Here is a 141347-nt window from a genome sequence, read left to right as displayed (position 1 = left end):
AGAGTCTTCTCTTGTGTTGTTGGAAGAGCGTGTTTGCTATGACCAGTGCATACTGATTATTGATATATTATTACATTATTGGTATTTATTAATATTGCAATGTTACAGGACTGTCTTCTTGTTGAGTTCTATGTCAAAGTGAATTTGAATGGTTTTTGTGGCCTCTGAACCATTCCCTTCTGCTCTGTGATGACAGACCCACACTGAAGATCATCTTAAACTTAGTTCAGAGTGGCTTAGGAATTTGAGGGGCTTCACTCATAGCTCAGTTGGTAAAGAATCTGCCTGCAGTGCAGGAGACCTGGGTTCGATCCCTGGGTAGGGAAGGAGAAGGAAATGGCAAGCCACTCCAGTATCCTTGCCTGGAAAATCCTATGGACAGAGGAGCCTGGTGGGCTGCATGCAGTCCACGGGGTCGAAAAGAGTTGGGCATGACTGAGCAACTAACACTTCTAGGAATTTGAACGTCATTGTAAATCTGAGTATTTATCAAAAGAAATCTTAAGCTTCTTACACAGGTATTGAAATACTGATATTGAGAGAAAAAATGAAAATGTACCTACTAGAAATGTAAAAAGGATCATTAAAAAACAATGGAATTAGAATCAAATACCATATATAGACTTTCTGGATAATCCTCTCAAGGGGGAGTGGGCAGTATTTCAGCCTCCTATCCTTTCCACTGGGTGAATTGCCTTTACTTTTTAAATTTTGTCCTTGTTTAGGAGACTTTCTAGTTGTCTGGAGATTTTTTTCTTCTCTGTGCTCCATGAAGTTCAGTCCCACTGTTTCTGCCTCTAGTAGTTGCCATGAGAACATGATCTTTTTGTGTGTGTGTCTGTGTGTTGAGTCTTAATTATGGCACGTGGGATCCTCTTTGGTTTTGTGGGATCTTTGCCACCCAGCGACTCCAGTTGTGTCCTGTGACAGACTCCAGAAGGTGTGGAGTTAGTTGCTCTGTGGCATGTGGGATCGTGATTCCCCTACCAGGGTTCTAACCCATTCATACCCCCTGTTTTGCAAGGCGGATTCTTAATCAGACCATCAAGGAGGTCCCAAACATGATTTTACTTGCTTTTCTCTTTATATATTTTTTCCCTTTCTTGCTCTGATAGGTTTTATTTCTACTCCGTTTGGTGTTTATCTCATCTCACTTTTCTGAATTCTAGTTTAATGTTTAATTATTCAACCTCTTGGAGAAGGAAATGGCAACCCACTCCAGTACTCTTGCCTGGCTACAGTCCATGGGATCGAAAAACTTCACTATTCAACCTCTATACAGTGAAGTGAAGTTGCTCAGTTGTGTCTAGCTCTTTGTGACCCCATGGACTGTAGCCTACCAGGCTCCTCCCTCCACGGTATTCTCCAGGCAAGAGTACTGGAGTGGGTTGCCATTTCCTTCTCCATGGCATCTTCCCAACCCAGGGATCGAACCCAGGTCTCCCACATTCCAGGCAGACACTTTAACCTCTGAGCCACCAGGTAACCTCTGTACAGTGCTATCAGTCCATCTGATCTTATCTAATCCTTTTCTTATCTAATCTTGTTTGTTGTTGTTAGTCACTGAAGTGAAGTGAAGTGAAGTGAAGTCACTTAGTCGTGATCTGACTCTTTGCGACCCCATGAACTGTAGCCTACCAGGCTCCTCCGCCCATGGGAGTCTCCAGGCAAGAATACTGGAGTGGGTTGCCATTTCCTTTTCCAGTTAGTCCCTGAGTCATGTCCAACTCTTTGCAACCCCACTAGGCTCCTCTATCCATGGGATTTCCCAGGCAAGAATACTGGAGTGGGTTGCCATTTCCTTTTCCATATCTAATCTTAAAGTGAAAGTGTTAGTTGCTCAGTCATGTCCCACTCTTTGCTACCCCATGAACTGTAGCTCACCTGGCTCCTCTGTCCATGGAGTTCTCCAGGCAAGAATACTGGAGTGGGTTGCATTGCCTCTTCCAGGGGATCTTCCCAAACCAGGGATTGAACCTAAGTCTCTTGCATCTCCTGCATTGCAGGCAGATTCTTTACTGTCTGAGCCACTAGAGAAGCCCCATCTAACCTTAAACATCTTTCTGATCTTCATTATTTCTCTAATATTTTCTTCATTTTTCTAAATTCTAGTTTAATTTTAATTATTTATTCCACTTTAGTACAATAGTATCAATTTATGGCTATCTGGTTTTATCCCAGGCCATCAAGAATGATACCATCAAGAATAACACCTGAGCTCTTCATTTAGTTGCCTTATTGTTTGGAAATATAGCCTTTTGCTTAATAGGCAAAAATAGTCACAAAAATTAAACCGTGAAATAATTCATGGTTTTCTTTAAAATCCAATTTCTTGTGTTTTGTATTTTCTTTTTTATTGTATTCTGTTAAAATACAATTTCTTTATATGTGTTCGTGTATAGTTCCATGTATGGAATCACTTTATACTGAATTGTAAGTTTTTAAAATAGAACTTTTGTCTACTCTCTGTGTAGGGATTTCATTTGTTGTTTAGCCACTAAGTTGTGAGCAACCAGAAACCCTATAATTTCATTGCTCTTCTGTTTTTCACTACAGTATAAAATTAGAGAAAAAGTTAACAAATGAAATAAAACTCCAAATAAAATAAAACTAACACATTAAATATAATGGACTAGGAAATGGGGACGTGTCAGTCAAAGGGTACAGTTCAGTTCAGTTCAGTTGCTCCGCCATATCCGACTCTTTCCAACTACGTGGACTGCAGCACGCCAGGCTTCTCTGTCCATCACCAACTCCCGGAGGTTGCTCAAAGTCATGTCCATCAGGTTGGTGATGTCATCCAACCATCTCATCACTGTCATCCTCTTCTCCTGCCTTCTATCTTTCCCAGTACTGGGGTCTTTTTCAGTGAGTCAGTTCTTCCCATCAGGTGGCCAAAGTATTGGAGCTTCAGCATCAGTTCTTCCAACGAATATTCAGAATTGATTTCCTTTAGGATTAACTGATTTGATCTCCTTGCTATCCAAGGGACTCTCAAGAGTCTTCTCCATCACCACAATTCAAAAGTATCAATTTTTCGGTGCTCAGCTTTCTTTATGGTCCAAATCTCACATCCATACATGACTACTGGAAAATCCATGGCTTTGACTATATGGATCTTTGTCGGTAAAGTAATATCTCTGCTTTTTAATATGCTGTCTAGGTTGGTCATAGCTTTTCTTCCAAGGAGCAAGCATCTTTTAATATCATGGCTGCAGTCACCATCTGCAGTGACTTTGGAGCCCAAGAAAATAAGTGTCTCACTGTTTCCATTGTTTCCCCATCTATTTGCCATGAAGTGATGGAACTGGATGCCATGATCTTAGTTTTTGAATGTTGAGTTTTAAGCCAGCTTTTTCACTCTACTCTTTCACATTCATCAAGAGGCTCTTTAGTTCCTCTTTGCTTTCTGTCATAAGGGTGGTGTTATCTGCATATCTGAGGTTATTGATATTTCTCCCAGCAATTGTGATTCCAGCTTATGGTTCATCTAGTCTGGCATTTCACATGATGTACTCTGCATATAAGTTAAATAAGCCAGATGATAATATATAGCCTTGACGTACTCCTTTCCCAGTTTGGAACCAGTCCGTTTTCCATGTCCAGTTCTAACTGTTGCTTCTTCACCTGCATACAGATTTCTCAAGATGCAGGTGAGGTGGTATGGTAGTGCCACCTCTAAGAATTTTCCACAGTTCGTTGTGATCCATACAGTCAAAGGCTTTAGCATAGTCAATGAAGCAGAAGTAGATGTTTTTCTGGAATTCACTTGCTTTTCCTACGATCCAACGAATGTTGACAATTTGATCTGCCTTTTCTAAATCCAGCTTGAACATCTAGAAGTTTTCAGTTCACATACTGTTGAAGCCCAGCTTGGAGAATTTTGAGCATTACTTTGCTAGCATGTGAGATGAGTGCAATTGTGCAGTAGTTTGAACATTCTTTGGCATTGCGTTTCTTTGGGATTGGAATGAAAACTGACCTTTTTCCAGTCCTGTGGCTACTGCTGAGTTTTCCAAATTTACTGACATATTGAGTGCTACACTTTACCAGCATCATCTTTTAGGATTTGAAATAGCTCAACTGGAATTCCATCAACTCCACTAGTTTTGTTCATAGTGGTGATTCCTAAGGCCCACTTGACTTTGCACTCCACGATGTCTGGCTGTAGGTGAGTGATGACACCATCGTGGTTATCTAGTCATTAAGATTTTTTTTGTACAGTTCTTCTGTGTATTCTTGCCACCTCTTCTTGATATCTTCTGCTTCTGTTAGGTCCATACCATTTCTGTCCTTTATTGTACCCATCTTTGCATGAAATATTCCTTTGGTATCTCTGATTTTCTTGAAGAGATCTCTAGTCTTTCCCATTCTGTTGTTTTCCTCTATTTCTTTGCATTGATCACTGAGGCAGGCTTTCTTATCTCTCCCTGGTATTCTTTGGAACTCTGCATTCAGATGGATATATCTTTCCTTTTCTCCTTTGCCTTTCACGTCTCTTCTTTTCTCAGCTATCTGTAAGGCCTCCTCAGACAACCATATTGCCTTTTTGTATTTTTCTTTCTTGGGGATGGTTTTGATCACTGCCTCCTGTACAGTGTTATGAAACTCTGTCCATAGTTCTTCAGGTACTATATCAGATCTAATCCCTTGAATCTGTTTGCCATTTCTACTGTAGAATCAAAAGGGATTTGATTTAGGTCATATCTGAATGGTCTAGTGATTTTCCCTACTTTCTTCAATTTAAGTCTGAATTTTGCAAGAAGGAATTCATGATCTGAGCCATGATGAGCTCCCGGTCTTGTTTTTGCTGACTGTATAGAGCTTCTCCATCTTCAGCTGCAAAGAAGATAATCCATCTGATTTCGCTATTGACCATCTGGTGATGTCCGTGTGTAGAGTTGTCTCTTGTGTTGTGGCAGGAGGGTGTTTGCTATGACCAATGTGTTCTCTTGAGAAAATTCTGTTAGCCTTTGCCCTGCTTCATTTTTGTATTCCAAGGCCAAACGTGCCTGTTACTCTGGGTATCTGTTGACTTCCCACTTTTGCATTCCAGTCCCCTTTAATGCAAAGGACATCTTTTTTGGTGTTAGTTCTAGAAGGTCTTGTAGGTCCTCATAGAACCACCCAACTGCAGCTTCTTCAGCCTTAGTGGTTGGAGCATTAGACTTGGATTACTGTGATGCTGAATAATTTGCCTTGGAAATGAACAGAGATCATTCTGTCATTTTTGAAATTGCATGCAAGTACTGCATTTCAGATTCTTTTGTTGACTATGAGGGCTACTCCATTTCTTCTAAGGGATTCTTGCCCACAGTGTCTGAATTAAATTCACCCATTCTGGTCCATTTTATTTCATTTTCATTTTAAAATGTTTGTTCATTCTTGCCATCTCCTGTTTGATCACTTCCAATTTACCTCAGTTCATTTCAGGTTCCTATGCAATATTGTTCTTTACAGCATCTGATTTTACTTCCATCACCAGTCACATCCATAGCTGGGCATTGTTTTCGCTTTGGTTCAGCCTCTTCATTCTTCTTGGAGTTATTTCTCCACTCTTCTCCAGGGGCTATGTACCTACCAACCTGGCGAGTTTCCAATTATAAGATGAGTAAATTCTGGGACTCTTTAAGTGCAACATGTGACTGTAGTAAGCAATACTGTATTATATACTTCAGAGTTGCTTGGAGAGTAGATCTTAAGTATTCTCACTACATACATGCACTAATCCTAACCACTGGACTGCCTGGGAATTCCCAGTAGTAAAACACCTTTTAAGTAATAGCGAGATTTTTTAACATTAACGTATGACTTGCTTGTTGTTGTTGTTGTTGTTCCATTTCCCCTCGTCAAATATTTAAGAATCTTGTTTTTCTTTTCTATAGAATAGAAAGACCTGTTTTAATGTTATCATCTATTCAGTCCATTTCAGGACAAGTGACTGAATTTTTTTAAAATAATTTTATTTACTTATTTATGTTTGGCTGTGCTGGGTCTTTGTTGCTATGTGCTCTTTTCTTTAGTTGTGGTAACCTGGGGCTACTCTCTACTTGTGGTGCACGGGCTTCTCACTGCGGTAGCTTGTCTTGCTGTGGAGCATGGGCTCCATGGTGTGCTAGCTTCAGTAGTTGTGGCACACGTGCTTAGTAGTTGCAGGTTCCAGGCTCTAAAGCATAGGCTCAATAGTTGTGAACACAGGCTTAGCTGCTCCACAGTATGTGAGATCTTGCTAGACCAGGGATCAAACCTAGGTCTCCTGCGTTAGCAGGCAGATTCTTCACGACTGAGTCACCAGAGCCCCTCTGGACAGTAGAGAATCTGCCTGCAATTCAGGGGACCTCGGTTCTATCCCTAAGTCAGGAAGATCTCCTGGAGAAGGGAATACCCTTTCCAGTGTTCTTGCATGGAAAATTCCATGGACAGAGGAGGCTGGTGGGCCACAGTCCCTGGGGTCGCAATGAGTGGGACATGACTAAGCAACTGAGCACACACACCAGGGAAGCCCATGACTGAACTTTGAAAGGTGATAAACACCTTCTTCATACTCCCTTCTCCAGTGGAAAAAATTTAAACCAATACTATAGGTTCCTTCAGTGGCTTACTTCTGAGAGAAATCTTCAAATGTGAGCACAAGATAATTTTTCCTCCACAGTGAATACTCAGCACTTCAGTTAATATTAAAAGGGTTGTATAATACCTTCAAATTGAATACAGTATGAGAATTTTGTTTTTTTAAAGTGTTTTGAAGGTGGTAAATATTCTTTAGCATTTAATTTTATACCTCATGGGGCTTCCCAGATGTCTCAGTGGTAAAGAATCTGTCTGCAGTGCAGGAGATGAGTTCGATCCCTGGGTCAGGAAGATTCCCTGAAGAAGGAAATGGCAAGTCATTCCAGTATTCTTGCCTGAGAAATCTCGTGGACAGAGGAGCCTGGCAGACTACATTCTGTGGGGTCACAGAAGAGTCAGACATGACTTAGAAACTAAACAACATACGTACTTCATTTCCTTAAAAACTTAATGGTTTGTTAGTCCTCATATTTTTAGAAACCATGTCTCTGTTAGAGGGAAGAACTGACTCTATGTTGTTTCTTTAACCTTTAACTGGATCTAATTCTTTTACTTTAACCTTTCCTTCCCCGTTGTTTTTGTTTACTAAAAGGATACTATCCATACATGATGGTCTTCCCCTGGGAATGCTGCCCTTCTGCTTGAATGGTAAACCAAAATGCCTTTGTTCAGGACTCTGTCACCTATGTATGGCTACAGGAGGGAAGAAATTAAGACATTCCTTACCCAAAGCTACCCATTCCCAGAGATATTTGTGAGATTAATGGCCTCTTTTTCTTTTCCTCCCCACTTCCACCCCGTTCCATGAAAGAGCCTGGCATCCAGACTCTGATAAGATAATTATTTTGAGAAGGAAATGGCAACTCAGTCCAGTATTCTTGCTAGAGAATCCCATGGACAGAAGAACCTGGCAAGCTATAGACCATGGGGTCTCAAAGAGTTGAACAGACTGAGCAACTATACTCACTCACTTTGAGATGTTAGCCTAATATCTTCTGTATCTGCTGGCTTTCCAAATAAAGTCGTATTCCTTGCCTCAGCGTCTCATCTCTTGGTTAATTGGCCTGTCGTGTGGTGAGCAAAGAAAGCTTGGACTCAGTAATACATTTGGCTTAGCCAGCCAGGAGCCTTGGTGCTCCTGGCTAGCCAGCCAATCAGGGAATATTAGAGAGAGGCGATGAGAAAGTAAAGTAAAAAGGGCCTTCAGTCTTACAAAGCATGTCTGGGAATGGCCAGAATCAGGAAAAGGATGTGTTAATCTCTTCTTGCTTGCAGTCATTCACAGGTGGGCAGGGTCAGACTGTCTCTCAACAGAACAAAGGCACTTTAGTTTAAGGGTCAGGCAGAGGGGCAGGGTTCTCTGAGGCAGGCCACAATGTATGATTATAATAACAAAGCCAGCAAAAAGAGCAAGTTAAAAAGACTTGCTGGAGTCAGAATTGCTTCTTCACTGCAACATTCAGAGCCTGATAAAAATTTTGGAAGAGGCCTTCTCCTCTAAGCTAAATGAGTAAAACTTTCCAACATAGGTAAATGGATATCTCAGTCCCTCAGTATCATTGAGATAGCCACCCAATTTTTGAAAAAAGAAAAAACTGTACTTGTTTTACTGTTCTAGTCTTTACAGGACCAGAAGTGTGGCTTCAAAAATAGCTTGAATTTGTTGTATGTCATAGCAGTAACAAAGCTACTTTGTTAGTTGCATTTTAATCAGATTTAAACGGCGTTAAGTCTTTTATCAGACAGTTATGGTTTCACTCCCATGCTTTTGCAAAAATGCCTCCTCTTCAGGAAGATTTGTAAAAAGGACGGTTGGATAAATGCAAGTTTCTGACTTTCCAACTATGATGCTGAACTGGGTAAGAAATTGAAGAATTCTAATGGGAAACCTGAAGGCTTCATAAAACTGTTAACAGAAAGAATTAGTTTTACATGGCACTAAGTGAACTGGTTGGCAGAGTAATGTCTCTGCTTTTCAATATGCTATAATTAGGTTGGTCATAACTTTTCTTCCAAGGAGTAAGCGTCTTTTAATTTCATGGCTGCAGTCACCATCTGCAGTGATTTTGAAGCCCCCAAAAATAAAAGTCTGACACTGTTTCCACTGTTTCCCATCTATTTCCCATGAAGTGATGGGACCAGATGCCATGATCTTAGTTTTCTGAATGTTGAGCTTTAAGCCAACTTTTTCACTCTCCACTTTCACTTTCATCAAGAGGCTTTTTAGTTCCTCTTCACTTTCTGCCATAAGGGTGGTGTCATCTGCATATCTGAGGTTATTGATATTTCTCCCGGCAATCTTGATTCCAGCTTGTGCTTCTTCCAGCCCAGCGTTTCTCATGATGTACTCTGCATATAAGTTAAATAAGCAGGGTGACAATATACAGTCTTGATGTACTCGTTTTCCTATTTGGAACCAGTCTGTTGTTCCATGTCCAGTTCTAACTGTTGCTTCCTGACCTCCATATAGGTTTCTCAAGAGGCAGGTCAGGTACTCTGGTATTCCCATCTCTTGAAGAATTTTCCACAGTTTATTGTGATCCACACAGTCAAAGGCTTTGGCATAGTCAACAAAGCAGAAATAGATGTCTGTCTAGTCAAGGCTATGGTTTTTCCAGTGGTCATGTATGCATGTGACAGTTGGACTGTGAAGAAAGCTGAGCGCCGAAGAATTGATGCTTTTGAACTGTGGTGTTGGAGAAGACTATTGAGAGTCCCTTGGACTGCAAGGAGATCCAACTAGTCCATTCTGAAGGAGATCAACCCTGGGATTTCTTTGGAGGGAATGATGCTGAAGCTGAAACTCCAGTACTTTGGCCACCTCATGGGAAGAGTTGACTCATTGGAAAAGACTCTGATGCTGGGAGGGATTGGGGGCAGGAGGAGAAGGGGGCAACAGAGGATGAGATGGCTGGATGGCATCACTGACTCGATGGACGTGAGTCTGAGTGAACTCTAGGAGTTGGTGATGGACAGGGAGGCCTGGTGTGCTGCGATTCATGGGGTCGCAAAGAGTCGGACGTGACTGAGCAAATGAACTGAACTGAACTGAAGTGAACTGGTAAATATGGTTATAATTTTTATGGTTTCTATCTAAAAAAAAAATTACTGATTTAAATCTGTGTTTTGCAGGTGTAAAGAAAACCTTCTCCTTAAACCAATTATGACTTACAGTAATTTGGGAAAGCAGAATTGAAACATTTAGCTTTTTGTCTCTACCTGGTTGATCCTGCCAGTAGCATATGCTTGTCTCAAAGACCTTTGAGATGTACAACTGATAGGGTGAAACTGCGGATAGTTCATCAAATCAGCGATGGCTCCTTTGTCGTTCAGTTATTGAAACTAGATTATAATAATAGTTAATAGAACTCATTATACTAATTGTTCTTTTAATTTGTTTTTTGTTTTCAAATTGTTTGTGCTTTGTGTCTCCTTGCTGCACTGAGTCATGGTCAGTGTAACTGGCTGCATTACTTATATCCTGTCTAATTTATGAGTGTTATCTTTTACAGTACTCAGTGTGTAACGAGGCCTGCAACAAAACTTACATGGCTAAACATCTTTAGAAAATAGGTCACATTTATAATATAAAGTTGTCATAATAGTGTGATTCTAGGTGTCTCCTGGATCTAGTCCTTGGGGTTGCAATGAGTGGGACATGACAAAATCCAGAGAATCTCTATTAATAGGGTCCAGTCCAAAATTTAGGACCTAGAGTGACATATCAAGAATCTGGGATGAACCTTCCAGCTTTTTGGGAAAAGCTTTGATCATGAAATGTCTCCCAAATATTAGTCAAATTCCTTACCAAGAGTGGAGGACCTTAAAAATGTAATCAGTGTTTATAGCCCTCCAGTGTAAGCTGGTGAGTCCTGAGGAAACTCCAGGAGAAAAATGCCTGACATCTAGCAGCCATCAGACTGCAGCCACATCCTTGAGATATGGGATACAGGCTCCCACGAAGCTGGGGTACATATTGAGGAAATGATATCTGTGAGCCCAGATTCTTGCATCTTCCCATACACAGAAAAGTGCTAAATTGCTTAAATTGATGTGCTGCCTCCCAAGTTTGAAGTCCTCAAAATTCCTGCCAAATAAAATATAACTCTTAACTTTTAAGTTGTAAATATTTTTTAATTCTGTAGGTGTAAGTAAATGAGACACTTCCGACATACAAATAAAGCAGGCAACATTTTTTTTTTTGGCTGCACTGGGTCTTCATTGCAGTGCAAGAGCTTCTCATCATGGAGGTTTCTCTTGTGGCACAAAGGCTCAGTAGTTGTGGCACACAGGCTTACTGCTTCACAGCATATGGAGTCTTCCTGGACTAGGGATTGAACCCATGCCCCCTGTACCGGCAGACAGATTACTCTCCACTGCACCACCAGGCTAGTCCAAGAAGCAATATTTGGAACATTGGCACTGATGGCAGACATGCTCAGAGAGATCCATATGACAAGACACAACAGGAAACAATTAGAACAGTCATTGCTTCTTTTTCCGCAAGATTGTGAAATGGTCGTTGACAGTGGGAAATGGTTACAGAGAAGAACTGACTCTATGTTGGATCTGTTTTTTTACTTTAACCTTTCCTCCCCATTGCTTTTGTTTACTAAAAGGATACTGTCCACACATAGTGGTCAGCTTGGGGAACCCTGCCCTCTGCTTGAGTGTTAAACCAAAATGCCTTATTCAGGACCTTGTTCACATGTGAATGGCTACAGGAGAGAAGAAATTAATACATACCCTCCCCGAGGCTAGCCATTCCAGGAGATATTGTAAGATTTGTTGTTGTTGTTTACTTGCTAAGTTATGTCCAGCTCTTTTTTGACCCCATGGACTGTAGTTTGTCAGGCTCCTCTATCCATGGGATTTTCCAGGCAGCAATACTGGAGTGGGTTTCCCTTTCCAGGGGATCTTCCTGACCCAGGAATCCGAGTCTCCTGCATTGACCGGTGGATTCTTTACTACTGAGCCATTGGGGAGGCCCATTTGTAAAATTGTTGTTGCTGTGCAGTCACTAAGCCGTGTCCCCATGGACTCCATTATGCCAGGCTTCCCTTGTCCTTCATTATTTCTTGGAGTTTGCTTAAAATCATGTCCATTGTGTGATGCTATCCATCCATTTCATCCTCTGTTGCCCCCTTCTCCTTCTGCCCTCAATCTTTCCCAGAATCAGGGTCTTTTCCAATGAGTTGGCTCTTCCCATCAGTGGCCAAGTATTGCAGATTCAGCATCAGTCCTTCCAATGAATATTCAGGGTTGATTTCCTTTAGGATTGACTGGTTTGATCTCTTTGCAGTCCAACAGACTCTCAAGAATCGAATCTTCTCTAGCACCACAATTCACAATTCAAAAGTGTCAGTTCTTGGGTGCTCAGCCTTCTTTATGGTCCAAATCTCACATCCATACATGACTAGTGGAAAAACCATAGCTTAGAGTATATGGACCTTTGTAGGCAAAGTGGTGTCTCTGCTTTTTTATATGCTGTCATAGCTTTTCTTCCAAGAAGTAAGCATCTTTGAATTTCATGGCTGCAGTCACCATCTGCAGTGATTTTGGAGCCCAAGGAAATAAAATCTATCTCTGCTTCTACTTTTTCCCCTTCTATTTTCCATGAAGTGATGGGACCAGATGCCATGATCTTAGTTGTCTGAATGTTGAATTTTAAGCCAGCTTTTTCACTCTGCTATTTCACCCTCATTGAGAGGCTTTTGAGTTCCTCTTCACTTTCTGCCATTAGAGCAGTATCATCTGGGCATATCTGAGGCTGTTGATATTTCTCCCAGCAATCTTGATTCCAGCTTGAGCTTCATCCAGCCCAGCATTTCACATGATGTATTCTGCAAGTATAACCTTAACATACTCCTTTCCCAATTTTGAACCAGTTTATTGTTCCATGACTGGTTGTAACTGTTGCTTCTTGACCTGCATACAGGTTTCTCAGGAGACAGGTAAGGTGGTCTGGTATTCCATCTCTTATAAGAATGTTCAACAGTTTGTTGTGATCCACACAGTCAAAGGCTTTAGCACAATGAATGAAAAGTAGGTATTTTTCTGGAATTCCCTTGCTTTTTCCATGATCCTATGAATGTTGGCAAATTGATCTCTGGTTCCTCTGCCTCTTTGAAACCCAGCTTGTATGCCTGTAAGTTCTTGATCCACATACTGCTGAAGCCTAGCTTGAGGGATCTTGAGCGTCACCTTGCTAACATGTGAAATGACTACAGATGTACACTAGTGTGAACATTCTTCGGTATTGCCCTTCTTTGGGATTGGAATGAAAACTGACCTCTTCCAGTCATGTGGCCACTGCTGAGTTTTCCAAATTTGCTGACATATTGAGTGCTATACTTTACCAGCATCATCATTTAGGATTTGAAATAACTCAGCTGGAATTTCATCACCTCCACTAGCTTTGTTCATAGTAATGCTTCCTAAGGCCCACTTTGGAGAAGGAAATGGCAACCCACTCCAGTACTCTTGCCTGGAAAATCCCATGGACGGAGGAGCCTGGTAGGCTACAGTCCATGAGGTTGCAAAGAGTTGGACACGACTGAGCAACTTCACTCACTTCATACTTTATCACTGGAGAAGGAAATGGCAGCCCACTCCAGTATTCTTGCCTGGAGAATCCCATGGACAGAGGAGCCTGGTGGGCCATAGTCCATGGGGTCACAGAGAGTTGGACATGACTGAAGTGACTGACCACAAGGCCCATTTGCCTTCACACTCCAGGATCTCTGACTCTGGTTAAGTGACCAAACCATCGTAGTTATCCGTGTCATTAAGACCTTTTTTATATAGTTCTTCTGTGTATTCTTCCCATGTGTTATTAATCTCTTCTGCTTCTGTTAGATCCTTACCATGTCTGTCCTTTACTGTGCACATCTTTACATGAAATATTCCCTTGGTATCTCCAATTTTCTTGGAAAGATCTCCAGTCTTTCCCATTCTGTTGTTTTTCTCTATTTCTTTTCATTGTTCATTTAAGAAGGCCTTCTTATGTCTCCTTGCTAGTCTCTGGAACTCTGTATTCAGTTGGATATATTTTTGCCTTTCTCCTTTGCCTTTGGCCTCTCTTCTTTTGTCAGCTATTTGTAAGGCCTCTTTGTAAGACTACCACTTTGCCTTTTTGCATTTCTTTTTCTTTGGATAGTTCTGGTCACCACCTGCTGCACAATGTTATGAACCTCTGTGCATAGTTCTTCAGGCACTCTGTCTACCAGATCTAATCCCTTGAATTTGTCACCTCCACTGCAGAATCATAAGGGATTTGATTTAGGTCAGACCTGAATGGCCTAGTGGGTTTCCTTACCTTCTTCAATTTAAGTCTGAATTTTGCAAGAAGGAGTTCATGCTTTGAGCCACAGTCAGCTCAAATCATGTTTTTGCTGACTGTATAGAGCTTCTCCATCTTTGGCTGCAAAGAATATAACCAACCTGATTTCAGTGTTGACCATCTGGTGATGTCCATGTGTAGAGTCATCTCTTTTGTTGTTGCAAGAGGGTGTTTGCTGTGACCAGTATGTTCTCTTAGCACAAAACTCTGTTAGCCTTTGCCCTGCTTCATTTTGTACTCCAAGGCTAAACTTGCCTGTTACTCCAGGCATCTCTTGACTTCCCACTTTTGCATTCCATTCCCCTATGATGTAAAGGACATCCTTTTTTGGTGTTAGTTCCACAAGGTCTTGTAGGTCTTCATAGAACCATTCAGGTTCTTTGGCATTAGTGGTTGGGACAGAGACTTGAATTACATTGATACTGAATGATTTGCCTTGGAAACAAACTGAGATCATTCTTAGTTTTTGAGATTATACCCCATGACTGCATTTTAGATTCTTTTGTTGACATGAGGGCTACTCCATTTCTTCTAAGGGATTCTTGCCCACAGTAGTAGATATAATGGTCGTCTGAATTAAGTTCGCTCATTCTTGTCCAGTTTAGTTCACTGATTCCTAAGATGTCAATGTTTACTCTCGCCATCTCCCGCTTGAACACCTCCAATTTACCTTGACTTATGGACCTAACATTCCAGATTCCTACACAGTAATCGTTATATCACCAGACTTTATTTTCACCACCAGACATGTCCACAACTGAATATTGTTTCTGCTTCAGCCCACCTCTCTTTCTGGAGCTGTTTCTCCACTCTTCCCCAGTAGTATATTGGACATCTACCTACCTGGGGGGTTCATCTTTCTAGATTAACCTTGGATCCTAAATGCATGCATTCTAGATGTGGGAGAAACTGCACCATAAAGAAGCCACTGGTCTGGAGAAGATAATTCATCCTGTAGGACCGTACCCAGACTTGCTAGACATGATCAACTAGCTGGCAGCATAGCAGATTTTCCATTTTTCATTCCAGTGTTTGCTAAGACCAGGTGCTCTTAGATGGTGGGGTACATGGTAAAAACAGTACCTATGAACTTCAACCCATTGCCTTACTTTTTCAGTTTTAAAATGACTTCCTTAGTGAGAAATAATATGTGGGATATCCTGGTGGTAAATAAGTTCAGTAACGTCACATATGGCATTGCTGAAAGAAGTAAGGCAGCAAGAAGAGACCTATCCAAAATAAGCTCATCCTACTTCTGGAGAGAACAAATTGCTACCCTTTTGGGGTCCAGTGTAACTGATCTGTCACTGAGTGGTAAGCTCATCCCCCTGAAGTTTGGTGCTGTGTTGTCTCAGATGAGCGCTCTGTTGTCAAGTTAGACCCTCAGCAATGGTGAAGTCTAGGTCAGTTTTGTTAAAGGGATACTCATGTTGTTGAGCAGATGCCTAACTGCAACCCCTGGTCACAAATGGCTAGAGGAAGAGACTAGCTGACATCCATTTAGCTGTGAAACTCTGTTGGTGCACATTCAGGAGGATACAGGTGTTCTCAAACTCAGGAGTACATTCTGAGAAGCTTTTTCACAAGCCTCTTCCCCAGACTGACTGTCATGCATTCAGCAAGTATTTATTGAGTGCCTGTGAATGCAAGATACTGTTATAGGAACAGAGAGCTTTAAAGTGAAGATAATAGTTTAAAGTCCTTGTCCCCATGGGACTTACATTCTAGTGGGATAAAGAAACAGACATAAACAAGATGAATAAACTATGTAGTATATTAGATTGTCAACACAGAAGAAAGACAGGGTTGAGGGGAGTGCAATTCTAAACAGAATGCCAGGGAAGATGTCACTAAGAAGGTAATATTTGAATAATGACCCAAAGGAATTGAGGGGATGACCCACGTGGCCCTCTGGTTGAAAAGCATATCAGATTGAAGAAACAGCATATGCAAAGGCTCTTGGGTAAGAATGTGCCTGGTTTGTACAAGGACCAGCAAGACCAGTGTGACTGAAGCAGAGAGCATGAGGGAGGTGAGAACAATAGTTGAAATTAGAGTATGAGTTAAGTGCGGGTACAACCAGCTTGTTTGTTATCTGTCCTGACTGGCTAATCCATATGATGTATGCTTGCAGTTGTACCCACTGGGGAAAAATCCTTTTCTCAGTGTTCTTCAGAGCACTGCATTCTCCTTAGATTCCCTAATATGCCAGCAGATCACTTTTGGCTAGTGCCAGACTTAATGCAGTGCCATCTGTAAGCCAGGCTCAAATTGTTTCCCTCTCAGTCATCTAACTCCTACGTAAGGCCCCAGATATGGAAGGAGAGGGCAGTATGACAGGATCAGACACACTGGGAGTGCAAGTCACATTTCTGAAAATATACTGAGCCTTTGGGACCAACTTGGGCCTGTTCTTCCATATACAGCTTTCACTTTATGATGGGTGCCGCCACACCCACTCAATGTTATGACTTATGGATCAGAGAATACCTCTTAGTGTCCTGTGGCCAGTAGATGAGGGCTCAGTAGAAAGCCTGGAGCTGTTTCTGAAAAGGAGGTATAGTTATTTGCTGAAGAGTACCTGGCCTTATGCCAATCCAGGAAGCCTGTGTCATGATTGGCCTATGAGGACCTGCCTGGACCAGCCTCTGTAATATGACACAGAAACTTAGGGCAGCAACATCACAAAGATGTTTGCACTGCAGCCTGGACCAACTAGAGAGCATTCTCTTGCTCTGAGCCTATTTGGGTCCTGGACGCAATTCCAGTGTGTGGGGTGGAATTTTCCCAAACCACCAAGCAAATCTCTGGACATGAGCTGGATGTCCTACAATTTGACTCAGTTCTGACACTGTCAACTTGAAGATAGTATCAGATTCTACATGTGAAGGGCTCAGTCCTGTAAAACTGCCCTCCACTTCAAATGCAGATCCCAAACCCAGGTTATCTCTGCTTCTAATTGGCTGTACATCAGAGATTCCCACAAATCCCCTTGGTGGATTTCAGTAATTTGCTAGAGGACCTCACAGAACTTCAGAAACCCATTTACTCACTACAATAGTTATTTATTGTAAAAGGATGTAACTCAGGGACAGCCAGGTGGATGAGATGCATAGGGCAAGTTACGGTGGAAGGATGTGGAGCTTCCACACCCTTGCCCCAAAATCTCCACATGTTCACCAGCCCAGAAGCTCCCGAACCCTCTCCTTTTGGTTGTTAGTGGAGACTTCATTGTTGTTGTTCTTTAGTTGCTAAGTCAGGTCTGACTCTTTGCAACCCCATGGACTGTAGCTCGCCAGGTTTCTCTGTCCATGGGATTTTCCAGCAAGAACACTGGAGTGAGATGCCATTTCCTCCTCCGGGATCTTCCCTACCCAGGGATCAAACCCATGTCTCCTGTGTCTCCTGCATTGGCAGGTGGATTCTTTACCACTGAACCACCTGGGAAGCCTATACCCCTGCCTGACTATATCACCTCTCTTTACTCACCAGGGAAGGGGGGCACAGTTCCTGAGGTGCCAGCCTACTGTTCCCCCTTTGCCTGGCAAAGTAATAAAGCTGCTCTTTCTCCTCCATTACTGTGTCTCCATATTTCTTTTTGGCATTGGTGCACAGAGAGGCAAGATTTTGGCAACACCACTGTAAGATGGATTTAGGCCTAACTTCATTTGTTACCTGATTCCCATAGCTCCACCCCACCCTCCATTCAACTGTAATCTACAATGATGTTCTGAATTTCCCAGGACTAGTGTAAGCTCATCAGTAATATATCAAAGTTTTTGTTTTGATTCTAGACATAAGAGCTATTTACATATTAATTTAAAATTTATGGCTTTATTGCTTTGTGATGAGAGATTATCGGCTAATATTTTTACTTTTTAGAATTTAAGGTTTATTTGCAACTTCTATGCATATTTGAAAAGAAAGTATACTCTATCTCCAGGGTGCAGATTTTGATATTTATCAGTTGGATTCACCTCAATAATTATGTTACTCATTTCTTCCTTATTCTTTTTCATTTAAAAAAAATGAAGTATACTTGACATACAATATTACATGAATTACAGGTGTACAACATAGTGATTCACAATTTTTAAAAGTTATATTCTATTTACAGGTACTACAAAATATTGGTTATATTCCCTATGTTGTACATACATCCTTGGGGCTTATTTATTTTATGCATAAGAGTTTGTACCTCTTAATTCCCTAACTCTATCTTCCCCTTCCTCACTGGTAACCATTAGTTTTTGAAATATCTTCCTTTTTTGTTGTGGCCACATTTCATTTTTATATTCCACATATATGTGACATACAGTATTTCACTTTCTCTGATTTACTTAATATTCTTGAAATCCATCCATGTTGTTACAAATGGCAAAATTTCATTCTTTTTATGGCTAAGTAGTATTCCAGTGTGTGTGTGTATTGAGATATTTGAATTAGTGTGTATTTGAATTAGTGGGGCATATATATCTATACACACACACACACACACATACACACACACACACACACACAGATATATATATATAAATTCTCACACCCAGGATTGAAATTGCTGGGTTATGTGGTAGTTTTTTGAGACACCTCCATACTGTTTTCCATAGTGGCTGCACCAACTTACATTCCCCCACAACAGAGTATGAGGGTTCTCTTTTCTCCACATCCTTGCCAACATTTGTTGTGTTTTTTGATGGTAGCATTTCTGACAGGTGTGAGGTGATATATCACTGTGATTCTACATCTTGCATTTCTCTAATCATTAGCAATGTTGAACATTCTTTCGTGTCCCTGTTGGCCATCTGTGTGTCTTCTTTGGAAAACTGTCATGTCTTATTCCCATTTTTTAATCTATTTGTATTTGTGCTGTTGGGTTGTATGTGTTGTTTCTATATGTTGGACACTAATCCCTATCAGTCATATCATTTGCAAATACTTTCTTCCATTCAGTACACTGTCTTTCTGTTTTGTCGATGGTTTCCTTTGCTATACAAAAGCTTTTAAGTTTAATTAGGTCCCCTTTAATATTGGGTTGGCTAAAAGGTTTGTTCATTTTTTCCCTGTAAGATGGCTCTAGTAGCGCTTAGTTCTCTTTAACTTCATTCAAAACAATTTTGTTAGACTGTATTGTGACAGCTGTCATATCAGCGTGCAGGGCTTTTTAAAAAAATGGTGGATTTTTGTGTAGACATTTTAATGTTGAAGAGGGAAGAAAAAGGCAACATTTTCAGCATATTATGTTTTATTATTTCAAGAAAGATAAAAATGCAACTGAAATACAAAAAAGATCTTTGCAGTGTATGGAGAAAGTGTTGTGATTGACTGAACATGTCAAAAGTGGTTTGCAAAATTTCATGCTGGAGATTTGCTGGATGTGTGCCACAGTTGGGTAGACTAGTTGAAGTTGATAGCAATCAAATGGAGACATTAACATTGTTGAGAACAGTCAGCATCGTACCATGTGAGAGATGGGTGACATACTCAAAATAACCAGATCAAGCAAGGAAAATCATTTGCACCACCTTGGTTATTAAATTACTTTGATATTTGGATTCCACTGAAGTTAAGCAAAAACAAAACAAAACAAAAAACCTTTCTTGACTGTATTTCTGCATGTGATTGTCTACTTGAACATAATGAAAATATTCCATTTTTAAAACAAATTGTAACAGGTGATGAAAAGTGTTTCTGTACAATAATGTGGAATGGAAGAGATCATGGGGCAAGTGAAATGAACCACCACCAACCACACCAAAGGTTGGTCTTCATCCAGAGAAAGTGATATATATACAGTGCTATTGGAAAGGAGTCTTCTATGAAAAATGGCAGAAGGTAGTGGAACAAAATTGTGAATACACAGAAAAGTAAAAATTTAAGTTGAAAAAATGAAGTATGGCTAAGTTCGTTCACTGTTCACCTGAAACTATCACAACATTGTTTGTTAATTGCCTATACCCCAATAAAAATAAGTTTAAAATAGCAACAAGAAAAAAAGAAATTTAAGTTTAAAAAAGTGAATATTTTGTTCAATAAAGTTCTTGGTGAAAATGAAAAATGTGTCTTTTATTCTTTTAAAAAACCAAAGGAATTTTTTGGCCAACCCAATCATTTGGGTTTGTATCTCCTTTGTTTTAGGAAACATGTCAGAAAAATAATACTGCTATGACTTATGTCAAAATGAACTGCCTGTGTTTCCTTCTAGGAGGTTTCTGGTCTTATCTTTACATCTTTAATCCCTTTTGAGTTTATTTTTGTATGTGATATTATTAGAGTTTGTCTGCTTATTCTTAATTTTTGTCCACTTGACTACCATGAACTGAGAGAAGCAAACCAAAATCTCTTACTAATGAGTTTCTTCATTTCCTAGTATCTCTTATAGTTTCGGCTTCCTATTGCTATTTGGCACATATCCATAATAATTATTATTATGAATTGCTCTGCCTAGACTTATATTTTCCCTTAATAAAGCTTTGCCTTTTCATCTCCTTTTATAGTAAGATGACACCCTTGCTTTCTTTTTGTATTTTTCTGGCATATCTTTGTCCATAGTTTTATTTTCGACTTTGTGTAATTGACTTTGTTTTAGGTATAAGTTGCATCCAAGAGCTTGTTATTCCATCTGAAAGACTTTTGTTTCAATAGGTGAGTTTAGCCCATTTGCATTTATTGATTTGACATATTTGGGTTTAGGTTTACTTCTGTCATGAATATGATAGGCTTTTTTCTTAGTCCTAAAATCCACAATATAATGTTTTCTTGTTTTGCTTTGTATGTTTCTGTTCCAAAATTTGTGCCTGGGATTTATTTAAAACAGGAATAAGTTGACAGACATGAGACAACTGCCTTTGAGAGAATTTATTACTTATATTCCCCAAGAGAAAAGGGCAATACCATACCACAAAGGGCCACAGAGTGAATCACCAAGGCTGGTCAGGGGGCGGGAACAAAGGGAAATCCTAGGTGTTTATTGCTGTGGTGGTGGGAAGTGGTTAGGTGAGGACATCCCATAATGAGCAGGAAGTGAAACACAGTTATTGGTATTTGCGGTTGGAGGATTCATGATCAGAGAAGGCCAGATCCCAGGAGAGATGTAAACAGCTTTGGACATTAGTTTGGCCTTGTGATTAATGGATGCCAAATAGACAACAGAGGATCTAAGAAACACAGAAGAGTGTTTTCTGATAATTTAGATTTATATCATCTTTTTTCTATAATTTCATCTAATTATGAAAAATCAGATGAAAAATCATCTAAAATAATTTTATCATTTGACTTTTAAAACAGCATCTATTGTTTTCCCCTTTGAACAATGTATATTAACATGGTATATTTACACTACATCAGTTCAGTTCAGTTGCTGTTGTGTCCGACTCTTTGCAACTCCATGGACCACAGCACACCAGGCCTCCCTGTCCATCACCAACTCCCAGAGTTTACCAAAACTCATGTCCATTGAGTCAGTGATGCCATCCAACCATCTCATCCTCTGTTGTACCCTTCTCCTCCTGCCTTCAATCTTTCCCAGCATCAGAGTCTTTTCAAATGAGACAGCTCTTTGCATCCAGTGGCCAAAGTATTGGAGTTTCAGCTTCAACATCAGTCCTTCCAATGAACACTCAGGATTGATCTCCTTGCAGTCCAAGGGACTCTCAAGAGTCTTCTCCAACACCATAGTTCAAAAGCATCAATTCTTCAGCATTCAGCTTTCTTTATAGTCCAACTCTCACACCCATATATGACCACTGGAAAAACCATAGCCCTCACTAGATGGAACTTTGTTGGCAAAGTAATGTCAATGCTTTTTAATATGCTGTCTAGTTTGGTCATAACTTTCCTTCCTAAGTGTCTTTTAATTTCATGGTTGCAGTCATCATCTGCAGTGATTTTGGAGCCCCCCAAACTAAAGTCTGACACTATTTTCACTGTTTCCCCATCTATTTGCCACGAAGTGATGGGACCAGATGCCATGATCTTAGTTTCTTGAATGTTGAGCTTTAAGCCAACTTTTTCACTCTCGTCTTTGACTTTCATCAAGAGGCTCTTTAATTCTTCATTTTCTTCCATAAGGGTGGTGTCATCTGCATAGCTGAGGTTGATATTTCTCCCAGCAATCTTGATTCCAGCTTGTGCTTCATCCAAGTATATATTATAGAAACATATAGTGTATGTAAGATTTATACAATCTGAAGAGAACTCCTTCCAGTAATCTTGCCTGGAAAACCCCATGGATGGAGGAGCCTGGTAGGCTGCAGTCCATGGGGTTGCTAAGAGTCTGACATGACTGAGTGACTTCACTTTCAGTTTTCACTTGCATGCACTGGAGAAGGAAATGGCAACCCACTCCAGTGTTCTTGCCTGGAGAATCCCAGGGATGAGGGAGCCTGGTGGGCTGCCGTCTATGGGGTCACACAGAGTCAAATATGACTGAAGTGACTTAGCAGCAGCAGCATGGTGTATGTGTGTACTATGTATGTAATATATTTCCTCTTCCGTCTCATATCTATCACTTTATTTCATTTGATGTTATCTGTGCTAACTTTTGTAAAATGTGCTTTTATACTACTAATACCTTTTAACCCTCTATCCTACACATACATATTTACATCACTATCTACCTTCCTTTCTTAAAGTCAGAACTTAGTTGCCTTTTTCTGTTTTAAATTTCCATTCATTTAATCTATTTTAAGTTGTATTTTAAAAGATTCTCCAACAACTGTTCACACTTTAAATTCTTAGGAAGTATTTGTTGGCTTTAGTTAGAAGTTTTTTGAGGGGCAAATAACATCAGTAGTGGCTGACTTTGTGGCCCCATAGACTGTAGCCCACCAGGCTCCTCTGCCTATGGAATTTTCCAGGCAAGAATACTGGAGTGGGGTGCCATTTCCTACTCCAGGGGATCTTCCCAATCCAGGGATCAAACCCAAGTGTCTTGTGTCTCCTGCATTGGCAGGTGGATTATCACTAGCATTTATACATGAATGATAATTGTCTGGCAACCCAGTACCATTTGAACTCTCAACATATAGGAAAAAGGCTGGCTTTACTGGTGTTGCCTTCTCACCTAGAACCCAGAAAACTCGTCAGCATTCTAGGTAAGGGGCATATAACCTAGGCTTCTTCAGTCAGGCATTTCTAGATGAGATTTGTTTTTTTGGGTTTGGCAATTTAAGGAGGCCCCATGAAGAATCCTTTCTTGCTATTTTGGTGTGAGTGGGGACATTCTTCCAACTTTCTGCAGAGGCAGTGGGTTCCTTGTGTTCCTGGTACAGAAGTGGCATCCATGAGACATGGAGCAACAGAACCTTTCTCTCGTGCCTTGTGTGGCAGTGGGGTGGTAGCAGCTTCCTCTTCAGAACAATTTTAGAAATTGCTCTTTGAAGCTTATCCTTCAGCCTTTCAACAGTTCTGACAGCTAACCAAAATTCTTTCAAAACCCTTTTTCTGCTTAAGCATGTTTCTTTTTCTATCTGATAGTGTGCAAACCACAGTTCATGGGCCAAATCTGACCCACTACCTGTTATTGTTTAATGGATGAAAAAAAGTAAAGAGTATTTAGCATTCTAGACACATGAAAGTTTTATGAAATTCAAATTTCAGTGTCTATTAGTAAAGTTTTTTTTGCACACAGCTACACTCATTTGAGTGTTACAATGGCAGAGCTGAATAGTTGTGACAGGGTTTATATGGCCCAGAAAGCCTGAAATTTTTCCTATCTGGTCTTTTACAGAAAAAAAATTGACTCCAGATTTCCAACTAAGAAACTTGACCAAAATATCTGGGTATAAAATTCTTGTAAAAAAGATTTCTAGGTATTACTTTGTATACTTCAGTGATGAGTGTTGCTTTGGAGAAATTTGAGGATAGCCAGATTTGTTTTCTCCTTCAAAGTGGCTTATCCAAACGACTTCTCATTTAACCTCTCCTTTTACTTCTTATACTTCAGCTAGGTCCAGAGAAGCTGCTGCTGTCATCGGTACACTCTATTCACACTATTGCAATGGTAGTTTTACTTTTTGCCCCAATAGGAGTGCAAAGTATACTTTGAGAGATACTTTATTGCTTCCTTCAGAAATCTTCAGTCATAGGCATTATCTCTGCCTCCCTCATGCAAGGCTGCCTGGAAACTTTTGGTGGATCTTCCTAGTGTTGGGGTTTGGGGGTCTCAGTTGTTTCCTAGTTCACAGAAGATGGACTATATACTTTTGTTCTTCAGTTTCCTCATTGCTTTTGAGCAACTTCCCAGGGAGAAATGAAGGAGAATGCCTCCTTCTTGTTACTAGAAAAACATTCTCTTGTTCTTTTTCTATATTCTTTTAAAAAATATTTTTGGCTGTGCTGGGTCTTCATTGTTGCGTGGGTTGCTGCAAGCAGAGGCTACTTTCTAGTTGTGGTGTGTGGGCTTCTAATTGAGGTGGTTTCTCTTGTTGCAGAGCATGGGCTCTAGGGCCTACAGGCTTCAGTAGCTGTGGCACCCTGGCTCTACAGCAGTTTCAATAATTGTGACACTTGGACTTAGCTATTCTGCAGCATGTGAGATCTTCCCAGATCAGGGATTGAACCCATTATAAATGGTATAATCACCCACTTTATATTCATTGGAAGGACTGAGGCTGAAGCTCAATCTCCAATACTCTGGCCACCTGATGCAAAGAACTGACTCACTGGAAAAGACCTTGATACTGGGAAAGATAGAAGGCAGGAGGAGAAGGGGACAACAGAAGATGAGATGGTTGGATGGCATCACTGACTCAATGGACTTGAGTTTGAGCAAGCTCTGGGAGTCCATGATGGACAAGGAAACCTGGCGTGATGCAGTCCATGGGGTTGCAGAGTCAGACACAACTGAGCGACTGAACTGAACTGAACTGAACCCACTTTATGTGTGTTCACCTCACAGGGGTATGTAGCCAAAATCTGTTTTACATGCTAGGGCCATAGTGGTGAATAAAGCAGTCTTTGTCCTTGTGAAGCTGGAGAAAAGATGATTAATTGAGCTAGAATATGGAACTGGAAGTAATGAAAAGTAATCAGGTTTCAGATGTTCTAAAAATAGTACTAAGAGGATTTGTTGATGGACTGATTAGGGGATAAGAGAAAATTAAGATAATACCAACATTTTTGGCATGAGAAACCAGCAGGATAGTTACTAAACACTATAAAAAATTTCAGAACACCATGGCAAAAGGGAAGATACAAATAGCTTGTCAAGAGGAAATGAAGGTCACATGCCAAAAATAAAAATGGCTTTGGATTTCCAAACAGCAACACTGAAAAGTAAAAGCAATAGAGCAATATCTAAAATTCTGAGTGAAGATGATTTCCAAACTAAAATTCTATGCCCAAAATGTCAGTCCAGGAATAAGGGTAGAATATATCTCATAAACTCTTCCTCAGGAAGCTATTAGAAAATGGATTCCACCAAAATGAGGGAGTAAAATGAGAAAGAGGGGCCAGGAAATGGGAGAGAAAATGAGAAGTCCCAGACAGATGTGTAGTTCAGATTGGAAAGAGCCAGAGAATTCCAGGAGAGGTCTTCAGTTAAAATAGGTTTTTTGGTTTATCTGCATATTCTGGGAGGAGACTTAGACTTGTAGTGGAGCCTTGGGTTCAAATTAGTGGTCGGTACATAGAAAGCTAAGTAGTTGAAAAACAAATTATTAATTTTAAAGGGAAAAAAGTAGTATACAAGGAAGGAGATGAATAATATTCAATAGACACAGTGACATTAAGACTATGTTCAGTTGTGTCCAACTCTTTACAACCCCATGGACTGCAGCACGCCAGGCTTCCCTGTCCATCACCAGCTCCTGGAGCTTGCTCAAACTCGTCCATCGATTTGGTGATGCCACCTAACCATCTCATCCTCTGTTGTCCCCGTCTTCTCCTGCTTTCAATCTTTCCCAGCATCAAGGTCTTTTCCAATGAATCAGTTCTTCGCATCAGGTGGCCAAAATATTGGAGTTTCAGCTTCAGCATCAGACCTTCCAATGAATATTCAGGACTGATTTCCTTTCAGATGGACTGGTTGGCTCTCCTTGGAGTCCAAGGGACTCTCAAGAGTCTCCTCCAACACCACAGTTCAAAAGCATCAATTCTTCAGCACTCAGCTTTCTTTATAGTCCAACTCTCACATCCATACATGACTACTGGAAAAACCACAGCCTTCCCTAGATGGACCTTTGTTGGCAAAGTAATGTCAATGCTTTTTAATATGCTGTCTAGGTTGGTCACAGCTTTTCTTTCAAGGAGCAAGCGTCTTTTAATTTCATGGCTGCAGTCACCATCTGGAGTGATCTTGGAGCCCAAGAAAATATAAGTCTGTCACTGTTTCCATTGTTTCCCCATCTATTTGCCATGAAGTGACAGGACCAGATGCCATGATCTTAGTTTTTTGAATGTTGAGTTTCAAGCCAGCCTTTTCACTAGATTTAACTAAAAATTACGATATATAACTAAACTGGAAAGAAATGGGGAAGTGTATATGTATGTATATACATAGAAGGGTTTAAAAACTATATTCTGAGGTAGGTAAAACGTCAGTTGAATTTTTGAAACTGAAAACTCAAGAATGAGCATTACTATAGATAGATAACAAGAATTTACTGTATAGCATAGGGAACTATATTCAGTATGTTATAATACACTATAATGGAAAATAGAAAAAAGAATATACACATATATATGCATAACCAAATCACTTTGCTGTACACCTGGAACTAACACAGTATCAAGTATACTTTAAGGAAAAAAAAAAAAGAATTAGCATTAGTAGCATGTCCTTTAGAAAAATGGAGGTAAATGGGAGATCAGTTGCGACTGAACAGAAAACTGGGGCATGTGGATGAGTGGAACAGAGGCTGCTACAGTCTTGCACAGCTGTTTAAATTTTTTTCATTAGCTACGATGTTAAGCTTAATATGTCAGTATATGGATGGACACTAGACTTTAGGTGAGGAGGAAATAGTATATACAGAAGTCTAATTACACATGAAGCTTATATCATGTTATATATCAAAGTCGGTAAATAAAGCTAAGGGAATTCCCTGGCCGTCCAAATAGTTAGGACTCCATGCTTTCACTGCTAAGGGTCCAGGTTCAATCCCTGGTCAGTGAACTAAGATCCTATAAGCTGCAAGGCACGGCTAATAAAGAAAAAAATTAAATTAAAAAAAGTCAATATACAATATTTCCAAAATTTTGGGGAATTGAAAGTTGGCATCAATTTATTTCTATGAGATGCTCAATTTTGTGTGTCAGAACTATTTAAATATTTAAATGTAACCTTGTGACTGTTTACGCAGATGAACATTTGATATGCACAACCATAAAGTATTTATAAGAATAAAAGAAAGGTCAAAAACAAAACTATAAATAACTTCTAATTACATCATTTAGATAAAATGTAAAATACTTTTAGTCTTCTGGAGAAGTAAAAAATTAACACATGATTTTATCACTTCTTAAATTGGTTCAACTCTCTTTTCCTGTTACATGTGGGATGTCATTTTTCAGAGAACAGTTTTTTTTTGCATATTCTTCACAACAAACCCAGGACAGCCTGGCTTGGTAGTCCTATTACATAGTTTGAAGTTGGTAAACCTTTGGGCCTTTTTTCAAGAGATAACCTTGGTCATTTAGTGATCCAATAAAATTTTCAAAATCAGCAACCTAGTAGAAAATAATAAAAGAGCCTGTTAAATATATGCAAAAAATGTGATTTTTAAAATTAATCTCTCAAACAGTAATATACAATTGTCAAGTTTTTTGGGCAAATAAAATCATTTGTACTTCTTACAGAGAAAGCTGCTTACATACAAAACTTGGATTCTATAACACCTAGCTAATCAAAAATAACTCCAGTATGCATAGAATCTTTTATATTTGTTTTAGCTTAGCTTCAAAATAAAAATTAGACCAACTTTTGAAATTGAATGAGCAATTTTCCATACAAACTGTTTTACATGTTTAAAGTGCTATTATGAATCCTGGAAAGAAAAAATAAAAACCTATAAAGTGCTATTATACCCATTTTCACTAAGACTTTTAAGTAGTTAGATCAAGTGGAATCATGTCCATGTAACAAATGAGAAAACTGAGGTTCAATGATGTGTAACATGACTTGCCCACACAGACTGTCAGAATAACATGGAAACTTGCTATGTTTCTCCTATCAAGATGTTGAAAACTCTTTTGAAAAGAAGTTTGAATTTTAGATAAAAACTGTTTTTTTAAAGCTCTGAGCAACTAATTTTATATCTTAAATAAAACAAGCGTGTGTTTTAAATACTCCAAAACAGCCTATTCCATAACTTTAGTCTAAATCTTTTGACGTTTAAAAGTTCTTCTATACTAATAAAGCCCTCCTGAAATTATTATAAAAAGATTTACTAATTATTTATTTTATCATACCTGAATGTTTAACTCTTTGGCAATCTGTTGAAGTTGATGAAACTGAAATAAATTATTGTAAGTTCTTTCGGCAATATTGTTGAGAGCAGAAATAAATCTTTTTGCTGCTGACCTGTTGCTCATTCCAGAACCATGCTGGGATCGTTCAAAATCTAGGTTCCCAAATTCATCAGAGTAAGTTCCTAACATGCTTATAGAAGGAAAGAAAAACAGTTACCCAGTGTGTTTCAGCTACAGAAATTTTTGTCCAAGTTATAAAAAGAAAAATGTGGAAATAGCCCTGAGGCTCAGGTAACAAAGATTTAAACATGTATTTACTGAGCGGTGATTGTGAATTAACCATGTATGGACTGGTCGGGGATAACAATATTTTGGACATAGCTACCACTTTTTAAGAAACTCCCTATATTTAGAAAGAGAAATACAAATGAATTTTTGCATAAAAATACAAAGTTGACAGGCTACAATATAAATACTTGGAACATTCTCTTTGATTCATGAAAAAAAAAAAAAAACTAAACATACTAAATTTAGGCTTTCCTTGGTAAAGATGTCTTCTCAGCTCCTAGAGCAGCATCTGGCAAATAAAATGTGTTAGAAATACTCTGGGGATGAAGTAGAAAGGTTCTGCTGAGTTGCAGTAATGATGGTTAGATATTAAAGGATACACCTACTTCTCCAGCTCTTGCTGCTTTCTTCTTATTTTCATAATATAATCAGGGAAAGAAATACATAATTCACAGTGAATTTTAGCCAGAAGTCTGAAAGTACCAGTTAGAGCTTAGTCATCCTCTCTAGTCCAGCCCTGTTGCTGATTGCCTGCCCTTAATTCTCGGCTTATATATAATCTCACAGCCAGGCTCAGAGGCAAAGATGGTATTTAATGAGTTACTTAATCAAATATAAATTGGTCACTAGACAGTAGGCTTCCCATGGTAGAACAAAACAGGTGCAATTCCTGCCCTTAAGGAGCTTATAGTTATGAATTTAAAGGGTTATTAAAAACACAGCTTCATTTTGTTCCCTGAATAGGTAAGAGCCCACATGAAAGAGAATAAGCTGTACATACAGGAATGAGTCATCCAAATAAGACTGTAGTAACTAATAAAACAATTAGATGAATATGTGTATTCCCTAGAAATATAGCATAATTTTTTTTAATAATGAACTACTTTCCTGTGTTATTTGTTGTTTAATCACTAAGTTGTGTCACACTCTTTTGCAAGCGCATGGACTGCAGCCCGCCAGGGGAGCCTCGTGTACAGGCTCCTCTGTACATGAGATTTCCCAGGAAAGAATACTGGAGTTGGCATTTCCTTCTCCAAGAGATCTTCCTTTCATTGGCAGGTGGATTCTTGACCACTGAGCCACCAGGGAAGACCATACCATATAATTTACCATATTATTTCTCATAGAACAGTCGTCACAAATGCTTTAGGCGACTATGTCAATTATAATAGCTAGTATACCTTAATTGTATTTATTTACCAAGCACTGGTTTGCACTCCTTGCATCAAACCAGTCAATCCTAAAGGAAATCAACCCTGAATATTCATTGGAAGGACTGATGCTGAAGCTAAAGCTCCAATACTTTGGCCACCTGATGAGAAGAGCCAACTCACTGGAAAAGACCCTGATACTGGGAAAGACTGAAGGCAGGAGGAGAAAGTGACAACAGAGAGCAAGATAGTTGGATGGTATCACTGACTCAGTGGACACTGAGTTTGAACAAGCTCAGGGAGAAGGTGAAGGAGAGGGAACCCTGGTGTGCTGCAGTCCATAGGGTCACACAGTCGGACATGACTGAGCAAATGACCTGAACTGAACCATGTGTCCGATTTAGCCCTTCCAGCAATCCTATTCAGTTCAGTCACTCAGTCATGTCCGACTCTTTGGGACCCCATGAATCGCAGCATGCCAGGCCTCCCTGACCATCACCAACTCCCAGAGTTCACTCAAACTCACCTCCATTGAGTCGGTGATGCCATCCAGCCATCTCATCCTCGGTCGTCCCTTTCTCCTCCTGCCCCCAATCCCTCCCAGCATCAGAGTCTTTTCCAATGAGTCAACTCTTTGCATGAGGTGGCCAAAGTACTGGAGTTTCAGCTTTAGCATCAGTCCTTCCAAAGAATACCCAGGACTGATCTCCTTTAGAATAGACTGGTTGGATCTTGCAGTCCAAGGGACTCTCAAGAGTCTTCTCCAACACCACAGTTCAAAAGCATCAATTCTTCAGCACTTACCTTTCTTCACAGTCCAACTGTCACATCCACACATGACCACAGGAAAAACCATAGCCTTGACTAGACAGACCTTTGTTGGCAAAGTAATGTCTCTGCTTTTCAACATGCTATCTAGGTTGGTCACAACTTTCCTTCCAAGGAGTAAGTGTCTATTAAGTTCATGGCTGCAATCACCATCTGCAGTGATTCTGGAGCCCAAAAAAATAAAGTCTGACACTGTTTCCAATGTTTCCCCATCTATTTTCCCATGAAGTGATGGGACCAGATGCCATGATCTTCGTTTTCTGAATGTTGAGCTTTAAGCCAATTTTTTCACTCTCCTCTTTCACTTTCATCAAGAGGCTTTTTAGTTCCTCTTCACTTTCTGCCATAAGGGTGGTGTCATCTGCATATCTGAGGTTATTGATATTTCTCCTGGCAATCTTGATTCCAGCTTGTGCTTCTTCCAGTCCAGGGTTTCTCATGATGTACTCTGCATAGAAGTTAAATAAGCAGGGTGACAATATATAGCCTTGACGTACTCCTTTTCCTATTTGGAACCAGTCTGTTGTTCCATGTCCAGTTCTAACTGTTGCTTCCTGACCTGCATATAGGTTTCTCAAGAGGCAGGTCAGTTGGTCTGGTATTCCCATCTCTTTCAGAATTTTCCACAGTTTATTGTGATCCACACAGTCAAAGGCTTTGGCATAGTCAATAAAGCAGAAGTAGATGTTTTTCTGGAACTCTCTTGCTTTTCCATGATCCAGTGGATGTTGGCAATTTGATCTCTGGTTCCTCTGCCTTTTCGAAAACCAGCTTGAACATCTGGAAGTTCACGGTTCACATATTGCTGAAGCCTGGCTTGGAGAATTTTGAGCATTACTTTACTAGCGTGTGAGATGAGTGCAATTGTGTGGTAGTTTGAACATTCTTTGGCATTGCCTTTCTTTGAGATTGGAATAAAAACTGACCTTTTCCAGTTACTTTAGGATTATTATTATTTCCGTTTTACAGATGAAGATACAACATCTTCTAAGGTTAAGTGACTTGCCAAAGGTTACAAAGCTAATTAAGTGTCATATCTGGGATCTGAGTCTGAGCTACACTGCTTCAGATTTGAAGAAAAGTATGTAAAATGTTTGAGTTACTTTCCTTACACAGAAATAGCTCACAATGATCTCTCAACCTCTGAAAGTGGCTCTATTCTCTTCTACTTCCTAGTATATTTACAGAGAAAGCTTATATGAACTGTTGCCCATAAACATGGGGTTTTTATAGCTATGTGCTCTATGATGTACTGTCACCAGTTTAGATTTTTATTATTTAGGCTTCTGCTTCCCAGTTAAAATGTAATTTTACAGGTTCAAAACCACGCTAAAGACAAATATTCAAAGCTAAAGAGATGGAAACCCTGAAATGAAGTCTTAATGAGTGAAAAGTGATTACTAAAATCAACCTAAAAATCAATGTAGTATATTTACTGAGAGCCTACTGTGTGCAAGGCATGAGTCTGGGCCCTGGGAGTACAGCAGTTAAATGTGACAGATGACTCTCTTCTCTCACAGAGTTTAGACTAAGGACAGAAAGCATGTTAATTATAACAAAACAGATAATTCACAATCTAGTTTCAGTTGTGTTTAATTGGGTCTTGATCTCTACCATGGAAATAATGCTAGGTAATTCCAATCATTTGGAATCAAAGAAGAAAGAAGAAAGCGAAGTCGCTCAGTTGTGTCCGACTCTGCGGCCCCACGTAGCCCACCAGGCTCCTCTGTCTGTGGAATTTTCCAGGCAAGAGTACTGGAGTAGATTGCAATTTCCTTCTCTACATGGGGCCAATGAGTGCAATTGTGCGGTAGTTTGAGCATTCTTTGGCATTGCCTTTCTTTGAGACTGGAATGAAAACTGACCTGTTCCACAAGACCCGTTAAACCCTAGTACTAAGGCATGTAAAAGAGAAAATTGATAGTTCAAGCACAGTGTGATGCTCAACCACTAAGATACTAAGATATAGAGGGTAAAAGTTAGCAACTGGTTGAAAGGGTTTTTTGTTGTTTAGCCACTCAGTCCTGTGGCCACTGCTGAGTCTTCCAATTTTGCTGGCATATGGAGTGCAGCACTTTCACAGCATCATCTTTCAGGATTTGAAATAGCTCAGCTGGAATTCGATCATCTCCACTAGCTTTGTTCGTAGTGATGCTTCCTAAGTCCCATTTGACTTCGCACTCCAGGATGTCTGGCTTTGGTTGAGTGATCACACCATTGTGTTTATCTGGGCCATTAAGATTTTTTTTTGTATAGTTTTCTGTGTATTCTTGCCGCCTCTTCTTAACATCTTCTGCTCTGGTAGGTCCATACCATTTCTGTCCTTTATTGTGCCCATCTTTACATGAAATGTTCCCTTGGTATCTCTAATTTTCTTGAAGAGATCTCTAATCTTTCTCATTCTTTTGTTTTCCTCTTATTTCTTTACACTGATTACTGAGGAAGGCTTGTTTCTCTCTCCTTGGTATTCTTTGGAATTCTGCATTCAGATGGATATATCTTTCCTTTTCTCCTTTGCCTTTCATGTCTCTTCTTTTCTCAGCTATTTGTAAGCCTCCCTCAGACAACCATTTTGCCTTTTTGCAATTTTTCTTCTTGGGGATGGTTTTGATCACTGCCTCCTGTACAATGTTACGAACCTCTGTCCATAGATCTTCAGGAACTCTATCTGTCAAATCTAATCCCTGGAATCTATTTGTCACTTCCACTTATAATCATGAGGGATTTGATTTAGATTATACCTGAGTGGTCTAGTGTTTTTCCCTATTTTCTTCAATTTAAGTCTGAATTTGGCAATAAGGAGTTCATGATCTGAGCCACAGTCAGCTCCAGGTCTTGTTTTTGCTGACTGTATAGAGCTTCTCCATCTTTGGCTGCAAAGAATATAATCAACTGGATTTCAGTATTGACCATCTGGTGATATCCACGTGTAGAGTGGTCTCTTGTATTGTTGCAAGAGGGTGTTTGCTATGCCCAGTGCAGCACATTCTCTTGGCAAAACTCGTTAGTCTTTGCCTTGCTTCATTCTGTACTCCAAGGCCAAACTTGCCTGTTATCCACATATCTATTGACTTCCCACTTTTGCATTCTAACTCCCTGTGATGAAAAGTACATCCTTTTTTTGGTGTTCATTCTAGAAGGTCTTCATAGAACTGTTCAACTTCTTTGGCATTAATTGTTGGGTGGTGCATAGACTTGGATTCCTGTGATGCTGAATGGTTTGTCTTGGAAAAGAACTGAGATCATTCTATTGTTTTTGAGACTGCACTCCCAAGTACTGCATTTCAGATTCTTTTTTTGACTGTGAGGGCTACTCCCTTTCTTCTAAGGGATTCTTGCCCATAGTAGTAGATATATTGGTCATCTAAATTCACCCATTACCATCTTTTTAGTTCACCAATTCCTAAGATGTTGATACTCATTCTTGCCATCTCCTGTTTGACTGCTTTCAATTTACCTTGATCATGACCTAACATTCCAGGTTCTTATGCAATACTGTTCTTTACAGCCCTGGACTTTACTTTCACCACCAGACACATCCACAACTGGACGTTGTTTCCACTTTGGCTCAGCCTCTTCATTCCTTCTGGAGCTGTTTCTCCACTATTCTCCAGTAGCATATTGGATACCTAACTACTTGGGCTTCCCAGGTTGCACTACTGGCAAAGAACCCACCCGCCAGTGCAGGAGACATGAGGTGGGTTTGATCCATGGATCAGGAAAATCCCCTGCAGCAGGAAATGGCAACCCACTCCAGTATTCTTGCATGGAGAGTCCCATGGATAGAGGTGCCTGTTGGGCTACAGTACATAGGGCTGCAAAGAGTCTAACAGGATTGAAGAGACTTGCATGCATAGAATTACCTGGGGGATTCATCTTTCTGTATCATATCTTTTTGCCTTTTCATAATGTTCATGGGGTTCTCAAGGCAAGAATGCTGAAGTGGTTTGTCATTCCTTTCTCCGGTGGACCAAATTTCATCAGAAGTCTCCACCATGACCTATCCATCTTGGGTGTCCCTACATGGCATGGCTCATAGCTTCATTGACTTACACAAAGCTGTGATCCATGTGATCATTTTGGTAATTTTTCTGTGACTGTGGTGTTCATTCTGTCTGCTCTCTAATGAATAAGAGGCTTGTGCAAGCTTCCTGATAAGAGGGGCTGACTGTGGGGAAAACTGGGTCTTCTTCTGGTGGGCATGGCCATGCTCAGTAAATCTTTAATCCAGTTTTCTGCTGATGGGTGGGACTGTGCTCCCTCCCTATAGTTTGGCCTGAAGCCAAACTATGGTAGGGGTAATGGCAGAACTCCTCCAAAAGGATTGATGCCAGCATACTGCACCACCCAGAACTGCTGCTGCCAGTGTCCCTGACCCTGCAGCAGGCCACTGTCAACCCACACCTCTGCTTGACACTCTCAAACACTCACAGGCAACTCTGGCTCAGTCTCTTGTGGGGTCTCTGCTCCTTTCTCTTGGAACCTGGTTTGCACAATATTTTGTTTGTGCCCTCCAAGACTCTCTGTTTCTCCAGTCCTGTGGAAGTTCTGTAATCAAATCCCGCTGACCTTCAAAGTCAGATTCCCTGGGGATTCTCAGTCCCTTTGCTGTATCCTCAGGTTTGGAAGTCTGTTGTGGAGCCTAGAACTTTCACAACAGTGCGACTTCTTCAGTATAATTGTTCTCCAGTTTGTTGATCACCCACCCAGAGGTTGTATGGTGGGGCTAATGGCAACTACCTCCTCCAAGAGGACTTACGACACATGTCATGCCTCCCAGGACTACTGCTGCCAGTGGCCCTGTCCCCATGGCAGGCCACTGTTGACCCAAGCCTCCGCAGAGATCCTCAAACACTCAGAGGCAGGTCTGGCCCAGTCTTGTGTGGGGATCACTGCTCCTTTTGCCCTGGATCATGGATGAAAAATTGGTAGTCATTATTGTTAGTAATTTTACTCATTATGAGACAGCTGCTCTTGTGCTAGCAATAAAAAATTAAGAGCTATCAATTCAAGAGTGTTTAAAGCTTCAAAAACGGTAAGCGTAACCTCACTGTTGCTGACAAATTCTGACATGTTGATTTAAGAAGAAAAGTTCTGCTTCTTGTACAGATTACCTAAAAGGGCAAGAAACAACTTGCAACCTAATGCTTAGATGTTTGGGCAATAGCATGGGTGCCCTTCTACCCATACAGCATGCTTCCAGAGGCACTAGAGGGAACAGGGTGTCCTCTGGGGACAAGTTAGGGGGTGAAGAAACAGCTAGGTAAATCTCTCTGTGTAAAGACAGAAGAAAGGATCTGAAGCTCAGAGCTGCTGGACAATGTATACGGAGAGCTCTAAAGGTCAGAATCAAGAAATTCTTTGAGAGGGGCAATTTTGGAAACTTCTGATCTGTGACATGAGATCTGCCAGTTTTTGAAAGCTTCAATGTGTGCAATTAGTCACAGTAAAAGTTATCTGTACAATCTCATCATCATATCACCAAAGCTGGCAATATTGATAGTGTTTACTGAGTGTCCACTAAAGTGTCAGAATCACATTTGTCACTTTATTTAGCCTTCAGTTCAGTTCAGTTACTCAGTCCTGTCCGATTCTTGCGATCCATGAATCGCAGCACACCAGGCCTCCCTGTCCATCACCAACTCCTGGAGTTCACTCAGACTCACGGCCATCGAGTCAGTGATGCCATCCAGCCATCTCATCCTGTGTCGTCCCCTTCTCCTCCTGCCCCTAATCCCTCCCAGCATCAGAGTCTTTTCCAATGAGTCAACTCTTCCCATGAGGAGGCCAAAGTACTGGAGTTTCAGCTTCAGCATTATTCCTTCCAAAGAAATCCCAGGGCTCATCTCCTTCAGAATGGACTGGTTGGGTCTCCCTGCAGTCCAAGGGACTCTCAAGAGTCTTCTCCAACACCACAGTTCAAAACCATAGCGTTGACTAGACGGACCTTTGTTGGCAAAGTAATATCTCTGCTTTTCAACATGCTATCTAGGTTGGTCATAACTTTCCTTCCAAGGAGTAAGTGTCTTAAATTCATGGCTGCAGTCACCATCTACAGTGATTTTGGAGCCCCCCAAAATAAAGTCTGACACTGTTTCCAATGTTTCCCCATCTATTTCGCATGAAGTGATGGGACCAGATGCAATGATCTTCGTTTTCTGAATGTTGAGCTTTAAGACAACTTTTTCACTCTCCACTTTCATTTTCATCAAGAGGCTTTTGAGTTCCCCTTCACTTTCTGCCATAAGGGTGGTGTCATCTGCATATCTGAGGTTATTGATATTTCTCCCAATATTTCTCATATTTCTGGCCATCTTGATTCCAGCTTGTGCTTCTTCCAGTCCAGAGTTTCTCGTGATGTACTCTGCATAGAAGTTAAATAAGCAGGGTGACAATATACAGCCTTGACATATTCCTTTTCCTATTTGGAACCAGTCTGTTGTTCCATGTCCAGTTCTAACTGTTGCTTCCTGACCTGCATATAGGTTTCTCAAGAGGCAGGTCAGTTGGTTTGGTATTCCTATCTCTTTCAGAATTTTCCACAGTTTCTTGTGATCCACACAGTCAAAGGCTTTGGCATAGTCAATAAAGCAGATGTTTTTCTGGAACTCTCTTGCTTTTTCCATGATCCAGCGGATGTTGGCAATTTGATCTCTGGTTCCTCTGCCTTTTCTAAAACCAGCTTGAACATCAGGGAGTTCACGGTTCAGGTATTGCTGAAGCCTGGCTTGGAGAATTTTGAGCATTACTTTATTAGCGTGTGAGATGAGTGCAATTGTGCGGTAGTTTGAGCATTCTTTGGTATTGCCTTTCTTTGGAATTGGAATGAAAACTGACCTTTTCCAGTCCTGTGGCCACTGCTGAGTTTTCCACATTTGCTGGCATATTGAGTGCAGCACTTTCACACCATCATCTTTCAGGATTTGAAATAGCTCACCTGGAATTCCATCACCTCCACTAGCTTTGTTCATAGTGATGCTTTCTAAGGACCACTAGACCCCACATTCCAGGATGTTTGGCTCTAGGTGAGTGATCACAACATTGTGATTATCTTGGTCATGAAGATCTTTTTGTACAGTTCTTCCGTGTATTCTTGCCACCTCTTAACATCTTCTGCTTCTGTTAGGTCCATACCATTTCTGTCCTTTATCGAGCCCTCCTTTGCATGAAATGTTCTTTGGTATCTCTGATTTTCTTCAAGAGATCTCTAGTCTTTCCCATTCTGTTGTTTTGCTCTCTTTCTTTGCATTGATCACTGAGGAAGGCTTTCTTATCTCTTCTTGCTATTCTTTGGAATTTCTGCATTCAGATGCTTATATCTTTCCTTTTCTCCTTTGCTTTTTGCTTCTCTTCTTTTCACAGCTATTTGTAAGGCCTCCCCAGACAGCCATTTTGCTGTTTTGCATTTCTTTTCCATGGGGATGGTGTAGATCCTTGTCTCCTGTACAGTGTCCCGAGCATCAGTCCATAGTTCATCAGGCACTCTATCAGATCTAGACCCTTAAATCTATTTCTCACTTCCACTGTATAATCATAAGGGATTTGATTTAGGTCATACTTGAATGGTCTATTGGTTTTCCCTACTTTCTTCAAATTTAAGTCTGAATTTGGCAATAAGAAGTTCAGGATGTGAGCCACAGTCAGCTCCTGGTCTTGTTTTTGTTGACTGTATAGAGCTTCTCCATCTTTGGCTGCAAAGAATATAATCAATCTGATTTTGGTGTTGACCATCTGGTGATGTCCATGTGTAGAGTCTTTTGTGTTGTTGGAAGACAGTGTTTGCTATGACCAGTGCATTTTCTTGGCAAAACTCTATTAATCTTTGACCTGCTTCATTCCATATTGCAAGGCCAAATTTGCCTGTTACTCCAGGTGTTTCTTGACTTCCTACTTTTGCATTCCAGTACCCTATAATGAAAAGGACATGTTTTTTGCTATCTGCGATGGGCACACACAGCGCAGGCAGCTGCAACCAGAGCACATAGTGCGGCTGACAGGAGCTACCCCACCTCCGAGGTCAGGGGCAGAAGCCTGGAGGACCCCATGGCTGAGGGGTGGCGGCCAAGAGGAGTTACCCCATGTCTGAGGTCAGGGGCAGCGGCCGACAGTGCCAGGCTGCGACGGCGCAGGAACGGCCGAGAGGAGCTACCCCACATCTGAGGTTAGGGCGGCAGTTCAGACTGCCAGGCTACCACAGCGCAAGAGTAGCTGAGAGGAGCTACCCCACGTCCGAGGCCAGGGGCGGCAGCTGGGAGGAGCCACCCCATGTCCAAGGAGTGGTGGCTGTGTGGCGCAGGAGGGCCTATTCCACGTTCAAGGTCAGGAGGGGCAGCGGTGAGGAGATACCCCTCATCCAAGGTAAGGAGCAGCGGCTGCGCTTTGCTAGAGCAGCCATGAAGAGATACCCCACATCCAAGATCTCAGAACACAATCCTTTGTGCTGAGTTCTACACAAAAGGAGACTGAAAAGCAGAGTGTAACTTGCCAATGCAGCTCCAGTTCAGTTCAGTTGCCCAGTCATGTCTGACTCTTTGCAACCCCATGGACTGTGGCCCGCCAGGCTTCTCTGTCCATCCATGGCATCCTTCCCTGTCCATCCGTGTCCATGGCAGCTCCAGGACAGATTTTAAAGCCCACACTCTGGCAGCAGTGCTGTACCACTTTTACTCAGAGCTAAAGAGAAACAATTGGTCCTGACTCCAAGCAAGCCCAGAACAGTAGCTCTTAGGGAAAAAAAAATTACTTAACAAAATAATTTCATCTTTAATTAGTATTTTTGCCGCCTCAGATTCCTAACAGATTTATATTTTAAGTACTGTGAGAGCATATTAAAAAGAACTAATTTCTAAATTATGATAAAGCCACACAATGAAACACTGCAGTTGTGAAAAATAAACAGACACTCTTTAGGCATTGACATGGAATGATTTCAAGATCATTTTCTTAGTGAAAAAACTGAGGTACAGAATGTGTATGCTACCTTTTGTCTATAAAAGGGGGAAAAGAATATACAGATATGGAGTTGTAATGCATATTTTTTATCTGAAATCACACAAAAATTGATTTGTTGTCACTAGGGAAGAGGAAGAACTAGGTAGCTAGTTAACAGTATATGAAGAAACTTTTACCATTAAATACTGTTTGAACTTTGGAATTTTGAGGTATATGAATGCGTAAACCTATTAAAAAATTTTTAACTGAAATGCCTATCTAAAATAATCAGAATAAGATGTTTTCTCATATGCCACTTCTTAAAAGTTAACGTGCATAATAGGAAACCAAAAAGCACAAGAAGCACAAAAACAAAAAAACATGTGTCTTTCTCTGTGTCTTTGTTTGTTGTCCTTGACCACAAGCAGTTTACCATCTGATGTGTTCTTCTAGGTTAATTGATTTTTTCAAAAACCGCATGTCTAAGGTAGTCATATATTATCAGTTAAAATACAAACTTTTTTTCTTTTCTGTCTTCTAAGAAATATGATCTACCAAATGATATAAAATGCAAAAGTCACATACTAGCAATGTTTGTCAAATCCTAATGCATTTATTGATCCTTGAACCCAGAAATATCATTTCTTAGAATACACTTACCACACATGAAGTATCCCATAGAGATTACTCATTGTAGCACTGTTTGCAATAGCAAAAGAATGGAAAATGTTCATGTGTCTAGCAATGGGTGACTGATTAAATAAACTAAGGTATATCAGAGTATATCTAAACAATAGAATACTATGTAGCTGTAAAAAAAACCTTTCTATGTCCTAATAAGGAAAGATCCCTAGATATACTGTCAAATTAAAAAAAACTTATATCTTTCTTATAAAGATATAAGAAAATGGATTGGCAGTTGCTAGAGGCTCGGGGGGTGGGGAGGAGCAGGGGATGGTAAGGGGTGGGGTGGGTGAAATGGGTGAAGGAGGTCAAAAGGTACAAGTTTCCAGTTATAAATTTAAGTAATATAAGCATTACAATATAAGTAATACTGTATTATATATTTGAAAGTTGCTAGAGAGGAGATCTTTAAAGTTCTCATCACAAGAAAATAAATTGTAACTGTGTGGTTGGTGATGGACGTGCAGTGTGATAATCATTTTGATATATAAAGTACAGAACAATAGTGTAAGTCATATGCTATTTATAAGAAAGTAATGAAAGAAAGGCAATGCCAAAGAATGCTCAAACTACCGCACAATTGCACTCATCTCACATGCTAGTAAAGCAATGCTCAAAATTCTCCAAGCCAGGCTTCAGCAATACATGAACCGTGAACTTCCTGATGTTCAAGCTGGTTTTAGAAAAGGCAGAGGAACCAGAGATCAAATTGCCAACATCCGCTGGATCATGGAAAAAGCAAGAGAGTTCCAGAAAAACATCTACTTCTGCTTTATTGACTATGCCAAAGCCTTTGACTGTGTGGATCACAAGAAACTGTGGAAAATTCTGAAAGAGATGGGAATACCAGACCACCTGACCTGCCTCTTGAGAAATCTGTATGCAGGCCAGGAAGCAACAGTCAGAATTGGCCATGGAACAACAGACTGGTTCCAAATAGGAAAAGGAGTATATCAAGGCTGTATATTGTCACCCTGCTTATTTAACTTCTATGCAGAGTACATCATGAGAAACTCTGGACTGGAAGAAACACAAGCTGGAATCAAGATTGCCGGGAGAAATATCAATAACCTCAGATATGCAGATGACATCACCCTTATGGCAGAAAGTGAAGAGGAACTCAAAAGCCTCTTGGTGAAAGTAAAAGAGGAGAGTGAAAAAGTTGGCTTAAAGCTCAACATTCAGAAAACAAAGATCATGGCATCTGGTCCCATCACTCCATGGGAAATAGATGGAGAAACAGTGGAAACAGTGTCTGACTATTTTTTTGGGCTTTAAACTCACTGCAGATGGTGACTGCAGCCATGAATTTAAAAGACACTTACCCCTTGGAAGAAAAGTTATGACCAACCTAGATAGCATATTCAAAAGCAGAGACATTACTTTGCCGACTAAGGTGCATCTAGTCAAGACTATGGTTTTTCCAGTGGTCATGTATGGATGTGAAAGTTGGACTGTGAAGAAAGCTGAGCACCGAAGAATTGATGCTTTTGAACTGTGGTGTTGGAGAAGACTCTTGAGAGTCCCTTGGACTGCAAGGAGATCCAACCAGTCCATTCTGAAGGAGATCAGCCCTGGGATTTCTTTGGAAGGAATAATGCTGAAGCTGAAACTCCAGTGCTTTGGCCACCTCATGTGAAGACCTGACGCATTGGAAAAGACTCTCATGCTGGCAGGAGGAGAAGGGGACAACCGAGGATGAGATGGCTGGATGGCATCACGGACTCAATGGACCTGAGTCTGAGTGAACTCCGGGAGTTGGTGATGGACAGGGAGGCCTGGCATGCTGCGATTCATGGGGTTGCAAAGAGTCGGACACGACTGAGTGACTGAAATGAACTGAACTGAACTGAATGGGTGTCCTGGTAAAGAGGAAGGGTGGAGAGTAAATAGGATAAGGCAAGCCTTCTCAAAGTACTTTTTTTTTTTAAATTGATTTTAGAACTATGTGAATGTATCAATAATCATTCAGGGACTTCCCTGGTAGTCCAGTGCTTAAGAATCCGCTATGCAATGCAGGGGACGCAGGTTCAATACCTGGTCTGGGAACTGAGATCCCACATGCCTCAGGGTAACCAAGCCTATAGAGAGTCTGCAGGCTGCAACAAAGATCCCACATGCTACAACTAAGACCCAAGGCAGCCAAATAAATATTTTAAAATGACCCAATTTTAAAATTACTCATTCAAAAAACAATTTTTTTAACATATAAAGATTATTTACATAGGAATATTTCAAGCCAGGAAAGTAGAATTTGTTCTGAGGAAAATAAGTGATCAAATGCATTAACTAAAACTAATTTTGCCTGGCCTAATTAAATATATAAATTGAGACAGAATGATGACCATTTTATTTCATTTCATGAATGTTTCATTTCATGAATGTTTTATTTCATTTAAAATAGCATTTAAAAATGTATTCTTACCTGTATTTCATAATTTCAACTATGTCCTCAGCATCTTCTTTAGTTGCTTCCTCTCTCAATTCCAACCTTGCTCGTGCCTTTAAAAGAAAACAACCATCTTCAGATAACAAAAGATAAATATATTTAATGTTGAGCAGCTCGAGTATATCTAAGCTTATTTCATTTATTAATTTTACACAAAAACTTCTGTAGGGAGAGACTACAATATAAAAAGTCAGAATTTTAAAATATTATCAACAGCTTGAATTGACAATTATCACTAATTTTTAAATCAATTTTTATCTACTAACACACCTTTCTGAATGTTCATTCCAGAAGATTTGATTACGCCTTTCAGGAAATCATGCCTAACTATTAATTTGTTAAAACAACAAAGATGAGTTATTCAGATTCTAGAAGCAAAAAGCTCAAACTGTAACCCAGCTAACTTTAACTGCCAGAGTTCTCTTAGCATTCCATACTTGTGAAGAGAGATAATGCTGTTAGAAAAATAGGCACTTACAGACCCGTCATGTATCAAATCAAACACTGCTAAGATATTTGACACATTCCATCTTACCATATGCTCATTTTTGAATACCTAAATTCTTATTTAACCTAAGGAATCTTCAAACTTCAAGAGTTCCCTAAGTGTCATTAAAGAAAAAACCAAACCAAACCAACAAACAAAAAAACACTACATGGTATGTAACTGGTCCTGCTTTTAAAAAATGGCTAAACATTGCTTGATATGTTAAATGTACCACAACCTTCTTTTTACACCTTGCCTTGGGGCATGCAGGATCTTAGTTCCCCAACCAGGGATCAAACCAGTGCCCCCTGCATTGGGACCAGGGAGCTTTAACCACTGGACTGCCAGGGAAGTCCCATGACAACCTTTTATTTTTTCTATTTATATTTTATTGAAGGATAATTCAAAAAAGCAGAGACATTACTTTGCCAACAAAGGTCCATCTAATCAAGGCTATGGTTTTTCCAGTAGTCATGTATGGATGTAAGAGTTTGACTATAAAGAAAGCTGAGCACCAAAGAATTCATGCTTTTGAACTGTGGTATTGGAGAAGACTCTTGAGAGTCCCTTGGACTGCAAGGATATCCAACCAGTCCATCCTAACGGAGATCAGTTGTGAATATTCATTGGAAGGACTGATGTTGAAGCTGAAACTCCAATACTTTGGCCACCTGATGCAAAGAGCTGAGTCATCTGAAAAGACCCTCATGCTGGGAAAGATTGAAGGCGGGAGGAGAAGGGGATGACAGAGGATGAGATGGTTGGATGGCATCACCAACTCAATGGGCATGAGTTTGAGTAAACTCCAGGAGTTGGTGATGGACAGGGAGGTCTGGTGTGCTGCAGTCCATGGGGTCACAAAGAGTCAAAGACACAACTGAGTGACGGAACTGAACTGAACTGAAGGATAACTGCTTTCTGGAATTTTGTTGCTTTCTGTCAAACCTCAACATGAATCAGCCATAGATATACATATATCCCCTTCCTTTTGCAACTCCCTCCCGTCTCCCTCCCCATCCTACCCCTCTAGGTTGATACAGAGCCCATGTTTGAGTTTCCTGAGCCATACAGCAAACTCCCATTGGCTACCTATTTTACATATGGTAAGTTTCCATGTTACTCTTTCCATTGATCTCAACCCCTCCTCCCTTCTCCTCATGTCCATAAGTATATTTTCTATGTCTGTTTTTCCACTGCTGCCCTGTAAATAAACTCTTTAGTACCATTTATCTAGATTCCGTATATACGCGTTCTGTTCAGTCGTTCAGTTGTGTCCAACTCTTTGCAACCCCATGGACCACAGCATGCCAGGCCACCCTGTCCATCACCAACTCCCAGAGTTCACCCAAACTCATGTCCATTGAGTCGGAGATGCCATCAAACATCTCATCTTCTGTCATCCCCTTCTCCTGCCTTCAATCTTTTCAATTGACTTTGGGGGTCTTTTCAATTGACTCAGCTCTTCGCATCAGGTGGCCAAAGTATTGGAGTTTCAGCTTCAACATCACTCCTTCCAATGAACATTCAGGATTGATCTCTTTTAGAATGGGACTGGTTGGATCTCCTTGCAGTCCAAGGGACTCTCAAGAGTCTTGTCCAACACCACAGTTCAAAAGCATCAATTCTTCAGCGCCTAGCCTTCTTTTTGTCCAACTCTCACATCCATATATGATTAATGGAAAGACTGTAGCTTTGATTAGACAGACCTTTGTTGGCAAAGTAACGTCTCTGCTTTTTAATATGCAGTCTCGGAACTTTCCAAGGAGTAAACGTCTTTTAATTTCATGGTTGCAGTCACCATCTACAGTGATTTTGGAGCCCCCAAAATAAAGTCAGCCACTGTTTATCCATCTAATTGCCATGAAGTGATGGGACCACATGCCATGACCTTAGTTTTCTGAATGTTGAGCTTTAAAACATCTTTTTCACTTTCCTTGTTCACTTTCATCAAGAGGCTCTTTAGTTCTTCTTCACTTTCTGCCACAAGGGTGGTGTCATCTGCATATCTGAGGTTATTGATATTTCTCCCAGCAATCTTGAATCCAGCTTGTGCTTCATCCAGTCCAGCATTTCTCATGATGTACTCTGCATATAAGTTAAACAAGCAGGATGGCAATATACAGCCTTGAGACACTCCTTTTCCTATTTGGAACCAGTCTGTTCCATGCCCAGTTCTAACTATTGCTTCCTGACCAGCATACAGATTTCACAGAGGCAGGTCAGGTGGTCTGGTATTCCCATCTCTTTCAGAATTTTCCAGTTTAAAATACAATATTTATCCTTCTCTTTCTGACTTACTTCACTCTGTATAATAGGTTCTAAGTTCATCCACCTCATTAGAACTGATTCAGATGTGTTCCTTTTTATGGGTGAGTAATATTCCATTGCGTATATGTACCAAAACTTCTTAATCCATTCATCTGTTGATGGACATCTAGGTTGCTTCCATGATCTAGCTATTGTAAACAGTGCTGCAATGAGTAATGGGATACATGTGTATTGTTCAATTTTGATTTCCTCAGAGTATACGAGAGAGGGCAATGGCACCCTACTCCAGTACTCTTGCCTGGAAAATCCCATGGACAGAGGAGCCTAGTAAGCTGTAGTCCATGGGGTCTCAAAGAGTTGGACATGACTGAGCGACTTCACTTTCACTTTTCACTTTCATGCATTGGAGAAGGAAATGGCAACCCACTCCAGTGTTGTTGCCTGGAGAATCCCAGGGACAAGGGAGCCTGGTGGGCTGCCATCTATGGGGTTGCATGGGGTCGGACACGACTGAAGCAACTTAGCAGCAGTAGCAGCAGCAGGGTATATGCTTAGGCATGGGATTGCTGGGTCATATGGTGGTTTTATCCATGGTTCTTTAAGGAATGTCCATACCATCTTCCATAGTGGCTATATCAATTTATATTCCTAATAACAGTCCAAGAACGTTCCTTTTTCTCCACACCTTCTCCAGCATTTATTGTTTTTAGACTTTTTTGATGATGGCCATTCTGACCAGTGTGAGGTGATATCACATTGTAGTTCTGATTTGCATTTTTCTAATAATGAGCGATGTTGGGCATCTTTTCATGTGTTTGTTAGCCATCTGTATGTATTCTTTGGAGAAATGTCTGTTTAGGTCTTTTTCCCACTTTCTGATTGGGTTGTTCGTTTTTCTGGTATTGAGTTGTATGAGCTGCTTGTATATTTTGGAAATTAATCCTTTGTCAGTTGTTTCATTTGCCGTGATTTTTCTCCCATTCTGAGGCTTGTCTTTTCACCCTGTTTATAGTTTCCTTTGCTATGCAAAAGCTTTTAAGTTTAACTGGGTCCTACTTTGTTACCTTTATTTTCAGTACTCTCAGAGGTGGGTCACGGAGGATCTTGCTTTATGTCATCAAGTGTTCTATGTTTTCCTCTAAGAGTTTTATAGTTTCTGGCCTTACATTTAGGTCTTTAATCCATTTTGAGTTTATCTTTGTGTATGGTGTTAGGAAGTGTTTTCATTTCATTCTTTTACATGTAGCTGTCCAGTTTTCCCAGCATTATTTACTGAAGAGGCTGTCTTTGCCTCCATTGTTAAAAATAAGGTACCCATAGGTGCATGGGTTTATTTCTGGGCTTTCTATCCTGTTCCATTGGTCTATATTTCTGTTTTTGTGCCAGTACAATCCTGTCTTGATGACTGTAGGTTTGTAGTATAATCTGAAGTCAGGAAGGTTGATTCCTCTTGTTCCATTCTTCTTTCTCAAGACTGCCCTGGCTATTTGGGGTCTTTTGTGTTTCCATATGAATTGGGAAATTTTTTGTTCAAGTTCTGTGAAAAATGCCATTGGTAATTTGATAGGGATGGCACTGCATCTATAGATTGTGTTTGGTAGTATAGTCATTTTCACAATATTGGTTCTTCCTACCCAGGAACATGGAATACCTCTACATCTGTTTATGTCATCTTCGATTTCTTTCATTAGTGTCTTATAACTTTCTGTGTACAGTTGTCTCCTTAGTAAGTTTTTTTTTTCTTTTATTTACAGTTTATTGTCAACATGTGTTAGTTACATAAAGTGAAAAATTATGAATAATCAAAGTATAATGATGCAGACTCAAAATAGATATTCAACACAAAAAATACAACCATAAAAGCAGGTTAACTCATGCACACATAGCAGCATAGATACAGCAGATATTTCAAAGGACAGCAAGTGCCTGATTTTTCATTTGAAGATGGTGGCCATATCATACACTAGAACGCCTCAGTTTATCAGTGCCTGAGAGCCAAAATTCATTTGTAAAAATGTTTTTCACATTGACACTGTTGAAAAAGATAGATTTTCCCGAATTAAGCCTCCTCTCAGGCTTCTTGCCAGTTTCTAACACCTAAAAACTGATACAGAAAGTATTATAAATGTAACTACAATGAATCTTAAAGGTTAAAAAAGTATCTCTCAAAATAATTTAAAAGAATTATTGCAAACAGTAATGCTGGTGCTCTCCTGGATCTACTCCAGCATGAGCATCTCTAGTTCTGCTTCTGCAGCCTTAACCACACTGCCATCCTCTGCTTGCTTCCTTCCCTGGTTCTTCTACTGGTAGCTCCACCCCGGTTCCAGGCAGCCTTGTATCTTCTAACGGTGCCTCCCAAAGACTTGGTCTGAAGCTCAGTCCCACCTGGGCCAAGACTCAGGACACTCCCAACACTGATGAGGCTTGGGGGGCTCCTCCTCCAGCCAACAGACCCCTCTATACTGGTTGCCACAGTTCACATCAGGGTGAGCAACTCTTACCGTCGTCTTCTTTCCCAGCAACAGTTTGGAGAAGATTTTGTAAACAAAGTTCCAAAACAACATTATTGCTGGCACTCCTGTGTCATGTGACTGCTGCTGTGTCCTTGGATGTTCTCTAGACGTTCCCTGGAGTGGGCCTTTGGAGAAGAGCTGTCAGCAAGAGACCTGGGAGAACCCTAGGATTAGGGAAGAAAGCAGGATGGCAGGCACCGAGTGCAGGGCTGGAGGAGATGGGAGGAGCTGGAGGCAAAGACTGGTCCGGTGGGCTCAGATGAGCTGTATCTCTGGGGTCCATCAGAGCAGCAGCCAGCTCCATTCCCACTTCATCTCCAGGTAAAAGAATTAGTTCTTCAATCAGAAATAATTTGATAAGTGGAAAGGTATCTTGACCAGAGAGAATGGGGCTATACTTCAAGCTTCCAATCCAGCATGTACGGGTCTTAGAAGTCACCACTCCATCCCAACAAATAAAAAAGCAGAACAAACTGAAAAATCAACAATTCTTCTTAGATCTATCACAGAAGTGAGGTTGTTACTGAAAGCTCAGCCTCTCTGTACTCTGGTGCTGAATCAAATCCCAGGGGAAGAGTTTTGGGTGAAACAGAAAAGGATAGCTTTATTGCTTTGCCAGGCTAAGAGAGACACAGCACTTCTGCATCAAAAGACTACATATCTCCTCCTTAGTAAGTTTATCCCTAGATATTTAATTCTTTTTGTTGCAATGGTGAATGGGATTGATTCCTTAATTGCTCTGATTTTTCATTGTTAGTATATAGAAACGCAAGTGATTTCTGTGTACTGATTTAGTATCCTGCAACTTTGCTAAATTCACTGATTAGCTCTAGTAATTTTCTGATACTATTTTTAGGGTTTTCTAAGTACAGTGTCATGTCATCTGCAAACAGTGAGAGCTTTACTTCTGTTCTGATCTGGATTCCTTTTATTTATTTTTCTTCTCTGATTGCTGTAGCTAGGACTTCCAGAACTATGTTGAATAACAGTGGTGAAAGTGGACACCCTTTTCTTGTTCCTGATCTTAGGGGTAATGCTTTCAGTTCTTCACCACTGAGAATAATGTTGGCTGTAGGCTTATCATATATGGCCATTACTGTGTTGAGGTAGGTTCCTTCTATGCCCATTTTTTGAAGAGTTTTAATTATAAATGGGTGCTGAATTTTGTCAAAGGCTTTTTCTGCATCTATTGAGATGATCATATGCTTTACTGCATTTATTGATTTGCATAGATTGAAGAATCCTTGCATCCCTGCAATAAACCCAACCTGATCGTAGTGTATAAGTTTTGATGTGTTGCTGAATTCTGTTTGCTAAAATTTTGTTAAGGATTTTTACATCTGTTTTCATTAGTGATAGTGGCCTGTATGTTTCTTTTTTGGTATTGTCTTTGTCTGGTTTTGGTATCAGAATGATGGCGGCCTTATGCAATGAGTTTGGAAGTGTTCCTTCCTCTGCAATTTTTTTGAAAGAATTTTAGAAGAATAGGCATTAGCTCTTCTCTAAGTGTTTGATAGAATTCTCCTGTGAAGCCGTCTCATCCTTGGCTTTTGTTTTTTTGGGAGATGTTTGATCACAGCTTCAATTTTCAGTGCTTGTAATTGGGTTATTCATAATTTCTATTTCTTCCTTGTTCAGTCTTGAAGACTGAACTTTTCTAAGAATCTGTCCATTTCTTCCAGGTTATCCATTTTATTGCCATATAGTTGTTCATAATAGTCTCTTATAATCCTTTGTATTTCTGCATTGTCTGTTCTAACCTCTCCTTTTTCATTTCTAATTTTGTTGATTTGATTCTTTGTTTTTTCTTGATGTGGCTCACTAAAGGCTTGTCAATTTTATGTATCTCCACAAAGAACTAGCTTTTAGTTTTATTAATATTTACTATTGTTTCTTTCATTTCTTTTTCATTTATTTCTGCTCTGATCTTTATGATTTCTTCTACTAATTTTGAGGGCTTTTTTGTTCTTTTGCCAATTGTTTTAGGTGTGAAGTTAGGTTGTCTATTTTTCTTGTTTCTTGCGGGAGGATTGTATTGCTATAAACTTCCCTCTTAGAATTGCCTTTGCTGCATCCCATAGGTTTCGAGTTCCATGACCTTTAAAATTTTTATCTACCCATTTCTAATGTTACCCAGTAGGAAGAAAAGCAAATAATTACACAGAAAATTTAAGAGAAATCTTATAACCCTCTACCCCCTTTTTAAGCCAAAAGAGCAAGAACTTAAAATAAATGAACCTCTGTTAGACGAATCAAAGATTCCAGCTGCCTAGTAGTGATTGGTGAGCTACTTAACCGCTGGCTCTGTTTCCGGAGCTCAAGGTAAAAATCCTGGAGAATTTGAGCAGCTTCTGTGGATAGCCTTGGATAGACATACTGCCGAGAGTAGCCAATGTACTTTCTCAATAACTGGTGGGGAATTGGATCTATTGTTTCTCCAGGAACCACCTAAAACATGATTTTTTAAAAAGGCCCAAGATTACAAGGATATGTAGCAAATAAAATCTTTCTGCTAAAATAACTTGTTTAAATAAATATAATATTCTAAAACATTCTAATACTTAGATAAATATTATATTCTCCAAATAAACCAAACTCTGCAGTTCTAGCTCTTGGTCTAGCTGACTTAGATTATCTCAACTGAACTTTATACAAACTCTAGTATTATAATATAAAAGGTGTTTGCTAAGAAAGTTTACATACTGCTGCTCTACAACAAGCAACACACTGAACTCTGACTTTCAAACAAAACTGAACCAAATTATTAAAGAGAAGAAACTTACCTTTAGTCTTTCTGATAGTGGCTTATCAGAAACCACTTCAAGTATAGAAGTATTTGAATCCTGACTATTCATACGAGCTACTGTGGCACTGCTAACAGCTCTCTGTTTTCCAGCCCTTATTGCAATCACATGTTCAGAGAGTAAATGATCATGATCTTCATTTGGAGTGTCTAACAGGATAAAGACCAGATCAAATCTGGATAGTAGGGCACTCCCCATTCTAAAGGTATGAAAGAAAGAAGAAACAGTGATTGGAATTAAACAGAAAACCTAGAAAGCTGTTTATTCACTTCTTTACTAATCAAGTTCCATGGAGAACTTAAAAAATGAAGCTTTAGGTTAAGGAAACAAGCAATAGCTTCTGGATTCAATGTGCCCACCAATTCCAGAGACATACCAGGTCACATGTACACAGGCTTATATGCACCCACATGTTGAGGATGCCTTTTCTCACACCATCAAAACCACTAAATTCTTCTCTATGTTCTATATGACTTCTGATGATTTAGGATCATTGAAATTACAAGCTAGAATGCTTTGTGATACACTGAAGATTATCTGGTTGAGAAATTCTTAATCTTTTACATTTTTGTCTCACCAAAACACTGAGTCTCTCAAAGCACCTATGCCCATTTAGAAGCAAAAACACCACTTTTTATTAAATATGCCTATTAGTCATTATAGTAAAAGTGCTGTGTTCTACTTAATCATTTTTGAATCTACCAATCATATAACTCCTTTATTTGAGACCAACAAACTGAAATTCAGAATGATTACAGACTCTGACTACCATTCTAGTGGTAGACTAGACTCTGACTACCATTCTAAAACCAGAATCTAAGTCTCCTGGATCCTTGTTCAATAGGATCTTTCTGATCTTTCCAATCTAGGACTTTGTCATTTTACTAAGAAACACTAGTAAGATGGCTTTTTTTGGTGCTGGTAGTACAGAAATACCCAGAATCTCAAAGTAAAATTGTGTATTTTACTATGTACCATTTCTACAATTCCCAGGCAGTCCAGTGGTTAAGACTCCACCCTGCCAATACAGGGATGAGGGTTCGATCTCTGGTCAGGGATCTAGTAAGATCCAACATGTAGCCAAAAGATTTTTTAAAAAAGAAAAAAAAGTAGCTATTAATAAATATTAGGAAATTAGCATTTTGTTTCTCACTAGAATTTTTAAAGTTCTAAATTTTCATCTGAGGCATCCTTTTTGTCTTTTTTCACTCATGCATCACTTGAGTCTATTTTCCCCTTCCCAAACATTTTGTCCAACCTGTACAGAACAAATTAGAAGAAGCAAATTAGAAGCATACATACAAATTAGAAGCATACTCACATAAAGATATAAACACTGGTTTTGGAAAAAAGTAGGATCACATCACATATACAAATAAGCAGATAACATGCTCTTGTCACTTAACAGTAAAGCACAGACATATTCCTTATCAGAGTATATGCAAAGCTACTTTCATTCTTCTAATTGCTGCTTTCCACAGTATAGTCTTACTATATAGTTCAACTACTTCCCTATCAATGAGCATTTCATTTCCAGTTTTTGATGGTGATAAACAATGCTGTAAAATCCACCCTGTCAACATATCTGTGTGTATTCTTGTGCCTGTTTCTGTGAATATAACTCCTAAAAGAAATGGCTGGAACAAACAAAGTACATTTAAAATAGTGATAAACATGCCAAGCTGTCCTTCAAAATCCCAACTATGTATGTGAGACCCCATTTCCCCACCCTATTGACAATAATGATTAATATTTAAAATGTCTGTCAATCTAGTAGATGTCAATAGCACTTCATTGCTTTAATGGAGTGTTCTAACACATTTGTGTACATTTATTGGAAAGTTGCAACTTCTGTAAAATATCCATATATATGTCCACAGTTATCTTTATCTTTTGTATATCTATAGGGATTCAATATATTAAAGTATAAATATTTGAAGAGACTTACTTTAAATTCTCAGAAACTGTTTTGGCTTTATTGTAGTGTCCTCCAACTGGATTTGCAGCAGCAATGATGGAAGTTCTTGCAGGGAGGCTACAAACCATGCCAGCCTTAGCAAGACTAATACTTTGCTGTTCCATGGCTTCTAACAAGGCTTGATGTTGATTCCCCATTTTATCAAATTCATCTATTCCACAGATACCTGCAACCACAGTAAAATAATTCAGACAAAAATTTTTCCTTTGGTCAAGTTTCAAACCTAACAGGAAAGAAATTATTCCACAATAAAGCATATTTCCAAAAGTTTCCAACAGGTAAAATTATGAAGTGTCAAACAATACAAAATTTGTACTTGATTTACAGCAAATAAAATATCGGTCTTATTTAACTGTTATTTAATTAGCATTTTCCACAGGCAAAGCACTACATGTGAGGGTTACAAAAATGAAGATATGAGAATAACCCTCAAAAAGCTTAAAGAGTTAAATCTGAACAGATGAGGTTAAGTATATACACATTCAAGATAGTGTATTTTAACAACTATAATAGATATGCATCATCATATGAATTTTCTAGGGGTGGAGTGGGATTAAAAGAGGAAGGGGAATCTGGAAAGGTTTCAAGAAAAAGGTGCTATATGAGCTGGGTCTTTTGGGAACAGTGGGCAGCATGATTTGGGAAGGAACACATGGGTCTAAAGTCAGAAGACTAGAGTGCAGGTCTCAGCAATACCAGGTGTTGACTATAAAACCGTACAGTTAATTGTACACTCAAACTCTTTAAATATGAAGACCCACCACTGAATGAAGCCATTTTATGTGCGAGATGTATTTTATATTAATCCACAGGTTATTGGAAGCCCTCTAACATTATCTTGTAATATTTTTCCTCTCCTCCTCTTCATACCATGATAAATTGGTGGTCATGCCCCAAGGGCTTTGCTATGGTTAAACCTCTGTATACCTACTCTATGACGAGTCAGCGCAGACCTCTCTGGAACCGATGGTATTATTGGAAATTCTCGAGATTACTAGTATAGTTCCTCAGAGGTAGGGACAGGGTAGGAAAAAGTCAAACTACCTCTTTGCCACTTTTCAAAGTTTAAAGCAGGAGTTGGCAAACTTTTCCTATGAACTGGCAGATGAAATTTTGATGTTTTTGTGGGCCACATACAGTCTTGTCACATATTCTTGAGTTTTTTGTTTGTTCTTTACAGTCCTTTAAAATAGCTTGTGCTGACACACCACAACTACTGAAACCCACATACCCTGTGCTCTGCAACAAGAGAAGCCACCGCAATGAGAAGCCCTCACACCACAACTAAAATGTAGCCCCTGCTTGCGGCAACTAGAGAAAGCCCTCAGGAGGGAATGAAGACCCAATGTTGTCAAACAAAAAAAAAAACGAAAAGTAAAAAAAGATTAAAAAAAATAAAATAGCTTGTGGACTACACTAAAACAGGCTGAAAGTGGGTTGATCTGTGGACTAAAGTTTGCCAGTCCCTGGTTTTAAAGCATAAAGTTTAAATTATGAACGTTTTAAGCTGTTGCTAGTTTGTCTACAATTGATATATCTTGTTGCTTGTTTTCAAATAATTTTTTGGTCATTTCATCAGATATTGAAGAAGGGAAATATAAAACAGCTCTATTTCTCATTTTTTCCCCTGAAAGTCTTCAGTAAAGATTTTAGTAGGATCCTATTTATTATTTGGTAGGATTATATTTGTTTCTAGAATCTGGTCTCTGTTGACTAATATTCTTTTGTATTTTAACAGTTATATATATTTTTACCATGATATTTTTACCATCATAATGCTTGGCTTATCTACATAGATTTGAGAGAGATGGCCGCGGAATTTTAACACTGCATCTTAAATCCCATTAGCGATCTGCACAGCTAAACATTGTACCACCTTCAACTTCTTTTTAATGGAAGATCTGACAGTTTAACAAAGTGTGAAAGTGTTAGTTGCTCAGTTGTCTGACTCTTTGAAACCCTGTAGACTGTAGCCCGCCATGCTCTTCTGTCCATGGAATTTCTAGGAAAAATACTGGAGTGGGTTGCTATTTCCTTCTCCAGGAGGTCTTCCTGATCCAGGGATCAAACCTAGGTATCCTGCATTGCAGATACATTCTTTACTGTCTGAGTAGCCTCTTCCTGTTTATTTTCTTTACCTGCTAACTTAGTAAAAATACTGTCACTTCTAATGAGCTATACAATAACCAGGGAAATGTTTTAGAATTTATGAATTCATCAAATATTTACTAAATGCTTTTTATAAGAGGTGGCAAGAATACACAAAAGAATTATACAAAAAAGGTCTTAATAACCTGGATAACCATGATGGTATTATCACTCACCTAGAGCCAGACATCCTGGAGTGTGAAGTCAAGCAGCCCTGAGAAAGAATTACTAAAAACAAAGCTAGTGGAGTTGATGGAATTCCAGTTGAGCTGTTTCAAAGCCTAAAAGATGATGCTGTTAAAGTGCTACACTCAATATGTCAGCAAATTTGGAAATCTCATCAGTGGCCACAGGGCTGGAAAAAGGTCAGTTTTCATTCCAACCCCAAAGAAGGTCAATGCCAAAGAATGTTCAAACTATCGTATAATTGCCTTCATTTCACTTGGTAGTAAGGTTATGCTCAAAATCCTTCAAACTAGCCTTTAGCAGTACATAAACTGAGAACTTCCAGATGTACAAGCTGGATTTAGAAAAGGCAGAGGAACCAGAGATCAAATTGTCAATATTCTTGGACCATGGAAAAAGCAAGAGAGTTCCAGAAAAACATTTATTTCTGCTTAATTGACTTAGCTAAAGCCTTTGATTGTGTGGATTACAACAAAATGTGGAAAATTCTTAAAGAGATGGGAATATCAGACCAAATTACCTGTCTCCTAAGAAACCGGTATGCACGTCAAGAAGCAACAGTTAGAACCAAACACAGAACAAAAAACTGGTTCAAAACTGGGAAAGGAGTACAACAAGATGGTACACTATCACCCTGCTTATTTAACTTATATGCAGAGTACAGAATGTGAAATGCCAGGCTGGATGATTCACAAGCTGGAATCAAGATTACTGGGAGAAATATCAACAACCTCAAGATATGTGGATGATGCCACTCCAGTGACAGAAAGTGGAAAGGAACTAAAGAGCTTCCTGATGAGGGTGAAAGAGGAGAGTGAAAAAGCCAGCTTAAAACTCAAGATTCAAAAAACTAAGATCATGGCATCTGGTCCCATCACTTCATGGCAAATGGGAGAAAAATTAGAAGCAGTGACAGATTTTAGGGCTTCCCTAATGGCTCAGATAGTAAAGAACCTGCTTGCCAATGCAGGAGACCTAAGAGACATGGGTTCAATCTCTGGGTCTCGAAGATCCCTGGAGGAGGAAGTGGCAACCCACTGTAGTACTCTTGCATGGAGAATCCCATGGACAGAGGAGCCTGGCAGGCTGCAGTCCATGGGGTCCCTAACAGTCAGACCCAAATGAGCTACTAACACACACACACACACACACACTGACAGATTTTATTTTCTTGGGCTCCAAAGTCACTGCAGACTGTAACTGCAGCCATGAAATTAAAAGATGCTTGCTCCCTAGAAGGAAAGCTATGACAAACCTAGACAGTGTATTAAAAAGCAAAGACATCACTTTGCCAACAAAGGTTTGTATACTCAAAGCTATTGTTTTTCCAGTAGTCATGTACAGATGTGAGAGCTGGAACATAGAGAAAGCTGAATGCCAAAGAATTGATACTTTCAAACTGTGGTGCTAGAGAAGATTCTTGAGAGTCCCTTGGACTGCAAGGAGATCAAACCAGCCAATCCTAAAGGAAATCAGTCCTGAATATTCATTGGAAGCACTGTTGCTGAAGCTCCAATACTCCGGCCACCTAATGCAAAGAGCTGATGCTGGGATTGAAGGCAGGAGAAGTGACTGGCAGAGGACAAGGTGGTTAGATAGCATCACCAATTCAGTGGACATGAATTTAAGCAAACTCCTGGAGACAGTGGAAGACAGAGGAGCCTGGCGTGCTGCAGTCCATAGGGTAGAAAATAATTGGACATGACTTATCGACTAAACAACAACACTATATTCTAGGCATGTGGATATAACACTGCAAAGACAAAATTCTCTGTCCTTGCTGTGAAGGTTACATTCTGTTCAGTGTTGGAGGCAGACAACAAAAAAAAGTAAACCATATGGTATATGAGTAGGTAAAAAGTGCTCTCGCAAGAGACGTAGAGTAGGATAAGGAGAATAGGGTCAGTGAGGGTGGGGATTACTGTGTAAAATGTGTTGTTAAGGGAAGGTCACACTGGGGTCTTTCTAACAAAAAAATTGAAAGAGCCCTGCAGACTATCTGAAGTAAGAAGGTTCCAAAGTACAAAGACTGTGATGTGGGAACATGACATGCCTGGAGTGCTGGTGCTATACTTCAAGGTATAGCAAGGAGGCCTATGTAGCTGGAGAAGAGGTAATAAGAGTAAAGAAAAGGGTAGATAATGAGGCAAAAGAGGTGATTAAAGGCCAGAATATGAAATGGTGATTAAAGGGCATCTGTGTCACTATCAAACCTGGCTTTCACCAAGTGAGATGGGAAGGCACTAGAGGGTTCTGAATGGAAGAACAATGTGATCTAAGTTTTAATGGGATTGCTCTGCCTTGTTACAAACAATAGAAAGAGCAAGGGTGGTCACAGGCATGCCAATTAGGAGATCACAGTAATGAGCCATGTGAGAGATGATGGTGCAGCAGCAGTGGTTAAGTGGTATCTAGAAGGTAGAGCAAACAAAGTCTGCTGACAGCCTGAATGTGAGGTATGAGAAAAGAAATCAAGAATGTCTTCATGTTTCCTGATACAACCAAATAGAAGGATGGAACTGTCATTTACTGAGAGGGAAAGATCAAGATTTTGGCTTTGGACATGCTAGGTTTGAGAAAGTTGCAAAGACACTGCATAGGCAAAGGAATATATATGCCTGGAGTTCAAGGGAGAAGAAACATAAATCAGGAAAACTTCATCATATAGGTAGGTGAAGAGCCATGAAACTAGATAAAATAACGAAACAGAAGAGTACAGGCTGACAAGGAAATACTACAAAAACTAAGTACTCTGAGGAGCCAGCTAGTTAAGAGGTTGGGAAGATGAAGAACAAGTAAAGACAGACTCAACAGTGAGTAAAGTAAGAAGAAAATCAGCAGAGTGCAGTGTCCTAGAAACCAAGGAGATAAAGTATTCCACTGATGCAGTGATCAGCTGTGCCAAACATGGCTGACAGTCACTGGATTTAGAAATGTGACATTGCTGGCAAACTGGAAGGAATGATCTCAGCTGGACTAGAATCTGGGTACACACTGCCTGACACATACATAGGTACATGTTTTCCCAACAGGGTTAAAACATCACAAAGAGAAACAGGCAGCAAAGCCCAACTGTCCATCTCTTCCTGCTGAGCCTTCCAACTAGATTTCTTAGAAAAGCTATTTGTCATATCCTGAAAACACAAAACAATGAGATGGGTATTTCTAGTTCTTTTGGCACTCATTCTCAACTCACTGGTTGGGAAAGTGCTGTCCAAATGACTCTTGGAACAGAATGTAAAGAAAGTAATTGAAAAAGAAAAGACTTTAAAAAACCCCCAGAATTATTATTAGTATCTTCTTTAGCCTCTTACCTTGATCACCAAGTACCAGGGCACCAGCTTCCAAAGCAAAATCTCCAGAGGAACTATCTTTTGAAAGAGTTACAGTCAAACCAGAAGTGGTTGTGGTATTACCACAAACATACACACCACGTGGAGCAACACTGCATACTGCCTAAAGAAATGGAGAGTTTAAAAGAATCAAAGTAAAAGGGAAATAATACAGTAGTGGCTCACAAGCATTAGCTATATGCCAGTCATTCTTCTAAAAGCTTTCCCGTACAATCTTCACCACCACAGTAAGAGTATTATTCAGTATTATACACCTGCTACTGATGTAGAACTAAGGTTTGAAGAGAGTAACTCACACAGCTATGAAGGTGTGAGGTTAGGATTAAATCAAACCCAAGCAGCCTGATTCTAAAGTCTATGTTCATATGAATATACAATTGTAACTTATGCTTCATTTCAAGTTATAATAGCAAATATGTCAGTACTAATTTTAGTTTCAGAAACCCCAGTGCTTCTTTAAACACCAGGTAATAAAATGGCTTAATAGTGTTCACCTTCAAACAAGGTAACAGTACACAGAAAAGTAGTTAAGTAGTGCAACAGCTAAAAGCATGGACCTCTGGAGTCAGGCAGGCCTGTTTAAACAGGTCTTGGCTCTATCATGTACCTACTGGTGGTGCTGCTCTTGAACCTCTCTTGAAACCTCAGCTTCCTTATGTTTTATTACATACTGTCTTGAGGGTTAAATGAGATCATATATGCAAGGCACTTAACCTGGTACATGGCATATAATATGTGCCTCATGCAAGGCCACTGTACACCTCTGTGCACCTCATAGCCCTAGCAGGCAGTGCTTACCCTACTATGTCAACAGTGTGCTCTGGACTGATATAACACACAACCTAAGTGAAGCTTTGGTGCCTAGCTAAATAAATGGTAGCTATCATTATTTTTGTTACTTGTAATTCCTCAGTTGTTAGTTTGAGAATATGTTGGCTTACTAAGTGGTCAGAGGAAAATAGTTTAAAAATATAAACAACTCATAACTGCTCAGTTCAGTCACTCAGTCATGTCCGACTCTTTGCGACCCCATGAACCACAGCATGCCAGGCCTCCCTGTCCATCACCAACTCCCAGAGTTCACCCAAACTCATGTCCATTGAGTCAGTGATGCCATCCAACCATCTCATCCTCTGTCGTCCCCTTCTCCTCCTGCCTTCAATCTTTCCCAGCATCAGGGTCTTTTCCAATAAGTCAGCTCTTTGTATCAGGTGGCCAAGTACTGGAGTCTCAGCTTCAACATCAGTCCTTCCAATGAACACCCATGACTGATCTACTTTAGGATGGACTGGCTGGATCTCCTTACAGTCCAAGGGGCTCTCAAGAGTCTTCTCCATCATAACTGTTAGTATTAGCCTAATTTTTAAAACCCTTGGCTTAGTGGGGCTAGCAGACTTATATGAAATTCAGATTCCCACACACACTTTTACCAGCATACCTTACCTAAGTATACTGTTTTCATTTTTACCATCTACTCTGTTTCACCTATAACTGGATACTCTGTGTCTCAGTTATCAGGCCTGCAGCAAGGGTTCAGAACAGAATAAAAACAAGTTGGCCCAACTGGCCAAAACAAACAAAATATGAAAACACAGGATTTTTAAAATATCTGATTAGAAATTAAAATAATAACAGTGATTTTTTGAAGTATACTTCTTATTTAAATATAATGTACATAATGATAGTACATATAACTGTACAGTTCAACAAATTTCCATGCAACTGACATCCATATCAAGAAACAACATAACTAGCGTTCCCAAAGTCCCTTTCCAGGTACCACCCAGGTAGCTTGTAACACAATAAACTAGCTGTGATTTATATGAAACTTTAAATGAATAGAACAAAAATAAATAACTAACACCCAGCCATAGGGAATAATGATTCTGATGGACAGTAGGTTTATAATACAATGAGAAGACCAGAGTTTTCAATTCTGGCTGCACTTCAGATTCACCTGTGGTTATAAACATGTAGATGCTAAGACCCTTATTCAAGAGATTCTTAATTCTTAATACCGGGGAAGGCTATAGTATTTTCAAAAAGCTCCAAAGCTGATAGTGATAGGGTTCCTAACCATTCTTACATTGGCTTGGCAGGTGTCACTCCAAGCACAAGCATTCCAAAGGCTGCACCTTCTAGGGCAGCACGGGGAGAACTACTAGGCTCTGATAGGCACAGCTAAAATCGTAGGGATGAACAACATATTGGTCATGGGAATTTCCTTATTTCAGACTCGGAGAGAAGCAGTGGAGATGGACAGGATTGACCTATCATATTTATCAGACTATTCTTAAAGCCTAATTCAGTGTTTATATGGTTGTATAAAGAGATATTGGGTGAGCCTGCTTTACTTTTTTGAACTATTCTATTCATAGGTGAGGTCACAACAATAAAGACTGGTAAAGCAATGCTGGATACAAAAAAAGGTTAGAGGGACTTCTCTGGTGGTCCAGTGGCTAAGACTTCATCCTCCCAGTGCAGCGGAGGGGGGCCCCCGAGTTAAATCCTTGGTCAAGGAACTGGATCCTGCATGCTGCATCTAAAGATCCCACATACCCAATGTCATAACTAAGACCTAGTGCAGCCAAATAAATTAAATAAATAAATATTTAAAAAAAGACAATAGCTGACATCTTAACAGAGCAGTATGCTTGTACAGCCTGTGTGACAGGAGACTATTTTGTAAGCAAAAGGTCAGATCCTAAATATCTGATTTCCTACCTGTAGCATCTGACTTTTTCCCAAGCCTGGGTCTCCAACAACAAGGACATGGGGGTCTCCTCGAATTGGAATTCTGTTTTTGTCATCTGCATATTTCTGGCTTCCTCCAAAGAGTGCTAATGCCAAACCTGCTTTAACAAGCTCAAATGTGAAAGAAGAGAGAGGGAAAACAAGAAAGAAAAACAAAGATGACTAGCAAAAGGGGTGCTCCTCCTGTATTTACAACATTCGTGTGGGGATTTTTTTTTTTTTTAAATGATTGCATTTTGCTTTTCTATTTTCCTACGAAAACTCTAAAAATACACTTCTTTAATGTAAATGATTAGAAAGCATATAAAATAAGGTATCGTAAAAGTCACCGAGTGAAGACCTACCTTGCCAGGCATTGAATCTATTCCACAAAGCTGAGAAGTATTTGTTAGCTCCTGCTTTACCATCTACTGTGTCCAGAGTCACTTTAAAAGAAGTCCATTCCTATTAACTCTAACTGGTAGGAAGCTCTGTCTTACAAGGGACTGTGGTTTCTCTCTCACACCATTTATTTATGGAGAATAATGATTCATATTAAACTATGAATAACGGGCCAACAGAAATTACTATTTTTGCAAAATCTTTATATTCTATTTTTGCTAAATTTATGTATTTTTGAGTAAAATGAAGTAAAATACTTACTTCATGACCAAAAATGACAGGGCAAAGCGAGCTGAAAAACAGAATACGATTTATAAATTCTAACTCACATTTTCAGGTGATAAAGAAGATCTACTTTACAATCTACTTAAGTTACTTTACTTAGTACCAAACAGCTCAAGAAACTTTATTCTAACAATAAATTTATCAAAATTCTTGATGAATCTATAAAGAGAAGAATACTTTAGAAATTGGGTCTGTGTAAGGGAGACAGGATACTTATAAAGCATTTCCATTACTGGCCTATAAAATGCATCATAGGGACTTCCCTGGCAGTTCAGTGGTTAAGATACCACATCAGGAGTCTGATCCCTGGTTGGGGAACTAAGATTCTGCATGCCGTGTGGCACGGCCAAGAAAAAAAAAATCATAATCATGAGTATGGGTTATTCTGCACACTAATACTTTAGGGTAAAGAATTATCTTTTATATGAATAGACATCTTTATAGACTTGTGTAGCCAAGTCACTGAAAGGAGACTAAAGGGTGAACTGAGTACACAATATTTAAAGAAAGAATAAAATTTCATTTTTTCAGTTCAAAGAATCAGAATAAATAAGGTCATATATGAACATATGAAGTATTATATTTAATATAAAGAAGTATCTCACATCTGTCAGTTGTATAAACAGGAACAAAAAGGACAGGGATAAATCAATCAGGAATAAATTCTGAAACATTCTGAAATTTATCTCTGTTAATATATGTAAACACAAAGTTGGTATCCTGCCATTCCCCCTTGGCAATCATTGTTCAGCATCCTCCTGCAGATCACTGCTCACCTCCTACCAAGCAACTAACTGCATCTGCGTGCCAAAAGGCTTTCTATTGCTGCAGAAGGATTAGCAGCAGGCAGGCTGGGCAGAACAGAAGTGCTGGCATGTCTAATATTCTCAGGAGCAGCTCCAAATCTAGACCCTTAAATGGAAAATTACTGAGGCTAGGTCTTAAACCAAGTGTCCCAGAGACCTCAGAAAAGATTAAGCCTTCATTAAGGCACCAGACACTGATTGCCTCCCTTCTCTCTCTCACTTTCTCATTCCCCTTTCAGTATTTCTGGGGGGAATCTCCCAGATAAACCACACTTATGCAAATCATTGTTTCTGAAGGAACCTAAACTAAAACAGCCTTCTATTTGTCTTCTCCATTCTCTTCTCAAAGGCTTCCATTTGTTAATCTAGCAAGAGTTGACAAGGGGATCCAACCAGTCCATCCTAAAGGAGATCAGTCCTGAGTTTTCATTGAAAGGACTGATGTTGAAGCTGAAACTCCAATACTTTGGCCACCTGATGCGAAGAGCTGACTCACTGGAAAAGACTTTGATGCTGGGAAAGATTGAGGGCAGGAGGAGAAGGGGACGACCGAGGATGAGATGGTTGGATGGTATCACCAACTCAATGGACATGGGTTTGGGTGGACTCCGGGTTTGGTGATGGACAGGGAGGCCTGGCGTGCTGTGGTTCATGGGGTCACAAAGAGTCAGACACGATTGAGCGACTGGACTGAGCTGAACTGAACTGAAGGGTTGACAACATTTTTCATAAAGAGCCAGAAAATAAATAGTTTCACTTTTACTATCTGGGTCATAACTACCCAACTTTCATCAAAGCAACAATCAATAATTTGCAAATTAATGGGTAGGGCTGTGTTCTAATAAAACTTTATTTACCAAAATAGGCAGCTTTCCTAGTTTGCCAATCCCTGCAAGATGAACAAATGGAGAGCCATGAAAAATTCTAAATTTAGAACTAAAAGGTAAAAGCAAACTGTAGGAAGAAATCCAAGTTTTTTATACTAACATAAGTACTTCATTAATTATGGCAGAAAAAGGACCACTGCACATGTTCACTGTTATTTTAATTGGTAACAGATGCCAAAGAGGTGTTCTGGTCCTCAACCAGGGAGTTCCGTGATCACCTGCTACAGACCACTCATCACTCCACCACTTACCACCAGATCACCAGAGTCTCCCTAGCTCAGGGAACCCTATCTACCAGGATGGGTTTGGATGGCTATCTATTCAAAGGATATCTTTGAGGGTTTAAGAACAAACAACCCTCTAGGAAACTATACTTTTCCCAGCTTGCTAATTAACATATTAAAGGCAGAAAAAAGTATCAAATTCTCCTAGAGTCCAAAGGCTAAACAACAAGATCAATTTTTCTAATACAATGTACTTCAAAATCTCAGGTCTTGACCTCTGTTTGGTACATCTACTATTTCAGTCTCTCATTTTCTATTTCTTCAAAATTATCCAAAAAGCTGCCAAAATAGCAGCACATTGTGTTAACCATGTTAAGTATATAATGAAATCTCATTTAATCTTTACAACAACATTCTGAGGCAGGTATTATTATTTCTACTTTAGAAGATAAAAATGAAGCAGAAATTAAATGCCCCAGATTAAACCAGAAGTGGCTGAAGCAAGACTCTAACTTCGGTTTATATCTCCCTAAAAACGTCTGTAACCACTAAAGCAAAAGTACCTCTACATTGTTCCTTCTCTATTGTAGGATAATAACAGAAATAAAAACTATTCTGAAATACTTCTCAGTAGTAAGTGACTTCTATGTGACTCTCTTTCTTGCTTTCTAAAAGTAAACAAACAACCCTCTACATACATCTAATTGAAACTACTTTGGAATTCCATGACTCTTCTGTTGAGTAACTAGTTAATGTGAGATAGTAAATTTTCCTTATTGTTTCAACTAGAGATCAGCAATCTTATTTGTAAAGGTACAAACAGAAAATATCTGTGACCCGTCTCTATCACATCTACTCAACTCTGTCACTGTAGCTCAAAAGCAGTCAGATACTATGTAAATGAACGAGTGTGGCTATGTTCCAATAAAAGTTAATTTGTGGACAGCAAAATCTGACTTTCGTGTAATTTTGTGTCATGAAATATTCTTTTGATTTTCTTCAGTCATGGAAAAACATAAAAACCAATCTTAGCTCACAGGTTATACAAAAATGAGTAAATAGCTGAATTCTATCTCTTCCACCTTGCCCTTTTTGTTTGAATAGGATTATACAATTGATGAATGGAAAATACTTCTTTATATTCAACCTAATACTTCATATATTCATATATGGCCTTATGTATTCTAATTCTTTGAACTGAATATGAAATTTCAGTTCAAATATGAATATGAAATTTTGTCCCTTCTTTAAATATTATGTATACAGTTCACCCTTTAGTCTCCTTCTTTCAGTAACTTGGCTGCACAGGTCTAAAGATGTCTGCTGCTGCTGTTGCTAAGTTGCTTCAGCTGTGTCCGACTCTGTGCGACTCCATAGATGGCAGCCCACCAGGCTCCCCCGTCCCTGGGATTCTCCAGGCAATAATACTGGAGTGGGTTGCCATTTCCTTCTCCAATGCATGAAAGTGAAAAGTCAAAGTGAAGTCGCTCAGTCATGTCCAACTCTTAGCGACCTCATGGACTGCAGCCTACCAGGCTCCTCCATCCATGGGATTCTCCAGGCAAGAGTACTGGAGTGGGGTGCCATTGCCTTCTCCACTAAAGATGTCTAATGAATTGTAATTTGCAACCATTTTGACTGGTTTCCCAATTACTGGTAGTCAAAAGCACCCCCAACATGTAAATGATAAAACAGAACTTGAGATAATCTCATACATACTTGACAATGAGTTTAAACAGGTTTTCTTCAGACTGAATCTCCTGGATGGCATAAAGGTCTTTAAGTGAGAACTCCATCAATGCTCCTTGCTTACATCCATCCTCGGAAGCCTTTGTTTTCTGTCCTTTGTTATTGCTAACAGAATTTGCTTCAATGTACAAAAGGAACATGCATTTGTCATTCTTATTTCGAGAACCTGTAAATTTCAAAGTACAAAAATACAGTAATTGGTATTTTCATTTTCCCTACAGATTCAAGTAGAATGTAAAAGAAAGGCATGCTAAGTTATATTACTAAATAAACCTTGATTTTAGAGGAAAAGTTTCACCTATATAAGAATCAAGGAGTTCTTTAAATTACTGGAAATTCAGAAATATCTTTAAAAGGGAAAAGATGAATGCTGACAAACTACTGAGAGACAGTCAAATTGAGGAAAATTATACCACACCTTCCTCAGCATTGGAGACTTTGACAACTCCAGTGATAGTCACTGTGTCTCCTGGGACACAGCTATCCACAAGATCATGAACAAGCTCACATTCTATTGTTCGTGGAATCCGACCTGCTTCTCGCTGATCATCAGACATCAACTCCTGTATTCTAAAAAGTTAAACAGTTTTCAGTCAGTACTTATACTGACTCTAGGTTACTTCTTCAACATATTAATTATTCAGGGTCCACATGGTACCAAGCTAGATAAAGGGCATTTCTTTAGTTTAAAAAGGTTCAACAGTATATCTAAAACTACTTCGGCAATTTCCAATTAAAGACAGCAGAATAGGCACATGCATTAGCCTACCTTCCCATCAAAATGTGCACTAAGATGACAGTCACTAAAAGAGTGAAGGGAAATTTGGGGTTGTGCGGAGGTGCCATCAACAAGTAAGAGATATGAAATTTTAGAAAATAGAAAATGGGAAAGTATTTATGGATAAGATATGATGAATTCCAGAACACACACAGGAAAAATTTATACAAGTATAAGAGAAGTAGGAGCCAATGTTCTCAGCCCCAGAAAGCCTTCTAAGTTGGAGCTGGCAAGAATGAAAACTGGGAGTGGATGGTCGAAACAAAACAGGATAATCAACTGAAAGCAAGCCACTGAACAGCTATTCAGAAATTATTTGGAAGGTGGGTAGACAGGAAGGTAGAAGAATGAGGGCACCAACCAAAGCCATCAGGCTTCCCCACCCAACAAAACCAGAGCACTGTTCCAAGGAAACAGACCATCTACTCTGTGAAGGAAGCTAAAGTGTCCAGAGGGTAGTCAGAGCTCCGACATAAGGCTTCTCATTCTGGCACCTGAGGAGCCCAAATCAAATTAAAAAACACATTCATAAAGCAAAATCTGATAGTCAAAACCAGTGATGAGGCTTTTTGAAGAAAAACTCCTACCTAAGAAATAGCAAAGGGAACCTACCCTACCTACTTCAAATTTCTCATTCCTCATCAGATATTTGAGGATAAAATGGCAACAATTCAAAAAGGAGAAGAGCATTAAAAAAAATAAGCTAATAGTTTCTGAGAAAACATTACCTTCATAAAACAAGAATAAGCTGCTATAAAAAAGAAACTATTGGAAAACACAACTGTGAAATCAGGAAAGTTAAAGACGTATATAAAAAGCAAACATTTACAGAAGGGATACAAGCAAAAAAACAAAGAAATCTAGAGAAGAGCATAAAGAAAACAAAGGGTGGGGGGATTCCCAGGTGGTCCAGTGGTTAAGAATCCATCTTGCAATTCGGGGGATGTGGGTTCCATCCCAGGCCTCAGAGCAACTAAGCCCACATGCAAAACTAGAGAACTTGCCTGCTGCAACTGCTGAGCCTCTGTGTTCTACAGCCCAAGTGCCACAACTAGAGAGAAGCCCTGGTGCCTCGAGAACCCTGGGCACCACAACAAAGATCCTATGTGCCACAAATAAGACCCAGTGCAGTTAAATAAATAAATATTTAAAAAAAAAAAAAAAAGCAAGGGTGAAGGACAAGCAACTGAATGGATGAACCTGTCAGGAAGAACAAAGAGAGGAAACAGCAGATATTCTAGAGTGGAAGAGAGTGTCAAGCAGGATGAAGACGTGATCAGATGGACTCAAACTTTTCCAGAACACTATAGATAAAAAGATTACAAAGAGTTGGAAAAGTGCTAAGCAACAAGGTTAAAGTCCAAATATGGAGCATGTTAAAATATGGGATAATTCAGTGAAGCACGAGAAAAGATAATCCATTTTTAAAAAACATTCTCTCTTAAAAAAAAAAAAAATTTGTTTGGCTGTATCTTAGTTGTGGCACATGGGCTCAGTAGTGGCGGCCCACGGGCTTAGCTGTCCCATAGCATGTGGGATCTTAGTTCTCTGACTAGGGATCAAACCCACGCTCCCTGCATTGGAAGGCAGATTCTTAACCACTGGACCAGCAGGGAAGTCCCAAAGATAATCCATTTTGATTTTGATGCTTGGGTCATGTTCCTTTAAGGGGGGAAGAAAACCAACAAAACAACTCAACCCAATCACACAAATTACATTTCCTTCTCTTGGCATCTGATCACCTGAGTTGATTCTTTGTTTAACAATATTTACATTATCCTTAAAAATATAAGTGCTGTTTGTTGGTTTTATCAGATATGACCTATAAATAAAACATGACAGATAATTCTGATTAGGAAACAGAAGCAAACCTGGACAATTTAAAAGTAACATTTTAGCTGAAAAAAGTCCAAAGGTAGAAGGGGAAGAAAGGAAAGCAGCATCCAAAGGTTGTTGTTGACCCATGAAAAGACGCCGGGATTCTTGGCCTCTGGAGGAGAAGAATTCAATTAGGGGCCAGAGACGAGGCTTGATCGCTCAGAGCTTTTGTGTAATAAAGTTTTATTACAGTATAAAGAAGATAGAGAAAGCTTCTGACATAGGCATCAGAAGGAGGCAGAAAAGAGTACCCCCCTGCTAGTCTTCAGCTGGATGTTATACAGTCACTAGCAGTCTTGTTACTGACAGAAAGGAATGTCTTAAAACTCAAAATGGCACCAGGCCCCTCATTCATAAAATGTATTTTGGGATAATCTTGGCACCAGACAATTCATCCAGGGCCATAAAACGATTGACTCGAATCTTGTAGAAGGGCAGATTACCATACAAATACTTTCATTTACATAGATTAGGGGAACAATGTCTGAGTATAACATACTGGTTTGTCAAGTAGATTCTGAGCTATTAGGCAGAACTTGAAGACAGAGTTTGGGGTAAATGCATAGTACATTAACATAGCTTAAGACAAACATTTCCATAAGAAAAATGCATTGGTTAACTCAAGGTTTGAGTATAGTTAACTTCAGGTGAAACCAGGTGTCATTATGGCAATACAGTATTATAAGAGAAACCTCCTTTTAAATTTGTATAGAGAAGGAAAAAAATATTGCTAGTTTGTTTCCTCCTGCCACTTAAGAGAGATAAAAATGTCTGACACTTGCAGCCTATTTCCTCCATTTGGAGACCCCTGGCCTTCCTGCCTGTTACCCTCTCACCATGTCTGTAATGTCCTTGGCCCACAGTGTGGATGAGTAACGTGAAAAGAGAGATATGATAGTGCTATCTAGAATTATGTATAAGGCAACAAGAAGTTGTAGGAACTGTGACCTTTTATGTTGATTAAGTTTTTAAAAACATTTAATATGCATTATTTTAAAACCTTTTAATCACTTACATGATGAATGTAAGCACAAACCCTACTACACAGTTACCCACTACCTTCACTCTCAAAGCACATTTAAAAACTGCCAAACTGGGACTTCCCTGGTGGTCCAGTGGTTAAGAATTCACCTGCCAATGTAGGGTACACGGGTTTAATCCCTGGTCCAGGAAGATCCCTCATGCCACAGGGCAACTCAGCCTGTGGACCACAACTACTGAGCCCATGCTCTAGAGCCCATAAGCCACAACTACTAAGCCCACGTGCCACAACTAGTGAAGCCTGCATGCCTAGAATCCATGCTCTGCAATAAGAGAAGCCACCCAAATGAAAAGCCCATACAGTACAACTAGAGAGTAGCCTTCACTAGTCACAACTAGAGAAACCCCAAGCACAGCCAAAACTAAATTAATTAATTAAAAAAAAAATCCTGGTGAACTACAATGAGAAGTATCAGAATGACACAAACATGCTAAGATCGCATTGCTTTAAAAAAAGTATTTTAGACTTTTCTTATTAAAAGAACACTTATTTCTATGTCACCTTTGGAAAAACTTAAGAACACAGATAAACAAAAAGGAGAAAATAACAATCACCCTCGTCTCACTTCCCAAACAGTATACTCTCAACATGTCTTATTTACCAGTGTTGTTAAAAGATAAATAAAGTCAGTAGTATATGTTAATAGTAGAAAACATTCTGTGACCTGCTTTATCACTAAATTTAGTGTAAACATTTCTGGATGTCATTTCGAAACACTCTCCTACATCATCATAATTAGTGGCTATACAATAATTTCCTGTACCATCCTTCTTATAATATTTTCTTTTTTTTTATTATTGTAAAACTTTTTTTTTTAGTTTTTATTTTTAAAATCTTTCATTCTTACATGCGTTCCCAAACATGAACCCCCTCCCACCTCCCTCCCCACAACATCTCTCTGGGTCATCCCCATGCACCAGCCCCAAGCATGCTGCACCCTGTGTCAGACATAGACTGGCGATTCAATTCTTACATGATAGTATACATGTTAGAATTCCCATTCTCCCAAATCATCCCACCCTCTCCCTCTCCCTCTGAGTCCAAAAGTCCGTTATACACATCTGTGTCTTTTTTCCTGTCTTGCATACAGGGTCGTCATTGCCATCTTCCTAAATTCCATATATATGTGTTAGTATACTGTATTGGTGTTTTTCTTTCTGGTTTACTTCACTAATATTTTCTTGAGATGTTTAGGCTATTCTCCATTTTTGGTCATCAACACTGTGAAAACGTACCTTCAGCAAGTAATTTCTGCAAGTGTTGTGACTGTCTTCATCAGATGAACTCCTAGAACTGGGACTGCTTCTGATTCTGATATACACTATAAAACTGTCACCCTGATGCATCCAAACGTTTTAATGCTAGCTGAAAAACTATAATTTAATTCCTTATGGACATCCAAACTAAGGCTCAGAAAAAAATGAAACTGAATTTACTATATATGGCAGGAAGGCAGGCTTTCTTCTAGGGCAAAAAATCATTTTATCAATAGACTAAAACAACTATCATGTAAGCTAATATTCCATTAACAAAGTTTTACTATAACTGACTCATTTAAAATGAACTTGAGTAATACCTTTTAAAAACCCACAAAAAGGATTTAAATGTCCTCTTTTTCTCAATCGTCTACCCCTAAGTTTGATTTCCTAATATTAGGAGATGATCATTCAAATTCAGTTAAAATACTTAAGCCTATTTTTAGTCTGCTATTTTTACCTGAAAACAAAGAGACTTTCAAATCACTTAAGAGCCATAATAATATAATTAAATCACTGGATCTTCCATGGATCTATGTGGACCTCATAGCACCTTTGAGGCCCTCACTACCCTCTTCAGTGGTGAAAGTACTATAGACACAGGCTGGAAACCAGGCTTTCCCATTCACAAGGTACATGATCACACTAAAGAGTTTTAAACATTTTGTCTTCTATAAAATGCTATGTTTGTAAAGATCTCAGCATAGTGCACAATTGATTACTATATACCTTGGTCTTGGTTTTTACAGGGCAGAAGGAGGTCAAGCTAGGACAGGGCTTAGTAGCAATTTATTTCACTTTTCCCCCATGTTCTTAGAAGTTTCCTGGATAGCACTCTGACTTCAAAGCTATCCACTACATTGTATTTAGGGATGAGTTATGGGACTATAGCCAAAAAATGGGATAAACTTAGACTAAAAATATACACACGTAGAGAAAAATCTGACTTTCAAAAAAAAAAACCAAGTTTTTTAAAATACCTATTCAGTAAAATGTCTCATGAATGGTGTGAACATAAAATGAAATATTTATTTCTAAGAGAGTCTCTATTTTAAAACTTGAAAACAATATTATTTCTAAAATATCTTCATTATGGAATGAAACACTGTTGTTGTTTACTTGCCAAGTCATGTCTGACTTTTGTGACCCCACAGACTGCAGTCTGTCATACAGCTTTGCTTGTATGCAAATCCAGTTCAGTGAGTCACATAAATGAGATATAAAATAATTTCTCAGTAGCAAAATGACAAAATACTTGCACATCAAATCCTTTCTGGAATCTGATAGAAAACAAATCTCAAATAAAGATAATTATCACTTCAACACATAACTCTTCACCAAATAAACCATTTATACTTTATTACTATCTACACATAAGAATCAAAGTATAATATAGGAATACTGTAAATTTACTTGGCAGTATGAGAGCTCTAAAACCTGCCTTTTATTTAATAGTCTGATTGCTTACTTGATTGACTGCCAGTCCATCGTAACTGTGAGAGGAGAGCTAGGAAGAGCCGTAAATGACTTCCCTCGACATGCTGGCACAGGACACTGCAACAAGATTAATTCACACTTAAATTTTGCTAAATTATAATCATATCTCAGGAAAATTCAAGTTAAAATGCTTCATTTAGTATGTTTAAAAGTTGATCCCAGAACAGTATTAAAGTAAGATGAGCTAAAAGCTGCAATGATCTATTTCCTTCTATTACTGATTCTGTTTTTGAGGCACTTTTTCACCTGGTCTCTCCTGATTACTGCTCTTATTCTTTCTGCTGTGGGTATGCAAGGCTTCTTACATGCCTCTCACACCATGCACTTATTCCTTCCTTTGTATTCAAGTAGTGTCCCAATCCTTGAACATTCCCTTATATCCAGTCCCACATACCCAGCCCCAATCTTCTCTTTTTCAAAAGCCTTTCTTGGTCTTCTTTAATCCCCAGTTCTCCTATCTAATCTTTTTCTGCACTGTTTGTATAGTATTAAATATAATATTTTTATTGTACCACACAGGCAGTCCTCAACATGTAAGTCAGTGTTCAAGGTTTCATGAATCATTCATTTTCATAAATCACTTAAGTACCTCAAGATGCATTTATAAATAGAGACTGTGGCAAACTGTGTTTTCCAAATATGGTTGTAATATCTCCCCTCAAACCTTTCCAGAACCTTGCCACTCCCCTATTAAGAGCTGGAGTCTAATTTCCCTCTCCTGGAATGTGGACAGGCTTGCGACTCACTTTGAAACCAACTGAATGTGACAGAAGTGATGCTGCTTGACTTCTGAGGCTGCCTCAAAAGAGGCAAAGCCATTCCTGCCGTCAGCTGGAGCTCTGCCTCTTGAAGCTATCAGCAGTCATGTGAGCAGAATGAGTGTCCTGAGCAACTATACTGTGTGTGAGAAGCCAAAACCAGCCCACACAGAAAGATGATATAGAGAAGAGATGCTGGCCAGCACCCAGCCACTCCAGTCCCTTGCTGTTCCATCCCGCTTCATAAGAGATCAGGACTTAGAAATACCAAGACAACCAGTTCTTCCAAACTCAACCTACAGAAACCATGTGAAATAATAAAATGATTGTTATTTTGAGTCACTATGGTGATTAGTTATGCAGCAATAGTGACTAAAACAGAGACCACCTGGAACAACCATCTTTCTGATCACTTTGATTCACTTAAGTTCAGACACATGAATAACAAGTTAGCATTTCTACCTACTATATTATAGGGCATGGAAATACCTTGGTCAAATAATATTTACAGAAAATATCTGATTTAAATTAGGATTTAAATTCTGGCCTTGCCACGGAATTCTCTGGTGATCTAGCAGTTAAGACTCTGTACTTTCACTCCAAGGTCTTGGGTCCAATCCCTGTTCGGGAAATTAAGATTCTACAAGCTGCATGGCATGGCCCCAAAAATAAAATTTAAGAAAAACCTGACCTCTCTGACTTAAAGGCAGTCCTGAATCTTAAGCCCAAACAGTAGATGCCACATATTTATCAACACTATTGATTATTCAGAACCAATAGCTGAACACATTCTGTTCTTCCTACAAGAGAAGGAAGCCTTAGGAATTTCAATTTGAGTAAAAATGTAATTAATGCTAAACTTATTAAAGTCTAAGGATGGTAAAGGCAACTCTGGAAAAGAAAAATAGGTATGGCAAGTCTCCCTACCTTATTAGAAGTTTTGATAAAGTCATGTAAATAGGACCATGTAGATCTGGTATAGGAACAGAAATACAAAACAATACAAAAAAATTCATGCGTCTACAGGAGTACAGTGTACTACAGATGACATATTACACATCAGTAGAAACAGAAGGATTAATGTAGAAATGGTGACAACTGGGTTTTCACCTAAAAGAATAAAATTAGATCCTTAGCTTAATGTCATTCACAAAGTTAAATTTCAGATGGACAAAAGATCTAAATAGAAAATACAAGACTTAGAAGTACTGGAAGAAGAAAAACATGGCCTGAAAAGATACATGAACTTCAAGGTTCATTGCAGCACTGTTTACAATAGCTAAAACATGGAAGCAACCTAAACGTCCATTGACAGAAGAATGGATGAAAATGTGGTACATACATACAATGGAGTAGTACTCAGCCATTAAAAAGAATGAAATAAGGCCATTTGTAGCAACATAAACAGACCTAAAGAGTGTCATACTGAGTGAAGTAAGTCAGACAGAAAAGGAGAAATATCATATGATACTCCTTACACATGGAATCTAAAAAGAAATGATACAAATGAATTTACTTACAAAACAGAAAAGAGACTCACAGACTTAGAAAACAAACTTATGGTTGCCAGGTGGAAGGGACAGTTAGGGACTTTGGGAAGGTCATGTACGCACTGCTGTATTTAAAATGAATAACCAAGAAAGACCTATTATATAGCACATGGAACTCTGCTCAATGTTATGTGGCAGCCTGGATGGAAGGAGCGTTTGGGGGAGAATAGAGAGGTGTGTGTGTGTATGGATGAGTCCCTTTGCTGTTCACCTGAAATTATCACAACATTGTGAATTGGCTATATGCCAATACAAAATGTTTTTGGTGTTAAAAAAACGAATAAAATTAAAATTTAAATGTATTGGAAGAAAATGTAAGAACGACGCTTATAATGCTTGAGTGAAGGGCCCTTCTTAAACCATGCATAAAATGTAACAAAGGAAAAAGACTGATCAATTTAACTATGTCAAAATGTAAAACTCTAAAACAAAAAATGTACCACAAAGTTAAAGATAAACTAAAGACTGGGAGAAAATATTTATAATGTAGAAATCAAAGGGCATCTTCCCAACCTAGGGATTGAACCCAGGTCTCCCACATTGCAGGTGATTCTTTACCAGCCGAGTCACAAGGAAACCCAAAAATACTGGAATGGGTAGCCTATCTCTTCTCCAGTGGATCTTCCTGACCCAGCAATCAAACCAGGATCTCCTGCATTGCAGACAGATTCTCTACCAACTGAACTATGAGGGGACCCTGTTCAATATCTAAAATTCATAAAAACTTCTATCAATAGTATAAACAGAAAAATGAACAGAAATTAAAACAAAATTCAATAAAGTAACCAAATGGCCAAAAACATGTGAAAAGATGCTCAAATGTAACAGAAATCATAGACATTCATATTAAAAATGAAATACCATTTTATACCCATCAGTCTGGCAAAAATAAAAAAAAAAACAATACTAAGTGTTAATGAAAATATGGGGAAATTATAACAGCCTATGACACCACCCTTATGGCAGAAAGCGAAGAGAAACTAAAAAGCCTCTTGATGAAAGTGAAAGTGGAGAGTGAAAAAGTTGGCTTAAAGCTCAACATTCAGAAAACGAAGACCATGGCATCTGGTCCCATCACTTCATGGCAAATAGATGGGGAAACAGTGGAAACAGTGTCAGACTTTATTTTTGGGGGCTCCAAAACCACTGCAGATGGTGACTGCAGCCATGAAATTAAAAGACACTTACTCCTTGAAAGAAAAGTTGTGACCAACCTAGATAGCATATTGAAAAGCAGAGACAATTACTTTGCTGACTAAGGTCCGCCTAGTCAAGGCTATGGTTTCTCCTGTGGTCATGTATGGATGTGAGAGTTGGACTGTGAAGAAAGCTGAGCACCAAAGAATTGATGCTTTTGAACTGTGGTGATGGAGAAGACTCTTGAGAATCCCTTGGACTGCAAGGAGATCCAACCAGTCCATTCTGAAGGAGATCAGCCCTGGGATTTCTTTGGAAGGAATGATGCTGAAGCTGAAACTCCAGTACTTTGGCCACCTCATGCGAAGAGTTGACTCATTGGAAAAGACTCTGATGCTGGGAGGGATTGGCGGGAGGAGGAGAAGGGGATGACAGAGGATGAGATGGCTGGATGGCATCACTGACTCGATGGACATGAGTCTGAGTGAACTCCGGGGGATGGTGATGGACAGGGAGGCCTGGCATGCTGCAATTCATGGGGTCGCAAGGAGTCAGACACAACTGAGCGACTGAACTGAACTGAACTTCAGTAGTATTCATACTACTAGAAGGGGTTTAAGTTGGGACCAACATTCTGGAAAGAAAGTACTTTGGCTACAACCTAAAAAGTTAAAATTAAGCATATCATATAACTGAGGAATTTCTCTGCTAAGGAGACATGTATAAGAACCTTCTCAGCAGCATCACTTGTAACTGTGAAAAACTGGAAACAGCACCATGTCTGCCAGCAGAATGGATAAACAGTGACTATTCATTTACTCCACTCTGTAAATGAAAAGAATTAGATATGTATCAAGACAGGCATGAGGAGTGGAAGGGATCTATGCATACAAATAGCTGATGCATGATGTTGTACAGCAGAAACACAACCCTATAGAGCAATTGTACTCCAATAATAATAATAAAAAAAAACAGGTAGAACTCCAAAATAACCAAGTGAAAAAAAGGTAGCAATTTGCTACCTTCAAAATATCACTTATGTAAACAAAACAAATCCTATACATATACATATATAATCAAATATTTAAATGTAGATTTGAAGAATACATGCTGATTTCAGAATAGTGGCTCCAGGGGTAGAACAAGTTTAATGGAACTGCAGAGAGAAACAAAGAAACTTTATAATACTTAACATTTTTTGTTAAAAAAATTAGCTAAATATTTGCCAACTCATAATGGTGCTGTACAGATATTAGTTACATTGTTCTATACATTTTTCTGTAGTTTTAAAAATCTATAGTTTAACAAAAAGAACACATCGCTTTCAAACAGCAAAATAAAGGGAAGAAAGCAATACATGTACCTATTAAGTCAAAACATAAAAAAAAAGAATACATGTTAACTTCAAGATAGTGGCTGTCTGTGGGAATGGGACAAGCAAGGGGTAAAAAAAGAGACTAAAGTTACACCAGTAATGCTTTATGTATCTTTCAAGATATATCTGGTGCTGGCAAAATGTAAAAAGTGATGGGTAGAGATGTTCCATTTCTTTATTTTCCGTACCCTGAAGTATTTTATAATTTAAAAGCCAAAAATAACAAAAGTAAGCTCTGTATTTAGAAACACTGGGAAATGGTTTCCATAAACTGATTTGTCTTCTTTATCAAGATAAAGAAGGAAGTAGTCGGGACTCCCCTGGTGGTCAATGGTTAAGAATTCGCCTTGCAATGCACAGGATGTGGGTTTGATTCCTAGTCAGGGAACTAAGATCCCACGTGCCGCAGGGCAATTAATAAGCCTATGCTCCACAACTACTGAGCCTGCCGTGATCTGGAGCCTGCACTTCATGATGCACTGCCATGCAATTCATGATGCAATAAAGATCTCGCATGCCGCAACTGCTGCAGCTAACTGATACAGCCAAATAAATGAATAAATTATACTTTTAAAAATAATGAAGTAGTTAAAGAACGTGATATCACCTTTGTGGGAAGATTATATTTTCCATCTGGAAGAGAAAAACTCTGAATTTCTCCACATGCAGCGCAAAGAAAAGCCATCTTGGTACAAAGAGGCTTTGTATTACTGACTCGAACCACTGTTCCTCTCAGAGCAATGTATTTTCCATAGTAATTTGCTCGGACATTCTTCAGCTGTGTCAGCGGCTCATAATTATACACCCTAAAAACAAAAATAGGAACGTATTTACTATGAACTTACAGTGAGCAGAAAGTTGAGGTTGTCTGTATTTTCACAAGTTCCTTTTAGAAGCAATTATGGAATTCCCAAACCATATCACCCCATATATCAAGAATTTTACAAGTATTAAATCATTCTTAAAAATAAAAGACGTTAAATCTTCCCTTTTACTCTTGTCCCACTGGCTGTTCTCTATGGGAAAAGGAAAACAATGCCAAAGGGAAAGTCTCAGATTCAGCAATTTTTGAGTTTCTAACTTCTTTTTCAAGCAGTATTAGGAAATGTCTTTTTTAAATTCTGGGGAAAAACAAAACAAAAATACCTGATGATCACCTTATTCATCTCTTCTAATGTGAATTTAAAATCTTGTAATACAATACAGATAAATTCAAGAAAAAAGTCCATTTGTTCTGTGTTTAATAGAAATCTAATAACATGAACAAAATTTAATTATACCACTTAGTGTATTATAGGGATTATTAAATGTAAACAGCAGAGTCTTGATAGGCACATATCCAAAGTTAACACAAAAATTTGCAGGCTCACATATCCACTTATTTGGGCAGAAAAGGTTATTTCTATCATGGTCTCTTTAAATTCAGCATGTTCACTTGGGTGTGATAACCACTGAGTTAGCAATAAAGTCATATACCCTTTTTACTAATTTCTTTGACTTTATAAAATGAGGTTCTCATTCTTAAATAGGCTTCAGTGCCTGATTGTTATAATACTTTAATACCAGCAAATTCTTCACCTTGCGTGAATGTGTGGCACATTAACCACTGTTTCCCCATTTCGAGACAATCCTTCTTGGGCTTGTAACTCAGCTGCATGCCTTTCGAGGTCCTTAGTTAATACCTAAACAAGATAGACATTTACTTAAGAGTTACTTAATAAGATATCCTCTTGAAGCAGAACTCTTTTATAGAGAATATGAAGTTTAGAATATAAACAGTTCAGAGAGATTAACAGAACTCTAACTGCCCTTTAAAATTATGATATTTAATTAAGATCAATTATTTTATAGTGGGTTATGTTTCACCTGGGGTTTTGTTGTCCCTGGACTGACAGAAAGTCTGCTACTTTCTGTCTCAACTAAACCTAGTATTAAAAGTCCTTACAGTAGCCCCCAAAGCTATACATTCTAGATGTATTCTGGTGAAAAAATACTTTCTACTTCTTCAAATTCAATGTTAAGATAAAGAAATAAAGATGACTTCTGAAATAACCAATACTTACTTTCTTGGCATTTGACATTAAGTAAAATAAAAATTTACCACCTACTTGTGTACAAAGCAGCATGCTGCCATGAAAAAAATGGCTCATCTCAGAAAAAAAATGGCTCATCTCTGAAAAAAATGAGATGTGAATACACAGCTGTAATTGTTACCATAAAGATATACAGACCAAAAAACTATATGAGTTTTGAAAAGGAGTCATGAAAAGGTTCCACAGAGTCATAACTGAGTTAGACCCAAGACATTTGGATATGTGAGGCAAGGGGCATTCTATGCCAAATGGACAGCACGTGTAAGAGGTGAAGGACTCAGAGAATCCTAGAGGGAGCTCAGTTTAGCTGGATGGTAGTAAATGGAGAGTGGGAAGAGAAGTTGAACTACGTTATGGAAGGCTTTCAATGCCACATAAAGGGTTTGGGTGTCATTTGGCAGGAAACAGTCACCATGGTTTCCAAGGACAAACCATGTTCTACCATGTATGGCAACCATTAAGGAAAGATGAAAGAGACTGTAAAGATGGAAAAGAGATGGATTTAAGAGACACTTTAGAAATAAAAGTGAAAGGATGTGGTAATTTAGATATGAACTAATGAACAAGAGGAGTCTGAGACAGTCAAGGTTCCCAGTCTTAGGTCACTAGCAGTGTACATATTTTGTGATGAACCTTCGTAATGAACCCTCATTCGGATACCCTGACCTTCTCTGCTCTACGCCCAGTCCTCAATAACACTTTAAGACCCATTATAAAGCAACCCCACACATATGAAGTCTGCCTCTAACCAGACTGCAACCTTTCAGTTCTAGCAAAAGTCTGTTGGTAAAAATTAACAGTCTATGAGAAGGTACTGTTACTGTGAAATCTTCCTTTGAAAGTTTAACAAAAGTCACAAAATAAACATTTACCTGATGTATTGCCAGACCCATGCAAGCCAGGGTTTTCTCAGGTGTATCCCTTAATTCATTTGCTATATTTGGTATCAGTTTAGTTATTTCATCATCATTTGTCAGTTCTTTAAAATCCACCAAAATACTTCCCTTTCTTTCTATTTCATCCTATAAAACATTAAGATATAAAAATAAGGATTGCTTTTTCAAAGTGAATTATCATGAGCATTCAATCACACACTATAAGAAAGCATATGATGTTAATATGGTGATAATAAGTATTCTATGTTTTGTGCCAAGCACAGTTCTAGTATTTAAAATATATTAAATTACTTATGCCACTTAACAACCCTTTGAGGTAGGTATTAATACTATTATACTCTAATAATAGATGAGAAAACTAAGGCACAAAGAAAGTAAGTAATTCACCAATGTCCACACTGCTGATAAGTGGGAAGCTGGTAGCTGGGCCAAGGCAGTCCACTGTCTATATTACTAGCACCTCAAATACACTGCTCAATAAGATGACACATAAAGGTGGACTAGTAGTTCTGTTGCACAAGAACCTTACCTTATCATATAACTCAATACGCTCAGTGAAAAAACTTTCAAATGCTTCAATCTTCTCAATAAAAGGCATGCTGTCACTGTAAACTAATCCAACAAATATGACATCAGACTAATAGTAATCACAAATGTACAAGCATATTTTTCATGAAGCAGAAGAAATACTATTTATATACATGGTAGATGGCTTATAATCACTGTGCATTCTGATTACATTTAGATTAGAACTGGTATAAAATGTAAACTTAAGATTCTAAAACAAGTTCAGGTCTGCATAATCTGAAATGCAGACAGAAAGTAGCTCTAAAACCACCAATATCTGAAAATCTTTACAATGAAATGTGACACCTAGTAAGACCTACTAGTACAAATAGATTACCTGATAGAACCAAAGTTTAGCACACAGACTAAACTCTTACTTCTTTGCAAAGAAAATCCTACTAGTCCAAATAGCCACTTGTCAAAACCCTTCCTGAGATCAGGGTAGGTAGGTTACAACTTGACTCCAGTCCCAAAACTGTAAAGTTACCTTCCACATGGTAAAGTTCTGTAACATTTTTGAGTTGGTCTCCCACAAATGATCAGTACTATGAAGGAGACTGGAGTTTGAAAGTACAACTGGCCAAAGGCTCCTTGTTCTGAGCTAACTGCTATGGAAATATTGCAGGTATTGGTGGCTAATGCATCCTAAAGCAACAAAAGACACATCAACTATGAAACATAACATTTCTCATATGACAGAAAAAAAGAACACCTGACTCTTAATACGGAAAACATTTGTAAATCAGTTTCTTCATTCACAAGATGAATACTGGGTACGTGGTATGAAGCAAGCAGTGCAGTCTAGTGGGAGATATAAGAAGCCCTCAATACTATAAGACCATAGAAAAGACAGTTCTCCAAATCCATACACACAGATATATGAAGTTAACTGATAAAGGAGATTCCTTAACTATGTTTCTACACAAAGTTTGTTGGTTGTTGTCTCTTGGTTCCAAGCCTATCCTTCTATTTGCCACTGTGATTCTATTATCAAGATCTGCACAATACATTTCCCAGATTTCTGTAAAGTTCTGCCAATTAAAGGCAACTTTAGATATTGGCAGGAGGAAGGATAGGAAGAAAGGAATTTATTGTTTCCAATTCTTTTCAGCGTTTCTCCAGATGTAGAGGATAGCTACAGTTCTAGCCCCCAACTCCAAGCACCAACCATTCTCCTGCCAGAATTACCAGCAGCAACCAGCTTAATTCACCTCAGAGTCTGAGCACAGCTCTGAAAGATATTTTGCAGAGGTCCAAATACAGCTTTGTAGGGTGTCCCTCTAAGGCTGAAACCACAGCTATGCTGTGGCTCCTCCTTTGAATTCTTAGGTTCTGGAACCTCAGTGTGCACACATGCTCAGTTGCGTCCAACTTTTCGCAACCCTGTGGACTGCAGCCCGTAAGATTCCTCTGTCCATGGGATTATCCTGTCAAGAATACTGGAGTGGGTTGCCATTTCCTTCTCCAGGGGATCTTCCCCACTCAGGGATCAAACCCACGTCTCATCCATTAGCAGGTGGATTCTTTACCACTAAGCCAACCAGGAAGTCCAACCCCAGCACTATTTATCTTTTGTTTCCTCAGTCAAAAGGTTGGTTTCTGTTTTCCAGAGTTAATACTATCCAGGAGTTTACCTTAATGTTCCCTTTTTGTTCTTTTAATCCTCTGTCTGTATACCCAATTCCCTGTATTAAATCCTCTTCTTGAAATAACTAGTGTGGGTTTGTTTTTCTGATACAAAAATGAAAAATAATGCTCCTGAAACATAATTTGTTTGGGTAAATCAAGATTAAAGAAAAGGAGATATATATATACACACACATATATATGTAAGCAGAATAAATTATAGTAATTTGAGATGTAGCATCTAAAGAAAGTTGAGAAAATAAGACTTATAGTACTTTAGCACTTTAAACTCTACCTTCAGAGAAATAAAGCTTCCACCCTTTATATGGTATGAACTGATCCAATGTTGACTGCAGTAGCAAAGACTGTGGGGTTTGTTCTGAAAAAGCAAAAAAAATCCACAAAAACAGAATACTGGGTTAATAGAAAAAATTTTTTCTAATTTGCTTCCCCTTTTAATAAGACACTGACATGTTATTAACAAATACCTAAATTACAGGTTTCAGTAATTTTGGATATTAATTTCCAAATGTTACCTTTAAGGGTAACATCAAATGAAAGACAGACAAATTTGAATTAAACTGCTTTTCACAACAGGCATGAACAGATTCCTTCATGGAGGAGAAAAAAAAATTGAACTGTTGGCCTCTCTTACCAGGATGTTTTCCTGTGGCTTTATTCAGGTCAGGTCTGTGCTCTCTTCCTCTCCATTTTCCTGAGAAGCCCCCACCACCTCTTCCACTTTTCCAGCTTTGAAATCTTCCTTGTCCAAATCCTCTGCCTCTGTACTTTCCATTCATGTCTTTTAAAAGATAGAGAATAGGAAAGTCCTCATCAAAACTGTAGGGGAAACTGCGCTAAAAATGTATTAACACAGTAAATAAGCAAAAATTAATATATATTCTAGTTTGAGACCAGCAAACAAGCTTGTGATGTTGCACAGAATGGTACAAACTCCAAAACACTCTGCAGTTACTCTTCTAATGCTCACCTCTTTTTAAGGTATACCACAGATGTTTAAACAAGTATACTGAATGCTTAAACCTTTTATTTTTATCATGGGATTACCATACTTGTTTTCAAGGAATTCCTACAATAGAAGTGAAAATAAGAGGCAATTAACTGTAAGATAACTTTGTAGTGTTGTGAGACTTATTACAGAACAGCACTGGCTGAACATTATCTTGAACTGTGACTTTAGGAATACATCATCATAGCTCCTTATCGTCAGTCCAGCAGTGTTCTATCTACTTTTATAAGAGACACATGGATATTCTTTTTTTAATTAATTTTTATTTTGGTCATTTGTTGTTGTTCAGTCACTCAGTTGTGTCCGACTCTTTGCGACCCCATGAACTGTAGCACACCAGGCTTCCCCGTCCTTCACCATCTCCCGGAGTTTGCTCAAACTCATGTTCATTGAGTTGGTGATGCCATCCAACCATCTCAATCTTTCCCAGCATCAGGGTCTTTTTCAGTGATTCAGTTCTTCGCATCAGGTAGCCAAAGTATTAGAGCTTCAGCTTTAGCATCAGTCCTTCCAATGAATAATCAGGACTGGTTTCCTCTAGGATTAACTGATTTGATCTCCCTGCTGTTCAAGGGACTCTCAAGAGTCTTCTCCATCACCACAGTTCAAAAGCATCAACTCTTCGACTGCTAAGCCTTTATGGTCCAACTCTCATATCCATCCACTGGAAAAAACCATAGCTTTGACTACGGACCTTTTTCAGCAAAGTAATGTCTCTGCTTTATAATATGCCGTCTAGGTTTGTCACAGCTTTGCCACACCACAAATCAAAAACTACAATGAGCTATCACTTAACATCTGTCAGAATGGCTATTGTCAAAAACACAGCAAATTTATGTTGGGGAGGATGTGGAGAAAAGGGGACCTTAGTACACTGTTGGTAGGAATGTAAATTGGTGGTAGCAACTATGGAAAATAGTGTGGAGCTTCCTCAAGAAATTAAAAATAGAACTACCGTATGATTCAACAATTTCACTCCGGAGTGCAGGAAGAAAACAAAAACACTAATTTAAAAAGGTAAATACACCCCAACATTCACAGGCACATTATTTACAACAGCTAAGATATGGAAGCAACCTAAATTGAATGGATAAAGATGTGGTATGTACACACATATACACACACAATGAAACATTACTCAACTATGAAAAACAATTAAACTCTGCCATGTGCAACAAAATAGACCTGGACAGTTTTATGCTTACTGAAGTCAGAGACAGGTACTGTATATTTTCACTTATAAGTGGAATCTAAAAAATAAAACAAAGTCTTCCCTGGTGATCCAGTGGTTAGGAATTTGCCTCCACATGCCTTTGGGACAACTAAGCCCATGTGCCACAAATTACCTCCAGCCAGGCAAATACTGAGGTGCAGAAGCCCTAGAGCCTGCGCTTTGTAACAAGAGAAGCCACTTCATTGAGAAGCCAGGGTACCACAAGGAAGACCCAACACAGCCATAAATAAAAAAAATTTTTTTAATGTTTAAAAACTAGTAGAGAGGGGTGTGGGTGGTAAAGGGGATTAGGCGGTACAAACTACTAGGTATAAAGTGAAAAAAATGCAATGCACACAACAGGGAATAGAGCCAATATTTCATAACTTTATGATTGGGATTTTCTTTTCCTTACGGTTTTTTTGTTTTCTTTTTTGGCTGCACCGCATGCAGGATCTTAGTTTCCTGACCAAGGATGGAACCTGTGCCCCCTGCGGTGGAAGCACTTAGCCCAAGGTATTCCCTGAAGTATAACTTTAAGTGAAGTATAATCTATAAAAATTTAAACATTATATTGTACACGTGAATCTAACATAGCATTAAAATCAACTACACTTCAATTTTAAAAAGTTCCTATCCTCAGAATAAAAATAAGAATTTATTGTAACATAGACTGTAGGGCCGGAGAAGGTAATGGCACCCCACTCCAGTGCTCTTGCCTGGAGAGTCCCAGGGACGGGGGAGCCTGGTGGGCTGCCGTCTATGGGGTCGCACAGAGTCGGACATGCCTGAAGCGACTTGGCAGCAGCAGCAGACTGCACCCCAAGACAGCCTATCAGCATCTTTATTTAAAGCGTTTAATTAATAAATAAGTTAATAAATTCATGATGTTAAGGAACTAATAGGGCATTGGTAAGACCACGTCATATGTTAAGAAACTGAAGACCAGAGGAAATAAGAGAACTGATTAAGATCAAATTTGTCTGGTGACAGTACTGGGCTGAAACTTCGTCTCTGCCATTCTTTAGCTGAAGCGCTGCTTCCAAACGCTACCTGCAGCGTCTTTTACAAATGAGGTAATATGGTGAGAATAACTAGTAAAAATTCCAACACAAATCCAAGAGGTAGGACTGGAGAATGAGTAAAACCCACCGTCGGGCTGCTATGCTTGGTTATATACGCCACTTCATTTACGTCTCCTCAAGACTAAGCTCTTACTTGCAAAGACAGAGGTCCCAAAACAGTTCACTGCTCGGCTGACTCTCCCCTCCTCTAGGGGGAAGGCAAGGCGGGGTGAGAAGAGACTCCGCGGTCCGAGCTCCTCAGGCGACTCTACCCAAGCCTCGCAGACTTTTCACCCTTAGCTCTCCTGACGTTCCGGCGCAGGACAGAAGCTTGTCTGTTGGAGCGGCTCGGGGACCTCAACTTCTCTACCTAGGCCGCATCGGTTAGCCGGAAAACATCTAGAGCAGGTAGCCACAACCGCGAGGCAAACCAAACTCTAGTTTTCCTAGTTCTTTTTTGGCGCTTCTGTGACGCAACTTCCACCTGAAGCAGCGCAGAGATGTGAGAGGCGGGATGGAGGACAGCCAATCAAGGAGATTAGCCAGACGGAAGCCGCGAGGCTCCCGGAAGCCCTCCCGAGGTTCTGACCGGAAAGCGGAAGCGGGACGCAGCACGTGGGGGCGTTGCCGGTCGGAGGGCTTTGCGTCCCTTTAGGTTTTTGGAGGTGAGCCTGCCGGCGGCAGCGGCCTAGCGCCGGGGGTGGAGCGCGAGGAACTGGAGGGACGCTGCGGAGCTCTGAGACCCGCTGAGCATCATGGAGAGCTCTGAGGAGCAACCAGGCCCACAGCCACAATATCCCGGGAATCACTGCATCCGCGACGGCGACTTCGTGGTGCTGAAACGGGAAGATGTGTTTAAAGCAGTGCAAGTCCAGCGGAGAAAGTAAGTCAGGTCTCTGGCCTTAGGAGTTCTCCGGCCCCACCTTCTAGACATACTCTCTCACCGGGGTCCCATTCTTGGTTTTCTGGATTCTCAATCTTCTCCCTTGTTATCTCCTCTTGGATCTTTTCACTGAGGACTTAGCCCCCAGGATCCCATCCTTGGCCCTCGGCATCACCCTCACGCCTCCTGTCTTCCAGCAGAGCTGTGACCTTATTCCTGGTCCTCTATCTTAAGTATCTTACTTAATCTTTCCAGAGTCCTTTCCCCATTCTAGGCCCTCGCTCGGGTTCCCCGCCCCTCTTCAGCAAGCCGCCCCCCTCCGCCCCGCTCCATTTCCCACGTCCTGGGGTTCTTTCCTTAAGTGTTGGGTTCTTCTCTCTTGTCTTCTCACAGAACCCACCCTTCACCCTCTAATCTCATCCTTGCCTCCCAGAACCCCCTCATCACTATTTTGTGTTCTTGAAACCAATACCTTTTCCCCTCCCAGAATTTCTGATTAGAAATGTGTGCTTGCTTCCAAGTACATAATTTTTGTAAAATGCTTGTACTAGTTAAACTTCTAAATTTAAGTATAGCAGTACAGCAAAGTCCTTAGGTTATAAGTTCGATGAATGATTCCACAGTTACACAGCTGTATAATGACTGTACAGGTGAACTTTTGGTTTTTCTTTCTTGTATTGTTCTTTTAAGTTGCTTTATCACGAGATATGGTTGGTTGAATGTGGGTCTTAAAAACATACTCTTTTAGACTAGGCTTTTCATTCCCAAGGAGACAGCAACATCTTTATTTCTAAAAAGTATTCTTAAGACACATTTTGAAACACTTTTTATCAGTTTTCTTGGCAGAAGCATAGCATTAGTTTCCATTTTATTTAGAAAATGATTCTGAATTCAACTGCATACCAGGGCAGACTCTCCCTTCACTCTTTCCACAGGGCTGCACTCATCTGGTTGGGCAGAAGCAATCCTGGCTCTGTGAGCAGACTGCACATCTCACTCTTGCCCGTGTCCTTCTGACTAGGTCCCGCTTTCCTGACAGCAACCTCCTGTCAGGCCAGTCAGTTTGAGTGATGTACCCTTCTTTGCATATCAGATCAGCTGCCAGAGGGTAAACCCAACCCAGCTCAGACCCAGTGTTTCACTAGCACTGGACTACTCAAAGGATGAGGGAGGGGATGGTGCACAATCTAGTCTGAGCTGAGTTTCAGCTTCTCTGAGAGGATTCATGTCCACAAATATTTTGCGTGTCTGTTATGTGTCAGTCACTGAGGACCCAGCAAAGAACATGAATTGGCCCTGTCTGAATACTTAGGATCTTGGAGAAATTCACTCAGATGATTCTAGTGAGGAGACTTAATGAAGATGTGACACGTACACATAGAGAGTTATGGAAAGGTTTAGAGCGCCAGTAGAGACTTGTGATGCATCCAGGGGTCTAGAGTGATGAAGCCTTTGGCCAGGGTGATGTGATGCCATCTGATTCTGTCATGGTCAGCCTCTCAAGGCACACAGAGAGAGAAGGTGTGGGATGGGGCACAAAAACTAGTCAGTACACGTCTTTCAGACTTCAGAGTTCTATTGGTGTGGGCCGGGTCCTGAAGCTAAACAGACTTCCTGAGATCCATTTGTTGGGTAGACTGTGTCATGTAGTGGAAAGAACCAGGCTTTGGGTTCAGGCAGGCTTGGATTTGAATCCCAGCTCCTATGTAACTGCATCTTGGGCAAGACACTTTTCCTGAGCTTCAAGATTGCCCATCTGGAAAGAGCTATGTCCAGGATGACTGAATTGAGAATTAAATCCAAAAGTGTGAACCATCTGGCGCATACTACCTAACCTCTGATCAACACTCAGCAGGTGTTATGTCTCTTCTTTTGAAAGGAAATGTTTTTTGGCTTTTGAGGGGTTTCCTTTTTAAATTGTGCTGGGCTTCAGTCATGTCCAACTCTTTGCAACCCTATGGACTGTAGCCTGCCAGGCTCCTCTGTCCATGGGATTCTCCAGGCAGGAATACTGGAGTAGGGTGCCATTTCCTTCTCCAGGGGATCTTCCCCACCTAGGGATCAAACCAGTGTCTCTTAAGTCTCCTGCATTGGCAGGGTGGGTTTACCACTACTGCCACCTGGGAAGCAAAATCTGGGTAGTGGGAAAAGCTAAAATTGCCTGGGCCTCAGTAGAGCATTGTCAGTGTTAGGCATCCCTTACAAATGTGTAAATTGTCAGTAATGTTTACAGGCAAATATCATTTCGTTTTACTGGATAATTTTTAAAGAAAATGGCCATTTAGGCCAGGGAATTTGTTAAATCCATGTCATCTCCATGATTGTTCAGTTTTGAGGTTTTCTTGTGTTCAAGAGGTGTCACAGAATCTGTGTTAGTGGCACGGCAATCTTGGCAACACTTTATGCTACTCAGGAAATCTGAAATATGCAAATTTGGACATCCTGTCAAACAGTGCAAATTGGAGCCAGACCAGTGCCTCAGAAAAATAATGTCTTTTGTCCCTGTTTCTCATTCCAAATTCTTTGTTTTTGTGCCTTGTTAATTTTATCTGTCTGCCCGTAGCCCAGTTCTCTTTCATTCATTTGTCAGTTCATGGTCAAAGATAATGCTGCCAATTATCCTTTAGGGAGAGTGATTATGAAGTAAACGAGGTCAAATATATCTTTCCTAAATTGAGTGCAGATGAGATTCAGCTTATTGATTGCATTTTTCCCCCCAGGAAAGTAACTTTTGAAAAACAGTGGTTCTATCTGGATAACGTCATTGGCCATAGTTATGGAACCACATTTGAAGTGACCAATGGAGGAAGTCTTCAGCCTAAGAAGAAGAAAGAAGAGCCTACTTCAGGTGCACTATACTACTTAGGATGAGTGAAACAGATGCTCTTGAGCTGTCCAGTCAGAAACCTGTCAACCTGAATTAATTCTGAAATGCTAGCCCAGGCTGTTCCCAAAAGAATCTGAACTCACAATCTGAGAACTGTAACTCAGTAGAATGAATTAGGGTCTGCTTTTGGCTTTGAGATATCCTGGGTTCTGACTCCAGCCCATCATTAACCAGCCCTCTAACCTTGGGCCAGATATTTAATCCTATGAATCCTTCCAACTTCAGTGTAAGAGCAGGTGTAGAGCCCTGTTGGTGTCTTTTGAGGTAGTTAGCATATAGGGAAGAGAATAAGATGTCAGGTTTTTAATTCAACTGACTAGGTTTAAGCTCCAGCTTCATCACTTACCTTGTAACCTTGAGCTAGTTATTTGGTTTCTCTAAGTTTTATCTGTAAAATAGGACCATAACACATGCTTAATGACCAAGCTATAGTGAGTATTCAATCATATGACACATAGGAAGTTCTTAACAATGCCTTGCCTGTTAAAGTAACAGCCCCATGGGTTTAGTATTATTATTAAACTGAATGCTTAAATTTTTATTAAAATAAGTACACTTAAAATATTTTATTAATAAAAGTATTGTTAAAATTGCATAATTAAAATACTATTGAAATTCTGGTTCAAACCACTTTATTAAATATTTGTTAAATATTACTTATAAATATTCATATTTTTATTAACCATCAAATACATTCCAGGCATGATTAAGCACTGCAGTTACAGCAGTTTGTTAGATAGACCATCCCATAAAATTTATTTAGCAGTGAAAGTGTTAGTCACTCAGTCGTGTCTGACTCTTTGCAACCCTATGGACTGTGGAATTCTCCAGGTAAGAATACTATAGTGGGTTGCCATTTCTTCCTCCAGAGGACCTTCCCAACCCAGGGATTGAACCTGGGTCTCCCACATTGAGGGCAGATTCCTTACCATCTGAGCCACCAGGGATGCCCACTTAGCAGTGGGAAATGCCAAAAAAAAATAGACAATCAAACAGCATAATTTCAGGTGGTGATGTGTGCTGCGCAGATGATGGAGCAGGGAGATGTACAGAAGGCTGATTGAATGAGGTAAGACTTGGCTAAGATGGTGAGCTCAGCTCTGAGTAATGTAAGGAGGATCCACCCACTTGGAAACATTGCAAGAGCATTCCAGGTGGAAGGAGCAGCAAATGCCAAATTCCGGCATGGTGACCACGCTGCTGTGTCTGAGGAACACGAGGAAGTGGAGTGACTGAGTACAGGGCTTGAGAAATGAGACCTGAAAAGGTAGCTGGGTACCAAATCATGTATAACTTTGCAGGTCACCTTTAAATTGCTACAGGAAGTCACTGTGTGGTTTTGTGTGTTGGAATAGATGAGCCAGTTTGCATTTTAAAAAGAACTCTGCTGTCCAGGTGGACTGTTAGGGGGCAAGAGTGGAAGCAAGAATATGAGTGAAAGGCTTGGGCTAGTTGTGACAAGAAAGAATAGCGGATTGGGATGGGGCCAGTGGAATTCATTGGAAAAGACCCTGAGGCTGAGAAAGATTGAAGGCTAAAGAAGAAGAGGGCAGCACAGGATGAGATGGTTAGATAGCATCACTGACTTAATGGACATGAATTTGAGCAAACTCTGGGAGATAGTAGAGGACAGAGGAACCTGGTGAGTACAGTCCATGGGGTCACAAAGAGTCTGACATGACTTAGCAACTGAACAACAACAAGAAGTAGAACTGAAAGGCCAAATTTAAGTGGCTGATGGGCTGGATATAGATATAAACTTAGAAGAAGAAAGATTTTTAAATAATTTCAGATCATATATGTCATAGAGCAATTTTCTTCCTTAGAAACCAAAGAAGCGGGCACTGATAATCGAAATATAATTGATGATGGAAAATCTCAGAAACTTACTCAAGATGACATAAAAGCTTTAAAGGATAAAGGCATTAAAGGCGAGGTAAAATTCAAAGGATTTTTTGTTTTGTTTTCATTTGTTATTTAGGAAATTGCTTGCTTTTTAAAGCAGACTTTTCCTAAGGTAAGATGTAAAAATACAGTACATTTCTATTAAAAATAGCTTGAAGTGTTTATGCAATTCAGTATATCAAATATTTTGTTTCTTATAGGCAGGAATTTAAGTGAATGACATTACTAATATTGTTAGCAAAAGGAAATTTGATAACTTATTGCATCTTAGAGCTTGACTTTGTTCATTTTCAATAATGTTTTCAGCCAGTGTCTTCAGGACTGACAGTGTACTTTACCTCTTTTCTCCCTAAATTGTATATGTCTGTTCTTTTACTTTGATTTAAATGGAATTATAAGGTACTAATATTTTAATACAAATTCTGGATAGAGTATAAAAATACTAAGTTCATCCATTTGGACTTCTGTGGAAAAGGGCCTGGAGAATCAGACTTTTGGATACATTCTGTGGTAAGAAACCTTTGAAGTTATCTGTGCTGTGAAAATAAAGTTTCAGGAAATCTGCTTGCTCCTTTTCTTATAGGAAATAGTTCAGCAATTAATTGAAAATAGTACAACATTCCGAGACAAGACAGAATTTGCTCAAGATAAATATATAAAAAAGAAGAAAAAGAAGTAAGTAATTATGCTTTTAAAAGGATGGAAATACAAAATATTTTTATAGATTTATAAAATGTATTATTTAAATAAAATATTTTTAAACTAGCTTTTTAAAACTGATGTTCTGTTTTTCTTCCCCTAGATATGAAGCCATGATTACTGTTGTGAAGCCGTCCACCCGTATTCTTTCAGTTATGTATTATGCAAGAGAACCTGGAAAAATTAAGTACGCTTTGTTTCCTTTCAAAAGTATAATTGGGGGAAAATATATCTTTAAGAAAGTCATGATTTTAAATAAAATGAAAATCTTGCTCATCTGCATAAAGTATCCTCCTACTTCATAAATTGTAAGTCCTTTTTTACTATTGCCTCCAAAGCAATCAATAATCTTATCAACATCATTTTTATGAAACAAACAAAACTTGAAAAATGATGGTTAAAATAGAACACTTTGCTTAGCGAAAAATGAATACGTTATTCTTTTTTCCTTAGCCACATGAGATATGATACACTCGCCCAGATGTTGACATTGGGAAATATCCGTGCTGGCAATAAAATGATTGTGATGGAGACGTGTGCCGGCTTGGTGCTGGGTGCAATGATGGAACGAATGGGAGGTAAGATTTAATGTTTTCATGTTCATTAAAACCCTACCATGATTTGAGTAGAGGGGTCTAAAAAAATTCAAATTCAAAGTGAGGTTGAGTTACTGGAAGTTAATGAAATGACTTGAGTGTGCCTGCACAGCTCCATTCTCTGGGAGCTTCCTCCACAGTCCTCATCTCCCAGCCTGAGCTGTGTTGGCATCCCCAGTGGCAGTGTCCTTTCCAGCTTCCGTGTCAGTGCGGGTGGTTCTGAAGCCTGTGACTGGCTAGAACTTCAGGACAGTGATTTCAGTAAACTCTTGGGTAGCTGGTGCTCATTTTATTGCCCTGAATTGAGGGGAGGGGATAGGGTGGGAAGAATACTAGGTATGTATTCTATCCTAGAAGAAAACAACACAGCCTGAATTGCCTATCCTTTCTCTGACCCTGTTGAAGATAAGAACTTTTAACTGCCTGTTTAAAGATTGGCCCAGAGGGAAGCTGAGAGCCAGTCACCAATCATGTGACATAAAAATTTGTAGGCTCACAGGGTTTTACTGTAGTGTCAGTGGGGGTATGCTTCTTTAAGACTTCCTGTGTACCTATTAGGAATTGTGTTACCTCCATTGGGAAGATACATAGAGTCCAGATAGACCTCCCTGAGGAGCTGCATCATCTTCAACCTCTGAATAGCATAAAGCAGAGAAACTTTCACTCTCTATAACATGACATACCCTGAGGGTTGCATAGTCAAGTCTCCTCCATTAAGCAGATGTCTATTTCTTTTATCTTTTCAGGTTTTGGCTCCATTATTCAGCTGTATCCTGGAGGTGGACCTGTTCGGGCAGCAACAGCATGTTTTGGTTTTCCAAAATCTTTCCTCAGTGGTCTTTATGAATTCCCCCTCAACAAAGTGGACAGTCTCTTAAATGGAACATTTTCTGCTGAGATGTTGTCTTCAGAGCCGAAAGACAATGCTTCAGTTGAAGAAAGTAACGGCACACTGGAGGGAAAACAGACTTCTGAACAAGAGAATGAAGATAGCATAGCAGAGGCCCCAGAGAGCAATCACCCAGAAGAACAAGAAAGAATGGAAATTGTCTCTCAAGATCCAGACTATAAGGAGCCTAAAGACAGTGGAAGTAAAAAGGATTATGTAAGAATGTTAAGAGTTCCCCCTACCCTCATAATGCTTTCCCCAAGGCTTCAGTTAACTTATTGTAAGCCTTGAGATTTGATTTGACTTTAAGAGCATCAGCTCCCAAGATAATAAATATCAAAACAGAGAAAGAGTGTATGTGAGTATATCCATGTGTGATTTCATCTTTGGGATGGAACTTTAGGATACAGAAGCATTATATAGGTAGCTCCATGGTGGTTTTATAACAGCAGGGCTCTTATGTATTTTCAACTTCCCTATAAATGATCTCCCTCTCTTGCTTTAGTTCAAGTTGATAATTATCGTTAAAATGTTTGGATAGACCAGTATTTCCAAAAACTTGACTCAGTATGCTGGTTTCTTATTTTTCTTCTTGAAGATTCAGGAAAAGCAGAGGAGGCAAGAAGAACAGAAGAAAAGACATTTAGAGGCTGCTGCTCTGCTGAGTGAAAGAAATGCAGATGGGTGCGTTGATGAAAGATCACAGGCGATGTCTTGGTGTTCAAGGGCTCTGCTTCAGGCAGATTAGCACTCTGCTTATCTGCTTTGGTTGTAGTGGGAACAAGCATGATGATTCTGTCTTGGATTTGTAAAGAAAGGAGACTGCATCTGGCAGGGGTGGGAAATTGATTATGCTGATTTCAGAGTTTTAAAAGAAATTGAAATTTCTCCAATGATAGCACATGATCAGATGGGGCTTTGTAGTCCCACTAGCTGCAGGTTGGTGGGGCATTCTAGTTGATGTGATACTGGCTAAGGGCAAGGGCTAAGGAAAGCCTGACGGGAGAGGTAGATTTGGGTATCTACAAAGCCAGTATTACAATGTTGGATTTGTTTCCAGATTTCTTTTTTTTTTTTAATCAAGAATGTCATTAAATTCCACTTTGAGTTGCCAAGCACCATGAGAGTTTATAATCCAATTTGTGTTTCTTAGAAAGTAATAGTTCATGATTTTACTGTTTGGGATCTCTAGAATATTATATTTAAAACTCTTCTTTGTGTGAGTCATGCAAATAAATATCTGAATATTTTAGATGCATTTTAAAACCTGTGCTCTACCTTGGAACATAGAGAAATAATTTGTCTCACATTTTCTTGCAGGTTAATTGTAGCTAGTCGTTTCCATCCCACTCCACTGCTGCTGTCTTTGCTGGACTTTGTGGCTCCTTCAAGGCCATTCGTGGTCTACTGTCAGTATAAAGAGGTAATACTGAAATGGAATGGACTGGAATTCTTACATCTAAATATTGCAGCCCTCAAAATAATTATTAATAGAACTCTGTTTATGCCTTTAGCCTCTGTTGGAGTGCTACACAAAACTTAGGGAAAGAGGAGGGGTCATCAACCTCAGGCTGTCTGAAACTTGGCTCAGAAATTACCAGGTATGTACATGTTCTTACAGCCAGTCCCTGGGAGCTACTCTTCTGGGTTGCCAGCTCTGCACAGTAGTGCTGAAAACTGGGGATCTCCCTATTTCTATCTACAGAGATGAAAGAGTCTTATGTCTGTAACTCAAAGTGCTCTGATCTTTCCTGACCCTTTTTTCTTTTATCATATCATGGTCAGTAACTGAAGTCCAGAGACACTTAAAATGCAGACAACTGTGCTTATGTTTCCCCAAGGTTTTGAGGGCACTGTACAGTGAATAACTGATAATAGCAAAATTCCTCAGCTAACAAGAAGGTGACTCTTTCCTCTTTGCTGGGATGTCTTTGCAGCAGGTGTTTAGGATTTCCTGGTGGAGTCTATAAGTTCAGGTTCTCTGAAAGGTAGAAGTGTAAGAGATTTATTGGAGAAACACCTTTGAAAGATAAAGAGAGAGGGAGCAGGATTAGGCAGGGAGCGTTGCTAGACCATCATGCAGGTCTGATGCCTATAACAGAGTTGGAGGACAAAGGGGGAGGAAGGGCTTGCGTGCTGTTCTGAGAAAGTCTCAAGATGATGAGGAACCCCAGAGCAGAGATTGCCCACTAGAGGAGTGCAGTATTGGACAGTTGTAGTACCCATGCTCAACTATCAACTTGGAATAAGCCATAGCCTCCATATGTGTGACTCTCAAATGCACACATCTTAAAGGAGCAGCAGCTAGAAGCTTTCTGTTGCTTCACCTCACAGCCAGTTCCCTCTTAGAGATCTGGGGTGAGGGAGGGGGGACACCTTCATGACTGTCATAGGCTCTGCTTTGCTTCTTGGACATCTTCCTTAATCCAGGGTACTCTGCAGACCTGGAAAACCCTGCACGTCATAGTAGTCATCTTATTTAGTTCTAGAAACAGGAGAAAAGAATTTTTGACAAGACTTAACAGGGTGTTGGAGAAGGAAGGCTCTGGCTATATGTCTATAGCTACTTCTCCATGGACCCAGCTCCACTGTTGACCATGAAGCTTTCTAGAGCCAAGAGGGAGAAAGCCAGGCCCAGAGCACTACACAAACCAGTTGCCCTTTTACCTCCAGGAACTTGCTTCAGGTTTAAGAGAAATTATTTCACTTATATTTTTCAAAGAAAATCACTCAAATCAATTTCTGTACTTTTATCTGCATTATTATGTGAAAGAAGGACCTCCTTAGGAATAGGTCTAATTAAATTGTTCTCTCTTCAAGAGAATCTGTGTCATTTAAATTCTGATTTCTGGCATGTGTATTGTTAGCATGGCCTTATCTGCTTAGAGAAACATGAATGTCTTTCTGTCTTGATTAGGTTTTGCCGGATCGAAGTCATCCGAAACTACTGATGAGCGGAGGTGGAGGGTACCTTCTCTCAGGCTTCACTGTTGCCATGGACAACCTTAAAGCAGACCCCAGTCTCAAATCTAGCACCAGCACTTTAGAATCTCACAAGACTGAAGAGCCAGCAGCTAAAAAACGGAAATGCCCAGAATCTGACTCTTAACCTTTTAAAAATTGCTTTGATTTTTGTTCTCAGACGTTATACAGTTAGTAAGTAAATCTTAAATGCTATTACTAATTGTGTTTTCATATCCTAAGAATAAGAACGTGTTTATACACCTGTTCCCAGGAAGGACAAGTAAGCCTTTTGTCCACCTCTGACATAGCTAGGTTTGGACTGTCAAAACCTTGAGCCAAAACACCTAAACCTGGGGTAAGCAGTGGTCTGATATATGGCCAATTCTGTTTATTTCACAAAAATCCTTTAAGTACTTTCAGTACTCTGTGCAAATTTCTTGAGAATTTAGAGATAAAAGAAATATATTTATACAAAATTTTGTTTATAGGTTAAGCTAAGTGGAATAACATACCATCAGTGAAACTTGGGTACTATAAAGAAGGAGTTTGTGCAAGAAATTTCCTTTCTTCATTACGTTCTCTTCAACCTAAGCAATATGAATGTGTGTGAGATTTACAGTACCAAAAATGTCCATCCTTTTCCTTTCAGTGGAATAAACTTTTAAAAAATATTTTACTATTTTAATAGTTGATGACCTGGAAAAACTCGTGAGTATTTATTTTATTGCTGTTTTTGTGAGTAGGTGTAGTAGGGTACTTCTTTGCATTAATTTGCCAAACCTCTCATTCTTTTGTTCAAAATAAAGTGACTAGAATTTTTATGTACTATTAAAGGAAGCAAATGGTTTTTTCTCTCCCCAGAGACTTATGGAGATAGATAGATACATATATGTGAATGTTGGTATATGCACATATATATATTTATGTACACACACATGCACATGGAGACAGAGAGAATGCACTGTATATATGAACTATAGCAAAGTTTAGTGCAGGGCTTAGACCAGTCCTCATTGCATTAGTGTCACTCCTTGTCAAATGTATTTTAAAGTGCCTTTTTTGGTGATTATTAATGCTGGTTTGTTGAGCTCTGGCATGACTGGGGTTAGCCTTTCTAAGCTCTGAAAAAAAAGGTAATCAAATTATTTTGGTCATCTGCTGCAGCCAAGAAAAAATGTTTAGAGGAAGTCAAGGCTCTTGTCCATTGATAATCTGAGTCTTGCTCGTTAAACATGTTCATCATGTATGTTGTTAATGTCATTATAGAATAGATGTGGATCATCCAGCAAGGAGCATCTCAAAAGGAAAAAAGATTGCTCTTTCCTAATGTACTATTCTAAAAATGGCCAGTTGTGATTACCAACAAGTACAGTTCTGATTCCTCTTTCTTAAAACAATTGCTTTTAAGGAATAAAAGCATTTTGTACTATGATCTGTCTGACTTATATTAATGATGGTTAGTGATGCCGCCTTCATTCGCTTTCAGCTGATTGTGACACATGGTCTATGTAAGAAAACATGCCTGGATTGGCATCTCACTGAACATGTCCATGAAAACAGTTGTCACTGGCATGCATCCTGTCAAGTCTGGTTAAAGAGAACACAATATATGCACAGACAGATTCAATACTGGCTGGTCTCCACTGGACACTGTTGTTAGAACCATATCCTATTTGAAACTCAACCAGTTTTCAAGTCCCATTTCATTCAGTCTAGGGGTCTGCACTGCCAAGGCCCTGTGTCCCCATATAGCTACCCTGGAGTTGACTTGGGAACTTAATGCACCAGGTTAAAAGTTAACTTTTACCTATTACTTTTTCTCATTCATGTAATTTACTTAATCTTTGAGTACTAATGATTTAATTCAGTAGTTTGAAGATATAGTGTGCACCAGAATCCCCTCATGGGCTTATTAAAACACAGATTGCTGAGCTCCACTAAATTTCTAAGTAAGTTTGGGATGGGGCAGAAAATTCACATTTCTAAGGTGACACTGGTTCTGCTGGACCATAACCAACTACTTGAGAAGCATTTATGTGTGGACACCCAAATAACACGTGTCTTGTTTGTAAAATGGATATCACCTTTGGAGCAGATAAGTGGGTAATTCTATGGCTACTGGACATCCAGTCACCAGGAGAGTTATGTGAAATAGCACTTTAATGAGTGGCCATCAAAAAGTAAAGACAATCATTAATAATGTCCATCATACTCCATTTGATTAGGGTACTTGGAAATATAATGTGTTAATTAGTTTGTTGTTTTTTTTTTTTTTAGCTTAAAGGTATACTAAAACTATATTGTAAAAACACATCCCAGTTGTGGATGTGACTGGTGATAGAAGCAAGGTCCGATGCTGTAAAGAGCAGTATTGCGTAGGAACCTGGAATGTTAGGTCCATGAATCAAGGCAAATTGGAAGTGGTCAAACAGGAGATGGCAAGAGTGAATGTTGACATTCTAGGAATCAGTGAACTAAAATGGACTGGAATGGGTGAATTTAACTCAGATGACCGTTATATCCACTCCTGTGGGCAGGAATCCCTTAGAAGAAATGGAGTAGCCATCATGGTCAACAAAAGAGTCCAAAATGCAATACTTGGATGCAATCTCAAAAATAACAGAATGATCTCTGTTCGTTTCCAACAGTATCACAGTAATCCAAGTCTGTGCCCCAACCAGTAATGCCAAAGAAGCTGAAATTGAACAGTTCTATAAAGACAAGACCTTTTAGAACTAACACCCCCAAAAGATGTTCTTTTCGTTATAGGGGACTGGAATGCAAAAGTAGGAAGTCAAGAAACACCTGGAGTAATGGGCAAATTTGACCTTGGAATGCAGAATGAAGCAGGGCAAAGGCTAATAGAGTTTTGCCAAGAGAATGCGCTGGTCATAGCAAACACCCTCTTCCAGCAACACAAGAGAAGACTCTACACATGGACATCACCAGATGGTCAACACCGAATTAGATTGATTATATTCTTATCAGACGAAGATGGAGAAGCTCTATACAGTCAGCAAAAACAAGACCGGGAGCTGACTGTGGCTCAGATCATGAGCTCCTTATTGCCAAATTCAGACTCAAATTGAAGAAAGTAGGAAAAACCACTAGACCATTCAGGTATGACCTAAATCAAATCCCTTATGATTATACAGAGGAAGTGAGAAATAGATTTAAGGGCCTAGATCTGATAGAGTGCCTGATGAACTATGGACTGAGGTTCATGACATTGTACAGGAGACAGGGATCAAGACCATCCCCATGGAAAAGAAATGCAAAACAGCAAAATGGCTGTCTGGGGAAGTCTTACGAATAGCTGTGAAAAGAAGAGAAGCAAAAAGCAAAGGAGAAAAGGAAAGATATAAGCATCTGAATGCAGAGTTCCAAAGAAAACCAAGGAGAGAGAAAGCCTTCCTCAGTGATCAATGCAAAGAAATAGAGGAAAACAACAGAATGGGAAAGACTGGAGATCTCTTCAAGAAAATTAGAGATACCAAGGGAACATTTCATGCAAAGATAGGCTCGATAAAGGACAGAAATGGTATGGATCTAACAGAAGCAGAAGACATTAAGAAGAGGTGGCAAGAATACACAGGAGAACTGTACAAAAAAGATCTTCACGACCAAGATAATCATGAAGGTGTGATCACTCACCTAGAGCCAGACATCCTGGAATGTGGGGTCAAGTGGGCCTTAGAAAGCATCCCTACGAACAAAGCTAGTGGAGGTGATGGAATTCCAATTGAGCTCTTTCAAATCCTGAAAGATGATGCTGTGAAAGTGCTGCACTCAATCTGCCAGCAAATTTGGAAAACAGCAGTGGCCGCAGGACTAGAAAAGATCAGTTTCATTCCAATCCCAAAGAAAGGCAATGCAAAAGAATGCTCAACCTATTACACAATTGCACTCATCTCATACACTAGTAAAATAATGCTCAAAATTCTCCAAGCCAGGCTTCAACAATATGTGAACCGTGAACTTCCAGATGTTCAAGCTGGTTTTAGAAAAGGCAGAGGAACCAGAAATCAAATTACCAACATCTGCTGGATCATCAAAAAAACAAGAGAGTTCCAGAAAACATCTATTTCTGCTTTATTGACATGCCAAAGCCTTTGACTGTATGGATCACAATAAACTGGAAAATTCTGAAAAAGATGGGAATACCAGACCACCTGACCTGCCTCTTGAGAAATCTGTATGCAGGCCAGAAAGCAACAGTTAGAACTGGACATGGAACAACAGACTGGTTCCAAATAGGAAAAGGAGTACATCAAGGCTGTATATTGTCACCCTGCTTATTTAACTTCTGTGCAGAGTACATCATGAGAAACACTGGAATGGAAGAAGCACAAGCTGGAATCAAGATTGCCAGGCGAAGTATCAATAACCTCAGATATGCATATGATACCACCCTTATGGCAGAAAGTGAAGAGGAGCTAAAAAGCCTCTTGATGAAAGTGAAAGAGGAGAGTGAAAAAATTGGGTTAAAGCTCAACATTCAGAAAACAAAGATCATGGCATCTGGTCCCATCACTTCATGGGAAATAGATGTGGAAACAGTGTCAGACTTTATTTTTTGGGGCTCCCAAATCACTGCAGATGGTGTTGCAGCCATGAAATTAAAAGATGCTTACTCCTTGAAAGAAAAGTTATGACCAACCTAGATAGCATGTTGAAAAGCAGAGACATTGCTTTGCCAACAAAGGTCCGTCTAGTCAAGGCTATGGTTTTTTCCAGTGGTCATGTATGGATGTGAGAGTTGGACTGTGAAGAAGGCTGAGCGCTGGAGAATTGATGCTTTTGAACTGTGGTGTTGGAGAAGACTCTTGAGAGTCCCTTGGACTGCAAGGAGCTCCAACCAGTCCATTCTAAAGGAGATCAGCCCTGGATGTTCTTTGGAAGGAATGATGCTAAAGCTGAAACTCCAGTACTTTGGCCACCTCATGGGAAGAGTTGACTCATTGGGAAAGACTGATTCTGGGAGGGATTCGGGGCAGGAGGAAGAGGGGAGGACACAGGATGAGATGGCTGGATGGCATCACCGACTCAATGGACATGAGTTTGAGTGAACTTCGGGAGATGGTGATGGACAGGGAGGCCTGGTGTGCTGCGATTCATGGGGTCACAAAGAGTTGGACACAAAGTACTGAAGCATGTCCTAAAAATCTGATTACTAAGCCTCACCTTGTTCTACTGTTCCTGATTTTGGACTCTGTAGAAGGGATCCGATTGCATCTGATGTTTTTTACTTGAAATAGAATGTTGCATCTGGGCTAGTGATTGGGACATTTCATTTTCAAACTGCCAGAAAGTTAACAAGGCACTAAAGAAATGGTTTCAAAATGTGGGTGGGCTCAATGTGTTCTTTATTTGGTCTGCTTTGTGTTATCACTCTAAAGCAGCACACTTGGAAAAGTAGAGAAATTAATCCAGAGGGTGGAAGTGAGAGTCTTTTACTTTCTGGGAGTGCTTTCCCCAAAGAAATAAGTATAAGTAATGTGTCCTTAGTTCTTTTTCATCACCTGTGAGTGACAGACTAAGGCAGAAAGAAGGAAATAAGAAAGTATATGATTGCTTTAAACTAACAAATCGCACCCAGTCTGGTGCATGCCAATTTTTTTTTTTTTTTTTTTTTTTTTTGCTAAAAAGGTTTTTTAAAGTTGACCGGGAGCAAAAAAAGAATAATTTTGTGATATGTGAAAATTACATGAAATTCAAATTGTGGCACCCATAAATGAAGTTTTATTAGAACACAACTAGGCTAATTTGCCCAAGTAGTATCTGTCCATGGCTGCTTCCATGCTATGGCCAAGTTGAATAGTTGTGACAGAGACCATATGGCCCTTGAAGCCTAAAATATGTGCCATCTGTCCCTTTCAGGAAGAGTGTGCAGACCACAGATTTAAGTGAAGTGATTAATACAACAGGAGAACAGCATTTCGGAGTGTAGTGGGAACTGGTTTGGAGCAAGCGAAGAAGTGGTGCTAGGGCCCCAGACATGGTCTGATGGGGCAGTCAAGAGGCAATAGCTTTGCCCCAACAACTGGGGAACTGCAAACATTCCAAGAATATGGAGATACAGCATTAATCTGGTTTGGAGGAGAGGGTATGACTCAACTAATGTAGATGCAAAAATAAGATTCCATTGGATGCTTCAGTGCTTTTTAAAAATTAATTTATATTAATTGGAGGCTAATTACTTTACAATATTGTGATGTTTTTGCCATACATTGATATGAATCAGTCACAGGGGTACTTGTGTCCTCCATCCTGAACACCACTTTCACCTCCCTCACCACTCCATCCCTCTGAGTTGTCCCAGACCACCACAGCTTTGAGTGCCCTGCTTCATGCATCAAACTTGAACTGGTCATCTATTTTACATATGGTAAATACATGTTTCAATGCTCTTCTCTCATATTGTCCCACCCTTACCTTCTCCCACATAGTCCAAAAGTCTGTTATTTACATCTGTGTCTCTTTTGCTGTTTTGCATATAGGGTCGTCTATGTGTTAATATACTGCATTGGTGTTTCTCTTTCTGACTTAATTCACTCTGTATAATAGGCTCCAGTTTCATCCACCTCATTAGAACTGACTCATATATACCCATGGCTGATTCATGTCAATATATGGCAAAAACCACCACAATATTGTAAAGTAATTAGGCTCCAATTAAAATAAATTCATTTTTAAAAATAAAAGACCTGACTCAAATGCATTGTTTTTTATAGCTGAGTAATATTCCATTGTGTATATGTACCACAATTTCCGTATCGATTCATCTGTCAATGAACATCTAGGTTGCTTCCATGTCCTAGCTATTGTAAACAGTGCTGCAGTGAACATTGGGGTACATGTGTCTCTTTCAGTTCTGGTTTCCTCAGTGTGTATCCCCAGCAGTGGGATTGCTGGGTTGTATGGCAGTTCTATTTCCAGTTTTCTAAGGAATCTCCATACTGTTCTCCATAGTGGCTATACTAGTTTGCATTCACACCAACAGTATAAGAGGTTTCTTTTTACTGCACATCCTCTCCAGGATCTATTGTTTACAGACTTTTTAATGGCAGCCATTCTGACCAGCATGAGATGGTACATTTTGGTTTTGATTTGCATTTCTCTGATAATGAGTGGTTTTGAGCATCTTTTCATGTGTTTGTTAGCCATCTGCATGTCTTCTTTGAAGAAACATCTTGTTTAGTTCTTTGCCCATTTTTTGATTGGTTCGTTTATTTTTCTGCTATTGAACTGCATGAGCTGCTTGTACATTTTGGAGATTGTCAGTTGCTTCATTTGCTATTATTTTCTCCCATTCTGAAGGCTGCCTTTTCACCTTGCTTATAGTTTCCTTTGTTGTGCAAAAGCTTTGAAGTTTAATTAGGTATCATTTGGGGTTTTTTTTGTTTTGTTTTTATTTCCATTACTCTGGGAGGTGGGTCATAGAGGATCTTGCTGTGATTTATGTCAGAGAGTGTTCTGCCTATGTTTTCCTCTAAAGAGTTTTATGGTTTTTGATCTTACATTTAGATCTTTAATCCGTTTTGAGTTTATTTTTGTGTATGATGTTAGAAAGTGTTCTAGTTTCATTCTTTTACAAGTGGTTGACCAGTTTTCCCAGCACCACTTATTAAAGAGATTGTCTTTTCCCCATTGTATATTTTTGCCTCCTTTGTCAAAGCTAAGGTGCTTATAGGTGCCTGATTTATCTCTGGGCTTTCTATCTTGTTCCATTGATCTGTATTTCTGTCTTTGTGCCAGAACCATATTGTCTTGATGACTGCAGCTTTGTAGTATAGTCTGAAGAAAGGAAGGTTGATTCCTCCAGTTCCATTCTTCTTTCTCAAGATAACTCTATTTTGAGATTTTTTTGTATTTCCATACAAATTGTGAAATTATTTGTTCCAGTTCTATAAAAAATACCATTGGTAGCTTGATAGGAATTACACTGAATCTATAGATTACTTTGGGTAGTATACTCATTTTCACTATATTGATTTTTCCAACCCATGAACATGGTATATTTCTCCATCTATTTGTGTCCTCTTTGATTTCTTTCATCAGTGTTTTATAGTTTTCTATATATAGGTCTTTTGTTTCTTTAGGTAAATCTATTCCTAAGTATTTTATTCTTTTCATTGCAATGGTGAATGGAATTAATTACTTAATTTCTCTATTTTCTCATTATTTGTATATAGGAATGAAAGGAATTTCTTTGTATTAATTTTATATCCTGAAACTTTACTATATCTGTCGATTAGCCTTAGTAATTTTCTGGAGGTGTCTGTAGGGTTTTCTATGTAGATGGCCACATCATCTGCAAACAGTGAGAGTTTTACTTCTTTTCCTATCTGGATTCCTTTTATTTCTTTTTCTTCTCTAATTACTGTGGTTAGGACTTCCAGAACTATGTTGAATAGTAGTGGAGAGAGTGGGCACCCTTGTCTTGTTCCTGATTTCAGAGGAAATACTTTCAATTTTTTGCCATTGAGGGTAATGTTCGCTGGGGGTTTGTCATATATGACTTTTATTATGTTGAGGTATGTTTTTCTATGCTTGCTTTCTGGAGAGTTTTTATTGTAAATGGATGTTGAATTTTGTCAAAGGCTTTCTCTGCATCTATTGAGACAGTCATATGATTTTTATCTTTCAATTTGTTAATACAGTATATCACATTGATTGATTTGCAAATATTGAAGAATCTTTGCATCCCTGGGATAAAGCCCTCTTGGTCATGATGCATGATCTTTTTAATATGTTGTTGGATTCTGTTTGCTAGGATTTTGTTAAGGATTTTTGCATCTATATTCATCAGTGATATTGGGTTGTAGTTTTCTTTTTTTCTGGCATCTTTGTCTGGTTTTGGTGTTAGGATGATGGTGGCCTCACAGAATGAGCTTGGGAGTTTACCTTCCTCTTCAATTTTCTGGAAGAGTTTGAGTAGGATAGGTGTTAGCTCTTCTCTGAATTTTTGGTAGAATTCACCTATAAAGCCATCTGCTTCTGGGCTTTTGATTTTTGGAAGATTTTTGATTACTGTTTCAATTTCCACACTCATGATGGGTCTGTTAAGATTTTCTGTTTCTTCTTGGTTCAGTTTTGGAAGGTTATAGTTTTCTAAGAATTTGTCCATTTCTTCCAGATTGACCATTTTATTGGCATATAATTGCTCACAGAAGTCTCTTATGATCTTTTGTATTTCTGTGTTGTCTGTTGTGATTTCTCCATTTTCATTTCTAATTTTATTGATTTGCTTCTTCTCCCTTTTTTTCTTGATGAGTCTGGCTAATGGTTTGTCTATTTTATTTATCTTCTCAAATAACCAGTTTTTAGTTTTGTTGATTTTTGTTATAGTCTGCTTCATTTCTTTTTCATTTATATCTGCTCTGATTTTTATGATTTCGTTCCTTCTACTAACTTTGGGATTCTACTTTTCTTTTTCTAGTTGCTTTAGGTGTAAAGTTAGGTTATTTATTTCACGTTTCTCTTGATTCTTGAGGTCAGCCTGTATTGCTATGAATCTCCCTCTTGGCACTGCTTTTACTGAATCCCATAGGTTTGGGGTTATCATGTTTTCATTTTCATTTGTTTCTATGCATGTTTTGATTTCCTTTCTGATTTCTTCCATGATCTGTTGGTTATTCAGAAGTGTGTTAGCCTCCATATGTTTGTATTTTTAATAGTTTTTTTTTTCCTGTAGTTGACATCTAATCTTACCTCATTGTGATCAGAAAAGATGCTTGAAATAATTTCAATTTTAAAAAATTTACCAAGGTTAGATTTATGGCCCAGAATGTGATCTATCCTGAAGAATGTACCATGTGCACTTGAAAAAAGGGTGAATTCCATTGTTTTGGGGTGAAATGCCCTCTAGATATCAATTAGGTCTAACTGGTCCATTGTATCATTTAGAGCTTGTGTTTCCTTGCTAATTTTCTATTTGGTTAATCTATCCATAGGTGTGAGTGGGGTGTTAAAGTCTCCCACTGTTATTGTGTTACTGTTAATTTCCCATTTCATACTTGTTAGCATTTGCCTTATGTATTGAGGTGCTCCTATGTTGGGTGCGTATATATTTATAATTGCTATATCTTGTTCTTGGATTGATCCTTTGATCATTATGTAGTGTTCTTTGTCACTTATCATGATCTTTATTTCAAAGTCTATTTTATCTGATATGAGTAATGCTACCACTGCTTTCTTTTGGTCGCTATTTGCATGAAACATCTTTTTCAAGGCCTTCACTTTCAGTCGGTATGTGTCCCTTGGTTTGAAGTGGGTCCCTTGTAGACAGCATACATAGGGGTCTTGCTTTTGTATGCATTTGGCCAGTCTTTGTCTTTTGGTTGGAGCATTTAACCCATTTACATTTAAGGTAATTATTGATAAGTATGATCCTGTTACCATTTACTTTGTTGCTTTGGGTTCATTTTTATTTTATTTTATCTCATTTATTTTTTTAAGGTGTTTTAGTCTTGTCTTTATTTTAATACTGTTAACTTTTTATTACAATTTTAATAACAGCTTGAACAGACAAGGGAATTTTTTTTCATACAAAATTCTCTGTTCTCTGCAAAGTAAGAAATCATGTGGCACTTCAGTAGACTACTTTTCAGTTGTATAAACTACTTTTTCAGTTTCACATTCATGTCCATTATTTTGCTGACTTCTTAGAATGGTCCATAAAAGTAAATAGGTTGTAAATGAAACCAAAAGCAAAGTAACAAAAACTAAAATGAACTTCTGGGGGGGGGGGGGGTAAAAAAACAATATGTTGAAAAGTTAACCTACAGAGACAGATAAAAATATATGCGAACTATGCGTTTAACAAAAAGTTAATATCCAAAATATATAAAGAATCATACAACTCAATAGTAAAGAAGCAAATAATTCAATTAAAAATTGGACAAATAACAATAAAAAAATTTAGTAAGTATATATAGTGACAGATGTTAACTAGACTTATTGTAGCGATCATTTTTCAGTATACACAAATATCACATCATTATGTTGTACACCTGAAACTAATATAATGTTATATGTCAATTATACAACCCACTCCAGCATTCTTGCCTTGAGAATTCCATGGACAGAGGAGCCTGGCAGGATACAGTCCATGGGGTCTGGGTTCATTTTTATAAACCTTTACTGTGTTTCCTGTCTAGAGAAGATCCTTTAGCATTTGTTGAAGAGCTGGTTTGGTGGTGCTGAATTCTCTCAGCTTTTACTTGTCTGTAGTTTTTGATTTCTCCTTCATTTCTGAATGTGATCCTTGCTGGGTAGAGTAATATTTGTTGTAGGTTTTTCTCTTTCTTCAACTTTATGTCCTGCCATTCCTTTCTGGCCTGAAGAGTTGCTATTGAAAGATCAGATGTTATCTTATGGGGATTCCCCTTGTGTATTATTTGTTGCTTTTCCCTTTTAATATTTTTTATTTGTGTTTGATCTTTGTTAGTTTGTTAATATGTGTTTTGGAGTGTTTTGCCTTGGGTTTATCCTGTTTGGGGCTCTCTGGGTTTCTTGGACTTGTGTGGCTATTTCCGTCCCCATATTAGGAAAGTTTTCAATTATTATCTCCTCAAATACTTTCTCCTGCCCTTTCTTTATGTCTTCTTCTGGGACACCTGTGATTCAAATGTTGGGGCATTTGACATTGTCCCAGATATCTCTGAGGTTGTCCTCATTTCTTTAATTCTTTTTTCTTTTTTCCTCTCTGCTTCATTTATTTCTACCATTGTATCTTCTACCTCACTTATCCTCTCTATTGCTTGTTATTCTACTGTTGGTTCCTTCCAGAGTGCTTTGGATCTCAGTTGTTGCGTTACTCTTTATTGATTGATTCTTCTTTATTTCTTCTAGGTCCTTGTTAAACATTTCTTGCATCTTCTCAATCCTTATCTCTATTCTATTTATCTGTAATTCCATTTGTTTTTAAGATTTTGGGGTCATCTTTACTATCATTATTCTGAATTCATTTTCAGGTAGACTTCCTATCTCCTCCTCTTTTGTTTGGCTTGGTGGGCATTTATCATGTTCCTTCACCTGCTGAATATTTCTCTGCCTTTTCATTTTGTTTAAATTGCTGTGTGTGGGGTGCCCTTTCTGCAGGCTGGCAGATCATGGTTCCTCTTAATTGTTGAGTCTGCTCCCTTTGAGTGGGATTGTACTAGTAGCTTGTCAAGGTTTCCTCATTGGGGGAGCTTATGTCTGTGTTCTAGTGGATGGAGCTGGATCTCTCCTCTCTGGAGTGCAATGAAGTGTCCAGTGGTGAGTTTTGGAATGTTTATGGGTTTGGCATGACTTTGGGCAGCCAGTCTTTTAATGTTCAGAGTTGTGTTCCTGTTTTGTTGGAGAATTAGTGTGTTGTGTCTTGCACTGGATCTTGTTGGCTCTTGGATGGAGCTTAGTTTCAGTGTAGATGTGGAGACTTTTGGGTGAACTCTTGTCTATTAATGTTCCCTGTAGTCAGGAGTTCTCTGATGTTCTAAAGTTTTGGAGTTAAGCCTCCTGCCTCTGGCATTTGGTCTTTCTTTTACAGAAGCCTCAAGACTTCTCCATCCATACAGCATAGAAGATAAAGCCCCTAGGTTATTTGTGAAGCAATTCTCCACAGCCAGAAATACTCAGAGAGATTCACAGAATTATATAGAGAAGTGAATAGGGAGGAGGAAGAGAGATGTGACCAGGAGAAGTAAAGGGGTGTCAAAAGGAGAGAGAGCAATCTAGCCAGTAATCAAATCTCTAAGTGCTCTCCACAGCCTGGAACACCCAGAGAAATTCACAGTATTATGCAGGGAAGAGAAGAGGGAGGAAGGAGATAGAGATAACCTGGAGGAGAAAAGAGAGAGTCAAAAGGGGAGAGAGCAATAAAGCTGATAACCAAATCCCTAAGTGAAAATGGATACTGAAGATTAGATTCTTAGACATATAAAATCAATAACAAATATCAAAAAGCAAAGATTAAAAACCTAGAAGAGAGGTTAGACTCAAAAATACAATATAAAAAAACCCACAAAAATTAAAAAGAAATATATGGAATTTGTTTTTAAAAATAGGAGGGTTTTTTTTTTTGGAAAAGTAATAGTAGGCTAGAAAAATGAAAGTTAAAGGAATAATAAAGAACTAAAGTTTTTTTAAAAACTGATAATAGTAAAAATATATCTGAGAATTTCTCTGGAGCTGTTGTGGACAGTGTGGGGTCAGTTCAGTGTCAGATAGACCCTTCTTCTGGCTTGTAATTGTTCCCAAGTTCTATAGTTGCCCCTGAAATGCACAGTCTCAGCATTTACTGCAGGGTTTTAACCTGTTGCAGCACTTCCCCGGGCGGTTCCCCCTTCTTTGTTTATTTTGGCTTCCTCTGTTTGCAAGTCTCTTCAGTGTCTAATTCCCACCCTGACACGAGGGGGCCAAGGTGGCCACTTACTCAGGTTCACTTGTTCAGCAATGCTGTGGAGAGGGAGGGACACTGCAAAGAAATATTGCTGGCATATTGGGGAGTGCTCGCAGTGAATGAACCATACTGGGTTTGCCACAGCCAAAGGTAGCGCATACTTCCCAGGTCCACACTACTCAGGTTCTAGGGTGATCTGCAAGGGCACTGTCCCAGGTGAGCTCTGTATTTTGTGCACCTCCCACATCTAAGCCGCTCAGTTTCTCGGGTGCTCCACAAGAGCACAGACCCAGATGGACTGTGCATTTTGTGTCCTTCCCAGGTCCAACCGCTCAGGCCACCAGGTGCTTGGCGAGCTCACTGTCCTAAGTGGGCCGTGCATCTTATTCACCTGCCCAGTCACAGCCACTCACTTTCCTGGGTATGCCATGAGAGCACAGTCCCAGGCATGCTGTGTGTCTCCTCTGGGGAGCTGATCTCAGGCTGTGACACTCCTGGCAGATGTCAACCATCCAGGATCCCAGGAAGACATGGTTAGCAACTAGGAGTCTGCTTACAGTCTGATGGAAGATGTGGTCTCTGGGGCCGAGATTATAGCAGTCCCTTGCCTTCTGGTTCTGGTTGTCGCATGTCTGCCTCTCTGCCTCTGGGGATGAGGATTTTGCTTGTTTCATGTCTTGGATTTTTGGCTGTGAAACATGTGGGATCCTATATCCCCAATCAGGGATCAAACCTGCACCCCCTGCATTGGAAGGTGAAGACTCGACCACTGGACTGCCAGGAAGTCCCTGGATGCTTCAGTACTTGATAGTGAAACTGGAAATGGCAGAATCCAGTTCTTAGAGAAAGAAGGTTTATCTAACAGTAAGTTGAACGTAGACGTATTTTTGGCCATGCCATACGGCATGTGGGATCTTAGTTCCCTGACCAGGGATTGAACCTGCACCCCCCTGCCTTGGAAGGCCAGAGGCTTAACCACTGGACAGCCAGGGAAATCCCAAAGGCAAAAGACTTTTTGAATCTTTTTACAAAGCTGTCTCAGTTGCATATTAGTATTGCCAGAGGGATATTGATGCCATAAAACTTAGTCCTGACAGTGCAACTGAGAAGATGAAGCATGATCTTTCCAGAATGTTGAAAAGTGATTGACTTTTTTTCCTAATAACCTCATATAATTTAACCAAGGAATTGTTGCTAAATGAATTCAGTGAAGGAATGGAACTTTCAAAAGACTGCTGACAGCCAAATTCAGCTTTGGAGGCAGATCTGGAAACTGTTGCAGCACTGGTTTTCTAAAATATATTAGACCTTTTATTGGACAAATTCAGTTAACTTTTTAAAAGAAGCTCTTACATCAGAGTAAGCCTGACACAAAATCCAAGTGCAAATAAATGCTTAGTAAGCACACAAGATGTACACGTTGAATAGATAGAATGGGTTGGTTAAAAAAAAAATCATGAGCATGTAAGTGGTTGGGTTTTAGAAATAAACCAAGAATAATTTAAATTTTTCTTTTGTATTTAAAATGTAAATATTTTTCTTTCTGAGTAAAAAGTAATTCCTGTAAATATTGAAATAGTTTAAAACTTTAAAGCAGTAAGTGAATGTATGGGGGCGGGAGGAGATAGAAAGTGAAATCCAAAGCTTTTTCTCAGTCCTCTAAACCTATTGGCAGCATTTGACCCCCCTCTGTGACAAAATCACTGCAGATGGTGATTGCAGCCATGAAATTAAAAGACGCTTACTCCTTGGAAGAAAAGTTATGACCAACCTAGATAGTATATTCAAAAGCAGAGACATTACTTTGCTGACTAAAGTCCGTCTAGTCAAGGCTATGGTTTTTCCTGTGGTCATGTGTGGATGTGAGAGTTGGACTGTGAAGAAGGCTGAGCGCCGAAGAATTGATGCATTTGAACTGCGGTATTGGAGAAGACTCTTGGGAGTCCTTTGGACTGCAAGGAGATCCAACTAGTCCATTCTGAAGGAGATCAGCCCTGGGATTTCTTTGGAAGGAATGATGCTGAAGCTGAAACTCCAGTACTTTGGCCACCTCATGTGAAGAGTTGACTCATTGGAAAAGACTCTGATGCTGGGAGGGATTGGGGGCAGGAGGACGACAGAGGATGAGATGGCTGGATGGCATCACTGACTCGATGGACGTGAGTCTGAGTGAACTCCGGGGGATGGTGATGGACAGGGAGGCCTGGCGTGGTGTGATTCATGGGGTCTCAAAGAGTCGGACACGACTGAGCAATTGAAATGAACTGAACTGAACTGAACTGTGACAGTTTTCCTCTCCTGGTTCCCTGCTTCCTTTTTAGCCTTTCTTCCTCCATCTCTGTTGCTGGTTTTTCTTCATGTCTGTGATGAATGTTTAGGAGAACATTAGTGTGCCCCAAGGCAAGGAACTGCACATTTTCCCTTTTTTGTCTACATTTGCTCCTTGGTTGTAGAAAGTTCAAGGGATTGGATGTAAGAAAAAGAACCTTGAGGTGGCAGGAGCACACACTTACTGGATGATAATGACACTCTGATGGGTTTGCAAAGGGAGAGGTGTCCCTCACAGCAGGAATCTCTCCAGAAGCTACACCAAGGGGGTTGCTACTGGAGGGGAGGAGGGCCAAGGAAAATTCCAGGGAGAGGGGAATCAGAGTGGTGCCTCTGGTTTCTAGGTAATGCCATTCAGCAGTGTAGCAGGAAGTCCCTGGGTCAGAGAGCTCCAAGGGGCAGGAGTCTCATAGTTTGTAAGGACTGAGATCTGTCTTGTAGTCACATGGTTCTATGTTATCAATTGCCAGCAGATGCTGGGTATAGTATGGTGGAAGTATGTGAAGCAGATGGGCCCTGAATGCGCAAAAATGTACTTCTTTGGGCTATGTTTAAAATGAACTTTGATGTTCAGTCACTCAGTCATGTCCAACTCTTTGCGACCCCCTGGACTGAAGCATGCCAGGCTTCCCTGTCCATCACCAACTCCCGGAGCTTGCTCAAGCTCATATCCACTGAGTTGGTGATGCCATCCACCCATCTCATGCTCTGTCATCCCGTGCTCCTCCTGCATTCAATCTTTCCCAGCATCAGGGTCTTCTCCAATGAGTTGGCCCTTGACATCATGTGGCCAAAGTATTGGAGCCTCAGCATCAGTCCTTCCAATGAATATTTAAGGTTGATTTCCTTTAGGATTGACTGATTTAATCTTCTTGTAGTCCGAGGGACTCTCAAGAGTTTTCTCCAGCACCACAGTTTGAACGCATCAGTTCTTTGGTGCTCAGCCTTTTTTATTGCCCAGCTCTGAAATTCGTACACAACTACTGGAAAAACCGTAGCTTTGACTATGCAGACTGTAGGCAAAGTAATGTCTCTGCTTTTTAATATGCTGTCTAGTTTTGTCACTGCTTTTCTTCCAAGGAACAATTTCATGGCTGCAGTCATCGTCTGCAGTGATTTTGGAGCCCAAGCAAATAAAGTCTGTCACTGTTTCCATTGTTTCCCCATCTGTTTGCCATGAAAACATGGGACCAATGCCAAAGATCTTTATTTTTTGAATGTTGAGTATTAACCAAACTTTTTCATTTTCATCAGTTTAGTTCAGTCGCTCAGTCATGTCTGACTCTTTGCGACCCCATGAATGGCAGCATACCAGGCCTCCCTGTCCATCACCATCTCCCAGAGTTCACTCAGACTCAAGTCCATCGAGTCCATGATGCCACGCAGCCATCTCATCCTCGGTGATCCCCTTCTCCTCCTGCCCCCAATCCCTCCCAGCATCAGGGTCTTTTCCAGTGAGTCAACTCTTCGCATGAGGTGGCCAGAGTACTGGAGTTTCAGCTTCAGCATCATTCCTTCCAAAGAAATCCCAGGGTTGATCTCCTTCAGAATGGACTGGTTTGATCTCCTTGCAGTCCAAGGGACTCCCAAGAGTCTTCTCCAATACCGCAGTTCAAACGCATCAATTCTTCGGCACTCAGCCTTCTTCACAGTCCAACTCTCACATCCATACATGACCACAGGAAAAACCATAGCCTTGACTAGACGGACTTTAGTCGGCAAAGTAATGTCTCTGCTTTTGAATATACTATCTAGGTTGGTCATAACTTTTCTTCCAAGGAGTAAGTGTCTTTTAATTTCATGGCTGCAGTCACCATCTGCAGTGATTTTGAAGCCCCAAAAAATAAACTCTGACACTGTTTCTACTGTTTCCCATCTATTTCCCATGAAGTGATGGGACCGGATGCCATGATCTTCGTTTTCTGAATGTTGAGCTTTAAGCCAACTTTTTCACTCTCCTCTTTCACTTTCATCAAGAGGCTTTTTAGCTCCTCTTTACTTTCTGCCATAAGGGTGGTGTCATCTGCATATCTGAGGTTATTGATATTTCTCCCAGCAATCTTGATTACAGCTTGTGTTTCTTCCAGTCCAGAGTTTCTCATGATGTACTCTGCATAGAAGTTAAATAAGCAGGGTGACGATATACAGCCTTGACATACTCCTTTTCCTATTTGGAACCAGTCTGTTGTTCCATGTCCAGTTCTAACTGTTGCTTCCTGACCTGCATACAGATTTCTCAAGAGGCAGGTCAGGTGGTCTGTATTCCCATCTCTTTCAGAATTTTCCACAGTTTCTTGTGATCCACACAGTCAAAGGCTTTGGCATAGTCAATAAAGCAGAAATAGATGTTTTTCTGGAACTCTCTTGCTTTTTCCATGATCCAGCGGATGCTGGCAATTTGATCTCTGGTTCCTCTGCCTTTTCTAAAACCAGCTTGAACATCAGGGAGTTCACGGTTCACATATTGCTGAAGCCTGGCTTGGAGAATTTTGAGCATTACTGTACTAGCATGTGAGATGAGTGCAATTGTGCAGTAGTTTGAGCATTCTTCGGCATTGCCTTTCTTTGGGATTAGGATGAAAACTGACCTTTTCCAGTCCTGTGGCCACTGCTGAGTTTTCCAAATTTGTTGGCATATTGAGTGCAGCACTTTCACAGCATCATCTTTCAGGATTTGAAACAGCTCAATTGGAATTCCATCACCTCCACTAGCTTTGTTCGTAGTGATGCTTTCTAAGGCCCACTTGACTTCACATACCAGGATGTCTGGCTCTAGATTAGTGATCACACCATCATGATTATCTTAGTCGTGAAGATCTTTTTTGTACAGTTTTTCCGTGTATTCTTGCCACCTCTTCTTAATATCTCCTACTTCTGTTAGGTCCATACCATTTCTGTCCTTTATCAAGCCTATCTTTGCATGAAATGTTCCCTTGGTATCTCTAATTTTCTTGAAGAGATCTCTAGTCTTTCCCATTCTGTTGTTTTCCTCTATTTCTTTGCATTGATCGCTGAAGAAGGCTTTCTTATCTCTTCTTGCTATTCTTTGGAACTCTGCATTTAGATGCTTATATCTTTCCTTTCCTCCTTTGCTTTTCGCCTCTCTTCTTTTTATAGCTATTTGTAAGCCCTCCCCAGACAGCCATTTTGCTTTTTCGCATTTCTTTTCCATGGGGATGGTCTTGATCCCTGTCTCCTGTACAATGTCACAAACCTAATTCCATAGTTCATCAGGCACTCTATCTATCAGATCTAGACCCTTAAATATATTTCTCACTTCTACTGTGTAATCATAAGGGATTTGATTTAGGTCATACCTGAATGGTCTAGCAGTTTTCCCAAGACGCTCTAATTCCTCTTCGATTTGTGCCATAAGGGTGGTGTCATTGGCATATCTGCGGTTATTGATATTCCTCCCCTCAACTTGGATTACAGCTTGGGCTTCATCCAACCTGGCATTTCCCATGATACACTCTGCATATAAGTTAAATAAGCAGGGTGACAACATATAGCCTTGACATACTCTTTTTCCCAATTTGGAATCAGTCTGTTTTTCCATGTCTCATTTTAACTGTTGCTTCTTGACCTGCATACAGGTTTCTCAGGAGGCAGATGAGGTGGTCTGGTATTCTCATCTCTTAAAGAATTTCCAGTTTGTTGTAATCTACACAAAGACTTTAGTCAATGAAACAGAAGTACGTGCTTTTATGAAATTCTCTAGCTTTTTGTATGGTCCAATGGATGCTGGCAATTTGATCTCTGGTTCCTCTGTCTTTTCTAAATCCAGCTTGTAAATCTGGAAGTTTTCATTTCACATACTATTGAAGCTTATCTTGAAAGATTTTGAGCATTACTTTGCTAGCATGTGAAATGAGTGCAATTGTGCAGTAGTTTGAACATTCTTTGGCACTGTCTTTCTTTGGCATTGGAATGAAAACTGACGTTTTCCAGTCCTGCGGCCACTGCTGAGTTTTCCAAATTGATGTCATATTGAGTGCAGCACTTTAACAGTGTCATCTTTTAGGATTTGAAATAGCTCAGCTAGAATTCAGTCACCTCCACTAGCTTTATTCTTAGTGACGTTTCCTAAGGCCCAGTTGACTTCACATTCCAGGATGTCTGGCCCCAGAGTGTCTCACAGAATCATGATGATCTGAGTCATTAAGACCTTTTTTGTACAGTTCTTCTATGTATTCTTGCCAGTTCTTCTTAATATCTTCTGCTTCTGTTAGGTCCAAACCATTTCTGTCCTTTATTGTGCCTATCTTTGCATGACATATACCCTAGGTATCTCTAATTTTCTTTAAGAGATCTCTAGTCATTCCCATTCTACTGTTTTCCTCTATTTCTTTGCATTGTTCACTTGGGCTTTCTTATCTCTACTTGCTATTCTTTGGAACTCTGCATTCAGATGGGTGTATCTTTCTTTTTCTTCTTTGCCTTTTGCATCTCTTCTTTTCTCAGCTATTTGTAAGGCCTCCTCAGACATGGCTATGGTTTTGATCACTGCCTCCTGTACAGTGTTACAAACCTCCATCCATAGTTCTTCAAGCATTCTGTCTATCAGTTCTAATCCCTTGAATCTACTTGTCACTTCCACTGTATTATCATAAGGGATTTGATTTAGGTCTTACCTAAATAGCCTAGTGATTTTCCCTCCTTTCTTCAATTTAAGTCTGGATCTTGCAATAAGGAGTTCATGATCTGAGCCACAGTCAGCTCCCAGTCTCGTTTTTGCAGAGTGTATAGAGTTTCCTCATCTTTGGCTACAAAAATATAATCAGTCTGATTTCCATATTGACCATCTGGTAATGCCCACAAGTAGAGTCGTCTCTTGTGTTGTTGGAAGAGTGTGTATGCTATGACCAGTGTGTTCTCTTGGCAAAACTCTGTTGACCTTTGCCTGGCTTCATTTTGTACTCCAAGGCCAAATTTGCCTGTTATTCCAAGTATCTCTTGACTTCCTACTTTTGCATTGTAGTCCCCTGTGATTAAAAGGACTATTTTTTGTGTATGTGTGTGTGTTAGTTCTAGAAGGTCTTGTAAGTCTTCATAGAACCATTCAACTTCAGCTTCTTCAACATTAGTGGTTGGGGCATAGACTTGGATTACTGTAATAGTGAATGGTTTGCCTTGGAAACAAACAGAGATCATTCTTTCATTTTTGAAATTGCACCCAAGTACAGCATTTAGACTCTTTTGTTGACTGTGAGGGCTACTCCATTTCTTCTAATGGATCCTTGCCCACAGTAGTAGATATAATGGTCATCTGAACTAAATTCACCCATTCCTGTCCATTTTAGTTCACTGATTCCTAAAATATCAATGTTCACTCTTGCTGTCTCCTGTTTGACTATGTCCAATTTACCTTGATTCGTGGGCCTAACATTCCAGGTTCCTATGGAATATCGTTCTTTACAGCACTGGACTTTACATTCACCACCAGATACATCCACAACTGGGTGTCAGTTCCACTTTGGCTCCCCCTCTTCATTCCATCTGGAACTGTTTCTCCGCTCTTCTCCAGTAGCATATTGGGACACCTACTGACCTGGGGGTTCATCTTTCAGTTTCATATCTTTTTGCCTTTTCATATTATTCAGGGGGTTCTCAAGGCAAGAGTGAAGTGATTTTCCATTCCCTTCTCTAGTGGACCATGTTTTGTCAGAACTCTCTACCATGAACTGTCTGTCTCGGGTGGCCCTATGTGCCATGGCTCATAGTTTCATTGAGTTATACCAAGCTGTGACCCATGTGATCAGTTTGGTTAGTTTTCTGTGGTTGTGGTTTTCATTCTGTCTGCCCTCTGATGGATGAGGATAAGAGGCTAGTGGAAGCTTCCTGGAGGGACTGGCTGTGGGGAAAACTGGGTCTTGTTCTGGTTATCAAGGCCATGCTCAGTAAGTCTTTAATCCAATATTCTGCTGATGGATGGGATAATGCTTCCTCCCTGAGTTGGCCTGAGGCAAAACTATGGTAGGGGTAATGGCAGTAATGGCGACTTCCTTCAAAAGGACTTATACCAGCATGCTGGGCCTCCCCAGACTGTTGCAGTCAATGTCCCTGACCCTGCGGCAGGCCTCTGTTGACCCACACCTCCACCAAGACTCCCAAGCACACACAGGCAACTCTGGCTCAGTCTCTTGTTGGGTCACTGCTGCTTTCCCCTGGGTCCTGGTGTGCACAAGGTTTTGTTTGTGCCCTCTGAGAGTCTCATTTTCCCCAGTTCTGTGGAAGTTCTGTAATTAAATCCTGCTGACCTTCAAAGTCAGATTCCGTGGTGATAAAATGAACGGATGTGTAAAATTTGAGTCTGCCACTGACAAGTTTTTGAGCTAACAGTTCTCAACCTATACTGAAGAAATAAACAACTTTGGGGATGATATACAGAGGGCATCTTTGGCTCATTTTTATAACACTTGGTGATCTCACTCACTTTGGAGGCTTTATATACCATCTCTGTGGTGGTGACTCCCACACTGTATCTTTAACAGACCTTTTCCTTGAGGCCCAGGCCCATAAACCCAACTCAACACTTCCTACTTGGTGTCTCGTCCAATCTCAAACTTAACAAATCCCAGCCTGAGTTCCACACACCTCCCTTCCAAACCAGTCCCTCCTGCAGCCTCCCCCGCCTCCATTCTAAGCCCAATTGCTAAGGCCTGAAACCTTGGAATCATCCTTGACTCTTCTTTTCCATCCTGCCACACCAAAGCCATTGGCCCTCCCTGTTATCTGCCTCCAAAATAGATCCTGCGTTTGACTACATTTCCCCATCCCCAGTGCCACCACCCTGCTGTAAACTATCACAGTGTATACCAAACCATGTCAGTCTTTTGGAGAACTCTCCAATAGCTGAAGCAAATGTCCTTACCAGGACCTACAAAACCTTCCATGATCTGGACCCTGCCACCTCTCTACGCTCATCCTCCATGGCTGTCCCCAAGCTGCCTCCTTGTTCTCCAAGTGTTCTAAACATATTCCTGTCTCAGGGCCTTTGCACCTACTATTCCCTCTGCCTGATATGTCTTTTCTCAGATGTCCACATGGCTCATCCTGCTTCCTTTTGGTCTTCACTTTCTCACTGAGGCCTGTTATGTGTCCAAGTGACTAATTCCTGAGTGAAAAATAGTAATTATTGTATTTAGTTAGATATTTAGCACCTGAGATCTCACAATTATATGTTATAATAATAGAGTATGTTGTATATTTTCGTTTTGTAATGAGAGGATCCTTTCTCCCCTCCTGACCCATCACTTGATAAAATATTAGAAACTGTGACAATTAGAATACTCAACTAAGAAAAAAAAAACTAAAGTAACTACAGGTGGCTGCATCTGCAGAAGGATTTGGGAGGAGGGGGCAGAGGCCATCTGTTTCTCATTGTATCAGGTACCTATGGTACCCTAACAAAGTACCACACCTGGGTGTCTTAAAACAGAAATGCAGTCTCTCACAATTCTAGAGGCCAGAAATTCCAAATGAAGATGTCAGCAGGGCCACTCTCCTCCTGAGACTTCTAGGTGATAATCTTTACTTGCCTCTTCTGGTAACCCCAGGCGTTTCGTGGCTGGTGTCAGCATAACTACAGTCTCTGCCACTGTCTTCACATGGCCATCCTCCCTCTATGTCTGTTTTCATATGGCATTCATTCTCTGAGTCGGTATTTAAATTTCCCTCTTCATATTGGGTATGGGACCCCTATGACCCCAGTATAACTAGATTGCATCTGTAGAAACTCTTATTTCCAAATAAGGTCACATTCACAGGTGCCAGGGGTTAGGTCTTCAACATAGCATTTTGGGCTTCTCTGGTGGCTCAGATGGTAAAAAATCTGCCTGCAATGTGGGAGACCCAGGTTTGATCCCTGGGTAGGGAAGATCCCCACAGAAGGGAATAGCTACCCACTCTAGTATTCTTGCCTGGAGAATTCTATGGACAGAGGAGCCTGGCAGGCTACATACATACAGCCTATGACATCACAAAGAGTCAGACACGACTGAGTCATTAAACACACATAGCATTTTGAGGCACACGATCAACTCGTAACACTCACTATAAGCCTTTTAGGACTACTTGATGATTTACCATCAACATATATTATTTTGATTAAAGGAGGTGAAAACATGACCTGGGTGGCCCTGGACTTCTTCTTGAAGAAATAGTGGCCCCACAGAGGTCCTAATTGCCCTCTGCTGGGCACCACAGCTCAGGTGGGACTCTCTGGATGTCTCTTGCATCCTTGATAGGGCATTCATGCCTGTACATTCCCCTGCCCTGAAGTGTCTGTCTGCAAACTAAAATGAAAGGCTGTGCACAGGACCTCACCAGGCAGTGATCCAGAAGGAAGCTGTGTGAACCATCTCCAAGCCTGAGGCATCATGCAGTGCTGTGCTCCATTTACGAGCAGCTTCCCCTCATGAGCAGTGCCCACTGCATGTGTGCGAGAGACTTGCCAGGCTGGAATTTGATGCACTGCAGTGTTTCTCTCATCCAGTAAGTAAACACCTATTCATTTTGGGCCCATGAGTTCTCTTTATTTAGGAAGTTATTTTATTATTTATTGGACTGCACTGAAGAAAGGGAGAGACATATTGCATTTTATATATTGCAATATGTTAAGCATTTCCTAGTATCTTCTATCAAGATGCATTGAGACAGGTGGTTATAACTGCAATGTATTACAACTATGGTTACATTATTTGCCATAAAATAAGCTTGCCTTTGAGTTTTCTTATGTTAGGGTTTCCCAGGAGCAATCCCTGAACTTAAAAGTTGAGGACAATCAGTTTATCTAGGAGGTGACCCCAGGAAACACCAGTAGGGTCACCAGTAGGAGAAGGACAGAGAGGTAAACACAGCCTATAATGGGTGCATTAGTGAGGTTACCTGTGGCACCTGGGGCTCAATCCCCCAGGGAGTTCTGGGAGGCACAGAACATGCGGCTCACTTGTTAAATCATTTAAATGGGTTAGATTTTGCCCCCGGAAAAAGATATGCTGACGTTCCAAGCCCTAGTTCCTCTAAATGTGACTTTATTTGGAAATAGGATTGATGCAGATATAATCAGTTAAGATGAGGTCATACTGGAGTAGGATGGGCTCTTAATCCAGTATGACTCACATCCTTATAAAAAGAACATTGTGTGAACAGGAGAGATTCATAGAAAGACGATGGTTATGTTAAGATGGGCGCAGAGATTGAAGTGATGCTGCCAACAAGTCACAAAATGCATGAAATCACCAGAAGCTGGAATAGGCAAGGAAAGATGTTCTTCTAATGACTGGGAGGAGTGTGGCCCTGCCAGGCCCTTAATTTTGAGCTTCTGGCTAAGAGAAGAAATTTCTGTTGTTTTAAACTACCCAGTTTGTGGTACTTTGTTATGGCAGCCCTAGGAAACTGGTACATTTATATATCTACTCCTTGCCTCATGACGACTGCCTTCAGCAGCCACCTAGCACTCTCATTTGCCTCTGCAAGAAGCCTATCATGATCCCATGGTGAGAAAAAAGGACCCTAAAGAGATAATAAGCAGCCTTTGACAAGTGTGTGCCCAGATTTAGAACAATTTGCTGTCAGTTTCCTCACAAAGATTGGCTTGCTCTCTGTATGATAAAAGTGTCACCGAGAGTTAACCTCAGAATAATCTGGCTGAATCACAGGCCATTCTTGACTTAGTCAAGAGGAAGAGAACCAGGCCTTCCAGATGAACAAAAGTCATGGTTGATGCCCAGAAAACAACTCTTTCCCTAAACAGCCAAACAGTAGTAATAAACCAAGCAGAAGCCACCGTATGTGAGGAATGAGATGACAAGTAAAAGGAAGAAGAGATCTTGTCTGTCAGTCTTGCTGGGAGAAGCTGCAACCATAGAAATGCTAGCAGCCAGTGTTTCCTACACCATTGCCTACACCAGGCACTACACTGAGTATTTTGCATAAACTCAGTCATCCTCATAACAAGCCAATGAACAGATATCCTTGTTTTACTGATGTACCTGAGCTCCAGAGAGGGAAAGTAACTTCCCCAAAGTCACACAGCTAAAGAGTCAGAGCCTTGTCTTCTTAAAGAGCAGAAATCAAACAGGCCCTGAAGTTCCAAGGATCTGTCTGGCCTATCCCAGATATGATTCCCAGTTGGGAGTTCTTCCCACTATCCAAACTTTCTTCTCAGCCCTGAAAAATGACTCTGGGCTGGCTATTTCCAGAGCTCTCCAGGTAATAGGATTTTAAAATTAATGTCTTATAATCATTTTTGGAACAGGTTCTTTAAACCTATTTATCCTTTCTCCAGCCCAGGGGAATAGATGCCTTTTCCTGACCTCTTTCTCTTTATATCCTCCACAGGATTCTTTTATTACAGATGTTTGCTCTTTTCTTTTTTTTTCTATTCTGCATCCAAAGACCACCAAACCAACAAATCTTAGTGCTGTATTTTAGAATTTACTTTGAAGAATGGATCTGAAAGTCAGACTCCTTTCTATTAGCCCAAAGGAAGCTGAGAACATGACACTTTTGGCCTCAGGTGAATCTTTTATTACTTCAAACTAAGACATTTTTTCAAGGACAGTAGCACAGTCATTGTCACAAGCATGTTAATATATCTACTTTTTGATAAAGAGTATACTACAAGTCATGCTATTCATATTTTCAATAGCATTCTGGCAAAAATCAAAGACATTTCCAATTGTGTCAAACACTGGATGAGTAAATTCTACTTTCTGCCTTTGGGTAAATAAATGGGGTCATACAGTGAAGTGGTGGATAACAGATCATGTGAAGGGTCTCTTAAAATCTGCCCTTTACTCTAATGACCATTAGCCCCTTCGGTTACCACTGAACTTCTCAGCTATTTTCTGTAGTTCCAAATCCATTGCAGCCAAGTTTTCAAGTTCTTTTTCCTAGAAAATACAGAAAAGTGGAGGCATGAGGTCCCAGATCAAAAAACAATCTACTTTTTTGTAGTTTGAGGGAGTATGAACATATTTTTGATATGTTAGAGGCTATAGAAGATACTCTACATCAGTGGTTTTCAAAATGCAGTTCCTTGACCAGCAGCATCAGCATCACTAGGGAACTTATCAGAAATACAGGTTCTTGGGCCCTACCTGGGGCCCACCTACCAAACCTGACACTCTAAGGCTAGAAATACCATATGATTCTGATACACATTCAACTTTGAGAAGCACCAACATACATAATCAATACTGGGAGGGGGAAAAAAAAAAACACTGTTAAGGAAGGTAATGCTCCAGGAATGTTACTTCTCCCAGAGGTAGATGTCTGATGTAGGCTAGGAGATAATAAAGAGAGAACAAAGTCACTAATTTCTGTACCGTCTGTTCTTTCCTACCCTGGGAAATAGTGATGAAAAGTCAAATGACCAAGAAGAATACACTAGGCCAGTGGTTTTCAACCTTGGCTGAATATTGAAACCACCTGGGAGCTTTAAAACATCCTGATGCCCAGGCAGCACCCAAGACCAGACAGAATCTCTGGGGGTGGGTCCCAGAATGTCAGTAACTTTTCAAGCTCTCCAGGTGATGACAATGTGTAGCTGAGGTTGAGAAGCACTACAGTGGGAGGAAGGTGACAGGGATGTGGACAACGGCTAGATGCCAGGTAGAAATCAAACCTAGATGTTGTCTCCATTCCCTTACTAGGTCTACAGTCTCATGGTGATTAATTCCCATCATTTCCCCCGTAACATTAGATACTCTTGTACATAACATACTACCATTAACTATATGAAGTTAGTTTTAAACAGAAGCCCCACACTATACCTCTTCCTCCGTCAGAACTCCTTGGCCAGCCCTCTCCTCTTCATTTTCTGCTGTGTGTTGTGGGCTCATCTGCTCCTCGGAGTCATAGAAGTCTGGGAACTCAGCTGACTTCTTCCTGTAGTGAAGGAGCTGGTCCAGTTCGGCCACTCGGTCATACTGCCTTTTTAGATCCAGTTTGGGGTCCAGGTTTCTCTTCTCATACCCCCAGTTTACATCCTCTTCAAAGGGCTTTTTCTCCCACCAGTCATAGTTGTATTCTGGGAAGAAATTTCTCTCATTCAAGGGCAGCCCATTTTCCTCTTCACCCTCAAGAAAACTGTCATCCAGGTGGCCTTTTCTCTCAAAACGGCTGCTCTTCCACTGGGGAGGGTCGTAGAATGGATTGAGTAGCTCCCCTAATCTCTTTTCAGTGATGTGACGGGGAGCATACTGTTTGCCTCGAAGCCTAGCCTCTTCCCTATTCTCGTCAGCGTCTCGGGGGTCTCCCTGCGGCTGCCACTTCCCTCTGGCTGCTTCCTCACCCTTTTCCTCACCATAGTCGAGATAATTTCTCAGCTCGCCTGGTAGGCGGCGCCTCGCCTTGTCCCTCTGGCTTTCCTGAACACGGTGGTGCGTTTCACCCAAGAACCGTTTCTCTTCTGTTTGGCCTAGCGTGGAGAAGCCCGCCGCCTCCCCTCCCCGGGCTCTGTAGCTGGGTCCCCGGGCCGGACCCCTCTCTTCCTCGCTTTCCTCGCTGTATCCCTGCGCCATGTTTAGATCCGGGCTGAGGCCATGTCTCTTGTTTTCCTGTTCTAGGCTCTCCTCGCTGGGAAGCCTTAGAGCCTGGTGTTCTCCACGGCCTCTGCCCCCGAATCGTGCCTCCTGCAAGTCTCCAGCAGCCTGGGCAGCTGAGTGTCTCCTCACTTCCTCCCCATATTTGGCTCCCTCCTCCAAAGCCCTAAAGTGGGCTGGATGGCGGGCTTTCTCTTCCCCTGAGTTGGCCGTGCCCACGTGTGACTCCTCCTCTAGGGGAGGATTCCCCTCCTGAGAGGATCTGTCGGGCCTGCTCCTCCCGTGGTGGTGTCTTGGCCTCGAGCGCCGTTTGTCCACCTCAGGGCTGGCATCCTCTTCGCTTTCTCCGGGTGCTTCCTGGCCCTCCGGACGGTGTTGGAGCTCTTGGGGCCAGTTCTCCTGGCTCTTGGTCTCCTCTCCGCTCTCCTGGCTGCTCCTCTCCCGGCTGTGCGACTTGTCAAGGGCCCCGGCAGACTGTGTATCATATCTGGACACTAACTCCTCTTTCTTAACCGGAGTCTGGTTTCTTTGGTTGAGAAAGGCCGTTTGTGCCTTTCCAGGCCCTTCAGACAGTCTCTCCTCACTGCCAATTTCCCCACGTTCCCTTTTCTGATATTTTAGCATTTCTTCCTCCCTGTTCTGTCCCTCGCTCTTAGAATAGCGTGTCTTTGCTTCTTTGGCCACTTGACTTCCCGGGGGCTCGCCTGCCCGCTCACGGCTGTGCCCACCGCTCTCCGTGTCTGCTACTGTTGGGACTTGGGCATCCCCCTCCCCTGAGTCCTCCCTACTGGAGAGCCTAGCGCCTTCTGAGGTGTCAGCTGGGTCTCTCAACAATCTCACTTCGAACCTTGTGTTTTCATTTTCACTTTTCTCTTCATCTTTGAGCTCTTTTCCATCTATAATGAAAATTAAAAAAGAGTATCACTTCAGAATTGCTTGTGGTTCAGTAAGCACCAGCCTCAGTGATCACTACAAACCCTAAAGATCCTGAAAATCCTTGGGTAATTTTTTAAATTAATTTTTTTAAGATTACTTTTGAAAGAAAGAAAGAAAGTGAAAGTGAAGTCATTCAGTTGTGTCCGACTCTTTGTGACCCCGTGGACTGTAGCCTACCAAGCTCCTCTGTCCATGGCATTCTGCAGGCAAGAATACTGGAGTGGGCTGCCATTTCCTTCTCCAGGGGATCTTCCTGACCCAGGGATTGAACCCGGGTTTCCCACATTGGAGGCAGACGCTTTAACCTCTGAGCCACCAGGGGAGTGGTATGAAAACTCCTTAGCTGTATTTAAATCTGATAATAAATACATATTTATTTTTTCATAACACCCAATAAGCATCTTTTGTTTTGGCTGCATTTGGGGGCAGGGTTCTTCTTTGCTGCCTGCGGGCTTTTCTCTAGTTGCAATGAGTTAGGGGTCTACTCTTCCTTGTGATGTGCAGGCGTCTCATTGTGGTGGCTTCTTTTGTTGCAGAGCACAGGCTCAGTAGTTGTGGTGTATTGGGCTAAGTTGCTCCAAGACATGTGGGGGCTTCCAGGACCAGGGATCAAACGTATGTCTTCTGCATTGTTAGGTGGATTCTTAACCACTGGATCACCTGAGCATCTTTCAGTGACCAAATTGAAACTCAAGTATAGGTTTATAAAATACTATAAAAATTCTATAAAATGTTAGAATTTAGAACCAGAAGAAACCTTAGAATTTGTGTAGTTCAACCTCCTTGTGACTACAGAGACACTGAGGCTTAGAGAGGTGTAATTAAGGACCATTCTTTAAAATGGAGAAGGTGATGGCACCCCACTCCAGTACTCTTGCCTGGCAAATCCCATGGATGGAGGAGCCTGGTGGGCTGCAGTCCATGGGGTCTCAAAGAGTTGGACACGACTGAGCGACTTCCCTTTCACTTTTCACTTTCATGCATTGGAGAAGGAAATGGCAACCCACTCCAGTGTTCTTGCCTGGAGAATCCCAGGGACAGGGGAGCCTGGTGGGCTGCTGTCTATGGGGTCACACAGAGTCAGACACTACTGAAGTGACTTAGCCACTAGCCAAGCCTTTAAAAATTAGCATTGTGTATTGTGTTGGGCTGTGTTGAACATTATTTCTTTGTAAATGAATGTAGAAATGAAGACTTTGGTTGATCCAACATTGACTTTCTTCATCACTGCAGCATTTCTCTGACTAGCAATGTGATGATGTAACAAATGAGAGTTTCTCATTTAATAATAAAAAAAAATTGTGTAATGTTTTGGGAAAAAAATAAATAAATAATAAAAATTACCATTGTGTAAATATCTCCCACTAGAACCCAGCTAAATAAAGTTAAATAGCCAAAATGGGAAATATCAGATTCAACAGAGGATTAAATTTCTTTAATTATTAGTTTGTTGTTTTTCAGTCACTCAGACTTATCTGACTCTTAGTTTATCAGACATTAATTATCCAATCAACTGTATAAATGCAACTTAGCAGTAAGTGACAATATAACTTAATAATTGGTGATAAGCAGGGTGTGTATTTCTTCCAAGAAAACCGCACAGCAGTGGAAGGGACCATGTCCTTCCCTCATTCAGGTTCCATCTGCCCCTCCTGTTCTCAAATGTTGAGAATGAACTTCAGTAAACTGAATTATCTTTGTATTACACAAGTCAACAGTTATAGTAGATGGTGTAACAAATATTTTAACTGAATATTGTTTTCTTTCATCTTTTCCAAATGTTGACAGCTTCTTTTTTTAAAGTTATTTAATTTTAACTGGAAGATAATTGTTTTACCATGTTGTGTTGGTTTCTACCATATATCAACATGAATCAGCCACAGGTATACACATGTCCCCTCCCTCTTGAACCTCCCTTCCACCTCTTACCCCATCCCAGCCCTCTAGATTATCAGAGAACACCAGGCTGAGCTCCCTGCTCTAAATGGCAACTTCCCATTAACTATCTATTTTACACTTGGTAATGTATATCTTTCAATGCTATTCTCTCAATTTGTCCCTCCATCTTCTTCCCCCGCTGTGTCCATAAGTGTATTCTCTATGTCTGAGTCTCTATTCCTGTCCTACAAATAGATTCATTAGTACCATTTTTCTAGATTCCATATATATGTGTTAATATACAATATTTGTTTTTCACTTTCTGACCTACTTCATTCTATATAACAGGCTCGAGGTTCATCTACCTCACTAAACTGACTCAAATTTATTATTTGTTGACAGCTTCTTTACTAAGGTAAGGTCAGGTAAGGTCACTCAGTCATGTCCGACTCTTTCCTAACCCACAGACTGTAGCTTACCAGGCTCTTCCGTCTATGGGATTTTCCAGGCAAGAGTACTGGAGTGGGTTGCCATTTCCTTCTCCAGAGGATCTTCCAAACCCAGGGATCGAACTCAGGTCTCCCACACTGTAGGCAGACACTTTACCATCTGAGCCACAAGAGAAGTCCCTTAACTCAAGGGCATCCCACGAAAGGAAATAATGCAGTTAACACTGAGTTGTTAGCTTGGAGGGCTTGGATTTCAACGGATGTCACTGAGTTCAGATAGAACAACTGCAGTCAAGGCCGCTCACAGCTCTGGGCTGACCTCTGTGCCATCCATGGTGAGAGCCACCAACCCTTTGTGGCTATTGAGGACTTGAAATGTGGCTGGTCCAAACGGAGACATGCCATAAATATAAGGCACAACAAGATGTCAGATACTTCAGATTAAAAAAAGAATGTAAGATGTCTCAAATTCTCATATTGATTATATGTTGAAATGATAATATTTTGGATGTACAGTATAATATAAATATGTTGGATGTATAAAAATTATATTGATAAAGTCAATGGGACAAAATTAAATGTATTATTATTTACTTATTAAATTTATTATTATTCTTTTTACTTTTTTAAGATGGCTACTGGAAAATCTGAAATTATATTTGTGGTTCACATGGTATTTCTACTGAACAACTCTTGATGATTCATTTTGAATTGACATTTGCAAAACAGAAAAAATGCCTTACAAATAGCTGTGAAAAGAAGAGAGGTGAAAAGCAAAGGAGAAAAGGAAAGATATAAGCATCTGAATGCAGAGTTCCAAAGAATAGCAAGAAGAGATAAGAAAGCCTTCTTCAGTGATCAATGCAAAGAAATAGAGGAAAACAACAGAATGGGAAAGACTAGAGATCTCTTCAAGAAAATTAGAGATACCAAGGGAACATTTCATGCAAAGATGGGCTCAATAAAGGACAGAAATGGTCTGGACCTGACAGAAGCAGAAGATATTAAGAAGAGGTGGCAAGAACTGTACACAGAAGAACTGTACAAAAAAGATCTTCATGACCCAGATAATCATGATGATATGATCACAAACCTAGAGCCAGACATCTTGGAAAGTGGAGTCAAGTGGGCCTTAGAAAGCATCACTACGAACAAAGCTAGTGGAGGTGATGGAATTCCAGGGGAGCTGTTTCAAATCCTGAAAGATGATGCTGTGAAAGTGCTGCACTCAATATGCCAGCAAATTTGGAAAACTCAGCAGTGGCCACAGGACTGGAAAAGGTCAGTTTTCATTCCAACTCCAAAGAAAGGCAATGCCAAAGAATGCTCAAACTACTGCACAATTGCACTCATCTCACATGCTAGTAAAGCAATGCTCAAAATTCTCCAAGCCAGGCTTCAGCAATATGTGAACCGTGAACTCCCTGATGTTCAAGCTGGTTTTAGAAAAGGCAGAGGAACCAGAGATCGAATTGCCAACATCTGCTGGATCATGGAAAAAGCAAGAGAGTTCCAGAAAAACATCTATTTCTGCTTTATTGGCTATGCCAAAGCCTTTGACTGTGTGGATCACAAGAAACTGTGGAAAATTCTGAAAGAGATGGGAATACAGACCACCTGACCTGCCTCTTGAGAAACCTATATGCAGGTCAGGAAGAAACAGTTAGAACTGGACATGGAACAACATACTGGTTCCAAATAGGAAAAGGAGTACGTCAAGGCTGTATATCGTCACCCTGCTTATTTAACTTCTATGCAGAGTACATCATGAGAAACGCTGGACTGGAAGAAACACAAGCTGGAATCAAGACTGCCGGGAGAAATATCAATAACCTCAGATATGCAGATGACACCACCCTTATGGCAGAAAGTGAAGAGGAGCTAAAAAGCCTCTTGATGAAAGTGAAAGAGGAGAGTGAAAAAGTTGGCTTAAAGCTCAACATTCAGAAAACGAAGATCATGGCATCTGGTCCCATCACTTCACGGGAAACAGATGGGGAAACAGGGGAAATAGTGTCAGACTTTATTTTTTTGGGCTCCAAAATCACTGCAGATGATGACTGCAGCCATGAAATTAAAAGATGCTTACTCCTTGGAAGAAAAGTTATGACCAACCTAGATAGTATATTCAAAAGCAGAGACATTACTTTGCCGACTAAGGTCTGTCTAGTCAAGGCTATGGTTTTTCCTGTGGTCATGTATGGATGTGAGAGTTGGACTGTGAAGAAGGCTGAGCACTGAAGAATTGATGCGTCTGAACTGTGGTGTTGGAGAAGACTCTTGAGAGTCCCTTGGACTGCAAGGAGATCAAACCAGTCCATTCTGAAGGAGATCAGCCCTGGGATTTCTTTGGAAGGAACGATGCTAAAGTTGAAACTCCAGTACTTTGGCCACCTCATGCAAAGAGTTGACTCGTTGGAAAAGACTCTGATGCTGGGAGGGATTGGGGGCAGGAGGAGAAGGGTACGACCGAGGATGAAATGGCTGGATGGCATCACGGACTCGATGGACGTGAGTCTGAGTGAACTCCGGAAGATGGTGATGGACAGGGAGGCCTGGCGTGCTGCGATTCATGGGGTCGCAAAGAGTCGGACACGACTGAGTGACTGAACTGAACTGAACTGAACTTTGTAAAAATGTCCAAGAAAGCAGTCTATTCCTCTCTGCTTAAAAGCCTAGTCAGGCATTATATTCTCATGTTTTATGAGGCAACTGAAATGTCCCTGACCTTGGGCTAGCTCCTCACCAATGCCTCTGCCTTTTAAGAGCCAGTGATGGTGTGTGCAGCACTGAGGCAGGGCTGACCATGCAGCCATAGATAAGCAGGGAGGACCTGAGCAGATACTGACATCATTCAAACAGGATCTCAGCTTCCCTAGGCAGAGGCCGTGTGCCCCATTTCCTACTCCCTGCTGGTAAGGAAGAGAATTATTTTTATTTTTTCCTGGTTAAATGTATGCTGCCTATAGCAGCTTGCCTGAGACTTAGCACTTCTTCCTAAATTTAGCTTTTAGCCCCTTCAGGTGAGATATGAGAAGGGCTGTGATTAGCAGCATACAGTTTTGTCAATCTGAAAATGAAGGTGTGAAGCTCACTCTTACTTCAAGTAAAAAGGGGAAAAATGCACCTTTCTTCCCTGACTGTCATGTTGCAAAGAGGACCATATCAACCAGGTCAAATAGATTTTTATACCTGCTAAATTGGACCATGAATTCCCTAAGGTATCTTCAAACCATAAAACAATGATTCTTCTCTATCCCCCAAATGTTCATTTGCTCAGCACATCCAGAGATGTGCTGGAGAGAGTGGGAGTGGAGATGGGCTGGGCATGGGAGGGAGGCTGCGTGAAGAAATTCATCCATCTGGTTGGCAGAAAACTCCATAAGTTTTCTGATAAGCATAAGACATATCAGTGAAAGAGAAAACCAGAATAAGACAAGAGTGGACCAAGAATGTCGCCTGCCAAGTCAGTAAACAAAGGATGTTTTTTCTGGTCACCATGACATCAGCCACACCTAATTGTGTTCCCAGAGGGGATTTAGGAAGGAGAAAAATAAGATAAAAGTACCTATTCCGAGGGATGACTTCAGTAATCCCAGACTCTTGCATCTTCCCATATGTAGAAAAGTGCCAAATTCATTAACTTAAGATGTCTAGTTATCTTCAGTTAACAGTAATCTTTTGAAGTTCTGATTACCTGGTTTTTGTTGCAAAAACTCCTGTATATCCTGGTTCCTCCCTTACCTCTTCAAAATAGTCCCTCAGAGCTATCTGAGAGGCTGTTTCCTGGGCTTAAGTCCTCAATATGTCCATGGAATAAAACATAATTCTCAACTTTTGGTTGTGCTTTTTTTTTTTCCATTCAACAGAAATTATGAACTAGTAGCCCAGAGGTGAGTTATATTTGGTCTAAATAACATTTTCAGTAAATTTGAATTCAGACGCAATACTTAAATGCCAGGAGATACTGCTCAGAAAAATCCAACTTTTAAATTATTGTGAAAAATCCCAAGATCTCTCAACAGAATCCATATTTCTCTCACAATAGGATTGAAGCTGCGAAAAATCTACTCCCCTTTAGAAGGGGCATGTATCCTCTTGTTTGTGAGTCACTTCCTGTCCTGTTTTACTCCTTTCTGTTATCTGTCTGTCTGGCCCTGACTGGTGTTTGAGTCTCTGCCACCCTGGAGGAGCTCAAATTTTCCTGATCTCACTATTGAATGGCTCTCTTGCTGTGATGTCTCTAAGGTCCTGATAGACATGGGTCATTTAATTTTTACCAGTTTACCTGGGGATCTCTCAAGAGACCTCAAAAAAACACCCAGGGCACAGTCAATGATGAGCAAAAGCTAGAATCCTACCTGAGGGTTAAGAATCTGATCTGGGCAGTTAACAGCAGTTTGCCCTACAATCAATAACTCTTCTAAGTGACTGAACAACGAAAAGCAATCATGGTTCTTTGATGACCTAGTCTGACAGACCCGGAACTTCTACATCCATCTGGTAAACAAAGAAAGGGGAAGGGAGAGAGCCAGATGGGTTGGCCCAAAGGAGCAGATTTTAGTCCCTGCCAGGAGACCCAGCCCTGCTCTCACTCATTCCTTGCAATGGTTAATAAGCTCATTCAAACAAGCTCATTCCTGTAACTGCTGGAAGAGAAAGCTGGGGAGAAATTCATAAAAGTATTAGATTGGGAGTGGAAAGGAAGCTTCCTTCCACTGTGCATGGGGCTCATAGGACCTCAAGCTCCCACACCTCTTATGGTTATCCTGAAGCCTCCAGTGGTGGATAGAGTCCCCAAGGTTACTCTTTTGGCTAGTCTCTAATACTTTTTTTAAATATAATTTTATACATGGGGCCTCATGTGCAGCAATGGAAAGAGAGTATTATCTTGCAATGGGAGATTTTGAAGGTGAAAAGAAAAAAATAAAATCTTTTGTTCATATCCTGACTCAAAATTTAAAAGCAGAGAAAGATGTTAAAGAGAGCAGAGCTTTGGGGATTTTTTTTTTAAATCAGTTTGACTTTATGATAAAAGAGATGCATAGTTTTGTAAAATTTGTCTCTTTGAGTCAACTCCCGATGAATACTGGTTGTATCACTGTTCAAATTTTGTTTTCAGCATAAGCTGCTTTGCAGAGAAACATCCCAGTCTATACTCAGAAGGCCATCACTCTGACTTTTTGGATGCTCTAAGTCTGTCCTCACCCCTTCCAATTCTCAGGCCTGAAACTCCTGACACCATTTGGTAATACCACTCATTCTAACAATGGGCTTCCCAGGTGGTGCAGAGGTAAAGAATCCACCTGCCAATGCAGGAGACTCAGGTTCTATCCCTGGTTCAGGAATATTCCCTGAGGAAGGAAATGGCAAACCACTTCAATATTTTTGCCTGGAAAATTCCATGGACAGAAGAGTCTGGCAGGAGCTGCCAAGAGTTGCACGTGTGCACGTGTGCATGCATGCACGCGCGCACACACACACACACACACATTCTAATAAACTATGCATTAAAATGGCTTAACCAATTTGTTACATGAATGGCCAAAAGTTTCCCAGTCACCTTTCCAAGCTTCTACCTCCTCATTGTCAGAAGAGTAGAAAACAAAGAGAAGCATAATTTTTGTTTTCTTCTATCCTTTCATCTTTCAACACTTCTCCCCTCTGTCTAAACACAAACAAGCATTCCCCATACCTCCCTCCACTAAATAAAAGCCTGTTTTAAAATTCCAAACTCTCAAACCAGGAATTTAAGAACTGATAAACATCTCACAGACTATCATTGAGTTCAGCTCCCTCATTTAATTTGAGGAAATAGGCCCAGAGAGGCAAGGGGTCTTCCCCATGGTAACACTAGCTATTAAGTGAAGTAGCATAGCAAGGACTAAAAGCCATAGCTTATCTCCCCAGATATTGATTAAGCCTGTACCCTTCCCACTGCATCACACCCCTGGGTCATAGGGAAGTAAAGTGGAAGTTGAAATGGAGGGAGCAGGAGAAAGGACAAATCTTTGTCGGACACTTACTATTCTTCAGGACTTGTCGGCACTCAGGGGTGATGGGTGGAGCGCTGGACTTCAATAGGGCATTTGAGAGGACCTCGATGATGCAGTGAGTCACCTAGAGGGGAACCCAAAAGTAGGTTGGCAAAGCTGGTGTCACTGGGATGGACTACTTAACCCAGAGCTGCTGTCAAGAGAAGCTTGACTGTGTGACCTGTACTTATGCAAAATCCTTGGAGGAATGTAGATTCACAAGGTCTGTACTGAAACCTCCCAGGCCTCTCCACAGAGCAATGCAAAAAGGCACTGGGTCAAGACTGTCCAGAGAAAGAAATAAATACCCACTTCTGAACAGATTAGAAGGAAAATGTGTGATGACAGCTATCCTCATGGGCACTGAAACATCCAGGAAGAAGATAAAAAAACCAGGGCAAGAGGGGCATCACTTACTCCCGTTTCCACATTGTTGTTTGTTTTTTGTTTTGTTTAGTTTGATGAGATAATGAGTGGGAGAATCCAGAGTCTAGATAAAAGTCTAGATTTCAGAATTCCATTTCAACTTACCATTTCTTCATTGTGGTTGCTGATGTCCACTGGCATAGAGCTGACGGCTTTGAAGGAGAAAAGGAATGGGAAACGATGTGAGTTGATTTTGGAAGCTGTGTGTCTGCAAACTCACAAAATCACCCCACCCCTAGCTTGTTACTTGGGAGGAGGAGCAGAGTCAGAGCTAAGCAAGGTGGAGACAGTTGGGGATGTCTGCCTCAGGGACCAGAATCACCTCAGTTGCATGTATACACACACACATACACATACACATCTGTTTTCCCTTAACATGTTGTAAACAAGATTAGGAATCTTATATCCAATATAAATCATATCCACAGAAGAAGACCTTCTAGGATACTGACAATTTTCTATTTTCCATCTGGGTGCTGATTACACAGGTGTGTTCAATGAGTGAAAAATTCAGTAAGAAGTATACTTTATTTTTTTGGCCACGTGGCATGTGGGATCTTTCTTTTTTTAAAAAAACTCTTTTTGAAAATAATTTTCTTTATTTATTTTTGGTTGTGCTGGGTCTTTGTTGCTGGATAGGTTTTTCTCCAGTTGCAGCGAGCAGGGACTACTGTCTATTTGTGGTACGCAGGCTTCTCATTGTGGTGGCTTCTCTTGTGGAGCATGGGCTCTAGAACTCAAGGACTCATTAGTTGTGCTGCACAGGCTCAATATAGTTGCAGAACATGGGCTTAGTTGCTTTGAGACATGTGGGATCTTCCTGGATCAGGGATCGAAACCATATCTCCTGTATTAGTAGGTGGATTCTCTAGCACAGAACCACCAGGGAAGCCCAAACTGTAAACTTATAATTCATGCAGATATATATATATATATATGTATATATATATATATATATATATATATACAAATTAATTAAAAGCAAACCTAGTTTAAATGAAACCAGAGTGCCCTCCTCAACCTTTCTGCCTACTCAGAATGGGTAAAGATATGTGATTCCCTATGCCTCTTCCAGTCCCCAAGAAAATATTTTCCCTGAAATTCATTTCCTTTACAAAAACGTGGTTGTGATTATTTTATGTAATTAATTACCTTGTTTTACCCCAAGTCTTTTCTTAGACAAGCGTGCTTATGTGGCTGTATCAGTGTGGCTTCCCTTCCCCCATGTTGTCTGCATCCAGGTAAAGAACATGAAAGAAAGAAAGTGGAGTCGCTCAGTTGTGTCTGACTCTTTGCGACCCCACAGACTGACTGTAGCCTACCAGGCTCCTCCATCCATGGGATTTTCCAGGCAAGAATACTGGAGTGGGTTGCCATTTCCTTCTCCAATGGAAATTATCTGATTTTACCAGGACAGCACCAAGTCCATGATAGCACATGCAAATAAGTGTTTAACAGAAGTTCATGAGATATTGCAAAAAGATAAATTTTACTTTATTTAAATTAAATTTTATGAGATTCTGTTTATTTTAAACCCACGATTGAGGTGCTTTTGTCTTCTTAGGAAATACTTCAGGTGTTTTTAATTTTACAGTGCCTTTTTCAGTTGCTTTTATCTTTCACTTTGATTTTGTCCTGTCTAAGCCCTTTCCACTGGAGGAGTTCAAAGCATTTACATATAGGCCCATCTCCATAGTTCTCCTGACATTTCCAGTTATTATCGCTGGAGAAGCTCAGTGCAAAAGATTCTTCCAGGAATCTGAAACAAGTGAAGAGATATTTAGAGCAAGAGCAAAACTCTCAGACATCAGAGATATAAGCTATTCAAGTGCAGCTGCTTATTACCAGCAACCTGACCTTTCCCAAATATTTGCTTTCAAAGTCTCTTGAACTGCTTCCCTCTAGTCAAACCATAGCACTCAATTTAGAAATAAAACTCCTATTTCATTTACTTACCTTACTGAATTTTCCTTATCAAAGCACAGCCTGGGATCTACTTCAGTTGTTTCAAGGGACTTAAACAATGCAGTGTGTTAAATTAAAATCACGGGTTAAATATTAAAATCACGGGCTAACAAGGTATGAACCCATAATGTTCCTGAAATGTAGTTCATACAAGATCTGGATGGCCACCTTTGACATTCAGAGTCTAATATGCTAGGGTATTATTTTATCCCCCAAATGACTGTTATTTGAGAACATTCCTACTTCAGCACTTACTCTTTCCACCTGATATCTGGAAAATCCCCTGAAAAGCAATAACTGAGAAAATTACTCTTGCAATAAACTAGAAGGTGCCTTTTTAAATTCTAGTTTTACTAAACTTTCTTTGGTAATACATTTTCTTGCTAATAACTTTTCTCTTTTTTCTCCCTACAAATGTTTAATAGTTGCTATTATAAACTATTTGGGGCAGAAGGAATATTTTTCTTTAGTGACTCTAAATAATTTGTAACTTATGTTTGTTTTTATAGAACAGTCCTGTTTCCCTGATTGAGGCTCTTCAGATGTATTTTTGATGAAACTCAGATCTCCTTATGAAAACATATTATGCATCTAGTGAGATATCTAAGTTCTACTGTATTTCTTCCAGTAAAATCTGTGACAGCAAAACCAAAGATATGTTGATACCCCTAAAGTAGCTTATTTTATTTCTGTATAAGTTAAGATTTAGGGGTCACAAAAGAAAACCCAATGATTATGATAAAAGCGAAGTAATCAAATGGCAGAAAAACTTTCAAATAATATCACATGGTAAATCTGAGAATAACTTCCAAAATAATAGTATTCCATAAGACTGACTGCTGAGTTTTCCAAGTTTGCTGGCATATTGAGTGCAGCACTTTCACAACATCATCTCTCAGGATTTGAAATAGCTCAGCTGGAATTCCATCACCTCCACTAGCTTTGGTCATAGTGATGCTTCCTAAAGACCCCCTGACTTTGCATTCCAGTATGTCTGGCTCTAGATGAGTGATCACACATTGTGGGTATCTGGGTCATAAGATCTTTTTTGTAGGAGAAGGGGATGACAGTAGGTTAGATGGTTGGATGACATCACTGACTCAATGGACATGAGTTTGAGTTAGCTTCAGGATATGATGAAGGACAGGGAAGCCTGGGGTGCTGCAGTCCATGGGGTTGCAAAAAGCTGGATACAACTGAGCGACTGAACAAGAACAACAAATAAGACTAACAAACTAAGGTTTCATCCCAGAGTGAAAATAAAACAGCTATAAAATAATACAGTAAGCAAGCTCTTTTGAATGCAGAAACCATCTTACCTAGTGTAATATGAATAGCATGTAGCTCCTGAATGCATATTAATTTTTAGGATGCATAGTAACTACTGTAGAAAGGTATAGATCTCCTTCCAGAAGCTCATAATGGTAGGAAATAAACCAGATGGTTTCCACAGGATTCCTGTGATTTTGGTAAATAACAAACTCTGCTTGAAGGCTACCATGTCTCATTTCCAAGCATTTGGAGGAGGAGGGAATGGGGAATAGACTTTTTTTTCCTGGGGTGAGAGAAAGTGTTCTGAAATGTTATAATGGTTACACAATCTGTGAGTGTTCAAAAAATCACTGATTTATGCACTTTAAAAAGTATAGATTTTATGGTGTGTGAATTATAGCTCAGTAAAAAACTTTTTTTTAAAGAATATCATGATTTTAGTTGACATTAAAATATAAACCCTTCTTAAAATATTATCTTGCAAAAGAGCCATAAATATTTTATCACTATAGGGGCTTCCCTGGTAGCTCAGTGGTAAAGAAACTGCCTGCAATGCAAGAGACTGCATTTGATCCCGGGTTGAGAAGATCCTCTGGAGAAGGGAATGGCAACCCACTCCAGTATTCCTGCCTGGAGAATTCCATGGACAGAGGAACCTGGTGGGCTACAATCCATGGGGTCCCAAAGAGTCAGACACGACTGGGTGACTAATACACATGTAGGTAAATAAGTCTCAGAAATAACATTGTTTTTGTGGTCTATAGCACAATGTATAGCACAGATTTAGCCTATTAAGCAATTCCTTTCTGCAAATATTTTTCATCAGGGAGGACTCTAAATATTTATTTGGCTTTCTTCAATTAAATCATGAACATTTGTAGGCAATTTGTAACAGTGACAAGAATTTTTTGAAAATTCTGAATTTGCAATACAAAAATTACCTCTGGCTCTTGTCTCTCTTTATATCTGGGATCCAGTAATTACTGTCAATGGAACCCTCATATTCATGGATGGCAATGCTTCAATTCTTGTTAGGAATTTCAATCTTAGATAAGAACAATATTCTATGAGGTTATTAAGACTGTTTTTAAAAAACCCTCCAGTTTAATCTGGTGGCAGCATATTTACTTTTCAGTGGACTTGTAGTGACTTCAGCATACAAATACACACAAACACACACACACACACACACACACACACACTCTTCCCTCCCCCCCCCAAATTTCCAAAGATCATTGAGATTCAGAGCAGTTTGAAAAATTAATCCCACAATTTCCCACACATTAAAATTGCATCCTCCCAAATTGACTAAAACAATTTATTTTTATTACTCTAAGAATATTTTTGTGGTTATTTCACACTCACTATTTTCCTGGAGCACAGAAGTCAAAATATCTATTGCACTTCTCATTTATAACTTAAAGATATATTAATTTGAGTGTGAAATTACCTCTTCCCAGAGACAAAAATATAAAATACAGAAAAATATTACATTAAACCTGTGGATAAATGAACATACATATGTGTCATTTCTTAACATATATGTTAAGAAAAAAAGATATATCTTTTATACATATAAACATAAGAGGCTTACCTTTATCTCATTATGTTTAAATAATAGTAACAGTCATAGAAAGTATACAGTTGTCAACTAATATAATAGGTGTACTCCTGTCTCTCCGTGGTCATCTGGCTTTAAAAAGCCAAACAAACACTTAATTGCAGATACAGAAAAAGACTATAACAGCATTTCTCTAAATAGATGGAGAGGATGTGACATTTTAGACATGAGCTAGGAAGTCCTCTGGCTTTTTCCAAGTCAGATGTTGGGGCGGGCAGTTGAAGGGAAACACTCAGGGAAGGGAAGAAATTAAGACCCTCAATCAAGAGGGAGAGACTTTCCACTCAACCCTGCCTCTCACCCAGTATCCACCAGCCAAGATGCCCAGGACTGCCAAGGAGACAGAGGCTGGCGCTGTCCGCGGTGCTGAACGGCCAGCCGCGCCCACTCACCTGCAACCACCGTGGCTCCCAGAAAGCCGAGAAGGGCGGCCGGCTGCATGGCCTGGCTCGTCCAAATCTGCGCGGAGAAGAGGATAGCAGTCGGAACGGTGAATGACAAGGGGATGGAAGGCGAGATGAAGATGCTCCGGGAAAACAGCCTTGTATCCTGGTCCCCGCGGTGTGGGGCGGTTGGCGCAGGCCCTGCTCTTTTAAAGGGCAAGCCAGGGCCGCAAGGCTGGGAGGGGCTGGCACCCAGGAGGCGGCGCCCCCTCGCTTAGCTCTGACGTCATGAAACGGCCTTCAGGGGCGGTGGCGCACGTAGGTAGAAATTTACGCCAGTGCAGTCGCCTCAGTGCTCCGAGTCTTCAGCGCGAGTGGGGAGTTAGGCAGAAAGGGTGGAAGGATGAGGGGAGGTAGCTCAAATCGAAGTCCAGAGGGGAGAGGAGGGAGTCCTGCTTAGATTGTCGAAATATATTTCTCTTCTTCCCCGCAACCCGCCTTCCCCAACCCCTCCAAACCCCCCAACCCCCAACCCCAGCCGCCAACCTCCGTATCTAGAAACGTGTTTGAGGCTGTATGAAAGTGTTAGTCGCTTCAGTCGTGTCCAACTCTTTGCGACCCCATGGACTGTAGCCCCGCCAGGCTCCTCTGTCCATGGAATTCACCAGGCAAGAATACTGAAGTGGGTTGCTGGTTCCTTCTCCAGGAGATCTTCCCGACCCAGGGATTGAACCCAGGTCTCCCTCATTGCAGGCAGATTCTTTACCATCTGAGCCACCAGGGAGGCTATGTATCTCTTTTCATTATCGTAGTTGGCCGATAGCCAGTTCCTATATTCAGACTTAGTTTTCTTTTCTTCTCATTATTTTATAAACTTTTTATTATTTTTGCTTTTGACATTTAGATTAACATGTACAGGGCAGAGGTGGGGGCCACGGAAGATTTCTTATGAATTCTCTCAAAGCAGGACGACGGAGGAAATCAGCATTTTCTTTATAAACAAGGGCTTTAGAATAAACATCCTGTGAGATAGCGGCATGGTCACTTTTTGTTTGTTTGTTTGTTTTGGCTGAGCAGGAAGCGCAGAGTCTAAGCGCTTAAGTCTATTTTCTATGTCTGTTTCTCCATTGTTGCCCTGTAAGTAAATTCTTCAGTACTATTTTTCTAGATTCCTTATATATGTGCTAGAATACGGTATTTATCTTTCTCTTTCTGACTCACTTCACTCTGTATAATAGATTCTAGGAAGGAGAGGGTGAGATGTATGGAAAGAGTAACAAGGAAATTTACATCACCATATGTAAAATAGATACCCAATAGGAATTTGCTGTATGTCTCAGGAAACTCAAATAGGGGCTCTGTATCTACCTAGAGGGGTGGGATGGGGAGGGAGATGGGAGGGAGCTTCAAAAGGGAGGGGATATATGTATACCTATGGGTGATTCATGTTGAGATTTCACAGAAAACAGCAAAATTCTGTAAAGCAATTATCCTTCAATAAAAAATATCAACACCTAATTTTTCTGGGAATTTGTTTTTTTCGTTTTACTGAAATGACCATATTTCCCACCTGCTGTGTAGTTTAACTTTGGAAAAAACCTAGAATTCATATGTGCATGTTAATGGGCATGTTTCTGGACTCCTCTAGAATATCAATCCGTCCCATTTCAGTGGTCTATTTGTTTGTCCTTGAAGCAGTACCACAGTTTCTTTATCATCATATCTTTTAAATATGTCTTGATATCTGGTGGAAAAGTTCTTCCACCCTTATCTTTCTTTACGAAGTTATTAGTTATTCTTGGCCCTTTGCACTTTCATACAAATTTTAGAAGCAGTTTTCAATTTTCATGAAAAAAGTCTGTTAAGATTTTGATATGAATTTATCAAATTTATAGATCGATTTGATTACAACTGACATCTTTAATCTGTGAATTGATTTGGGAACAAATGACAATAGTGGATTGACAGTTTTTTGATTGCTGTTATTGTTCTGGATATAATTTTATCTGAACTTGTACAAAATACTATTACCATAGAAAAAGAAGAGAAGCT

General features: G+C 39.9%; 3 protein-coding genes across 10 annotated transcripts; 1 reads left to right on the top strand and 2 right to left on the bottom strand.

The window, feature by feature from the left end:
* Positions 1-26494: 26494 nt before the first annotated feature.
* MCM8 (minichromosome maintenance 8 homologous recombination repair factor) lies at positions 26495-85700 on the bottom strand. 7 transcript variants are annotated; one of them, XM_012188692.5, is made up of 19 exons: positions 85330-85700; positions 82590-82736; positions 82230-82313; positions 80271-80353; positions 79718-79867; positions 78331-78434; positions 77360-77558; positions 71904-71989; positions 65900-66051; positions 65452-65647; positions 61792-61822; positions 61120-61260; positions 58357-58498; positions 52679-52874; positions 50710-50929; positions 50165-50374; positions 42632-42708; positions 28325-28514; positions 26495-27583 (listed from the first exon to the last, which is right to left on the bottom strand). In XM_012188692.5, exons 2-19 carry the CDS (start codon positions 82732-82734, stop codon positions 27491-27493), a joined length of 2499 nt encoding a protein of 832 aa, XP_012044082.2. In that variant the 5' UTR covers positions 82735-82736; positions 85330-85700; the 3' UTR covers positions 26495-27490. The 7 variants fall into 7 exon arrangements, with proteins under 7 accessions (XP_012044082.2, XP_042085678.1, XP_060253591.1 ...); XM_042229744.2 differs by having other exon boundaries at positions 85396-85700; XM_060397608.1 differs by lacking the exon at positions 50165-50374.
* Positions 85701-85894: 194 nt separating this feature from the next.
* Positions 85895-97496, top strand: TRMT6 (tRNA methyltransferase 6 non-catalytic subunit). Of its 2 annotated transcripts, XM_004014348.5 has the most exons (11): positions 85895-86124; positions 88845-88972; positions 90838-90947; positions 91500-91591; positions 91719-91802; positions 92069-92193; positions 92958-93316; positions 93699-93784; positions 94421-94523; positions 94615-94701; positions 96018-97496. In XM_004014348.5, the coding sequence occupies exons 1-11, from the start codon at positions 85997-85999 to the stop codon at positions 96207-96209; spliced, it is 1494 nt and encodes a 497-aa protein (XP_004014397.1). In that variant the 5' UTR covers positions 85895-85996; the 3' UTR covers positions 96210-97496. The 2 variants fall into 2 exon arrangements, with proteins under 2 accessions (XP_004014397.1, XP_060253593.1); XM_060397610.1 differs by lacking the exons at positions 88845-88972; positions 90838-90947 and having other exon boundaries at positions 86066-86124.
* Positions 97497-122289: 24793 nt separating this feature from the next.
* On the bottom strand, positions 122290-139477 carry CHGB (chromogranin B). The gene is made up of 5 exons (XM_027976824.2): positions 139305-139477; positions 134160-134206; positions 133620-133713; positions 123560-125226; positions 122290-122677 (listed from the first exon to the last, which is right to left on the bottom strand). Exons 1-5 carry the CDS (start codon positions 139351-139353, stop codon positions 122594-122596), a joined length of 1941 nt encoding a protein of 646 aa, XP_027832625.1. The 5' UTR covers positions 139354-139477; the 3' UTR covers positions 122290-122593.
* Between the last annotated feature and the right edge of the window lie 1870 nt (positions 139478-141347).

The sequence above is a fragment of the Ovis aries genome, chromosome 13 (genome assembly GCF_016772045.2).
Source record: "Ovis aries strain OAR_USU_Benz2616 breed Rambouillet chromosome 13, ARS-UI_Ramb_v3.0, whole genome shotgun sequence".
In the NCBI taxonomy this organism is placed as follows: domain Eukaryota; kingdom Metazoa; phylum Chordata; class Mammalia; order Artiodactyla; family Bovidae; genus Ovis; species Ovis aries.
Note: the sequence above shows the minus strand (reverse complement) of the source record. Positions and strands in the feature narration are given on the sequence as shown.

What these genes read in the sequence shown, in the direction of transcription:
- MCM8 (XM_012188692.5), bottom strand. Translation starts at nt 82,734, where the DNA reads ATGAATGGAAAGTACAGAGGCAGAGGATTTGGACAAGGAAGATTTCAA. An exon ending in TGGGTCTGGCAATACATCAG is followed by an intron (nt 78,435 to 79,717) that starts GTAAATGTTTAT and finishes TATCTTGTTTAG; the next exon opens with GTATTAACTAAGGACCTCGA. An exon ending in CTGTTTAAACTCATTGTCAA is followed by an intron (nt 61,823 to 65,451) that starts GTATGTATGAGA and finishes TCTGTTTTTCAG; the next exon opens with CTCGCTTTGCCCTGTCATTT.
- TRMT6 (XM_004014348.5), top strand. Translation starts at nt 85,997, where the DNA reads ATGGAGAGCTCTGAGGAGCAACCAGGCCCACAGCCACAATATCCCGGG. An exon ending in ATAAAAAAGAAGAAAAAGAA is followed by an intron (nt 91,592 to 91,718) that starts GTAAGTAATTAT and finishes TTCTTCCCCTAG; the next exon opens with ATATGAAGCCATGATTACTG. An exon ending in AGAGAACCTGGAAAAATTAA is followed by an intron (nt 91,803 to 92,068) that starts GTACGCTTTGTT and finishes TTTTTTCCTTAG; the next exon opens with CCACATGAGATATGATACAC.
- CHGB (XM_027976824.2), bottom strand. Translation starts at nt 139,353, where the DNA reads ATGCAGCCGGCCGCCCTTCTCGGCTTTCTGGGAGCCACGGTGGTTGCA. An exon ending in CCGACAAGTCCTGAAGAATA is followed by an intron (nt 125,227 to 133,619) that starts GTAAGTGTCCGA and finishes TTTTCATTATAG; the next exon opens with ATGGAAAAGAGCTCAAAGAT. An exon ending in GAGTTCTGACGGAGGAAGAG is followed by an intron (nt 122,678 to 123,559) that starts GTATAGTGTGGG and finishes TGTATTTTCTAG; the next exon opens with GAAAAAGAACTTGAAAACTT.